At 38.1% G+C, this 126,982-nt stretch overlaps 1 protein-coding gene and 1 long non-coding RNA gene across 2 annotated transcripts; both read left to right on the plus strand.

Annotated features, from left to right (window-relative positions):
* The first annotated feature begins 2,376 nt into the window (after positions 1-2,376).
* Positions 2,377-63,664, plus strand: PLPP4 (phospholipid phosphatase 4). The gene is made up of 7 exons (XM_035330360.1): positions 2,377-3,014; positions 22,847-22,955; positions 28,339-28,429; positions 31,541-31,604; positions 33,166-33,290; positions 56,774-56,944; positions 60,640-63,664. Exons 1-7 carry the CDS (start codon positions 2,959-2,961, stop codon positions 60,837-60,839), a joined length of 816 nt encoding a protein of 271 aa, XP_035186251.1. The 5' UTR covers positions 2,377-2,958; the 3' UTR covers positions 60,840-63,664.
* Positions 63,665-100,714: 37,050 nt separating this feature from the next.
* On the plus strand, positions 100,715-108,013 carry LOC118169232. The gene is made up of 2 exons (XR_004751968.1): positions 100,715-100,842; positions 107,429-108,013. It is a non-coding gene; the product is annotated as an uncharacterized LOC118169232 (long non-coding RNA).
* Positions 108,014-126,982: the final 18,969 nt, after the last annotated feature.

The raw sequence follows: 126,982 nt of genomic DNA on the forward strand, positions 1-126,982 counted from the left end.
CAGGAGCTGCAAGGTTTTGCAGCCAGGCAGGTAAGAAGCACTTGCACATCCTGCTGCACTGACAAAGAGCTGTAAGCTCCAGGAAAGCTGTATGAGCTCTGCAGCTGTTTCTGCCTGTGAACATCTCTTTGTGAATTAAAAGTAGGCTGCAGGTGGCTCTGCCTTTCCCATAAGTATACAGTTGAGAAAAGGATGCAGGCAGCTTTCTCCTTTCTGCTTCAAACTGGAGTCCGTAGAAATAGGGACTCTAATCCCTGGGAGAGAAAACTGCTGAGAACCCTGGTTAGCCACCTGAAAGGCCGCCTCCATAGGAGTAGGATCAGTTCTCTCTCCTTTGCAGTAACAACTAAGGAAATGAATTGCACCAAGTCCACCTGCTGTGCCCATGGTAGGGATGGGGTGATTAGCAGGCTGGGTTGTTCCTAAGGTTATTGTGGTTTGCTCTGTGAATCTGCTGCAGCACAGTGACTCTGCACTGCTTCTGCTGCAGGGTTGTCGCTTAATGCCACGATGTAGCCTTAGATCTATTCCCTGCCAATTATCCCTGTATCTCATATTTGGTTTATAAGTCAAAACAGGTTTTGTTTGGCAGCCAGCTGTAGAGTTAGTCTAGTTTCAAAAAATCAATCTGAAGTATTTATGCTTCATAAATCACCATCAGCTAATACATACTGGAGAATCAGAACACTGCAAGCAGATAGCTGCAGTAGGACAAATTTTGTTTCATTTCTAATTTATAATCAGTTTATTATTTTATTTTATAATTATTTTATTAGCTCTGCTGATATGAGTTGGATGATTCCACACTTATAGAAAGCTATGAGGAAAATCCCCTCTTCTGTAGCGGGAGAGTAATGAAGGTCATGTAGCAAAACTAAAGGGGCAGGAGGATCCACAGGCTAAGGCAAGTAGAAAAAAAATATATACTGTTGCAGGACAAAAAAAAAAAAAAAAAAAAAAAGTAGAGGTGAAAAGATGTGTGACTGTTTCCCCTTTGACCACTATATGTTTGGTGTATAGATGCACATTCAGGGAAAACACAGCTCACCCATTTCTGTCACCTCCTCCTCCACAGCTGGTGCAGAGCAGGTAATGGCCATACAGGCTGCCAACGTATCTGGTAGTCCCTGCAGCCCCTAGTTTACATGACTGGCTTGATTCATGCAAATCATGAGGCTGTTCGTGTAAGTAAGGACTATTCACGAAAACAATGATTTTTCTTGTGCATACCTAGCAACGACGTGCATACACATTCACCAGTCACTTGGGGCAGAAGCTGGAGACAGTACAAAATTTGAAAATAGGAGACAAACCTATTGAGCGTTCTTAAAAGAAGGGAATGTGTCCATTAGCAACAACATTGAGATTTCAGTTAGCTTTTTTTCCCGAGACAGATATATATATATATATATATATCCAGAATGTAAATAGTCAACCAAGCTCTGTTTTGAAAATCAGTGAAAGGAGACATACATGGGAGGCAGATCTCATTTAAGTAGCACTAACATTTTAAGTGCTCTCTCCAATGCCAGTCACACACCTGTGTTTTCTGAGCTTCTGTCACTCTCCTGGCATCAAATCTAGCCCTGGGGCAGTTAGCTGTATTGTTTAGATGGTGCTAGCATGGAAGCTTCTTTGAGAAGTTCTTCCACAAACATGGTCCGTAAGAGTTTTCCTACATGGTAGTTAATTCAGAGTTCAAAGCCTCTGTCTGATGCACAGTGGCTATAATAAGCAGACAAGTTTAATAAAGCCTCACTAGCATTAACTCTCGAGCAATAATCATGAAGTAAAGTGAATTGGTTCCCTAATGCACTACTGATGGGTGCTTTGTAACTATGTGCAATATTAATAGCTAGGAAGACTTTCCTGAAGGACATGCCTTCAAAGGCCACAGGAAAGCAGATAATTAAATACATTCAAATGTGAATTAGTTTGCTGCATTTAGTGGATTAAGCCCGAACTTCCCTTATAATAAAGGTGTTCGGGACTCAATCTGTTCCTGCAGAGAGGAAGTTAAACGAACCCTCTGCAAAAGTAGGCTAAGGCAATAGAAGGATTAGGTGGCTCCGAGCTTGCCACTGGGAGGAACGGAGGATGGATTGGGGGAGTCGGAGGAATAAATCGAGGCTGTGGTTGTTTTGCCACCTCTCTCCCAGGTCAGAAATCTGCAGTCCCACACAACCTCCTCTTCTGCCTCATTACCGGGCGGACCTGGCTGCGTGAGGTGATGAGGAGGTCAGCTCACCTGCTGGGCAGAACCTAGCGAGAGGAGCCGAGCGCCACCCTGGGCTATGTGCATTAACAATAAGTAGGCTTTAAAACAACACTGATGTCTACACGCTCAGAAAGCCCGTTATATACATACTGCAGAAAACATCCCCACACTGCTAATCCTTTACACGAAGATTACATAAACGTGCCAAGCTCGCTGCCAGCAGCTAAGAGCCTTTAGGAGCAGTCGCTACGACTTATACCTAGACCCGTTTTCCGCCCAGATTTTTGGGGTCCGTCTTTTCGCGAGCGCAGCCTTTCGCCTGCGACACGCACCGAGACGCCTCAGCTGTGCTGCCCCCGGGGGGCTGTGCCTGAGGGGAGCCCCCTGGGCACCAGCTGCAGAGCTGCGATACGCGTGTGGGGGGCACCGCAGCGAGCCGGGGCCCCCTCCTCAGCCTGAGGCGGGGCGGGGAAATCCCCAGGATCCCCCCTGCCGCCCCCGCCTGGGGACACACGGCGTTAGTCACCGGGACCCTCCCCCGGCTCGGCCCCGTCAGCGGGTGGCGGCGCCGCTCCTCGCTGCCCTCCGTGAGGCGGCCGGGGAGGATGGCGGTACCCGGGCAGCGCCTGGCGGGGCTCCCTCGGGCCGCGGGGGCGAGCTGAAGCCCCCCGGTGCCCCCCGCCCCGAGCGGGGAATGAGAGGCGGCGGCGCGGGGCTGCCGGAGCCCGCCGGGACCCACCATGAGGGAGCTGGCGATCGAGATCGGCATACGGATCCTGCTCTTCGGGGTCTTCGTGTGAGTAACCCCCCTCCCCGGGCAGCGGGTACCTCCGTTATACCGCCTCAACTTTCCGTCCCGGCGGCCGGGCGAGGTGCCGGGGAGCTGAGGGGAGCGAGAAGCCCTCAGCAGCTCCTTAGCCGCCGATGCTGAGCCCCCCAGGGCGACCCCTGCCCTCTCGGGACCCGGGGAGCGGAGCCGCTGCCCCCCGGCTTGGGCTCTCTCCCCGGGGTGCGGGTGGCTGCGGGGAGCGCCCCTGCCCTGGGAGTTTGCCGACGACCCGCGGAAAGGTTTTTGAGAAAGATGCTGCGACTTTGTGGGAGAAGTGTGCAAAACAATAATAAAAATCTGCTGCTGTTGTCGTTTGGCCAGCTGTAGTTCTTGCCATAAGGCTGTAGGTGCACCTCAGCAGCTGGCTTGCGGTGGTGGGAAGAGCTGTGGGTGCCCCGGGGCAGGCACCCTTCGCTGGGAGCTGGGGAAGGACCAGGACCTCGGGATGGTGGCCAGGAAATGTGGGTTGGAGCTGGGTTTGAAGGCATGTTTGTGCTCTGGTACATAGGAAGGAAAGTCATGAAAAGCAGGTTGCTGAAAGACGTGCAACTACTGCTGCAAGAACTCTGCTTTTGCTTTCCTTGGGAGAAAGCAGTTATGTGGTATTTCACTCCATGCTTCAGGCAGGCTCCTCTCTTCCCTTTCAGGGCTGTGCCCATTTCTTCTTTCCAGCAGTTTGTGTTCTCTGGGCACTTGAACAATAATAATAAGTTTGATTCTTAACTTTCCTTAATGTTTAAAGATGAGTATGCTAAATCTTTGCAATCTCTCTAAAGCATCACAGAAAACAGATCAGATTCTGCTGCTGTTTGTTTGCCTCCTTAGCAGTGGATTCTGTTGGTCGCAGATGCAGCAATAGCAGGGCAGCTATTAAACCTCGGTACTGACTTACAGCTGGCACTACTGGAACACTTTGATCTGATTCCTTTCTGAACCTCTCATGGTTAATGAATAACTTGCCCAATTTACTGGTAGTGGAGCCTTTCCTCAGTGCTCATTTCTGTCAAATATTGATGCAAATCAAAAGATTTGCAAGATATTTAGTACGTGTCTTCCTTTTCATTCTAGGATAGGCTTTGATACTTTCAAAAAACTCTAAGATACGTTTGATACCTTTCTATTCAGTTACATCTTACTTTTAAAGTAGCCCTGTACCTGCCAACCAAACTCTTATCTGGATTGCATAGGATTGCAGGGTGAGTGAAGACCTCAGGAACGGATGCTACATCAAGACCTTACCTTTTGCATGTGTAATTCATCACTTGCACCATCCAGTAACAGATATCCTAATATAGCTTATTACCACATATATGTAAATCATGCTCTGCTGTAAGCAAACATTTCTTGCTTGTGCTTGTCTTCTGTCCTCATTTCTCCTTCTGAATGTTTTTGTAATTTTTACTACTCTTTATGCAGTTGTTCTAAAATTAACTGAGTGCGTGGCTGAAGAAAATGCTTTTGGTAGATAATGCTAAATGGCAAATGCCAAATGGCTAACGACTAAAAACAAGTAATTTTCTTGTTTTCACATGGGATAGCTCCTGTGTATTGGAATTCTGGGGACTAACTGAAATATTGTAATAAGCCCTTAGGAGAATTCATTGACATCTGAAAGTGTTAAACATATTGTTCACGTCAGGGTTGTTGGTATGTAGTTTCATGAATAACCGCATTTTATTTGTTAATGATGATTGCAAGTCTATAAACTCTAGGTAAATGAAAAGAATGGCTTTTGTAGTCTAATAATCTTAACACCAAATGATTACTTTTTTTTTTTTTTTTTTTTTTTTTTTTTTGCTATTGAAGTAGTAGTTAGTATTTTTCTCAGTTTTTCCAAAGAAGCATTTATCTTTTGAAACTTATTTTTATTTGTCGTTTTCTTTGGTTTTGTAGACAGCCAGAGCATGTGTTTTTATGGAGTTTTGAGTTCACTGAAATTTCTTTTCAAGAATGAACCATTACAGATGAAGTTGGAAGCTCTGGGACTGGAACCCAGGCAACAGCAATGTAAGCTGTACTGCAGAAAACTATTTCTAGGAATGAAAAGGCTGTACAATTCCTCCCTCCCTTGGAAAGAGATGGCACTGGCATCAATGAGTTGGGACCAGGTCTGAGACCCTCTTTGTGCTAACTGGTGTTTCTCCACCAGGAACTGGACTGAAGGGAATTAGTTCATTCTGAGAAGGTGTTGATGACTTCGGGTCACTACCAACCTTTGCAGATAGAAGTCCGACCTTGAAGAGAGTGGTTCCAGAGTTATATGCCACTCATTTGAACCATCTGTGCCTCCCAGATGTCTTTTTAGCTTCAACCTACTGATTAATATAACTCAGAGTAAAATGCTGGCATATTTTCTACCATAAAATACAAAAGGGTGGAGGTGCATATTCCATGTTGTAGTTTTGCTTGGTGATAAATGTAATTTCATAAAAATAGAGGTGTGAAAACTTATGTTGATTGCTGAAATTGAATATATTGCCAATTTGAATATATTTTACAGCAACAACAGCCATATTTTCTATACTTAAGACTGGCAACTTTTTTATTTCCCCAGTATCTATAATAATCAACTTTAGTCATTCCACCTGAAGGCAAAAAAGCCCTATACTTTTTATTTAAGTTCTCAGCTATCATGAGAATGTACAGTATTACAAGTTATGCATGTTTTTGATGGTTGTGTATTAGTTTAGATGAATTCAAGAGCCTTTCAATAAAGATAACAACAACATCTGACTCAGTTCTAGATGCTGTATACTTAGCAATTGCTAAGTGTTCACTTGCCAATTAAAGACTGTTTACGTATTGAAATTAAGCAGCTCAAGCTTCTGTGCATTTACAGAGATCTGTACTGAAGGCCATTTTATCCTTCAGGATTTACTATTGAAGGAGAGATTACTTAGGGGAGATCTGTTTGAAGACCTACAGCTTTCTAAAATTCAGAAGCAGAATTTAAAAAAAATGGTTGCAGTTAAAAAAAAAAAAAATGCTTGAGGCTCACTTTACTGGGTGGGAAGCCAAATGGGCATTCTTTGAGTACCTTCAGCAAAGTAGCTCTCAAGCTGCAAGTAACAACAATATTTCTGTTCTGCCCTACAGCTTTCCCCAGTTCCCCAGGATTAACAAATTCATTGTTTGTTCTCAAGATATTTAGCCTTGCACCTTTTCACTGGGCTGAACTGATGCTAATGTACATAGATGCTTTTCTTCTTGCTAAGCAAATAAATTCTCACTATGTGATTTGACTAGTTATTACTTCATGCAATATCACATATTTTTCAATTAAATTTCATCAGTTAAACTAAAACAAAACCATGAAATGTCACATATTAAACAGTGTGAGTATATAAGTGGATTTTGGAAAGTGAGATTTTTTTCATGTCAGGTCTCAGAAGTAGAAATGGTCTATTTAATACAACAACTGTGAGCATGTGCTGTGTTTATAGAAAAAAATCAAACACTAGTTGAAGAATGATCAAGATAGGATCTTGCTTCTGTTTTCTTCATTTTGAATTTATTCCTATGACTTGGAGCATTTTATAATGTCAAATTAATGCTAAAACATATTAAACATAATCAGTCTTTCTGCTCTGTGTGCATGGTGGCATTTGTCACTTATTGAATACTTGATGAAAGTAATTGTTTTGACTGACTTGTTTTTATTCAGTTAAGGCAACTGTAAAAAGATTTGTGAGCCAGCCTGGTGTTTGACACAGGAGCAATGTCCTTAAAGTGATGTTCATCAGTCCTAAAAAGAAGAAATACATTGAGTGGTAGCTCTGAGTGAGCAGGTAATTTCCAGTAAGGCTGCCTTTGTTTCTTAGGAATGTACATATTGTTCAGTTTTAGTTGTCTTCTACAAGGAAAACTTTTTCAGGAGTTTCAAGACCATAGCATTGTCTTAATAGAAAGAGAGAAGAATTTATGTGCCTTGCGGTATGTTTACTGCAATGACTTTTAGTGTCAACAGCATATTGCTGATGTTTCTTGAGCTGTCTAATTGATTAAAAAGACAGTCTTTCAAGGATTGCTTCATCAAACCTCAAGCTCTTCAGCGAGTGTGATGTGATTAAAATATAAATGTCATTCAGAGTAATTGGATATCTTCCCCACAGCACAGTCTCATTAATAGTCTCCCTCAGGGATAAATGTTTATGTGCAGGCTGATACACATATACATTACATACATGGGTGTACAGTGCTAACTGACACTGACATCTCTTGTGTGTGCATGCCCTGATCCGACTCTGATTTAAGTAAATGCAAGCTGATCCTGTATGTATTGGTTCTCTTATAAATTTAGAATCTTAAGATTTTAATCAGGTTGATATCCATGAAATGATTTAGGCTGGAAGGCACTTCCAAGTAGCTTTCTTTGTCATGGGTGGTGATCTTCTGGATAGTCTGCATACAGGTTGCCTTCACGAATTATACTATGTTTTGTCTTGTTAACACAGACAGAAAATCAATTGGCTGAGGCAATTCCACAGTGCTACAGTTCTGCTTTCCTATTTTATCACAGTTTGCCTTCTCTCTGTCGTATCCATTGGGTTTTGGAAGACAGACTGAGCAGGGACCGATGAGCTGTAGAACTGTAGGTAATATAAGGAAAATAGTACTGAGAAGAAAACACCAGGCTGAGATGTCAAGATATTTCCTCATGCTGATACAAATTACACAAATCACTTGGACGTTTCAAGTCTAGGATCTATAGCTGAACGTGTCAAAGATAAGTTAATATTTGGCCACAAGAGCTTGTTAGTCTTTTTGCCCTATTTTCTTGACCTGAGTATCCCATAACTTTGATTTTGTTTGGAACATGAGTTTTGGCTTTTGATCTTAAAAGTCTTGGACTTAATTTCTCTGTACGCTAGTTTCCCATCTACAAAGGGAGAGTAATACCTCTTTTTCCCACGCTTGGTTCATTTAGATGATAAATTCTTTGTTATAATGTACATGGACAGTAGCCAGACCCATTGAATATTGAATTTGCTTGGAGCTTTTTCAGAGTTAGTTTCACAAATAGTAATGTTAATAGGAAGTGAGAACACCAACAGGTTTGATTACTAGCCTGTTTAAAAGCAGTTACTCTATTGCAAAACATATTTTAGATCATGCTAAAACGAGGGAAAGATATAGCCCAGTTTGAACTCTAGTTCACTGAATAGGGTTAAAGCACAGATAAGGGAGAGGCCTGCCCTAAAAAAACCCTTGCCTCTCTGGTGCTTAGGATCTGACAGCATATATCAAAGGTTGCACACTGAGCTTCAGAGGTTGCACGTTGAGCTCCACTGGCAAGCAACAGGCTTGTTCCAGTGCTGAGCAGTCTGCTCTACCTTTGAAGTGATGGAAGAATTAGAATACCATGGAGCTCTGTAACTCTCTGAAAGCAGCTGATACACCATGAAGTAACCTGAATTTTTAACTCCTCTCAGCTCTGTCTCCTTGAGAGGTTACTGTAAAAACAAAAGGTCATAAATACCCATTATGCCTAGTGTAATACGAAGCACACAACAAAATGACTGTGTGTCTGTCCTAATATCTATGAAATATCACCACACTAACAGAGACACTTGGTGTTTGGTGTTCACTGAGCTGAAGCTTCTGTTTACGTTGTTTTCTTCCTACATTGAGACTAGGGTAGCATTTTACTGACATTGATAAAAATTATTCAGGAAAAAGGTGCACTTGTGGTTTTTTTTTGTTTGTTTGCTTTGTGTGTGTGTGCAGATTTTTGTCTGTCCGAAAGATATACAACAATCTATAAACCAGTCTCAATACTTTTAGATTGTGCAACTAAGTCTCTTTCATTTGTCTTCCCTGAGTTCCAGGATTTAAATGGGATTTAATGGCAAGAAGTTTAATTTTCCTATTAATAGGGTAGGATTCACAGTTATGTCCATTGCTAAACTCCCAGCTGAATCCATGCTAAAAAAGGATGCTTTTGTAAATGTTAAAGCATTTGCTCCAGATTTTTGAGGAGAAAATGGTGACTGCCTCTCTTCATGTTGAATCCTATTTGCTCACTGGCTTTGGCACTTTGCTCTCAGCCTTGATTGAGGACTTTTTATAGCAAGAATGTTACTAAGACTGACAGAGCTTCTGTAAGGGAAAGTTTTCTTTAAAAAAAAAAATGAATTTTATACTTTGATCTAAGCACAGTCAAGCAGTACTTTCCATGAAAGCCTCTGCCATAAGAAATAGAGTTATGTCGCAGTCTTCTTGCTGAGAATGTCCTCGTGCCCAGCACCTGGCACGGTAAATCCAAATCTTTAGTCTCCCAGTCTGTTGATGACTTTGAAAAGTGAGTGCTCAGAAGTAGTTAGCAGAATTATTGACACTGAAAGTGGATTAAAGATTAGATTTAGAGTGTATCTTTTTTTTTTTTTTTTTTTTTTTTTTTTTTTTTCCCCTCCTGTATTGAGTACTCTGCTGATACAGAACAGGGGATGTTTGAGTGCAGCATCTGTATTGGCAAGGTACTACAGACAGAGAAAACTAAAGACAATACATGCATCCTTTTTTATAGTGTAAGTTCTGATCAGCTAATGAACATTGGGGATTTATCACCTGTTTAAAGAAAGTTTTAGATATGATCCAATTGGATTGTTCTCAGAGAAGAGACAAAGTTCTTATCATGTGTGGCACTTGAAATAAGCTTTTCATCATTGTTCATTTTTTAAGGGATTTTCCATTCATGTTTTACCTTTTCCTTGTAAATAGTAAACTTGTGATCATCAGACCACAAGTCATTACTTTGCAGGAAACTCTGTGAATGACATCTGACTTTGAAAAAAAAACAACAACAAAAAAAAACAGATTAGAATGTTTCTTAGTTGTAAATCAGATTGGTGCAATCCTTGTGTATTGTATTAGTTTATTTCTCTGCATTACAAAACATTTTTGGCTTTTACTATCCAAGTGGATAAATACTTCCCCATTAAAATGCCACTGAATTTTAGTAAAAAATAATACATCTAAATGTACATAGCTGAAATGGTAATATTTGTATTTTTATTTTGTTTTACCACAGGCCAGAGTACCAGGGTTTGCAAGTGGTGGTTTCATAGTAAGTGGCTGATTAAGATAACTCATGCAGGGGTATTTGAGAGAATCAGGGAGGATTGAGAAAGATGGTAGGAGGGTATAGAAAACAACTTTTCTGAGATAAGATGGAAATAATTGAGCTGTTCAATCTAGAAATGGCAGTAATCTTCACATGTAAGTGGCTGCTGGAGAGACGTATAAAGAGAGCAAACCGCTCTTTGCACCCTTTGGGACTGTAGAGAGAGGAATGATTTTAAACTGTACCGAGGGAAACCTGGGCAGAGTGTGGGGAAGCGCAACCTAATTGTAAGGACATCTGAGCACTGGGAAGGATTGCCTGAGGCTTATGTAGAATCTCCACTGCAGGAAAGTTTTATATTTTATGCTAAAATATATCGGGAGCGTTTTATCTCAAGTTGAATCCGTGTTGCTGGGAGGAGATAGACTTGGTGGCCTTGTAAACTGATGTGAAGTAACTTGGTGGACTGAGGTTTGTACCAGCTGAGTCTGTCCCAGTGTGTGGGAAATGTTGGAAGACATTACAGCAACATTTCTTTAAGAGAAATTTGGCTCATGCTGAGAGGCAGAGAAGGAAATGGTGCTACTAATATAAAGTTACTTGGAGAATACTTTAGCAAAGACTGAGCAGGAGCTGATGATCACTTATGGCTCGAGGGCATTGCAATGTCAGATACCTTATTCTGAATATTCTGCATTGACAAGAATGTGAGGAAAATGGAATCTTAGATTAGGTGAGAAATTTCACTCTGCAATAGTGCATTTCAACATTTTACTGTATTTCGAGTGCGATGTTTTACTGCTGTCCTTAGAATTTGTAACGGAGGTGTAACTGTCAGAGTGGAAGTGTTTCAACTTTGAAAGATTCATGGCACCCCGCCAAGCATTGTGAAACCTTGCAAATTGAAAACAACAGAGGAGAACATCATTTGATATGAAGTGTTATATTTTCATTAGCTGCTAATTTTCCCTAATGGGAGAACAGATCTAATAGCCCAACAGTACTCTCACGGCCAACAGAGAGGCTATTAATAATTTCATTCATCTAGTGTCCAAGGTGCTTTACAGGAGTGTAAGTCTTACGATTGGACTTCAGCAATTACCACAAAATGCTAAAAGTGATGCTCATATTCCCCATGAGTGTACAGTTTTTTAATTGTTATTAAAGCTAGTCTCTGGAACATGTAATTATTCACACAAATGTTTTTGGAGTGAGTGATTTTAATATAGTTGGATTTGATTGTGAACGTAGTTAGACAGGTCTTTTTTTTTTCCCCCCAGAGAAAAATGAAGTCATTGCGTAAAGGAACTTGTAAAGAAAGACTGAAACAAAATCACTTGTAAATTCATATTAAATTTAGTGAATAACTTGGCCCAGAAATTCTCTCTTTATTCATACAGAAGTGTTTTATTTTAGAATTTGCATTTTAAAAACCACTTTTTAGTAGGATTTAAATAACTTTAATAGACCCCCCAAATAAAATGTTTAATCTCAATTTAGGTTAAAAAGGTATGTTCCTGCTTGACCAAAAATGAATGCTTACATTTGACATAAACTCTTGACTGAGCCTTCTGGATTGGTCCATAGTGGATTTCTCCCCTCTCTCACTTCCTTACCAACTCCTGAGCTTTTAATGAAAAAAGCTCTCTGGGAATGTGTTTTGGCTCCTACCTCCAGCAGTGGATCATTCGTTTGATACTACTTCATCTTCACTTTGGTCTGTACCTCTTGATGTGGTTTATGCTTTTGAGGCATGACATGCAAACAGGTTTCACTTCCATACTGGTCCTCTGTCAAGGTCATGTCCACATGTCATATGTTTAAGGGGAAAGTGGTGTTTAGGATTGAGATACAAATCATAAAGATGCATACGATAAACATATTCTAGACTAAAAATAAACCTATAGTCAATAGGAGTGTGGTGCACAGGTCTGAAAACAGAAGAAACTTTATTGGAATACTCAGCACTATCAGATTGCTGTGATGTTAGGATAATTGTCCAAGGAACTATTGGGAGATGTTTGGCTGAAAACAGCCTGAGGTAATAAAATTAATCATTAAAATGCATCAAAAGAAAAATTTTGACCATCTGCAGTGTATTTAGATTCATTATTCAGATACTTGCTTATGTGGTTTTAGTCTGTAATATGCTCTTCCACTATTTAGAACAGTGTGTCACTGCATGCTTTGAAACTTCCAATGGCTCTCAGTGTTTGCACTTCTAAGATTTCCCTTCTCTCTTCTCTTGCCTCCCCAAACACACAAACTGTTTCACAAAAGCCTTGTTTACATCATAAGGTACACTTATTAATTGTTGCCTCCGTGATCTATTTTTCTTACTATAAGTCATGTTTTTATCAACTGAAATAATAGATAAATGATGTAAGGAATATCCATTTGTTTTCACTTTGGTAATTGTGTCACTGTGACTTATTTCTGTTGCAGTACTTCAGCTGTACTGCATTGCCTTAACTATAGCATATTGATGATAAGGAGCCGCTCATACATGCATGCCTTGTGCTTGATCTGTGTCTTGCTTCAAGTTGCTCCATGTGAGCAGGGATCACAAGAACTGAACTGTTTTTCCACTTCAGAAGCAACTAAATGCCAAATCAAATGCGTTTTTGTTCTAAATCTTTTTTTTTTTTTTTTTTTTTTCTTTTCTTTTTTTTTAATGTTCTGCTGATCAGGAAGCAAAAGAGGCAAAGACCTAATTTCCATAGTGGGTGAAAGAAAGATTAAAAAAATATAAAAACAGCCTAAATATGACAATGTGACTGATTTTTGCAGTGCCTTTTTTCCTGTTTTAATATAACCACTCTTAAAACTGCAATGCAGCATGACCAACTATTCCCAGTTTCTTTCCTTCACTTTGTGCATTTCCACATATTTCACTCCTGTAAGGAAGAAGTGATGGTGAAAAGCTTGTTTCTAAGCCAGTTAAGCATATTAACTCCTGGATACCATTTTTTTTCCCCCATTCAATGGAAGTTTTCCAGATTCAGTCACTTCATAGTGGCAATAATGAAGCTCAGCAATATCAAAGGCTAAACACTTGGAATACAAGTAGCACAGGAAAAAGGACAGTGTATAGACTGGAAGTTCCTGGAGTCTTCCTGGCACAAGAACAATTGGCTGGCTTTGTTTATCACTTGTGTTGGTCATACATGTTCAGGTAATCCTTTCTCTTTCTTCTTCAGTTTAGTATGACTGAAATAATGGCACAGGAAGGAAATGGTTTACCCAGAGATAGTTCAAATGTCAGGGCTTGAGAAAACAGTAGATATATATAACTTAGGGATAAAGAAATTCACATTAGATACTTAAACTTCAGGCTATTCTCTTTTCAGCATTGTGAAAGAATTGCTGTTCGCTATTTCATATTAAGTATTCTGAGAGCATTTACATATCACGTATATTATCTCATAAGCAGCAGGACTCCCATCATTTATTTCTTATTATGTCTTGTTTTGGGACCAGCAGACTTGAGCCTAATCCCAGGCACAGATGATGAAGTCTGTATAAATACAGCCTCAGACACCACACAAGAAAAGGGTCCAGTGGCTTGGCAATCATTTAGAAACACTGGCACAGACTCTATTATCTTCTAAGGCACATTGGTTTTGAAGAACACATCTCATATCACGGTGGGCTTTGTTGGCTCAGTAAGAGTTCAGCTCACCTTGACTGGGGTGCCACAATAGCTGCAAAGGGGAGAGTGAAGAGGATGACCATTCAACTTTGGCATCAGTAGCACCCAGATACATACCTGTTAAATCAGTTCTTATATGAGGCAAATCTGTAAAATATGCTGTGCCACTAAGGTTGAAGAAATATACTGGAAACTTTTCTCCTTCAGCACATCTGGGAAATATGACAGCCACAATAATATATAGTTCTTAAACTGCATCAGGATTTATTTTAAATCCCTTTTTAATCAAAATGATTTCTCATTTCTGAAGGGCTAATGTGGCCATATGTGCTAATTAAATGTAGCATTGCAATTGCAAATTTAAAATATGCAGATATCTTTTCCATCAGGTGATACTGACTCATCTGAAGCCAATCCTGCTCTTGAGAACCAGTCCTCCAATTGCCAGTCACATTAAATAAAAACAAGATGTAAAATTGTTTTTTATTTTTTTTCTTACTTTTTCTTACCCTTAATTTTACTAAGTTAATGTAGAGACAAAGAGATTGCCTGTATGTTTTCCTTGTTATTCCAACAATTCTGCTCTCATATGTTTCATAATTTAGTGTTTCTGCTGATTTCCTTTAATTGTGAACAAGGCTTGCTGATTTTTTTTTAATTTATTATTTTTGTATGTTTTTGAAATGGAAAAACAAAACAAAACAAAAAAACTTTCAAATACCTGACTGGAGAAAAAATGTTATTTTATTAGAAATGTTGTTAGATTGTTATTTTTCATTCAGGATATCCATAAGAGTATTAGAATTGCAAATTGTTTCACTGGGAGTATAAGTAAAAAAGACATTTTCTCAGGGGTAGGAAGTGATCACCTGTTGACTAGACCAGGGCCACGAGAAGTTTACTAACCTTAATCACATCTATTCTAATCAATGACTTAAGCTCATCTGTACCTTATTTTTAGCAGTTCCTTACATGAGGTTACACTGGTGATATCAGCTCTCACTGTCTTTAGTATTTTGTGAGGGCAGGGGAAGTCCTGGTTCATGGTTCAGGGAGAATGAGCTCTAGAAGTGCTGATGTTTGTGTATAGACATAAGGGCATGCAATGAGGAAAGGACTCAGTGTGAGTCAGGCATAGCTTAGACTCTGAATGCTTTTCCGCCATCACCAAGTTTATATTCTCAGTCATCTTTTCTTTGCATCTGCCCACACCGCTTTGCCTTTATCTGTCCCAGGATTTAATTCCAGTGTCTGTCAGCTCCTCCTTACATTAAAAAATGCACCCGCAGAATTAAGAGTAAGGAAGGCTGTATATATTCAGATTTGAATATCTAATGTTATCAAGAAGGGGTGGTATGAAGCCTTTGTTTCTGTCTTGTCCAAAAATGCAGGTTTAAAATGCCATCACCGTGTAGTAGTGCCAGAGCTGCATCAGGAACTGAATCAAAAATTTCTTGCAACATTTGTCTTACCATTTACTTTCCATCAATACTCCTCTCAGTCTTTATGAGTGCTAGCCTACAAACAAAGGGTTACTGCAAATACAGAGAGGCAACAGATCTTCTCATTTGTGTAGCAATAAAACTCAGAATTATTTTTGTATGACATTGCTGGTGCATATTAACTTCCCTGTACCCTACCAGGCATTCAGACCCAATAAAGTTCCATATTAGGGTAACGGATTGTTAATCAAAAGTGACAGGTGTCTACACTGCATGGCCTTGTATTGGGAAGTATGTATCTTAGTTTTTTAGTGTTTCGAAAAGTAAAGACAAAACTTCCCTTTTATTGTTATGGCTGCTTCTGTATCACTTCTCAGAGCAAGTGCAAATTACTGAAGTTGGCTTTAGTGCATAATATGATGGCTTATATAACAAGCTTCCGTCAAAGATTATGAAGAAACAAAAAAAAACATTAATTTCTTGTACTCATGTACTTATTTCACGTGCAATCGATAGCCACTGGAATATAACTTCTATATACTGTATAATTCAACTCAACTTTTGATTTCCATGGAAATTTGAAGCTGCTGCTTTCCTCTTTACATGCTTCTCAGCCATGGGTGCTGGGCATATGTGAATACCAGTCCAGTTAATGAGCAAAATATAGCACTAGGAGTCTTACTTTACCAGATATTGACACTTCTGGCTGGGATGGTTTTCCCCACTTTGCATTGGAAAGCAGTGGCAGACAACATTGAATTTGTTGATATCCAGTGTCGTGCCTTATCTATAGGGAAAGCTGCTCTTTCTATCAAAATGAGTTTATGCTCTCTTGAAGTCATGTTTTTAAATTATGTCAGCTTCTTCCTTGGTGGAACTGCAGTTCATCATTTACAATCAGGCCTTGGTCACATATTTGCACCCCAATACGTAACTCCCTTCTTGATGGTTGAGGATCTGTGGATTTTTCCCAAATAACTCTTAAAATTAAATGACTCAAATCTCTTTCCTTCTGCTAACCTCTGGGCTAACACAAAGCTATCTCATCACACTCATGCAAGCATGCAGCATTATTTCAGAAACCGACTTCCAACATTCATGTGGTGAGCTGTATGATGGCGATAAACTACGGGTACTGTTTCTTATCTCACTATTCTTACCACTATCCTGTCCCCTTCAGTTCTGTTAATTTTGCACTCCAGCCATGAACCATTTCAAGCATTTCATACTTTGTCTCTCTTTGGAGGAGTCCATAAAAGACTCACTGAAAAGTTTGATTATTTTTTCTTAATATTATAGGGGAGAAATGACTTTTTTTTATGTCATCAGAATAAGTTATTCTTCAGTAACTTCGGTTATTCTTGCAAATAACGTGATGTGAATGCTTTTCCAGGTATTAGCGTGCGTCAGGTAAGAGTGGATCAGCTGAAGTCTCAGGGTAAATGTGAGCAAAGACAATATTAATAAGCAGTATTCTGTGCAATGTACCCAGGCAGCGTACTTGCTGGCCTCTTTCTATTTAGCCTGGGTTGCTTGCTGGAAATCCCTAAACCAAACTATTTCTTTCACAGCTGTTGTGCCCTATGCTGTGTTCTACTTGGCCTTTCTTTTAAAACTTTGGGGCTGCAAATCAGTTGTGTGAGAATGTCTCAGTGAGTTGTGTTGTGTGTATGCCCCTGTAATTAGGCCAACTTGTACAGAGCCCTTCCGACTTCAGTCTCACTGATGCCACTCACGGCTATGCAGCTTCAGTGCCAGGACAACTGACTGCACGATTTAGCATGGCAGGTACATGGTAAAAGCTTTTACTACTGCGTTTGAGGCCTGTTTTGGGGAATAGTTAAGGAGACAAATATCCTAGAAAGAAAGTGCATGGTGTAGCTCGAATAGCACACCCACAGCTAATTTCTTTTAGTGGAGAGAAACTGATGAGTTTGCTCAGAGTCCTGCAGGCAGGGAATGATGGTCACAACCAAACTTTACTTCCACAGGTGCTCAGGGGTGATTTATAAGAGAGGTTCATGAATGTCTTTGCTTCTATCTCCTCATTAATTACTCAAATGAGAAACTTCATACAAAACCATTTTAGGATGAGATCTGCTTGTCAACAGACTATACTTAGAAAAGAGGAGAACTGGTCACTAGTTATCTGATACAAAAGACTGAGTACCACAATCACAAGTTCATGTTCATTCTATTCTGATGCCTTGTCATGCCATAAGGACTTCCCTTTCCTTTCCTTTGGGACATCTACTGCCTGCATCTGTGAAGAACAGAAGTTCTTCAGAGGGCAAGACAAGAGACCAAAAATTCAACCCCCTTAAACAAAAACAAAACAACAAAAAGACACCTTGTACATTTTTTAGATGATTCTCAAAACTGGGAAATGGTCCTCTAATCTTCTAGTGTGCTATGGATGCTTCCAACAGAGCAGACGCCAAGATCCCCAGGATTGTTTGGAACACAGCCGTTTCATTTCCCATCCCATTTCATGTTACTAGTCTCTGAAAATTGAGTTGTTGGCTGGTGAGTCCTTGTAACTCTGGTAGGAGCTTCTAAGGTGAATGCCATCCATGATTCCACTGCTGTTAGCTTGTGAAAGGTACAATACGTACCTTGTGCTAATAATGCACAGCAATACAATCCAAAAGTTGAGCCTGTCTATCCTATTCCTGTCCTGTTCTCGTTGCTAGATTTGGGACATAATTTCCTGCTCTAATTTTGAAAAGTTTCTGTCTTACCAACTTTGCCAGTGCAGTACTGCTTACTGTTCTACCTCTGATCTTAACAACTTCCAAACGTCATTAGGTTCTGGTTACTTGCTGCTGAATGCTAGGTACTGGTGGCTACTGCAGGCAGTGTCTGAGACGCTAAAGTGAGGTGCTAAACAGTGCTCTGCCAGTAGTTATAGGAGATGAAGACCATGGTGGAAGTTCATAGGCTCTGTGAGGGTATTTATGCAATATTTAATTCACTACCAGTGAATGGCTTCATAAAAAAGCATTACTACATATTTTCATAGAAATACTGTGCAACTTTATCTTGATGTAATTTTATCTGTGATGTGGTGCTTGCGTAGAAATTATCTTACAGGGCTACATGCTGTTAAATGGAAGTGAAATTTACGTAATCTGGAAGTGTTTGTGCCCTTAGAAAAGGTCATTTTTATTTAGTGTAGCATTTTATGCAGTAAACTGGGATGTCCAAAACAACCTCAGGCACTTGGACACCCATTCCTCTCTGAGGTTTTTAATGTTATTAGGGCTCTGGTTTCCCTTGGGGGTGCTTTGAAAGTGACAGCTAAAGGCTCTTGAAGTTAAAGGAAGTCTTTTTATGCCCTAAATGTGTGCTATCAGGCTAGAGTATTCAAAACATTGCTTATTAAATTGTTAAAAATGTTGGGTAAATATGTAAGCATGCAGAAAATGTAAAGACAAAAGCTAATAGTATATTTTCATCTACAAATCCAAATTAAGTTTACTAAATTGCCTACCTGCTACCAAGAGGTATGATATGAATGAGTTTCTATTTTCAGCCATAACAGAAAATGTCTAGAAACCAGCTTGCTTTATCCAAAGCCAACATCCATTTCTAATAACAACTAGTCATTTAAACAAACTTGTGCTAGCTTATGAATAGTAATACATAGTACTTTTGGATAGAATGAAGGAGCATAAACCAGGAAGTGTCGGGAAGCTTAGAAACCAGTATATCCTCAGGACTGCTTAATAGAGTACCAAGGGAATTGCCTTCAACCTAGAGAAATCTTGTATCCAGTTGCCCACCAACGATGCTTCAAATAAAGAAGAGAATTGTCCTCATATGAGTCTTGGCATAAAAATTTAATTAGCAGCTGAGCTCTTTCTGAGGACGGAAAAAAAAGAAAGTGATTTCTTTCAATATAGTCACCTTCCTTTAACTGTTTATTTTTATTTCTGTATTGCTCACAAAGACATGATTTGCCACATGATGTACCTACCTTTCTCTCCTTCAGTAGTGATTTTCAAATATTTTTTTACCTAGTGTCAACAATTTTGTGTTGTTGTTTACATTATGTTTCAGCATAATAATTGAGTACTTTTCTTGGAAGACATTTAGAACACAAGGGAGAGGAAGAAATAGATACATAATCAAATTTAATAGGTGGTGGATAAAAAATGGCTGTTTTTAAATATGGTAATAATTGTTACTGTCATTGGTATCTTTGTTTAAATGAATCTTTCTTTAGAAGATTGCAAAGATAGCATATAACAACCAGAAAATCAGTCCTCCATGGGGATCAGATTCAATTTATGTTGTTTCTTATGATTTCATCTCTTTAGAACATGTATTATTTTTCTTTTAAAGGAATTCAATCTTGTGACTTAGTACATACTTTCAGTGCCATATCATGATTCCTGTGAGAATGATTAAATTTTTTTTTTTTTTGGTTTCATTTCTCAGATTTTAACATATATACTTTAATATGGGATTTTTTTATTTTTTTATTTTTTTTCCTTTCTCCTAGTTATGTAAGAAAAGGCAATGAAGAAAAAGCCCCAAACACATAACTCGCTTAGCATCTGCTCATAATGTCAAATGTCATAATGTCAAAATAATTACGTCTCTGGTCTAATGTGTCACATTTTCCAAAAGTGCACTGGTGCTTGTATATACTGTGATCACCTTGAACTATAAGTGTTTGTGTATCATTTGTTCTTTGCAGCTTGAAAAAAAATCCTTTGAGGCCTAGAAATGTCAAAGAATGTGTCTCTGCTTCAAGGCATTCCTTGCAAATCCATCAGCTCCCGTGCTTTAAGGTCTGCTTCAGAAGAGTCATTAGACCAGCAGATATCTGAAGGAGTGTGTCAGAAAAGATGTGACAGCCTGAAAGATGTAGTCATAGGATCATAGAATGGTTTGGGTTGGAAGGACGTTACAGACCATCTAGTTCCAACCTCCCTGTCGTGGGCAGGGATGCCTTCTGCTAGAACAGGTTGCTCAAAGCCCCATCCAATCTGGCCTTGAACTCTTCTTGTGATGGAGCATCCACTTCTCTGGGCAACACATTCCATTGTCTCAGCTACCTCATAGCGAAGAATTTATTTTATATCTTTTCAAAATCTACCTCCTTTTAGTTTAAAACCATTACCTCTTGTCCTAGCGCTATACACCTTGGTAAAGAATCTCCCTATCTATTTTGTAGGCCCCCTTTGAATATTGGAAGGCCACAACAAGGCCTTCTCAATAGAAGGGCTGATCTCAATCCATTTGTCACCTGGTATGTAGTGATGTTTGGGATTGCCCTGACCCAGGTGCAGACCTTGTACTTGGTCTTGTTGAACTTCATGAGATTTGCACGGGTGTACCTCAAGCCTGTCAAGGTCCTTCTATAGTGTCAACTGCACTGCAAGCTTGGTGTCATCTGCAAGCATGCTGAGGGTGCACTCAATCCTACTGTCTGTCACCAAGGAAGATAGTACAGAATCACAGAATCACCTAGGTTGGAAGAGACCTCCAAGATCACCTAGTCCAACCTCTGTTAAAAAGCACTGGTGCCAGTACAGACCCCTAAGGGACATCGTTTGCCACTGGTCTACGCATCTGGACATAAAGCCATTGACTGCAACTCTTTGGATGTGGCATCCACCCAATTTCGTATCTACCAAATAGTCCATCTGTCAAATCCCTCTCTCTACAACTTAAAAACAAAGTTGCTTGCATTGTCTAGAAATCAACTTTTATTTTTCTAGTTGAAGAGAAAAAAAATATATATTTTTCATATATGAAATATTTTATTCCCTGGAAATGGTCTTTTTTGATACATTTCACTCTTTTATGACTCTCACAAGCCATTGATTTTAAGGAAAAAGGATAGAAGTTTTCATTTTGAAGACTGTGAAACAAAGTGCTTTGATATTTCTGAAATTCACCTTGCACTTTCCTAGGAGAGCAGAGTCAGACTGTGGGTTTAAGGAAGCTGAATATAACAGTAAATTACCTTCTGGAAATACTAGACTCCTTAAGTTTTCAGAAGAATCTGGTTGTCCATGTAGGCCAGTAATGGAAGCTTAACTATCACTACAAGTAACAACACTGTGTTTGACTTTTTTGGTCCTCTTTTTGATACCTTCCTTTAGGAAGAAGAGGTCATTTGGGCTCTTTGGGATAGAGAAAATTTTGCATCTCTTTCTAAGGGAAATCTGAGAGTGCTCAGGTGGTGCAGGTCAGTAGCAGTGTGGGCTGGGTATGTGGGAAACTAAATACTGCAGAGAGATCATAGACTACAGGGAGAAAACAAGGAGCAGCTGGTCAGTCATCAGAGGGGATAGAAAGAATTTCCTGGAGATCCAGGAGACTGGGTAAGGCTGATTGCTGGATCTGAGGACTTGTCTTCACAGAGGGGAGTTATGGGTTCAGTTTTACTCTGCTTTACAAGTTGCTTTGAGCTTTTTCTATTTACAAAGTTAATTGTAGTCGTTACTTCTATAAAACCTAGTTTTGGAGGGTTGGAAGCTCCTGGTTTCAGGAAATTTACAGTAAGAAAAGCTTTGACCAACTACTCCTGTGTGCTCTGACGCATGGATTTAGGTAGGACCAATCTGCAGAAAGCTGGTCCCTATATCTTATTTCAGCAGCTATTCTTTCAGTCCTAGTAAATAGCCCTGAAGTGTTTTATAAAGTAAAGGCAAGGCTTTCCAGGAAGTCTAATATGACTTCAAAGCTAAGAAGGCTTAAAGGACAGGATTTTGTGGAAGAGAGACAGTTTATGTAGTCTTCAAAAGCTTCTGGAGCCTCCAACTAGAGTCAAAGATGACAATTCCTGCTCCTAATTTCAGTGCTGGACCAAAGATCCTTGCACAAATCATTTACTTTATTAATAGTGATATAACCTCAATGTTTTATTTTGATGATTTTCAATTCAAAACAACGAAACCATAACTTTTTTTTTTTTTTTTTTTTAAATTATAGTTATTTTTTAAATAATGACATGAGAATGAAAGTAAAATGGTCGGTTTTGGTTGAATGAGACCAATTTTTTCAGTTATGGTACAGCTACATTCTTCTTAAATTTTACAGCCAAATCAAATACTGTGAATCTGAAATAAGAATTCTTATGTCTTTCTAAGAGCCTATGCTGTTTTAGGAGGCAGCGTCTTTTGGAGATATTCTCTGAAATCACCTGTTCTTTCTATCTGTAGAAGGAATTGTCTGGGCTGCTTCTTTCTCCTAGCTTTGTAACCCTCAAATGCAACTGTCATACTTCCAAATCTGTATCTTGAAGTTTAGAGACATTTTGTATTTGATAACTGCTATATAATTTCTTCAGTGTAAAGCATCTGCTACATGTTATTTTTCTAATCCCATTATATTCTTTGCACACTTTCCCCACAAAAAATATAGTAACAGTTTTTTACAGCTTTGTGGAACGTCTATAAAGTTGTAGAATACAAACTCAAAAAATCATTTTAGTAAGTGTTACTATGTTAATGAAGGTCGTAGTACTAAAAAGCACTGATGTAGGAAAGCAGCATATTGAAAAGGTAGTCAATGCATGCTACACCATAATTAATTTGGAGGGAAATTTTAAAATAGCAGGACTTTGTGTGTGTCATCATTTATTTATTTATTAAAAAAACTGTCTTCAATTGTTATTTTTCAGTTTTACAGAATTTTTGGATCCGTTCCAGCGGGTTATCCAGCCAGAAGAGATCTGGCTGTATAAAAATCCTTTGGTGCAATCAGACAACATACCTACTCGTCTTATGTTTGTAAGTACTAAAGGTTTGATGGTTATTTGATAGCTGTAAACCAAGGTCACTTCCACTTGTTAAGCAGTAAGAAACCTTTCAGGAGTACAGGATGTTCCTTTAATTCTAATGACAATTGTTTTTCAAACCAGGGATGTACAAACTGACAAAATGTAGTGAATTGTGAAGAGTTTCTAGAAAGCATTAATACCAGGTTAACTAAATTTAGGAACATTGATTTTACAGTTTAAGGTTTAAGCTAGTGTTAAGTAGAGGGATGCTCGATTAGGGAAGCTTTTTGAATTAGCTAATTGGGTGACCTTACCAAACCTTGCTATACTCTTATTGGGTTAAGCGCTTAAATTTGGAAATCCAATTTGCTTTAGGCATATTAGGCACAGAGATTTTTGCCTCCAACTACTGTTTGGATCTTTCCTGTAGACAGAACCTTTGCTTTAGTTTCTGCCAACAATCCTGAAGTCACTGGGATTGTATTAAATATATGCTAGAGCTGCTCTGCTGTCACTGTTCTTCTGGTTCTCCCCAGCATGGCACATACTGACATGCAGACTGGCTGTCAGATTTGCACTCTCTGCTTATCAAAATTTGTGGGTTTGATAACCTTCACTAGTAATAATGATTTAAAATCAAATAATCTACACATATAAAAGTGCAGTAAGATAGACCGGTAAATACACGCTAAGAAATTATATATAGTTTGGGCTATTAAAACAAATGGGTCAGTCTGCAAAAGCTTAATCAGATGAAGTGAACTTTTTATTTATTTATTTATTTTTCAGGAGTGGGCACGACAGGCTAGGTCAAATCCTCGTACCCTTGTGTTGAAGCATCTTTACCTATGTATTCAGTGAAGCCAGGGGTTTACTTTTCAGATGAAGAGCCTGAGCTCAGAATAAATGCAAATCAGCTATGTAATTTGTCATGGTTGTAGTCTTCTTTTGTTTCAAAACCTTCAGTTAGGGAAATGTGATGATTATTTATGGAGCAATATGAGCATGCTTCCTGTTTATGAGGCAATAACATATTCCAGCCTTCTAAAAGAGAGACTGGTTTTAAAATCACCAACCTATTTGTTTATATGGCACTGAGAGGAAACTACTTTTTCCAGGCTGGATAAGTTTTTGTTTGTTTGTTTGATTTTTTTAAATTATTTTTTAATTATTATTTTTTATTTTTTTTTTCTGATATGGAAGATTCCTGTTTAAAACGACGACTACAACCAAAATGAAACATTAAACTGTTGAGGCTGAGCATTACCTTGCTACATGGTTTGTCTGATCTGTGTTTATAACTGAACAGTTTAAGGACCAATAGTGAATCTTTGGACACAGGTTTGCTTCAGCGATTAAGCTGTTTTTGAAACTGGTTGGAGTGATCATTAGCCCTTCCTCTGGACTCTAGGCAGTGTCCACTGGGAAGCACAACTCTGGGATGCAAACGTTAACATTTAACATTTCCCTGTTAGCCACTTCCCACAGAGCCAGCTCTTGGTCTACTTTATGGCAGCTGGAACTTCCAGGCAGCTCAGAGTCAGTAACTCTTGTATAATTCGTGTTCTTTCTGGCTCATACCATGACATCCCAGTAACTCAAGAAACAGCTTCTAAAAGTAAGAAACATAGATCACTTCTAAACGGTTTGTTCTTATTTCCTTAATTAAAAATAATAATAATAAAAAAATCCAACCCTCACATTGATCACAAGCTCTCATTATGTAAAGATCTCATCTTGCTACTAGTCTTACATTCCCTTATTCAGATTTATGGCTATGGCTTACCAGAAGGCAATCTCTTAGATTTTATTTATGAACTGCTGGATTTTTATTTTTATATATGCTGAGAGCTTTGGATTTAAGAGAAATGTTGTGAATTCTCCAGATGCAAGTTAGACAAACTGATGTCTGCATTGGTAGCAAGCAAGCCATGAGGACTGAAAGACCTCAGCCTTGTTTTGTCTCTCTGGCAGTGGATATTCCTTGTCTAGGAAGGTGCAAGGTACTGTTAACTACTCTTGAATGCACAGACATAAATGGGGATCCCTGCCCTAGAGTATCTTCAGCCAGAACAGAATGAAGTACTTATACAGAAAATTAGGTATCTCACATTCTGATATCAGTGGAAGGTGAGAACTCATGCAAAGGATTTTAACCCCCAGTGAAAGCTGCAGTGCAGCGTCGTGTTGAGGTGGTGAGACTGCTTTCTGTCTTCTCTGCGCTCCTGGGATACAAGGCTAGGAGCCTCTGCCTCATTCACCTCCATCCAGATTCTCCCTGACACTATCAGTTCTGGTTTGTTCCAGGACTCTGCTGGGAAAAGGTAAGAGTGCCACCAGCAAAATGAGAAAAAATAGGATGGCCTGCCTCTTGTGTTTCTCTTCCTTCCCATCCTTTGGTGAGACAAGCTTTGCAGCTAGCTTGCAAAGTGCTGCCAAGAGGAAGGAAAGGACAGCAAGAGAAAATGCACAGTAAGGTTGAATGGAAAAGGAGGTCTGAGGCTAATGTGGTGGCCGGTGTGACAAATGCCAGTGCCATTTGGTGTTGTTTGTCTCCAGACAGCTGTGCGCTGCTCTTTTCTCCTTATTACATTGCAGTAATCCTAACAGGGAGAGGAAGACACTGGAATCCTCACACAGCTTACACGACAGCTCTGCATGCCATGTGGGACGAGACTGGAGTAAGACTAAATGTAACTGTCAGTCCAGTTTGGGAAGAGCAGTGTGTGAAGGAGCAGTACTTATTGCAGGGCATGTGGGAGATTCCCTGTAGTAAGGGGAAAGCGGGATTTCTTCTGCCGCAAAATTTGCAGGAGGGCTCTGAGCAAAAGCACAGTCTAGCTCCAAGCCACTGAAAAATACAGTGAGGTTCTGAAGCTATGCGGTATTGTAAATCACTGTTGTCCCACGTGAGAAGCATGTCACTTGTGGAAGTGGATTTTATCAAAATAAATCGAGTGCTTCTCTGTGGGATTTTTGTAACTTTAGCGTGTCTTTGTCTTCCTAGGATGAATAATGAATGAGATATTATTTCACCAAAGTGAGGAAATATGTTGGAATATTTCACTGCTGGAAAAGAAAACATTACTGAGATATATCTGAGAAGAGCATTGCTCATTAGACTGCTGCCAAATCTGTTATGGATATGAGCTATACAGAATCATTTTGCAAAATAAAGGAAAATGGGTCCTTTTAAGCCAGACTTTCTTTATAAGGGTATTTTGCTGCAGAATAATAATAAAAATAAAAAGACACCTTCCAAATGCTCAGAACAGCATTAAGGAACAGCAACCAATGTACCACAAACATGAATATTTCTTTATCTCTTTCAAAAATCCGTATGCTTGTAAAATATGAGGAAATCTGTAGTTTTCCCAGATTTCTGAAGATTGATTATGAAATTCTGGGACAAGTTGCCACTTGAATTCTGTTCTTTGCTGACATTTTCTGCTGTTCCTGCTTGTTCAAAAGGTTTCTAACTCCATTAAACCACATCTAGAAGCCTGCCAGCCTGGCTATATTTCTACATGTTCTTCAACAAGGGAATGCAGATGTTTTTCTTCTTTCCTGGTGGCAATCCTTACTTTTTTTGAATGAAACTAATAATTTTAGGTTTGCTTTAACCATTTTGATTTTTCTCTTTGTCTCTGAAAGCAGAAATTAAACTATCGCTGAGTAGGGAGATAAATGAATATTTCTGAAGTAGTAACATAACCTAACTTAAAACTTCCTTCTGTCTCCAGACTGTATGAAATTCAAGTGGAAACAGCACCTCTTTTTGCTCAAAATCTGTTAGCTTTCTTTCTAAATGTAAAAAAAGGGAAGGAGACTCCAGACTACTTTAATCTGCATAGCTCATGGAGGCAGATAATCTTTTGCAGATGCAGGTGACAGGAATCTGGTCCAAGATGCACTACCAGAATCATAAATGCAGTGCATTATCATGTTGTTTCATACTCGTCTTGAATTCACATGAAAAGCATAAAATGAGGATTGGGATTAATCTGTTTTCTAAAAGAAGAAAGGAGTCACATATCTTTGATCAAAACATGTCTGTTCTGAATCGGTGTCTCTGGTTTTCATTTCAATGGGGCTGTTTAAGGAGCAAGGCAGTGTTCAGCCTCAGTAAAGACAGCGTAATCTGGTTCCCCCCAGTGCCACATACAACTTCATTTCTGCCTTCATTAAAAATACAGTCATTTTTATTTTTTTTTGTATTTTTTATTTTTTTCTATTTGCTTTTGAACAGATGTGATTGTGAAGAGGTTTGTAGAAAGGAATTCCAGAACTAATTCCAGAAATGAATTAATTACCTTACCCCAGAATTAGCAACAAGCGTAAATGGGCTATCTAGCTTACCAGTTACCTTTTGAGTCAGACCTTCAACTGCAGAGGGAAAAGGGATGATGGAAGGGCCATTTAGGAACAAAATCATACTTTCAGTGGAAAGCTACTATTGATAAACTGCCTGTTGTTATGCCTGGGAGAACAATGTGTTTCTCTGTAGAAAGTTGAATACCTGGGATACAAGGACAGTTGGCAGTGTATCAACACTGCTTTAAGCAGGATGCCTTTGGGATAACTGAAACATTTACAGTGAATCATCAACCATAGTCCAATTGTTCTATGCTAATGGAGGAGATGTTGTTCATCAGACGTGTGCATTGGTGTGCGGGTTGCTTACAGGAGGAATACTATTGTACAGTGCTAACAGTATAAGAATATGGTTGTGCTTAACTGATGAGTTCACTTGACCTGTTCAGGTTTTGTTTTTCTGGTTTTGACTAAAATCAAGCAGGTGGCTCCACTTCCAAACTCTTTTCTGTTAATGAAAGAATCATGAAGTTGTGGTCTTTTAAAGATCCCTTTAAAGCCACCTGAATGTGTTCAAGAATGACAGTTAAAAGGAAAAAAAGAAAAAAGAATAAAACCAGTAATATAGCATTCTGGATTGTCAGGAGGTTTGTGTTGGAATCTGGTACATTGGATAGGGCCTTGCTGAGAGCACAGACTGGTTGGGCTGCCTTCTGGAATATTGTTTAGTGTGAAAAAATGTACAAGATCTCCGTTGATCAGAGTATGAATTTAGTGAATTTTGTCTATAAATTTAGAGAATGTATAGGCTGTTGCTTTTTTTCATTTATGAAGCTGACATTTTAAATGCAGCTCCAGGCAATTACAAATCAATTATAGCTCACAATTATATTACAGTTTTAATGTATTCATTGCCCTGTAGTTACAAAGACAAATCATCCCACTTTACTTGAGGTCAGGAGTTTGATAAAGATCATTCAGCCTTCCAGTTCAAATGGAGCTAACTGGAACTAATTATTAATCAGTTGGACTGAAAAGGAATTCATGCTCTAACATATGGTATTTGTTATCTCTTACAGGCAATTTCATTCCTTACACCACTAGCAGTCATTTTCGTGGTGAAAATTATTCGACGGACAGACAAGACTGAAATTAAAGAGGCTTTCTTAGGTAATGTATGTTGTATTTCAAGATGGAAAATACTCAGAGATTGATTGCAGTTGTAGTGTAAGCCTTGAAGAAAACCTGTCTCCATTACAGTAGGTTTCAGTGCAGCGACGGTTGCAAGCAATCTTACCAAAGTCTCTGACTTTATGCATGCTTCTAAGTGTATAAATTCTGTGCCTTAGTTCTTCAATATTGCTAGCAAGGGTCAGAATTTGATCAGTGAAAGCAAGACCAGCTGAGAGAGACTGTCCAGATGTACCCTTTTTCTGTGACAGTTGATCTGCTGCTTACCTCTTATTTACAGTGCAGCTCTTCTAAATACAGGGTTTGACAGAAGAGTCCTGTGAGACTCAGCTGCTTAGTTTAGAAAATTATTTCTCTCATTGTTTTCTCTGACCTTCTCCTGGAGCTTACTGTTCCCCATTGCAAAATCTGTGCTCATGGCTCAGCTTTTCCAATCACAAGCTGATGTTTTATCTTAAAATGCCGGTATAGCTGGATGTGTACTTAATCCTGGACCGTGAGCTGCTATGGCTGTGTTATGGGTAAGGTCTAATTGCAGTTGTAGGCAGCAGCCTCCAGCACTGGGAACTGAAGATGCTTTTGTGACAGTGTATTTGAAATATGCCTAACTCTGGAATTCTGTGTTTTATTGGCTAATTTGCCCTTGAATTTATTGGAGCCTAGATCATAAGGTCAAACTAATACTCAGCCTTGCCTTAGCTAGACTGGATATAAATGGCAGTATGTATCTGCCTTTGAATTTTTTTTAGACCAGGCTGGGTTCTTGTATCATGCTCTTTCTCCAGTTGCTTTTGCACAAGTGTGAGGAGATCCTAGTTTTGATTTGTCTGCTGAGAGTCATTTGTAGTAAGTTCTGACATATCTCATAGTGATATTTTATTGACAAGTCCATTCAGTAGAGGTAACCCTGATTGATAAAAATGCACGCAGTCAGACTGCTGAGTTTTATTTTCTGTTGTTTGAGAAGGAAGCTTTGGATTAGTTTCTCCATCACTTGCTCTTACCTTTTTGTTCTAAAGAGGCATCTATTTTTATTCTGCTGCTCTTGTCTTCTTTATGATTCACTCTATAATGCCCATGAGTAAATTCTGTTCTCAGGTCCACATCAGCCTCCCTTCTGTTCTTCTTGATGCCCAAATTTTAAGGAAACCCTAACCTTGATATTCTGTTCTGCACATGTGTTGAACATATTCTGTTCAACATGTGCCATAAGTGTAAAACTTCTTCTGGCTTAATTGTGTTCAAGTATAAATATGTTAATGTGTCTGGTGGTGTAAAGCTGGTGTGAAGATTCATTATTTGGTAGATTTTTGCTGTTTTGCACTGAGATCTGTCACATAATGTTCATACTGAATAATCAAGAAATCCCTCAAAAGGTAAATTTCTTTACGCATTGTAGGTAGAAGAGATCGAAGGTTAAAAGGATGTGAAAATGCTTTGACTTTCATATAGCCATTAGCATAGGGAAGGTGATTCCATGCATGTCGGATAAGGAGCAGTTAGGGCACCCACATCAGGAAACTAAACTTACTCCTTTCTCTTGCCTCTTCCTTTGTACTGAGTGGGTTATGTGTCTTGTGGTGGGCAGTGTGATTCTTTTTTTCTAAAGTGAAAACAGTGAGAGCAAATGCAATTCAGCTAACACTCACACTGACATTTGATACTTGGATTGCCACTGTTAATAATACACAACAGTGGAAGAAGCATGGTTCAGTCAGACATGCCATAAACAATCAAGATAAAGCTCAATGAAAAGGGTAAACTTTACTTCATGTTTTGGAAAGCAGATATCTCTACATTTCTATTTTTTTTTTCAGAAAGGACAATGTAATGCCATGACAAGGCTGGTGATCTGCATTTGATTTTTAGGAAACTTTCAGTTAAGATGTGATCAACATAAGTAACTGAGAAAATACAGTTGAAAGGAAAGAGTGTGGGCATGAGTGGTCATTGTGAGCATAGGTATAGAAAGTGGAAGACTGTTTTGAACAATATCACTGTCTCTAAAATTTACTTGTTCCTTTATTTTTACTGGCATCTATTGTTAAAGTCTGAGAAAAATGTTATTTTTGATTGAGGATTGAGGACCTCCTTTTTTTTTTTTTTTTTTTTTTTTCTTTTTTTTTAACTTAAAGGGAAATAGATCCTATAACACATATCTCTATGATACATAATATCCTCAGGCAAAGATTTTATGGAGACAGGATGAGTGCTGCTGAAGTGCAGCATCTGGGGCATCAGTCCAAAGAGAAAATAGCTCATGCAGCTGTCACAATCAAAAGTTCTATTACTGTAACTGTTCTGCTGGAAATCAGAGATTTGCCTGAAATCAGTTATTCGTGTATTGTGACAGAGAGCTACAGTATGGACTGCAATATCACGTCAGCTTTATACTAAAAAGAGTGCACACTGGATCCAAGTGCTACTGAAAGCTAGGAAGAGATTTTCCACAGGCTCTAGATGAGGTTATTTGGGAAGTACAAATAAAGAAGATCAATAGAATCATACCTAGCATGACAGTTCTTCTTTGTTACTCATGTTTTATTAGGAAAGTTGGTTAATTCTGGAAGATAACATAGGAGGAAAATGTCAAGACTTTTAGACAAAACATCCACATCCTGTTGAAATCCAGTTCTAATTTTAGTTAAAAGTCAGTTTTTAGCCTTAATATAAATTACTTAATTGGGTCACACACACGTAAAATACATATAAACATAGGCCTATACAGGAATTCTTGACCCAAATAGTGTAAGATTTTCATTAAGTAAATTACAAAGCTTCTAAACACAGAACTTGATTCTCTAATAATTATTGCTATTAGATGATTTATGCCTCTGCAAATGACATGATAGGAGATTCAGCCTTGCATTAAGGAAATAAGATTTCTGAAGAGTAAAAGCAGAACAAAGAACATTGTGTGATTCTATGGGGTCTATCCTCATTCTGGTTAATACGAAAATAAGTTAATAACAGTGGCTTACAAAGCTCGTTCAGTTTTCGGTTCAGTAAAGATTTCAGCCTGTAAATCAAATGCTGTGATGCTACTATATATATCTTGGTATTTATGTTGTTGTTCATTCTGTTTTTTAGCTGTTTCTTTGGCTCTAGCTCTGAATGGAGTCTGCACAAATACTATTAAATTAATAGTGGGAAGGTAAGTCTTGTCATGTTATAAATGACGGCTATAACTCTTAAAGAAATGAAGACAGAGTTGGCAAATACAATGCATCTTAATAAAATGATAACCACTGCTCCAAAGAGTATTGAATTAGCAGGGGTCCCAGTAAAACTGGCCTTTCCCCAGTGCAGTTTTTGCATAATTTCATTATGTGTCATCCAGCTGTGTTAGGAATGCATACCCTTGTGTTTTATTTTTTATTGGACTGGTTGGTGGATCCAGAGAAATGAGGATTTTGAAAGGAAAGGTGTGAGCTGAAATCAGTTCATTACATTGGCAACACAGAAGAGTCACAGTATGTGGGAGTTTAGATGCCAGTGCCACTAGTCTGATGAAATAGAAATCAACTGAGTTTTAATATAACCTACTGCTTGCATTTTGTGTGAAGCATATTACTGAATGTGGTATTTCCAGGTAACATCAAGAATCCTGGCAGAGCAAACCTTGGAGCTAAGCAATAAGTGGACTCCTAGGTAGGACAATTTTTAGAGAAGCATAAATTTGAATGAAGGGACCAGAAAAATATTAGCAAAAAAAACCTCTCTGGAAAACAATTTTTAGGTATTTTTGGATCTTTTTCTTTTTTTTAAAAAAAAAAAAATCCCCTGAAAAGTATGTAATTGACTTGAATTTCTACACCATTTAATTGAGTCAAATTCTGCATTTGTTGTTTAGCTTCACCTGCTTTGTAGCATTGAGGGAGCAGTATTTGTGCTTGTTTGTGATGGACTCTCTGCTTCAGTACTGTTGCCCTGATAGTAATGGTACTTGGCACTTTTGTTTTAAGAGTGCTTCTGAAAATGTAATTAAGAACCTCTGCATCATCTTCTTCAGGCAGACATGAGCTCATTTTGCCTGCACTCCAAGCCAGCTAGCTGCTCTGTCAGCTTCTCTCAGAATGTGGTCGTTTGCCTTGTTTTTCTTCAGGGTTTATTAGCTCAGGATCAGTATGAAACCAGCCAAACCTACATGCTACTCTTCAGCTCAGAGCAGGGTCAAAAGAAGCGCAGAGGTCTGTTACTGCATTTAGAGAGGGAACATCAAGGTTGGCAATATAATTTGGTGGTTGTTTTGGTACCAATCCCATAGCTTAAGCTGTCATCCTCTTCTCAACTGGATGTGTCAGCAAGACTTGTGCAACTTTGTGGGGTTGCTACTACTTTGCTCTGTTGCTGGAAGTACTGTGCAAGACTGATTGCTCTAGGCAGGAGTAGCCTTGCATATTTATTTTCAGAACAGAGCTTCTGTGTCCTCTTTGGGATGAAACATGCAGTGAGAAGAGGCAGGCTACAACTCCCACTTGAATGACAACTCCCACTTGAATGCACTGGAAGCCTCCCTTATAGATCCTGCCTGAAAAACAAAAAATTGTCATGATTTGATTTTTCCAGGAAAATGAAGCAATTCTGCTTTTGTGTTAAAGCAGGAAGAAAAAATTGTGGTCTGCATGTAATAGGCAGTAAATGTAATAATCACTTTAAGGTTTATTTGTTACTACAGCATTTTATATGTTTAATGTCCATGGTGTTTTTTGTAGACCGCGTCCCGATTTCTTTTACCGCTGCTTTCCAGATGGAGTAATGAACTCTGAAATGCACTGCACAGGTGATCCAGATCTGGTGTCTGAAGGCAGGAAAAGCTTTCCAAGTATCCACTCTTCCTGTAAGTTCGTTCACATGGAGTACTACTTTTCTTAATAAATTCTAATTTTTTTTTTTTTTTTTTTTTTTTTGTTAGATGGTGAACCTGATTTTTGCTGCAGGGCCACTTCTGCCTTTGGTCAACCCTGCCAGAAATTTACTTCTGGAAATAAAGTTGTGAGCCTGTTGACCCTTTCTTATCTCATGAACCACATGACTCTGCTGAGAGCAGAACTATCAGCGCAGTGAAATACTATTCAAGGTTAAAGAAACAGTGTGATTCTGAAGGGCTACCTGGTTCTTAATGCAAACATCTTTGTGCAACTATTGTTTATACAGTAAATATTCATTTTGTTATATTCCACTGAAATATGAAATGTGGCAGGGCATGTGGGACCAACGTAGTTTTGAAGAGGTGTAGTTAATATCTTTCAAGTACTAGATCTATTGAACCAAAGTTCAAGTCACAAAGACAGTTCAACTACTTTTATCTTTAAAAATGCATTCAAAAAAAATCCATTACTAAAGTGCTTTTCTTCATAGGAGGTTGTATGATTGGATGTGAAAGGAAGGAACGCACAGAGATCATGGTGCCTCGTTGTGGTGCTATTTGTCATAATGAATTGGGTACAAAGACGGATTCAAGAAGTCCCCATAGCTCTAGAAGCTGTAATAATATGCCAGTAGAATAATGATTCTTTCATTCCCTGTTTTCTTCTTCCCTTGACAATATCTTTTGCTACAGACAACAGTGGATGAGATGCTTGTCTGTGTGGGTGTTTATCCTGAGGGGTTCTTACATGTCTGTGTTCAGCTGTCTGCTGCCACTGGGCTACTTTGCCGGGGTGCAGGCAGGAGTAAATGATAGTAGCTCTGTTCCCAGCACAAGTAAACAGAAGAGAGTGAGTAGAAAGTCCTGATTTTTCTGTCAACGTGACAATACTGAAGTAACAGGAAATGAGAGAAGAGTTTGGGGCATGGTTGTTGCAGTCATTTGTTACTCCATTTGGCTGTGGGGTGGTCCCTAACCTAGGTCTGATGGTTTGTTTGATCAGCTGCTCCTAGCTAGTGCTGTATCCTGGCAGATGTTTAGGTGATTTTTGAAAACTCATATGCCTGATTTAATTAGTTATATTAAGTCGGATGTTTACAAAGGTTTCTTTCTCTGTCTTGAGGAGCTTACTTCTAGAGCATTTTATGTCAGGAGGTCCAATAAAGCTTCTTGTGATGTGTAAAATAATTTGATTACTGTGAGTGTTTCTGTTTTTTGGCTGATACAGTTTGTTGTCTAGTGCTGTTCTGTTTCAGAGAAGTGTAGTACCAGTAAGTCATACCTCTGGAATTTGTTCTCCTGATCTTCTTTCATAGTAATAACTCCCCGTTTTCTAATTGTACAGAGTTATGCATTGAAAATGAGTTGCGTAATAAGATGAATGAAATTCTGTGCTGCTCTTTTGTGCTGTTCCTTGTTCAAGTCCCAGAACAGATAAAGGTGTAGTAAATGTTTGTCGCTGTCTTATAATCTTTGTAGCCCTAAACAGTAAACCAACTGAGCTGTGTCATTTTTTAATATTTTATGAGCTCTGATTCACGTTAGAGGGACACTAACAGATTATATCCTATGCCACTTAGAACAAATGGCATTTATTTCTATTTTTAGACTGTCTTCAGATGCTGGTTGTCACACTTAATTGCAGTCCACTTGGCTAAGTATTTCTTCTCTGTATAACAACAAAGGCTTAAAGTAAGTATGAGTATGCAGTGATGTACTGAGAACTTACGGGTTAGCCTACAATAGACATCAAATATTAGAGTTGCTCACTTTACTGAAATGCAACAGTTTACTTTCTGGGGTTGCAAAGTGTAAGTTGGGGAGGACACCTGATGTGTTTTGTTTTTGCTCAGACTGCAAACACTGTGTATGCAGCGTGTTTTGGTTAACTCTGGCCCACATCCCAGTTCTCTTACGAAGACTGCTTGTCACGCAGCAAAGTGCATTGTCCCCATGCCAGTAAAGCAGCTCAGAATGTGTACTGAGGTGTTATTTTTAACTGCCATTTGTTTTATAAGCACTGAGTTATGTTGCTGCAGCTCACACAAAATTCAATAGGAGCAGTGGATTTAGATCAAAATTATGAGAATAACTTTCTCCTTCACTGACTAATATAGTATTAGCACGTGGCTGAGTTGACTATATTCCCTAGTACAAAGCCTTTTTTTACTATGTGATGAGAATGAAGAGATTATGTATATGGTGGTTTTTATCTGTTGGTAAGTGTATGCTTGAGTGGGGAAATTCTACAGTTGCTTGAAGTACTTAACTGTTTGAAGCCTGATGTTATAATATCCAATTCCCTGACAAGACCACGTGTTTTGAAGCCTTAAAATCCACACATATTTTAGTCTTACTATAGAGAATTAAACAATTGTAAGCTTATATTCTTACAATGCCACCCTCTGCTCCTTCTGTGTAGTAGAATTATTTAGATAACCAGGTTTTTCAATAATATGAAGAATAATTTATACTTGTGATAATTTATTTTCTTCCTGTTACTTCATCCCACACTAGACTGAAGAGTAGAAAACATTATGGGAAACACGGCATTATACTGCCTTTCTGGATGCATGAAACAATGAGGATGTTAAGGATATAATAACTTATGCTTAGAAATTTTGCTATAGTTCTACATTTTCAGTCTTTTGCTTTGTGTAATGTGTAAACTATACTTCCTTTGCTTCCAACTCCCTGTGAAAAATTATTCTCTTATCTCCATTTAAAAAATCTGTCCTTTCTGCCTTCTTAACATACTTTTAATTGTAAGTTTTCCTTCCATAAACTCAGTCGAAGATATTTTTTTTTCTTCTTTGCTACTGTCTCTCTTCCTATGGCATGAGATTGCTACTAGATAAAATGGAGGAGGTCTGTTCTCCAGATTCCTGTCAGCCTCTGTTTGGTGTGGAATTTGTGAAGCAACAGCAAAAAATGGTTTATTTCTGTTACTTTTTTTGTTTGTTTGTTTCCTGTTTTTTATGGCTGCAGAAATTTAAGTGGGGTGGATGAGAGTTGACATAAACTCCAGCACCTCTCTTGGAATTACTAAACTACAGTGGGCTACTTGTAACTTGTATTTTCTACTTCACTTGAACACGTGAGGAAAATAAATCACGAGTGAAAGCTTCCAAGCAGCTTGTAAAGAGAGATTAGAGGCTTCAGTCGAGAGCCATTTTCATCTTCAAACTCGTTTTTCTTACAGCATTCCTTGGACAGGCTGTCAATCAAAAGCTTTGTTATAGCAGGATCTAAAACCTCATCCATGCAAAATGAGGCGTTTAACAAGAGTCTGTTGTGCTGTGAAAATCATACTACAGGAAGGTGGTACAGGCTGGTATAACAACAGTGACAGTGCTGGCACCCTCAGATGGCCTGACCTGACCTTGTGTACTTAATAAAAATGCGGTGAACTACCTATCTTCCACTGAGAGTGAACTTCTGCCCTGAAGGAGAGATCATTCTCCTCATGAGAGCACAGATGACTTTTTGGGGGGCTTAAATTCACACATCTCCTTTGTCTCCCTGTGCCAAGCAGTGTGTAATACAAATAAAAAATGTGTGAAACAGAAACTATTTGGTAAAGTGAAAGGGAGACTTCCAGACATACGTGAACTATACAGTTTCCTGAAAAAAATCAAGACATTTTGTATGAAGTAGGAAAAAAGAGGTTGACCAACATGAAGACAGTGTTCTTGTTACTGCCTTCTCTGACCAAGAAGAACTCTACCTGTGATAGCTGCTGAAAATGTGCTTTGAGTTGGCATACCTCATTCAAGGCTGCTGTCTGCTCGCTCTGTCCTTTTCTGGAAAGACTACTGAAGTTAGGCAAATCCTTCTCTTGATAACTTCTTACAATTGCAGCTTTAGCTTAGAATCCACACGAGCACAACCCCAGCATTCAAGGACTCCATTGAAATTTACCCAGCACGTATGCTGTTCAGAATCAAAGAAGTCCCTAGACCTTCTGGATTTTTTTGAACACATTTTGCCTCTTTTCCAGTTGAACTGCCAGTATGTTTGTTGGAAATGATGTTTGGGGGTAAGTAGCAAAAATTCCTGCCTGGGACCTGTAGCTCAGAGGCCTTCCTGAGTCTCAGGTTTATACGTGGATATTCCAACCAAAATGCATCCAAAATATATGTGTGTTTTTCCATACTTAGTATTTCCACGGCACTATAATTCATTGGCTATTTAAAGCTGCTACCTCTGAAGATACTGTTCAGCTTCTGTAAAACCAGACTTCATTGAAATAATAATGTTGATGAACATCATAAAAACAGCATTTTTTCCTCCTGCCTGTACCCTTCCCATGTGTCATCTCTCCAGTTATCTTGCACAGGGCCTTCAGGTATCTTGCCTTAGAGGTACCTCGTGGTATCCTAACCTCTCAGTGTAAGTGGAGTAAGCATGGGATTCTTCAGAGTTTTTTCTGGATGTATTTTGCAAGCTTGTTGTACAAATAATAAGCAAATCTATCTTAAATGTGGCCCTGAGAATAGTGGGAGTTCCTAAGCATCTGAAGGCTAGTTACACCATCTAAATGTGCTTTCTGTAGTGGAGCAGAAAGGAGTGGAGCAAGTCTGCCATCCCTGTGACAAGCTTCTGAAGACAATATTTCTTGTGTTTGGTGTTGTGTGATGGGAACTGCCCTGCACTCTATAAGCTTTAGCATAGTGTTTCCTCACTTCAACCTTCTGATGTGCAGCAGGAGTGAGAAAGTATCACTGCCTTGGGTCACACTTGCAGTGCTAGAAAGGACGTTATGCATCTGCTGGTGGACTGATGCAAGGCCCTTCACCATTTTTCTCTCCTTGAAGATTCAAATTGCAACATAAAGAAAAGATAAAACAAACAAACAAATACAAACAGCAAAATGTATGAATGTAAAGAAAGTATGGTTTGTGAAACAAAGAGAACAAATTATGCTGAAATCAATATAAACCTTTTATTGCCTTGAATTAATAATATGTACAATGATCACCCAGCATACCAACTGGTGAAAAATGCAATGCATGGGTAAAGAAAATGTAATTGAACACAATACATGAAAATCAATTTATAAGAGGAAAAATAATGTAAAGGAGTACAGGACTGTTAATTGGATAAGCCATATGTAACTGGTAGCTATAAAGAACACAGAGTTTGCAGACATAGAGTGTGCTCGTGGGATGGATAGAAATCTTCTTGTACCAGATTTCTTGACTGATATCATAGCATCATTTTGATGTTTATCTCAGGCTGATGATATCTTTCACCCCCAAAATATGAACTTAGAGTCCTGAAGTATTATTTATTTGAAAATCAGTATCGAACTCTTAGTATTTTTTGTTGAAAAGTTGCCACCGTGTAGAAGCCTCTTGTGAAGTTTAATTATTGTTCTATGGGTGAGAGTGCAGAAAAAATGCATGGGAAATAAAGCCTTATAATACCAGGCTTAGATGCAGCAGAGCAATTCCAGGTAGACCAGGCATTCATTGATTAAAAAGGGGGGATAAAAACAGAAAATTTCTTTTCAATATCAGTGCTTCATTACTTTAAGTTGCATTTACCAGTTCAAGGAAGATTGCACAATGCCTCCTTCTTCAGATATTCTGCAAACTGAATATTTGATTGGTATTTATGTGGACAGAAGGGTCTGAGTTTATTTTGGTGAAAAAAAAAAATGGAACAGAAAATAATTTTTGAGAATAATTTCGCTAATCTGTTTTTGTATGTATGATTTCTTCATAACTAACTCTCATGACTAGATGTGATAAGTAAATCCTAAATCAGTCTATTTTTTGATTTTTATTGTTACCATGAGATCTTGCAGGAGAAAGTCAGTTTCCTAATCCTGGTCTTAGTCTTAAATTACTATTGCTATAATCAGGAAAATATTTTTGTTTCTTCAGCAAATGTGTTCAGTCTACAAAGCTTCAGTTTTCCCTACATCAGGAAGACTGTCTGATTCTACTTCTTGTGAGCAGAAGACAATATGTCAAATATGAGTTTATTTAAGGTGACAGAAATCCTGAGCATGTTTTCCATACGAGAGTTCATATTTCTCAAAAGCACATAGGGTTCGCAATGGCAACTTACATTTGTTACAGAAGAGGAAGGGAGAAGAATGCCCTGGGAACCCCTAAAGAGTATGGGACAGGCACGCACTGTGACAATGCCAGATGTAGCTGTTCTCTCTGTATTAGTGTCATCTGCTTCAACTTTAAGAGATGCTGACAAGTCCAGATTTCTGTCATACACCATTCAAAAGCCAGTTATTTTCCTAAGCATAGGGAAATGTTTTAAAATATACGAAGGGAACATCATGCCCATTCTTATAACATATAGGATATTAAGCCTTTACTTTCTGGGAGTCACAAATACAAAGAATTTGACCAGGAATCCAGGTACCCTGAAATCTTATGGAATTCAGTCTGGAAACACGCTTTGTCTTTCAGATCTACACATAGATACAGAGACACTGAGAAGGAAAAGCCTTCTAGTATTATTTATAGTACATCAGTTTGTTGCTATATGTAGATTATTGATGACAAAAAAAAAAAAGACAAAAAACAACAAAAAATGTTATTTAAACATCTTACATGGTAAGATTTTCCTATAACTTAAAATTAGGTTGATTGTTACATGATTTGCGAGTTCACTGTAGGATAAATACCTCTCTCTGATCTAATCTTGAGCCACCTAATTGGATATTTCTTTTCTGAGCTTGGTGCCTCATTTCAGATTGCTCTGAATTAATCACGTCAGTATGATTTTCCACTATTAAGCTGCAGCTGAATATTGCAGTTTATCATGTGCTTCGGTAATTTGCTGCATAATATGTGGGTTTTTTGTTTGTTTTTGTTTTTGCTGTTTTGGTAACTTTCTTTCTTTTCTGTACTTGTATTTCTCACCAACTACTCTAATAAGTAGGCTAGGAAATACTCTTTGGGCTACTGCATGGTGAAACTCTGCAGGTATCACAAACATTGGAAAACACCTGATCACTTCTGAAAGAATTATGTGGTAGTGCTAAATAGGGTGGTGATGATGAGGGAGGGATGCAAGGTGTTCTGGAATGGCAACTAAGCTATAGGCTCCCCTAGTTCTTATAAGTATATTACGTGTGGGAACTGCTGCAAAGAGACCTGGTTGCCAGTTAATACAAGCACTGAGGTGATGCTTTAGGGGCTTCCAGAGTATCTTTGATATTATTTTTAAAGCCTGTTTATATGTTTCTTGGTAGTTGCTTGGCAGTTTCTTGGCAGTGAAGTAGAGTGATCATCAGCGCATGTTGTATATGCAGCAAGTCGCCGACGTAAAGGTCAGGTTAAATATAGGGTTCTTGTCAGATAGTACGGAACTTGTGGAATATGCTATGAAGAACAATTTTTTGAAGACAAATAGGTACTGTGTAAAACACATGCTATCACAATATATGCTCTAGTCTGCTGAAAATCCCATGAGGCTCTCTATAAATACAAAGCAAAGGATTGAATTTTAGGATGCATTTAAAATCTAGCATCTTCAGAAGTGGAGCAAATGAACTAAAGCAGTTTTTCATTCCTTAGGTCTGAAATCTTTGAAAGGCTGGCCTGAGTATCCTGTGGAGTTCTATATTTGCCCATTTATTTTAGCAAAAGCATGTGGTCAACAAATAGTTTAACTAGTGCTGTAAAAAATAATGTCATATAAGATCCCATGAAGAGCCTTAAGAAAAAGCTAAAGTTTTTCAATGAACTGGTAGAGCTCTTGGACCAAATCAGAATACAGTGTAAGAATGTATACTTATCTAGTTTACTGGATATTTTGAGACTATTTATATAATGACTCATAATAGATTAAAAAAATATTTTTCAGGACTAGAAGTAGATGTCTGAAGGTGGAGAAGGAGTTAAACAGACTTTGTGTGTATGATGAAGGAAAACAGTAGGCACCTTTGGGAACTGAGAAGTGTATGTTGAGGGTTACTGCAAAAGATTGGAAAAATAGCTAACAAAGAAAGCATGTTTTAAAAGCACAAATGCATAGAAATCCATGTCTTGTTCCACTGTTTGTTCCATTTGCTGACTGCAATTAATTTCCCTAGGCTTTCAGCTTCAAAGATTTTGGTTTAAAATTATGAATCCAGTTCATGTTCCTAAGTTGGTGATACAGAGCTAAGTTTTTGATACAGAGCTCTGAATCAGAGAGAGAAAGACTTGACACGTGGCATTTTAACTGAGTCTTTGACCCAGAATTCACAGAATTCATCTGTATAAATGAAGATAGGCCACCAACAACAAGCCGAAATGGCTGAAGAAGTATCATGTGCTTTTGTTTATGTTAATATAGTTAAATGGATGAGTCTTGACCTGTTTCGAAAAACTGGGTCAACTTCCTGGTTAAATCTGACCTTAAATGGTTGCTTATATTCATATATTACTTTCCAGAGCAGTAAGTGAGCAAGCAGAGTTAAAGTAGACACCACTGAGCTGGCAGTCAGAAATATCCCTGTTCTTCATCCAGCCACACATCAGTCTTATGTTCGTGCACCTGGTTATGAATGTTGTGATCTGTGATGGTGGAGAAGGTTAAGGGAAACATAGCATAATGATCTCAGTGTGGAGTTACTGTCATAACCTGACTTCTCTTTCACATGTGTTGACTGTTTATTGGGTAGTCATAAGAAAATATTTTTCTGGGAGTGCTTAGCTGCCACAGGAACATCCAGAGCCATGTCCTGGGTGTGTCCAGAGACCTATTTCATGGCTCAGTTCAACAAGTAATAGACTGGTCTGATGTTAATCCAGATTTTCAATAGTAGCAAAACGCCTAGTGTTATATTCTGATCTGGTTGCTGTGTACGTGATTTCAGAATGGGTTATCACCCAAAGCTTTCTTAGAAAAAAAGTGACAACTCAGAAATACAAAATTGCTTCATATGTGGTCCAGTAAAATAGCTTCTTTATATTTAAATAAAAATTCCTAGACAGTCGTGTCTTGACATGTCTTAGAGTATGCTAACATAATCGTAGTAATGAAATCTTTCTAGAAGCAAGTATGGGTAAATATGAGTTAAAACAACATATTTTATTTGGAAACACCAAAATCTTGTGTGAATGAAATGCCAAACACTTGACCCTGTTTGCTTTCTTAGAGGAAGAGATTAATTAATCATGAAACGACTCTCTTTAGGCTCTTATTCTGCTCAAAAACATTTGCAAGCAGATTGCAGCTCTCAGAGTTTGACTCAGCTTTAGTAAGAGACTATTTTTGAATCTGTTGTTTCTGATTTGGTCAGAAGCAGTTAAGCTGTATTCTTCAGCTAAGAGATTGCTCTCATAGATTTGGGGAAGTTGTGTGAAACTGGTCTTGATTCCTTTGTGCTGAACAAAAAAGAGATTGGTGTGGTAAGAAGGTATTTTAAACTCCTTGGAGCCTGTACTTTTTTTTTTTCTTTTTTCTTTTTTCTTTCTGCTTCATATCAGTAATCAATTGAAGATCAAACCCATGATTATCATGAATGCTACATATGCAGCTTGAAATTGATGTGTCTGAATAATTGATGTGAAAGAATAATGACTTCCCAGCCTGGTTTGTACCAGCTGATAGCTGGATTCACAGAATCATTAGATTGAAGGCACCTCTGAAAATTGTCTAGTGTCAACACTTCCTTGTGTTGAACTTCATGAGATTCGTGTCTGCCATTTTTCTTAGAAAGATCATGATTGAGCCATTGGACTTCAAATCAACTACCTGAAAATTAAATTTTATAACAGCTAAAATCGATTAAATATTACAGGAGCCACAGAGATAATTAAACTTAAAATTTCATGATAATAAATTCAATTAAAATCATTTTATGTATAAAAGTGCTGTACCAACAGCAAAATGAGTAAAATAATTATGTGATTTTATTTTTTTAGTTGGATTTAGATACTTAAACCAAAAAGTTGACTTTTAGCTAAATTGTGTTGTTTTTTTTATTTTTACATAGAAACCTTTATTGATTCCACAAGTTTCTTTTTGCAAGGAAAAAAAATCAGAATTTGAAGAAATTATTTTGTGGTAACATCTCAGTTTGATTTGAACTGCTTCAAGCTTGAATGTTAACATTGCTGTACAAGAGCTCTTTTTTAAAAAAACAAAACAAAACAAAACTTGTATTATGTTGGATGAAAAAGAGTTGTAGTGACTACTGTTGAATACAGCTGAAGAATTTAGAGGATTTCATCAGATACCTGAGATGAAACATGTAATCAGTGTATATGGTTGTAGGGACAGTAACAGCAACTGTTATATATTTTTGAATTGCTTCCTTGATGAATGAAGGGCTCTTGATATGCTTGAGAGAATTTTAAAGTGAAAAAGAAAAATATTTTCTGTCTCTTTCAGACTAAAGTATGCACTTACCTCACAGTCTTTGTAGACAGGATGGCAAATAACATACAAACACTCAACTTCCATGTATTAGTTGACCCCATTTTCTATAAGAAATTAATGTTTTTAAAAGAAACAGTTCCTGTCACTGTACATTTTTAACAACTCGCACTTTTCATACAAAAATGACCTAAGTTTAAATATGTCACTACTGAAGTAGTCATCATTCACAATGGCCAGATTCACCTGGGTTTCGCATTTCAAATTGTAACTCTACAGGGAATTGATTTTTCAGTTTCCTTATTCAGGGTAAGCCTTTGTAGGTATAAACTCATCACAAATTAAAGGTGAACATCCATTTACAACATAGGGGGTAGTCTTGCCGATCAAAATCAATGCCAGAGCTGAATTAGCTGAAGATTTCTATTCTATTAATAGTTATCACTACTACAAAAAAAAAAAAAAAAAAAAAAATGATCAGCAAACAAAGTTAATGGGAGCAGTGACCAAAGAATTAGGATACCTACTGTGCAATTCAATATAGCTACTGCCTTTAAGAAAATGTTTCATGGGGAGCATGTAGCACATTGTACATTCTGTTTATATTAGAAGTAGGACATGAACATTATAAGAGTACTGAATATGAGGTCATCTGTGCTTATTTGTTGGAAGAAAGAACAGTGTCTCTAAGAAAGGAAGTACAAACAATAAGAAGGAAAAAAAAAGTTATCATTTTCTTCTGATGTAATAAATGAGATTACATCTTCGGAGCAGTCCTGCATAGTAATTTCCTACTTTAAGTAAGTAGCCAAATTCCATTATGAATGACAGCAGTAATTGCTCAGTCTGTTGTAACAAGCCTACGAATATATAGGGAAAATTCTGCAGAGATCTTCCAGCCCTCTCTGTGACTAGAGAGAAAAATCCCAGATGCCTTTTTTTCACAGCATTTCCATTTCTTCCTTTGTGAGCAAGGTCAGCCTCCACATTCTGCAGGTAGTGGGAATATGTAGGTCTTTCCCTCCAACTCTGACACATTTTCAAGAAACAGAGCTCTTGTGTTCCAGGCACTGCCCTTAAGTAAGATTCCTCACAGAATGAAAGGGACAGAAAGCTGCTGGTACTGCTTGTGTTTGCATTTGACAACTGTCATTGAATACAGGTGGCAGTAAAGGGAATGGCCATGTACATCGCGCCCTCATTCCTTACAGGGCATCTTTCTTGTTCAGGAATGACAATACAACAACTTCAGAGGCAGTGCTCGGGACAGAGTTTTCTAATCCAGAATGCGGGATGTGCAAGTTTCAGCTCCTCCCTTTTTCTAGGAAGAAACAATGTTTAATTTCTGCAAGCTATTTATTTCTGCAAGAGTATTTATTGAATTACTCATGGTAGTTTATCAAGCAGCTATAATTGCAGTAAATAAGGTAGCTATTTACCTGCCTGTTTTCTTTATGAAGAGATAGAGCCACATAGGTGGCTCTTTGTCATTACAAACCAGTTATCAGTCTGAAGATACACCAAATCTTAAGGTGAAAGGGCATGTCCTTATCTTTCCATCGATTTCTCTGAAAACAGTAGGCTTGCTTCCAAACTGTATAAGTTTTCTTCTCACCAGCACACGGCCTTTTTTGTTAAAATGACTGAAAGAACTGAAGCATGAGGTGTTAGATCTCTCTGATAGCTAGCAAAATTCACCAGACCTTCTTGAAGAAATGTTGGATGTAGTGTAATTCTTCACAGTAATATGTTATTTAGCAATACCAAGGCCTGCATGAAAAATCAAAAACTTGAAGCTAAATTATGCCATAAACCTGTTGCTTTCTTGATCTCAGGACAGTGATTTACTGATTCACCGTCCACTGTAATTTGTGATTCACACAGGATACCAAACAGGGTTGGGAGGCTTTTTTTGGCTTTATTTTTTCCTAATCTGGAGTGCATATAATAGAGGGAATTTAGTAGTAGATTGAGACTTCAAAGAAGAGTAAGGAATAAATAAATAAATAAGGAATCATCTTGCATCATGTGTCATTGAGTTAATATGATTCCTCTTCAAGTGCTGGAGAGCCAAAGATAATGAAATAAATTGATAGTATAAATCTCTTAATTTGACTTGGATAAACCATTTTTCCCAGCAGCTGTTGCTGTTTCTTGCTTATTTTAACTATGCAATTCCATTTCATTAGTGTAGGGGAAAAGATTAACTGTTTTGGTCTAATTCTTCCATTTCTTTTGCATAACAATAACTCTTCAGTAAAATGAGTAAAGTTAAGGTATATGCTTGATTTCATAGCCTGAAGAAAACTCAGTTATGGTATTGTGGACCTTTGCTGTATTCAAAGCTAAGGCCATTGCTCTTCTGACCAGCCTTTTCAGTTAAAAGGACCTTGAGTTGCACTGAAGATCTGAAGATCAATTTTTGTCTGTGAACTGCAGTGGCAGCTCTTCTCTGGAGCAAAACAGGTCAAAAAGCTCAAGATTAATTTGAAAATGGATGGCTATCAACTCAGACCTGAAGACTGGCGCACAGATTTCAGACCATCTTTAACAAAAATACAGTGCAAAACCTTCTTCTAAGAGAAAAGGAAAACAGAAGTCTCTCCACAACACTGGCAAATACTGAGATTTCTTGAAGTTGCCATTGCAGCATGGTACTGACATTTCTACTTCATATTTTCTACTCTAAAAAAGCTAGCTGTGATCTGTCTCGAAATGACACCGGTTGACTTTTTAAAGCCTTTTTGAGCAGCAAGAGCAGTAGAGCTGAATAACAGAAATACATGTTACACAAATTGACCTGAGTCAATCCAGAATTATTTCAGTAAAATAAGAGTATCAGCTACAATTCCATTGTAAGCAAAAGAAAAATATATCAATAAAACCCTCAAAATTGAAACGAGAATTAAAAATTAAAATCTTCTTTAGAGGTGTCTGACTGATTAATCAGAATGCAGAAATCTTGGTAATAAAGATTTCTGAAAATGTTAATTTAAGACCGGTGAAAACAAGGGAATATTAAAAGTCTCTTGAGATAAATGCTATGAAATAAATGCAGGAAATCATGAATGTTATTTATGCTATAAAGAACAGTGCATCTACAGAAAGCCTCATTTGGATTTTGCTATTACTGTCAGTTCTACATAGAAAGTACCAGCTATTACAGCTAAGTAAGTAGATAGGTAATACTTTTTTCCTCCCTTGTGCAGAGGAGTGAACAAATAATGAAGTCACTGTTTTATCTAACAAAATGTACATATAAAATGTTTATGCAGAACATTTTAAAACTAGTACTGCTTTGTTGCAGTTGACTGATTTCCTGTATTTCTCCTGTGATTTTCTCTAGAGAGTTTTAGTTGTCACTTATTTCAATCAGAACTAAGACGTTTTTTTAGTATTCTCTCTTACTGGTGTTTCTGCATTCTTTTTTGAACAAGGAACTTTTGGAAAATGATCATGCTGAAAGTTCCTGATCATGTTGGAAGACCTCATGGATGAAGTTGCCATTAAATAATAGCGTAATAATGTCTTTTAAAAATATCTCTTGTGTGGGAACGTGGGGAGAGGGAAAAATTCTTTTGTAGTTGTTGCTGAGAGAATTAAAAAGAGAAATCAGAATGGCTGATCAGATGTTTTTGATAGCAAAACATTTCTACAGACACGTGGGACTATAAGTAATTTGAATTAGTGAGAGGTGCTCAGTAATGCAAGAAGTTTTCTGTCATATTATTAATTTTATTCTTCATTGCATTAGCCTGTCTTCTCTGTCTTCCTTGCTTTGGCTTTTCTGCTTAAAATCGGTAAGTTTCTGAGAATGAACACAAGAGATCCTGCTGTGGAACACTCAGTTTCTGTAAATAAGAAAAAAGCCTAATAGCAAAGGCTCTAATATATTTATGTTATAAAGCAAGAGCAAAGTATTTTACTTTCAAACATGATTAATGTGTCAAGGAGGCAAGAACCTGAATAGAAGAGAAAAAAAAAAAAAAAAAAAAAAAGATTATCACAAAATGCCTATTGGAATATGGTCAGTAATGGGTTAAATGGATTAAATAAGGTTAAATATGAAGTGCATAACCAGGATGTATTAATTCAAGGGCTTGGCCTTGAGTCAATTACCAAATAATTTATATGCCATACCTTGGAAATGTCTAGTTCTCTATCAAGTTTAGTTTTGATAAGTCGTTCGTGTAACAGTGCCTTCATTTGTTTGCATGTCCCATTCCTCATGGCTAACCTCTGCTTATTTGTGCAGAAAGAGTTCTCAAGATTACTCCTAAATGATTTTTGTGTCCAGTGAACCCCTTGGTTTTGGGAGAAAGAGAGAGAAATCTCTTTCTTTTTTCCCTTCTCTAAAGCTGTTGCAAAGTCTCTCACAGTCAGGCTAGGAGACATTTTAGTGGGAGTTTACCATCTTAGATGACAAATATTGTAGCAAAGACTACTATAATAGTAAAATAAAATAAAAAATAAAAGCTTGACTTGCTTATTATTTCATGTTTCCTTTATCTCTTCAGTTATCTATTCCAAAGGTTTTAATATTTGTCATTGTGTAGCACTTACTGTTGTATTACCCGTGAGGAGTTTCCTTCTTTAATATCAAGGAGATTACATGGTTCATGCCTGCATCAGGCTTCCTTGATAAAGCACTAAGTATATATATATGTAGTAGTTGTCTTGCTGTGTCACTAAAAAAAAAAATAAAAAAAGAAAGTGGGGGAGGGAGGGAGATGGGAAAATATTATGTCTTTGGAATGAAGAGCAGGCAGTCAGGTCCTCCTCCCCTTTTTCTCTAAGAACCTGATATTAGTCAGTTGTAGAAAATAAAAAAAATTTACATTTTAAAAAACATCCATTTGTTTGAAAGACTAAAATAATTTACGTACTTCAGAATGAAGAAATTATTGAATTTCAATAGAATTGTTTGCTATTCTATGATAATTTATATCAAATATTACTGCAGTACATGTAATTATAGTTAGGTATCTAAATTGGAATTGTTAATTATCTTTAGCTAGAAATTTCATGGAGGATAATCATATTTCCTTTAGTTGAGAGTGAACATTTAAAGTAACAGATGAGCTGCAAGCCACAGGTTTTTGGCAGTAATTGCTGCAACTCCCCTATTTTCAAGATAAATCTCTTAATTAACAACTGTATAGCAGTGTCTCTTTGAAATATTTCATCCTCTTAAAAAAGAATCCAGGGAAATAAGGAATGAATGTCTTAGATATGCAAGAAAAAAAGTCTCCTGTCGGGTTTATTGGCTTCTTAGTTCAAACTGTAAGTATACTCAGGAATGCTTGTGTTTTTAAGTTTTTTTACCTCTTCTCTGACATATTTACCTCTCAGCACTCAATAACAAAGGCTGTTTGAATTCATGAGGGGCTTGTGAGATGAACTCTGTAAAGCTCGGTTCTCCAGCACTACTAATAAATCAACTCCTGCTAGTCTGTTTGAGATTCAGATTATATTATATCTCAAGCATGCTTCCAGAAAAATATTTTTCTTGAGTAAAAACAAACAAACAAACACTTTTATAATCCAGTAAACTCCCTGATGCTCCCTACCGTGCTGCTTTGTGTGTTTGGCAGAAACACTCCAATCCTCTGTTATAAAAAGTTTCTGTCCATCAAAGTACTCTTCAAAATGTGTTTGACTCTATTTCATATGCTAATCTGTATGTCCCTGAGAGACTGATACAAATGACTGGCATAATAAATGGGATGACAAGTAGTTGAGCGGGATGTGATCCATTTATAAGAACGCTATTGATGGTTTATGTATGGCAAAGGAGGAGGCAAGAAGTTACCCCAATCCAGCGTGTGAGACTTAGTATGTTCTGGTGTTGAGCTGTAAATAATCAAATGTCCTTGACAATTTATTTTGTGCCTAGTTGCCTCATAAACTCCTGGTTACAATAATTTGTGCTAGAGTTGGATAGTTGGTGATCTAAAGCTTGTGTCTAGGTACCGCTCAAGTATAGCAGATAGAGAAAATTATCTTCTAGATTTGGTAATTTTCAAGGTAGTAGCTCTTTAATTAGTACTGACCTGCTTGAACTAATCTGGCAACTCTTATCTCAGTTTTAACATTTTCTACTTTTACTTTTTTTGCTTGAAGAAATTGGAGGTAAAGTTTTGGGGACTTTATATCATAAGGGAATGCATTTCTGATCTAACAAAACTATTCATTCAGTAAACACATGGTGCTCCTTAGGCCTGGAAGGAGAAAAATGCGTTATCCAGGGGTCACACGCCAAATGTCATTCTGTCCGAGGTTTAGTCTGATATAAATTCATTAGTTGGACATAATTTCACCAAATGTGATTGAGATGCACAGAAATCTTGGCAGTGAGTAAAGAGAAAAAACATCTTTCAGAGCTGTCTTCTAGTCTGACACAGTTGTATGACCAGGGCTGAGTTTACATGGTGGATTGTTGCAGCTTACATTAATGCTAAGGCTGCTTTGATTAGTGCCTGAGTGCTGACCCCTTTCTTTTCAAAGTAATTCCAGAATCTGAGGCATATTAGGTTTTGTTTTACTGTGTTGTCAGAGAAAGAAGATTTGTTCACTGTTTCTGTTGACAGAATTGGCAGAACAGGCCATGCAACAGGTCTACATTTAGGACTTTTTGGCATTATTAACTGAACAATTCAGAAGAACTTTGTCATTTTTTTCACAGCAGTGATGTACATACACCCTGAGACCACTTTAGATATTCCAGGTGTAATGAGGTATCTTGAAAGGTACATGTAAATAAATTGTCGGGGGGAAAAAAAATCATGAGAATTCATTGTGACTTTCCTGCAAAAGCAACCTAATAACTAGTACTCTAGTTACTTGCCTCTCAGATAGTCTAGGTCTATCTTTCTATCTTTCTTCGAACATGTCTCTGTCTCCAATATCTTCTTTTTGTTTTCCAGGTCCTTGCATACATTTGTATTTTGTGATGTGCTTTTCATGTTCCTTCCACTGAACTGTGTTTCTTTGTTATTTGTGAAAACAAATTAATAAAGCTAAGCCACGGGAAGGTGATTGACTATCCCACTTGGAAAAAAAATATGTATATATTGCTAGTGATAATAAACTCAAAACATTCTCTGGGAACTGTACTCCTATAAAATCCTATTTGAATTGAATTTCAGCATTAAAATTTATGCAGCCATTTGGTATCATACGTTTTCCTTCAGGAAAGATAAATATTTCAGTCTTTGAACAGTGTGAAACTGAAAACATTCACCAGTTACCCCAGCTAAAATTGCAGTAGGCTGCTGTGCAATTCCAGTGATGAATAGCATGTGTTTGCATTTGAAAAATATACAGTAATCATTGCAAGTGTAAGGCATTACAGACACAGAGATGGATCATTTTCTCTGATTGTTACATAGGCCATTTGTAATGGTTGCTTTACGGTTTCATAATTTGGTACCACTTAAATGGGTTGAAGATTTTTATATTTTTTTTCTGTTCAGAAACTGCTTAGTGTAAGGAAGACATGTAATGTGTGCTTAGCAAAGCATCCATTAAAACATGAGAAGGCGAAGATCCTCCTGAGGTACTTTAATTTCCAGAAAACACCCACAAAGGCAATTACATTTTTAATGAATAATTTATTTAGGGGCCTTTAGATCAAATTCTTGTTCACCGTTTCTCACTTTATGCATTTTAACTCAGTAATTGGTTTGGTCCATACAGATGGCTTTTAAAACCCAGCTAGATTCCCTCTCTGGAGAGAATAAGATGTCGGGATGGAGTCTGCTGTGTCCCTAGATGCTATAATTCTCTTTATTTCTTCCCTGAACTATATTTTTTTTTTTTTTCTAAAAGAAAGTGAAACAATCTGAAAGGCTGATTCTAACAAGGTTTTACATATTCCAGTAAAGATAATGCTGAGAAGAAGGTTCAAGTGCCATTAGGGTGTAGTTTAAAAAGGTGCCTTCCAGTTGCAGTTCCAGAAGGCCCACCTACACAAAATGAGTGAAGGGCACTCTTTCTTTAAGGTGGTACTTCCTGAACCATTAGGACATAAAAATCAAAACAACATTGTGTTGTCTTCATACAGAAAGCTACAGCCAGCCAGTTTGATCTCAAAACATGTTCAATTGCTTGTTTTCACCTTTCCACTGCTTACTGACAAAATGCTCATCACATCTGCAGGGGTTGGACCTGGTACCTTAGAGACTGCCATCATCCACTGCAAAGCTTTGCATAGTGGCAAAGTTCTGCATGCTTTGATCCAGTTGCAAGATGAAGGCTTAGAACATGAGCTCCTTGGGCAGAAGGCATGCCAGGTTTTGGTTTTTGTTTTGTATTGTGAAGTATCTGCATGTGTCATTGCCAAGTTTTGCCCTTGACTGATCAAATCCCTTATGCTTCCTGCACTCCCACCTTGCTTCTTTGCATCTGCATCCTTAGTTGCAAAATTTTCTGGGACTGTGTACTTGCAGAGAACTTAGCATGATGATAATCTTATCTCAGCTGAAGTTTTTCAGAACTGATACAGTGCAAATATTCCATATTCTGCCTCTCAGTATGTTCACAAAATTTCCAGTGTTTTACCAAGCCCTGGGAGATCATGTGGCATATGTCAGAGGGGAGGTTTTCCTGTGTACAGCTTGTAACATCAGGACTTTGATTTATTTTAGCTACACTGATTGAGTAAAATGGCTCATTTTTGAATCATTCCTTCCTCCTCTTTGAACACTGAAAATTAATTAGATATTTATGTCTGGAATTTTTATTGTATATACCTTAAGTTAATGTTGTTTTAAACTGAATCAGACTGATTTACTCATTTTAATTTGTATCAATGTTCCCAAAGAGTGCTGGCTGTTATTTTATGTAGCTCCATGCTTTATATAAACAGTGTTGATTTCTTGTGATTTAGGAAGAAACCAACTTAGTAAAAGTATTTGCGTAGATGAGGAACATTGCTTTGCTGATTCTTTGGAATCTGTTCTATGCAGAAGGATAACTTTTATTATATTATAATATTAGGCAATTTGAAAAGACACATCTAATATAGTAGGACATGTGATATGTGTATACTTGTGTTTGCATTTTCTCTGTGATATGGTGAGCTATGGAGTCTAGCCTCTGAAGGAAAAAAAAAAAAATCAAAAGCTGCTCAAATACATTCTACTGATTGACCAGTTCTTCAGTGTAAATATCACCCACAATCGAGAGATTCTTGAAGACTGAATTGTTTTTCTTAATGTTATTGACTGACTACATCTTCAAAATAGAGTTATCAACCAAATAAGCAGCATACGTGAAGTGCATAGCATTTGAGTTGTTTCTGAATAATAAGTTACCTTTGCAATGGATGCTGCCACATCCCAGAGCATTTAGCTGTTCGTTCCATGTTCTCTGCTGCTAGCTCTGCACACACACTGCAACTATAGGGTCAAGCAGCTCTTCTGGATGTGCACACTGCGGGGTGAGGAAAATCAATCTTACAGTATTGCAATGTAACTCTGCTCTGCAGATTGTTAGTTCCATAGCTACAAGCTAGAGCATCATTATGTTACATTTCCATCTTTTGTTAGACATAAGTTCCCCTCTAGGACCTTATGTGAGTCTCTTTTCTTCCTGACCTTCAGTTTAGAGGAACATATCAACCATCTGAGGCAAAATCTGCCTCTGTGTCTAGTGCAAATATATCCTGCTGACCTTCTCTACTCATTCATGAGCACTTTTTTCTGGAAATATTGTGGATCCTGAAAATAGAAAGAAAAAATATTACGGGGAAATGTATTTATATATTTATTTTAAATATCATGAGGTTTGCTCTAAAGCTCATTTAACTAAACCTGCTCCTGCTGTCCACCATGCATTTGAATAAAGGATCCTTTAATTGTAGGTCTTTGCCATCAAGATAATACAGCTGCAGTTGTGGAGGTTGTCTTTTAGACTGGATGGGATAGAACAGGCCTAAAGAAAGAAGGCAAAGTTCCTGAATTGAAACATTGACTTTTGTTTATATTCTTTGAAGTTGAATACTTCCTGAACTTTGTCCAGAGATGTAAATTGGTTTTACTCTATACTTTTCTCTACAGTTTTGCTTTTAGTATGTTAGAGCCATTGTGTTGAACACCCATATCTTCTTTAATGGAATATATCTAGTTACATCCAAGATCACAAATAGTATATTTATAATTAAATATGAATAAATGAATAAATAACGTCCATGGAGTCTTAAGCAAGTCTAGAAATCATGAAAATATTAAGATGTGCACAGCTACTTGGCTAAGAGTATTCCTGTATGCTGTTTCACCTCCTGAAAATATTCATTGCAGCAAACTACATGCTTGTAATGTAGATTATTGTGGAGAAAATGGTTTCTTGTCAGCAGTTCCATCTGCGGCAGATTTCTTATATGATATGTGCACTTTTCCTGTTCAATTTCAGAATAATTCATGTCAGTGAGATTGTAGTTTTGTTTGTGTTTTAAAAAATTAATTTGTCTCATACCAAAGAGGAATCTTGCCTTACTACAAGAGCTACATTAGAACAAATTCTTAAAGTGCTGATCTCTCCAATCAGTTTTCTGGCAGTCCTACAGTGATGAATCTTTCACAAGCGATTAAATATCAAGGAAGACCTCAGCTTAAAACCCTACTTCAAAAACAAATGAAGAAGTTATCTTCATAGATAAAAAAAGTTCTCTTTTACATCTTTGGTTAACTAGGGACTAAATTAGGCCATTGAAAGATAATGCACTGCATTTTTATTTCACTGGATGCTGCTGTGTTATAATATTCATTTTACTGCTTTTGCAGGTCAGCTTTGCCCTGCTTGAATCATGAATATGAAAGCTCAGTTTAGAAAGTAAGGTTTAGATTAGAGAATGTAACGCACAAGGACTTGTGAGTCTAGGTGCATAAAGAAAAGATTTCTCTTCATTCCCCATAATACGCAAATATTGATTCCGTCATGATGAAGCCTGGTTTTCTGTATATCAGAGGCATAAATGTACGAGTGTATTTCAGGTGCTGTTTTTCTCCTTGTGCTCTGATCCTGTGCAAATCTCATAAATCTTTCTTACAAAGTTTTGTTCTGATAAGAGACGTCCAGAGTGAAACACAGATTCTGTTTGTTGTTTGCTTGTTTGTTTTTGTTCTGTTCTGTTTTGTTTTATTATTCCCTCTCTTTTCTGCCTTGGAATTGCCTGTTAAATTCTAGTAATTCTGAATACAAGCATGTGTGAACTGGACACCTACACTATGGATCAGGCAATATATACCCACACCATGAAGGCTTCTTAGCATTAAAAGATAACACTCAACTATTTAAATAGTAGATTTAGAAAAGTCAATACTACATTTAGCTGCTTCTTTAAGCCCCCTACTTTATGAAGTGTTGTAGGTTGCATGATTTTTAAACCACAAAACTTTTTTATGTTCTTGCCTGGAAATAGAATCAAAGAATGGAATCACAGAATGGTCTGGGTTGGAAGAAAATTTAAAGACCATCTCATTCCACCCCTTCTGCTATGGCAGGGACACCTCCCAGCAGACCAAGTTGCCCAAAGCCCCATCCAGCCTGGCTTTGAACACCTTCAGGGATAGGGCAGCCACAGCTTCTCTGGGCAGCCTGTGCCAGTGTCTCACCACCCTCAGTGTGAAGAATTTCTTCTTTATAACTAATCTAAATCTACCCTGATTGAAAAAGTGGCTAGGAAACAAAATATTTGGTGTACTGGTTTGATGACTAATTAGCATTCTATCTTGCTCCACCATATCCAGTCCAGAGAAGTGATTTATTTGTGTGTTTGAAGATGAAATGCAAATCTTCAGTAATTGCATTCAAACAGCTGTATAACGTAAACTTATGAAATCGCTCTATTGTGCTGCCAGCTAAGATAGTACATCTCATAGATTCATCAGCAAAACACAGGGTAATTACTTTATTACATTTAGCATTTGTGAACATGAGGACAAGGCCATTTGAAAAGCCTTAGCAGAAGATTAGAAAAAAGATTCACTTCTGACCCAGCCCTGAGGGCAATTTTACTGTTACATTCACTGGTAGCAGAAAAACAGAATTTTGTACTATAGAAGTGACCTATTGCCTCTCACAGAGGTTCCTAGATATTACAAAGGTGAAAACTGTAAAGGTTAGTCAGAAAAAGGATTTCAAGTGCTTAGATATATATTTATATTCTTGCTTTTTGTGCTTTAGATGGTTACGTTCTATTTTGATTTCTGCAGTCAGCAGCAGAACTACGTGTGATCTTTGTGGATGTTTGTTCTATTTCCCTGTTCAGCAGCAGTACTAATTTTCCTTCAGTAATATAACATATTAAAGGGTCTAAAAACAAACAAACAAACAAAAGAAAAACAAAAACCACATATTTAAATGGAAAAAAATTCCACCCAGCATCTTGTCTGGAAGGTAAACAGCTGCAAGAGGAAAAAAAATCAGTACAAAAACTTGGTGTCTGGGTTCTGTAATTGCTGCCAGTTCAACATATTCTGTAGAAACAGGTTAATGGAATCTAAAATATCATTTAAATGTAATACAATTGCAGTACAAACTGACTGAATCCTTTTCTGCTTTGAACCTGAGCTTTTTAGCATAGGTCTCAAATCAGGAAAGACATGCTGAAGGTTAAGCGTGAAAAGCATTTTGTGACTCAAGCTAAAAATTCGTCTAAATGTTTAATTTAATGCGCAAAGAAAATCAGTGATTCTTTCCACAGCCAATTTCTCTCCTGGGAGAAAAATGTGAATTGCTAAAGGAAAAGAAAAATCAATTGCTATTGGAAAGGTGAACATCTATAGGTACGTCGGTATTTGTAGACGTATCAAGTTGTGTGAAAGTTGAGTACGTATCAGAAGGAAATGGATTTACTTTGCACTGTTTACTTGCCTGATTGCTTGCTACAGAGATAATGCCACTGCTGTGGAGAACATATGCACATCATGGATCTGCACATCACAGTAGGAGATCTTTTCTCACAGACAGGACTTCTCAACTTCTCAGTTTGGCTCCTAAAATCACCCTGTAAAGACCAAGACTTCTCTGCAGTAGGACCCTGCTGCCAGATCTTTGTACAGTACAAAGCATTAATGACAAAATACTGTAATTATGTGTTTTTCTTTCAGTTGCATTTTCGGGCCTTGGCTTTACCACCTTCTACTTAGCTGGAAAGTTGCATTGCTTCACAGAAAATGGCCGAGGGAAGAGCTGGCGGCTTTGTGCAGCTATTCTGCCTCTCTACTGTGCCATGATGATTGCTCTGTCACGTATGTGTGATTACAAACACCATTGGCAAGGTGAGCCATGGAGGTACTTTTTTCTATATATATATATTTTAATTAGCTTTTTTTTTTTTTTTTTGTATTTTTTTTCACTGAAATCACAAGTTACAATGGGATGGAATGCTATAGCAGACTTCCCTGGCACTGATGCTCCTGGATTTCCAACTTTTGCTTCCTCTACGTAGTTTCAATTTAGTACAGCGTACCTCTGTCCCACCGAGCACTCTGATCTCATACAGCTGGCTCTGTACCAGAGCAAGACTCATCCTGTTACATGCTTTTTCTCACTCTATTTTTTTTGTGTTCATGCAGCATGTTGTTCTCCCATGGCAGCTTAATTACAGTCCACTAGCATTGATGTCTTCAAGGAGTCTCCTGCCTTCCTGCAGAGGCCTTGTCTTGCTGCAGGGCTTGGCACACGCGGGGGCAGCGAGAGCCCCCAGGATGAAGATGCTAACGGGAGGTGCTCACCTCATCCAGCGGCAGAGTTATGGAGCTGCTGCTCTGGGGAAGACCTGGCTGGCTCGAGTCTGTTAGAGAGAGAAGGGTGCGAATGAACATGAGTGGCAGTGTACAGCTTTACTTGAGTTTTGGATGTGTTTAGTGTGTACTATATCTTGCCAAGAGTAAGGATCATTTATTTACTGAAACATGCTCTGGGGAAGATTATTGTGGTGTTTTAAATATGATGGAAGGAAACTACACAGCCCCAAGTGGTTTTGACTGTGTCCATTTACTGCTGCTCATATTTTTATTTCTGAAGTTCAAAGAGATGGGTCTGAAGACACAGATAACTCTTCCCAAGCTAGAACCGTGCTGGCAGACATTATCCTGCAGGTGACCCATGCTGTTAGATGAGAGAACTGCGATCTCAAGGGAGAGACTCGTTCCCTCTGTAATATGCAGTGCCGAAGTTCAGGCCTTGTCTTTTACGTTCAGCAGAGTCAGCCAATTGTGTTAAATTATTTATGGTGGCTTTATAATAGAGTCTTAACTATGCTGTGGGGAATGAACAAGGACCATCAATATAATGTCCAGGACAGCATACTGTAGGTGAAAGGTGAAGTAGAGTAATTTTTACATTAAGAAGCCATATAGTGGGCTGAGAACATTAACATTATGGGTATTTTATGAGGTCCCTTCAGTTTGCATAGGAAAAGTAGTATTCAGGAGCTTAGTGTTGATATTGGTGAACATTAGGATATTTTGTTATGAATCCTGAATGTATTGACTGCTTTTAAGTCCCTAGATCGCTATATAAGGTTATAGCTCTGAGAACATTAGTTTGCTCATGAAATAAGTGGAATTCTTGTATGAAAAAAGTACAGATAAATATACAGGCTGAAAGAATATACTTTTTTTCTTTAAGGGCAAAGGAAAAAATAACGGAGAAGAAGCTGTGGCTACCGTGAACTTAAATAAAACATAGAATCATTGTCTTCCAAAACAGAGATCAAAATAGTGCCTTTTGTACTCAGTGTTATCCCCAGTAAGGGTTAGTAAGGTAGAAATCTTTGGCATAACTCATGTGGTGAATTTGTATCACTTATGGTGGCCAGAATGAGGCCAGAATTGTATAAGTTGCTTTAAAGTGTTTTGAAATAAATTATCCCAGCAAGTTTTCAGCAAATCTGGAAATGGTGGGGAACTTACAGAGGACTGGTAGAAAACTGAGGTTCCACCATAATTAAGAACAGTAGTCGTAGGCTTAATGCCATTCTAAAGCAAAATGAAAAAGCAGATGAAACTGGATTCAATTAACCACAGTTAAAGGAGGGTAATCAGAGAATTTCAGCCAACACAGGTTTATAGAATATGAGTCTTATCACAATAACTAAGTTTTGTACAAGTTGATAAGAACACTTTGCTAAAATAAAGTTTTTTGTTTGTTTATTTGTTTTTTAATATCTTAAAAGCAATAAAGGAGTTACTTCAGGGATGTCTTACGGTTTATATTTCCCAAGAAGTCATGTTAGATGATCACAGTGGTTCTTTTGATACGTAATCTTTGCATCAGCAATGAATCTCACAGTTGTGTAGCAGCTAAAATTCTTGGTTTATGCTAACAAACACAAAGACAGTGCAGTTCTAGTTAGAGAAAAGAGTAAACAGACTAGAGGCACTGGAACATGAGGGATTCGCTTTGAGAATTTACACATAGATAACTTAGTTCCTTTTTCATCCTGGAGGACTTTAATGGTTTTGTATATCCATCAAATTCTATCAATACAACTTAACAAAGTATTTGGTAAAAAAACAAAGATTTATAAAATTTATAAAATTTATAAAAACAAAGATTTATAAAAATATAGGTAAGATTGAGGTGACCTGTCTATTTGCCTACAATACTTATCAAAGTCCAGTATACATGGTTTATTACTGACAGATCTTTTTCTTCTATGGTCTTAAAAAAAACAATAGTGAAAGAAATTCCACAGTCTCCCCATGAAACCTGAATAAATATTTCACTACCTTCACAAGTAGAAAATTTTTTATTAATATCTAAACCTAAATTGTTTTCACTGCCAACAAAGCTGTTTTTTGCATGTACTTCCCAAAGGGAACACTGAATAATTGAGCACCATTCTCTTCCTAATGCTGCATTCCACACTGGAATGCCATATACTGGCATGTTCACCTCACATTCTTTGTATTCCTTAGATGTTTTCTTATTAGTTTTGTTCTCAATTTTATATATTGTTGCTTGTCTTCTGTGCATTCTTTCCATTTCATCTGACTTTCATTTAAGATCTGGTATCCAAAACCGTTGTATCCTCAGCAATGAAGGAATAGAGGAAGAAGCCAGGAAGAGTTGCTAAAGCAAACAGTCGTTTGTCTGTGAACATTGACTATTGTTCTTTACAATCTTGTTTTTTATTTTTATTGTATTTTCTGCCAGCTTTTACTGTTTGTGAAGAGATAATAAGGGTCTAAGCCACATGAATATTTTTGTACTTTACTCATGAGTTCAGAAAAATTAGGTATCTCATATCTAGTGTTTTGTTTTGTATTAAAAGATTGGAAAAAGGCAATAAACAAACAAGCAAATAAGAAACATCAAATCACCTTCAAAAAATAAGTCTCTAAGTTTAATTCAGATATTTAGAAATCGTTTATATAGCTGTATATACAATTCCATGTCAAATCCATGATACAAATACTTCTTGAACTGAATAGTCTAGATTTTATTGAGTCTTATCTGTAACCTTGATTTGTACCTGCTCATATTTAGGAATTGAAAAAGACCACAGCATCATTAATACCAAATAACTGTAATTGAAAGCAATAATGAAACCTGAAAACCCTTATGGCAAACCTTAAAGACTGGCCATAAAACAAATATTTTGTCCCAGTTCCATTTAGAAATGATAACAGCAACAACAACAAAAAGTGTTGCTGCAACCACTTAGCAACTAGTATAAGAAGTATTTGTATGCTTTAGGTGTGGATAATACATGCAGTATAATATAGCAAGAAAAAATGTAGATTTTTTTTCTGTGTTCTAAGTGTTTGTGGTGTTTGGCTCCAAATGGTTAATGAAAATAACAAGATTTATGTTTTTATGATTTTAATGAAAATAACAAGTTCACAGATTCTGGGTTAAACACTTCCAGGTCAATCTAATGTTTTAGATTTGTGTTTACAGTTTTCAGTATTGGCGGTCCTTTCTTTGGTAACATGCTTCTGGTTTTGTTCCTTTCCTTGTCTAGATGCTTTCGTTGGAGGGATCATTGGCCTCATTTTTGCTTATATTTGCTACAGACAACACTACCCTCCTTTGGGTAATACAGCATGTCATAAATCTTATGTCAGCCTGCTAGACCAGAACTCTATGAAGAAAGAAGAGAGACCTACAGCAGATAATGCTACTGGCCTGCCTCTAGAGGGAATAACTGAAGGTCCAGTATGACTTTGAGAAATGCAGAATGAACTTTTAGCCTTCTCACATTTTCTCCAAGCTGGTCTCTTAACACGGTGTTTCTTACTATACATATGATTTGTGCTTTTTTCTTTTATTTCTTTCCTTTTTATAAAGAAAAATGGAACATTTTATTTTTAATGCCATAGTATCATTATACACTTAAATTTAAATTTTCAGATCATATTGACTGCTGAATTGTCTGTTTTCAGTCTACTGCAAACAGGTAGATTATTTGGGAGAAGGGAAAAGAACACTGAAAACAATTCCATGTGGAGATTGGTCAGGAGAATAATTTTAAGATGTGGTTGAGGATATAGTAGATCTGGAAACAGATTTTTTAAAGTACTGAGTATCTCTTAGAAAGTTCTGGTTGTCTTCAGCACTCATTGACTTTGATGGGTGCTGAGTACACACAGCACTTTTCATCAGATGTTCAGCGTCTGTTGTAGCCAGACTTTTCTTTGGGTAATTTAATAAGTTAGGGCATCATCCTTCTGTTTATCTTGTTGCCTTCTAACATAATAAACTCCACATGCTGGAAGTACTTTGTATTAAGTTTTGGCAAGGTCATTCTGAGCTACTAATGATCGAGCAGGCAAAAGGTGCGAGTGATTACAAGAGCCAAGCATCATCACATTAGTAGTTCTTCAAAATGATGCTGACATTCAAGAAATTCCACACTCTTTAAATTAGCAGCTTGTGATAACATGTATGTTCGTAGGATGGATCAGAAACTTGGTATTATATCATCTGACATTTTTTGAGAGCTCTTGCAGTAAATACCATCAAAACAAAATGAAAGTAAAAAACACAGTCAACAAGCTGAAGTATTAAAAAGAAAAAATGTTAAAAATCCTAAAAGTCTGAGGATAAAGAAAAGTTTTTTTGTGTGTGAATCTCAGTGTACCATGCTCATTCTTGTGTGGTGATTCACTGTAGCATTGGTGATCTGAAGAAATGCAAAGATTTTCATTTGTGACTTTGGTGCACAACCATGAATGCTTGTGGGGGTTTCCAGCTCTGTAGCATATCCAGAGGAATGCTGGAAATGATGTTCCACTCAAACCATTCCAAATTCTCAGCTCCTCATGTTCTTGTGCATGGTGTTTGCAAAGGTTGGCTTGGTACCTGAACTGAAACTCACATCAATCAAAACAGTGTTGGTACAGAGATTACTAAGTGTATGACCAAAAAACTTTAGTTAATTTATTATTGTTAGGATCCAGTTCTGTTACATATGCACTATGCAGTATACATCACATTCCTGTGAAATGATGTAACTTTGGATGGCAGAATGTCAGATTCCAGAATCTCTTAGGTATCCTGTGAAAATACAGGTAGATGTTCTAGTCCGCGTCTTGGCAGTTGTACATTTCTTAGCAGGGGCTGCTGGTTAAAGCAAGATAGTGTTGACCAACAACTATTTTTATGGTGCTTTAGACTGGAGGAGACTGCTGCCATAATTATAATTTATGTGTTCCTGTTGGAATATGTATTGGCCTTGTAGGCATTTTGTGACTCAAACAGCTCAATGTCTTTCTGTAACGCTTGTCATTTACTTTTGTCAAAGGTAAGCTTTGTAGATTTTTTTGAGAAGAGCTTTTTCCTGATTGGCAACACTTGAATTTTTATAGAAAATGCATAAATTAGGGTCCCTTTTAAAAAAAACTGTAATAATTGTGTACAAGAGAATGCAACCATACTATGTATAGACATATGATATTTGGAAATAACTGTAAATAGGAAATGACGTTAAGGAACAGATTGTAATAGGCATGAACCCAGTAGGGTTCAGTAGAAATTAGGCTTGATCTACTTGTAAAACTGATGCCAGTTTGACTGTGTCAGTTACAGGCAGGATTTTTTACTGACAGCTACAGTATTCTGAGCTCTAGAATAGAGACAGCCAAACATAACTCTTGCTGGTGTACATGTGCTAGGTCATGATCCTAGCATACGTGAAAGAAAATTGTGCTGGCATAGCATTTGCATTGGACTTGACAGAACACTTCTCTAGTGTAATTGAGGTCTTATTGTAGAAATCCACACAGTTTAGTGGAGGTTTATCTTTCTATGAAGTTTTTAAACCATCCTATGGAATTCTGTAACAGAGATACCATTTTCTATTACTTCATATGGGAGGGTTAAAAGAAAGCCCTAGAGTAAGGGTGTCGTCTTTGCATTGTACAGGGCTTTGCCATTAGCTTTTTCTTTCAGCAGGAACCCTAGTCTTCCAGGTTATATGCAAATGTTTAAAAAAAATTCTTAAATCAAAATTAGAAATTTAATACCGATGCATAGTGCATTTTGCATGTTTTTATATAGATCTGGCTTATTCTCAAAAGTGAGTGGGGCCTCCTAACTGTGCTGTTCACATTCCCAGTATTTTAATGGCTTTTGATACAAATAAGTGATTTACTTTGGGATGGGGAATGCTTATACAATGCTTAAATGAACAGGGGCTGTTAAAAGATTGGAATATGAAATGTAGTGCAACATAAATACTTACGTTGTGAGAGTAATTGGAGAACTTTGCAAAGCAGTAAAGAATAACAATTTTAATGGGAATAATTAAATTAAAAGTCGTAAAACAGGCAATGTAAAAGCTTTGATTAAAATGTAATAAAAAATATCAAAGACATAATTAAGTAAAACTTATGGAGGGATCTGTAGATGCTGTAATTACCAGTGCAAAGTCAGGGTAGGGAAGGCAATTTTGTGGATCAATGTATTTTAATCTCATGCTTTCTCAATGTGAAGGAAATGTAATGTTGTAATGCACCAATAAAACAACACATGAATGTGGGTTTGTACATCTGTGTGTTATCATTTTTTATCGTTAGCTTAATTAATAAACCACAGAGAGTATTGCAAAAACCACACCCTAATGTAACTGAATTATTTATGAAAAACAGCAGTTCCAAAAGTGATTACTGTTACTAGTAAAAGGTAACAGCCTTCCTCATTTAACCAAAATATGCTACCCAACGTTCATCCAGGAAAATGCAGTGTAAATCTGTGAGCCTGAAATTTTGAAATATTCAGTCAGCTAAACTGCAACAAATCCCTTTTATCTGTCAAGTTCTGTATCTCAAAAGATACTCAGAATGCCATATTTAATGAAGTGTGATTAGACTAAAGAAGGATAACAAGATCTAATAGAACACAACAGAAATATCCTGAAACCAAGAGAAACACAAGATTGCAAACCAGTCAGCAAAAATGTCCCTGCAGTGAATGTATATCTCAGGCAAAGTGTTAGGACTAGAGCTGGAGCATTTCTGCTGTTTCACTCTCAGATTTTCTTTGTGCAATTTAGCCTGATTTCATCCTTGCTTCCTTCCTCATGAATACAGCATGTTCTTGGTATTTAATATGAAAAGAAAACTTCATTTTTCTTCCATGGCTAAAAACTAATTTGTGATGGATATAAAAAAATATATATATTTTTTATTTCTGGTATATGGTAGTAAAATTCCATTAATTTCAGTGGAACTGTTGTGTATCACCAATCACATCACATCCAGTAAGCGGAGTAAAGCCTTCACACGGTTCCTGCTCAAATTCTTAAATTTTTAGGACTGTAATTAGTGAATATTGCCACAATTTGACTGCAATTTTGTTCTCTTGTGATAACACACATCTCTTCTGAGTTAGAAAACTGTTGGATTGCTCTGACCTGACCCAAGGGGAAAAGTCTTGAATGCAGCAGCATCAGGGTAATGGGAGTGAAAAGGTCAGGCACTTGTTTCTGTTGCTTTTGATGTTCAGAATGTGGAAATAGCTGCAAGCATTAGGCAACAGTGATTATCATTTTTGTATTGCCTACCCCACCAGTGTTACTGCTTTAGAGTAGTGCTGTGCCTGATGGGACATGTACAGCATGGGACCTCTATCGAAGAGTTACTCTGTGCTTGTATTAACACAAGCAGAAATTAAAGGAAATTATGTCTTCGTGACTCCAGGGCAAACACTGCTATATTGCATGGGATTACTTCTCAATACCACTCTTATCAATGCAGAATTTGAGACTGTTGACTTCTCTCACTGTAGGCTGGATCTTGCTTCAAGGAAACTCATCAACTGAAATGTGAAAGAGAGGGCCTGGAATTCCCTTCCAGGCATACATGCTACACTGCAGTAGGCATCCTCTTTGGGGGTCTAAACAAGACAAAATGTTAGGGCTTGTGTGCCTACGTTATTGTATCTGTATTATTGCCAATGATGAGAACCTCACATGAAATAAAATGGTGGTATCCTACCACTGAAATGTAGTTTCAGATGAAATAAAAAATCTACAGCTTCTTAGCATACCTTTTGCATATGCCTGGCCCATCCTGCCATTGGCTGACTGCTACAGGACTTTTGATGAAATTTGCAGAGATGGCCAAGAAATTGCCTTTCAGACCATTCAAGCCAGATTTGGATCTTGATTTAACCCAGATAACCATATGAAAGGCACCTGAGCTGCAATAGGTGTACGCAGAAATCACAGAAGTAAAGATCAATTTCACTGCCAGCTTTACAGCTGTCATCTATTATGCTAGAGACCTACTAGAATTTAACTCTTGATAATGAAGATTCAATTCACATGCTCTGAAACAACTTTATTTCCAGAAATAGATGGGGCTGAGCACAAGGAATCTCTGTTTTTATTCTAGCACTTATATATGGTTGGCTTCTATTTTGGCCTCCTGTTCATAGGCATAACTCTGCTGTTTAACAACCCTAAGCCCTGTGAGCTCCTTTAGATCCCTTCTTCTTGTTCTCTTTGTCTCCAGAGCAGTCACGTTGTTGGTGATGGGAACGGGAAGAGAAATGTTTGCTGACATCTACAAATACCTTCTCTTGGATCCTGCCTGTCTCCCACCATTATTTTCTTCTATCCTTTATATGTAAATTAGAGGATCTAAATCTGGTCTTTTCTGTTGCTATTTCTGTCTGTTCTGTTCCTGTTTGGAAACTGCCTTTTTCTGATGTCGAAGCTTTAGTCAGCTTACTAAAGAGAACAGGACCCCCCCTTTGGGGCCCTTATTTAATTTATGGACTGGAATGGTTTGGTCTATCATTTGCAGCTCTGTTACTTCCACACTCAGGGAAAGCAGTGGGCTGTTGCTTTCGGACCACCTGCTTGGGTTAAATTTCACTCTTTGATTTAAGTGAAATAAATAAGCTGACACAAGGGATCTTCACATTTGGATTGAAGGCAGTGAAATAGCTCACAGGACCACAAGCACTGTACCCTGCCCCTCCTGGCCCCCTGGGTTAGCCAGTGCAGTGCACCAGGCATGCGGAGTGGAAATTTTTGCCCAAGCTGCATGAAACCCATTCCAGAGATGCGCAGTGAGCAGAACAAAGCCCCTCTTCCTCCCCAGCCCCTGCTGTGACAACCCTAAGCAAACCCATGTGAGGAAACAGGGTGTTTAGGCCTGGACATTGGAAAAGCTCGGGGATGGAAAGATCTGGCATACCTGCACTTCATATGGACAACAAATGGAAAAACGGGGACCTCCGACTAGCAGTGGTCATACTGGGGATGGACAGAAATTAATACTTTCCAAAAAAAAATAATATATATATATATATATATATATATATAAAGCAATACTTTCTATAAGCTTTCAAATATACTTATGTATTTTAAACATTTACACAGAAGCAACTTTTAAGGGACTAGATATCATTATAGAATTGCCCGATCCACTCAAAACAAACTGCAGCGGGAGACTTCAGGTTACCACTGCCTGATACGCAAAACCTCTCACTCTTAAGGTGCAGGACACTTTTAAGAAGTGGCTTTTACAGTTCTTAGCCTTGCAGTCAGCAAGTGCAATAAGTAATGAGAAGTGTTCCAGTGAACTTTCACTTTTTCAAATGCACAAACCCACAGCTGGAGCAGAAGCAGATTCTTGTTCTTCACCTTTACAATGTTATCAGTTGAGCAAATGCACATTCGATATGGTAGATGTTACGAGTGGTGAGTGCACTTTTAAGAGTGCAATTCAGGGACATCAGTTCAAAAGGATTCTCACTTCTTCCATGATGCCCTCAGAAGGCAGTCTACCAACCCAGCTATACTCACAGCAGGTTAATTCTCCACTTCAAGAACCTATCTAGATACTAAAAGCTTCTAGTCTGCCATCAAACATCGTCTGTCTAGCACAGGTACCAGTTTATCATCCACTTAAGGCAGCAAAAATCCTGATGTGACTACTTGAAGAAGAGACGCAGCTTGCCTAGTAAGGCTCCTCTTCTTCAGACCACTGCCTAATGAAATTACGTTGTTAGCGTCGTTCAGTGAAGTACAAAAACTCTGTAAAATAATTTGTTCCAATTCCACTTGTTCCATGTTCCCACCACTGTGATGTTATTGCAGTCACAAGTCTATTTCTATCCTTCAGCTTTTTAGCTTGTGGTCACTGCAGCAGAGTGGAAACAAACTGTGAAATAAAGAAGTTATCTGCTGCCATGGGAACCATTTGAGAACCATAGCTGAGGCCAGCTCTGCCACTATTCCTGTTAGCATTTCTATCTCAGAGTGACTTTCTGACACCATTTGGAGGGTTAAGAGTGAAGAGATGCTAATCAAGATATGAGCCCATTACTTAATTCCTGGAAGAGATCTCAACAAGGGAAAGTTTGGTTTATTAATCCAAACAGCTTTGCCCGCTCTCCCTTGCTGGAGTCACATTATTGTCACAATTCTCCTTGAACTTTGTATTTAATTCTTTGCATAAGGGTCACTTGGAAAAAAGGACCCCCACTTTATTAGGGTGATGTGTACAAATTATATATTGTTATAACTATCTCTGTTACCAGACAGACTGAATATACAATGCTATTATATTAGTCTGAATTCTCTGCACATCATTTCTTATCAGCATTACAGAGCATTTGTATATACACAACTGCATTTCATCTTTGTTTCCAACCAATTGAAGCCAGGATAAAAGATTCAGATTCTACTTCCTCTTGAAGTCAATATAACACTGCAAAAAAAGGAAGGGAAAAAAAACACCCGGGCAATGTCACGGTGTCATTCTTCAGTCTAAGAGGTGTAAGTGTGTCAGCTGAATGAACATGCTGGAATTCATATCTGCGGCTTTGTTCAACAAAGAAAAAGCAGCTTAAAACATCCTCTGAATCAGTGAATGTGAAAAAGACTGGAGCTGGCCTCTTTAAACAGATAATTGCATGAAACAAAGGGCTAGACATCATATTTCCATGATGGTTTGTTTGGAAAAGAGCAATTCCATTTCACAAGGATGTAATGGTTCAGAAAATAGTTTTAACTCCATAAATTAATAAAACTGAGAGTTTTAACAATATTTTAAGGGAAACAATCTGCACTATCCACATACACTTCAGTGTACAGAGCCCTCTGCCAGCACGTGGAGATGATTTACACCCTTGCTCTTTTGAGGCTTCCAGCTCACTGGTGCCAGGCAAATACCCACTGTAAGGGATTTATTCTTAATTAGGTGATTTGTGCCTACCTAACAGGACCATAAGTTCTCTACTGGGCTGAGAAACCTCCCCCAAATTTCAATGGAACTGTTTTGTTTTTGTGACTTGTTCACATGGGAAATGGTTCCATTTTATTTTTTTTCCCGTTTAATTTTAGCATCAGGGAGAGTTCCCTCTTTTAATCTAAAGGGAAACTCCTGTCCTAAGCTCCAGATTAGTACAGCTGATTTGAGTATTCAGCTCAGGGCAACTGAGAACAAGCACAGTCACAGACAAAAGCAGCCCACTTCATCAAAGATATGAGAGCTAGGAAGTCTGGGGAGAGGGGGTAGAAAGAGGTGCTACAGGAGCTTATGAACAGTAAGTGGATTTATGTTTTCCAGGAAGAGTGAAACCTAGCCTCCATTCTGTTTGGAAATTCCTAAGGTAAGTGGAAATTAGCTCTGAGATGGAAATTTGCTAAACTGAAGTAGGAAGGCAGTGAGATTGCAGAGCTGCTTCTTCCTATGAATTTAGGGGGCAGCACTGTTAATCTTGTTTCTTGCTAGCTCTTGGTTTATGGAGTGTTTCTGCAGTAGAAATAGTTGATCTCCTGGTGAGCTTCAGCTTTATTTTATTTTATTTTTTTCTCCCTAATGCTTAATAGACTGTGAAGCACTAGGGTTTGTATTCTTAAGCTTTTTCCTATCTGCTGTTAAATAAAGTTTGGCTTCTAACTTGAAGTGCAATGGCTTAAAACAAATTAAGACTACTAATGTGTTCCAGCTTTTTTTTTTTTTTTTTTTTTTTTTTCTGGAAAGATTGTTCTGAAAAAGTCAATTTTCTGAATCCGTATGTTCTTAATGTTTATGATAGCTTCTAAGGAGTCATATAGAACTGTTGAGCAAGTAAGTATATATTTCCCCAATATATTGTCCTCACTAATAAGAGAAAAAAATTGTGCTACCCAACATCTTTCTTAAAAACTGTAGTCATGACATGATGGTTTAGGGAGTTACTGTTTAATGGTACTGGTAATAGCTAGAGAATAAGAAGCACTTATAATGCAGTAAATGTGCCCACGACAAAGGTATTTACAAATTAAATCATAGAAAGTCTGCTTCATTATATTGTGGTAATCCAGTAAATAACAAGACTCACTACTGTAATTAACACTAATGTTCAGAATTGTATGTAATATATAACACCCTCAGAGCCTTGTGAAGTAAATCATACATTAAGGCCTAGAAGCTTGCTTTTCCTCTGCTAAATCCTCACTGGTAGAGCTGCTGACATTCATGTATGTGCATCAAGGTTGTGAAGAATTTGTTTAAACACCAGAACTAACAGGTGCAAATGATCTAAACCAATCCTGTGACCTGAATTTCAATGGATTTGCTAGGAGAGAGAGGGACAAAAATATATCTTGTTGTCAACTGAACTCCACTAAAAGCTTTCCTGTCACCTCCCCATCACACTGAATTTTCACTTAGTTTCAGACGAGGGCAAAGAGGTATAACCTACTCTCACCAAATGTGTTAAAGGAATAAGGGTTAGGTTCAAAGGGGAAGCTAGTCATACAATGTTCAGGCAAGTAAATATCCACGGAGTCTCCTGGGCTTTCTCTTGGTGTAGTGTCACAGCTGATAGTTGGTGGGCCAGTGGTGTGCTTTCATCAATCACACCACATCGTCAGGCTAAATTGTGTGTTTGCTTCAGGTCATTTCCAAATGCTTAGGTTAGTGCTCCCATCTTGGCTCATGCTAGGACAGAGCAAGACCAGCTCCAAGCTGGGTTTTCAGCTGTGGGTTTTTACATGGGTGCTCAGTATTTCTTGTTTGCAGTAGCTGCTGGCTGTTATCAAACAGCAGTTCCTGAAGACAGTTATTTAAGGGAGATCTTTCTGCAAAGCACTTGCTCCTGCTACTTCAGCTAAATGGCAGTTTTGTGTCTCCTTTCAGCAGTGCCAGGCACACAGCTGAGCAGCTCAGATGTTGTTCAGAGGAGCTGGAAGTGGCTCAAAAATGTGCTCGGAGCCAGGCTTCATTGAACACTTGGCCCTTAAAAGAGGCTTGGTGGCTATGGGCTTTCTCTGCTGTCAGCAGACCATTTCACGCTCAGGCTGCTCTAGAGGGGATCTCAGACCTCCAACGGCATGTGAAACCAGTCTGAGATCCACAGACATCTGCCTATGTGCTTTAAGGAAAATAGTGTTGTTGTTGTTGTTGTTTGTTTGCTTACTAAAACAAATGTCACTTCTGATCATGAAGAAATAGCATTGCCTTTGATCACTGCTGAAATCAATGGGAGCCAAATATAGTTGAAGAATAATAGTATTATACTGTGCATTATTTTCTATGAAATTGTCTGTGATAAAGGGAGCTTGCAGGCATGCTTATACTCTTGAACAGGTCATAAACTCAAATTAGCTCTTTCTATGATATAGACCTCCCTGAAGCCTTAAAGTAGGTCAGTCAAACTGTTTCACTTCTGCAGATCTTAATATCCATTATTCTCTCTGGTACTCGAGCTCTGATATGATCTCTTGCTCTTTCCTGCTATATAGCAAATGCAGATAGTGGGGTGGAGAGTTGTCTGGGATATTCATGGGCTGAATCACTTCTAATCACCTGTAAAAGCTATTTTGTTATTCCTGATAACACCAGTGAAAGACATGAAAGGGCTCAGGGATAAAACTATCTCTTATCTTCCCTTTCGCTCTTCTGCCTGTAAACTCCACTAGGCAGGAGCTGTTTTCCTCTCCCTTTGTTTGGTGCTTGTTACAGTGAAGGGCTGTGCTACAGAAGCAAGTTGCCATCCTGGTGCTCAGAGGTCCCCCATGGCTCTGCTGTACCTGAGCCTCAACTCTTCGCCTGCAGTAGTGCAATTGCCAGAGCAAACGGGTCACACCAGGAAGCTTTCTGGAGTCACAGTACCAGATACCAGAAAATTAATTAGAAATTCAATGTTACAAGCTATTGACTTGTAGGTTTTGTTCAGTGAAACGTAAAACCAATTTGATCATGGAAGAATTTGTGTTTTTTTTAGACAGCGGTTCTTTTTAGAGGCCACATTCATCAGCAGAAGTTTCTTCACTGCTCGTCTGACAGAAATAGTTTCTAATGTTTAGGGCTGTTTATCATCCACACAGAAACAGTGTTTTAAATGTCCTAAGAGGAAGTGAATTTTATTTATTTTTAATTATTATTTCTCTGTGGGTAAATAAGCCTGTGGAAAATGCCTTCCTCCTTTGCATGGTACATTCCTAGGGGAAATGTTTGTGTCATACTGGATGCATGGCAACATTTTGGATAAGAACACTTAGTTGCATCAATACCATCAAAGCGAATTGCTACTGAATTCTTTTTACGCTAATTATAATAGCACATAGTTATTCTACAGCAAAATCCTGAATGACCACCAGCCTGACTCTCCTCTCTTCCAGAGGTACTGCTCTGATGTCCAGTGTTTCTTGCTAGAACCCCACTGACTCCATTGTGTGTTGTCCCATATGCATATCACTTCCCACCTGTTGAATGTAATTCTTGCTATACGATCACCTTTTCTGTGATCACATAGTTCTCCTACCTTTTTCATGGAGCTTCAGCATGTATTAGATCCTGTTGATACAGACAGCTATTAACTCAAAATAATAATAATAAAAATTACTCCGAGTCTGTGGCTGCTGTCCCTTGTCAAACCTCCCTGTGGTGTGGGAGAAGGTGTTTGGAAGTGTGTTCATATAGGCTATAAGTCTGGAATATCTCAAGTCATCAAGTATTAATATCTAATTCTATTTATAATCATCCATATAATCATTATTAAGTGTTAGCTATTAAATAGGAGTTTTATTCTAGGTAGTTAATATCAAGTAAGCTAATTGATAATTATACATATGACTCTTTCTTTTCCTCAGTTATTATGGTTTTGTGCTAACTGAAAAGCCTGTTTGGAATTTGGAGAAATGTGGAATTTTGTGTCACAATGTTTTGTGGATTGTTTTGTTGCTGGGCTGGCTGTTTTGCCCCCACCACTTCATTGGACATCTGGGAGTTTCTCACTGACAGATGACTGTGTGCCATGATGCTCTCGTTACCTAAATTTGCTTGACTTCAGGGTCACTTCCTAATTAATTGAAATAGGACCATGGCAGAGGGCTGAGCTAGAGGAGCAGCCTGCAGCTGACTGAGATGCTCTGAGCTGGGTTTTGCTTGTCTGCAGATAGAAAGCAGAGGCTGCCTTTCTTTGACTATCCTATTTTTATTGCCAAGCAGAAAAGGGAGACTCAGGCAGTCTTCCAAGACAGAAGTTTGATCTCTGAAAACTTGACTGTGGGATGAAAATGCTTAAATCTCACCTGCATCTGCCATGCAGGGCATAACAATTACTCAGTGTGTGTGGCACCAAAGCAGCCTTTCCCCTGGACCACAGGTGAGCGATCATCCACTGCTGGTTCACCTGCTCAGGATCTTCCTGCACCTGTCTGTAAAATGTGGATGAGGCTCTGTTTCCTGGTAGGTAGATATTTGCATGGTGCTCTAGATATGTCTCTATATGCTTAGGAGTAGAATTCCCCTTGAGAAACATATGTTCATGGGCAGTCTGTAGGTTGTTATCTTGCTGCAGAGCAGGGGAACAGCTAGATTGAAGCCCAGAGGCTTCCGTGACAAAGGTCTCTCGTCCCTTGTGCAAGGGCCCACTCTACAGCCTCCTCCTGAAGCACATGGAGGTTAATGGCATTGATTTGATAGGGCATAAAGAAATAATTTTGAATATGGATAGAAATACAGTAGAAGTGTTTTGCCTCACCTCTTCAGCTTGTTCTGATTTTTTTTTTTTTTTTTTTTAACTCTTGTGACTGTCATGTCAAGGCAGGCTGCTTTTTCTTCCAAGTCCCAGTGACACACCTCACTTGTCATGTGGTCACTGTTGTGGACACTTTACAGCCATCTGCTCATTTCTGCTATAACCATGGCTTCCATCCATAAAACAGGGAGGACAGAAGAATGGAAGTGATAGATACTGTGCACTATACATCTAGAGCTGGGTCTACAGAATAGACGATCCTTTTCAGGAGAAAAAGGAGCAAAGATGCACAGGTGTGAGTTGCTTACATGTTGTACAAGGAGTATATGGAGACACTCTCAGTTCTTTGACAATAAGCAGTTGCTGATATACAGTATTTCTATAAGGTCCAAATTAAATTCAGCAATTGTTTTGTTACAACTTAGCAGGTCAATAAATTTGCATTTGTCACTTCCATGGTCTTACATTACAAACAAAAAACAACAACAACAAAAAAAAACTGCCTGCATCAAATTTGTCCCATCTAGCATTGCAAACTGCCTGCAAAACCTAGAGGAATGTGGCTTTGAGGAAAAAAGATGACATACAGCAAAAAAAAAAAAAAAAAAAAAAAAAAGTGACCAAAGTGACCAATGAAAGAAATTACCACTGCTGTCTTGGCTGGGGTGGCATCCCCTGGGCTGGTGTCCATAGAGTACACCTTCATTAAACAGGTGAAGGACAGCAGGGACACAACAAGCCATCACCATTCTTAAACAAAACCCTTTCCTGTGAAGGGAAGACTTCACAGGAAATATCATCAGCATGACTTGGGGCTGAGAGGGTTTTGTCCCTGGGATAGTGCCTGGGCATTCAGAAAGGTGTCCTTCTACCCATGGCAGAGCTTCTGTGGCTTTCTTTGTGCAGTAGGGATCAGAGACTTGCTTCACCCTGACATAAGCAGGAAGGATTGCAGTGATATTTTCCTCTGCCTCTGGCCTCAATCCAAAGTCATTCATTAATTTTATCCTCTTCTGGAGAACATCTTTAGTTTTTCAGGCTTCATGCCTCCTAGTACAAAAGTGTCCCCAAACCATTATTGATTACATTTGAGATCTTCTCTTTTGTATATGTTCCAGAGCAGGAACATCTGGAAAGCTGCAGACATTGACACTAATAAATTATCCTGCAGACTCTTTCAAACCCTCAAACCAGAGTCTGAATTTGGGTCACTCATTTGCAAATGAATGTCTATCCTTGGTTAGATAGATGACTACAGAGCTAATGACTCTCTGGCACCTAGTTGCATACCATTTAGGTCACAGCTAAGCTGGCTTCTTTTTGTGTTTCTAGCTGCTTGGCGATGCTAAAATCGGAGCAGTGTGTAAAGTGCACTGGTGTTATAAAATGTGACTGCAGCAAGAGGTCAGAGCCTGGGCCAATTGAAAGTCTGGCAAAATCTGGCATGGAAAGAATGCAAAACCAGGGAAAAAAGGGGGCTACAGTATTGCTTTTCAGTTTGAGGACTATCCCATTTTTGGGTGTCAAGGAAATTGCATGCTTTTTCTAGTATTCTTTCTTGAAGTTCAGCATGGAGAATAATGATGTTCAGCTTAACCTTTCATTACAATAATCAAAATTCAGCTCTGGTACAGCCACACCCCAAAGGGTTTAAGAGTAGGATTTTAAACTTCCCAAGTTAGCACTAATGATAATACTTTCTACATGTCCATCAGTAGAGCAAGCATATTTTAACAAGATTTTCACTTCACAACAAAAATTAACATCATTCTTTGAACAATAAATGTGGCAGCAAATCTTATGTAAGTTCTAATAATCAATGAAAGCCTTATTGACGTTGTTATAGTGTCATTCAGATGTCAGTGGAGAAGGAAAGCTTTGCAGAATTGAAGAGCTCCAAAGAACATGCCGCATAGCGGAGCAGATGCTGACTTCCTTGGCTTGCAAGGTTTCTGCCTCTCAATCAGCAAATAGCATCAGATGAGTTCTGGCAGGAGCTCTAAAATTTGGCTTCTTAAATGGTACTTCCATTCCTCTTGAGTTTTCACCAACAGTTTATATATGAATGGCTTTTATTTCCTCCACATAATTTGTCATGAATTATCCATTTTAAATGATATACTTCATTTTAAATCCACCAAGGGATAAGTCTGGAAGTACCCAAGAAAGAATGTGGATCAATTACATGGAAAGTTGGCTAAATAACCTACATTTATCTTTACTAATGAATTTTAATCACTCATGGCATAGTAATCGCTGTAATAGTTCAGCTCTTATGTTCCAGATCAAGTTAAGCAGCAACTTAGCTGCAATTCAGTGCCGAAGCAGGGAGCTGGCAGGAAAGTCCCCGCCACCAGGGACGGCAAACAACTAGCACACCATGCATTGATGCCTACCTTTCTGTTGAGGGATAGTCTTATGTGGCTGCAGGCTGAAAAAAATGGGATCATGGACAATATGTAGCCCCTGGCTGAATGTCCTAAAATGTTCAGCTCTTACCAAAGGCAGGGGATCTAGAGTAAAAATCAAATCTCAGAACAAGAGCAGGTGGTAGAAAGTCTCAGACAGATATAATCAATCTGGAAATTAGAAAAGTTATATCTTGGCAAAGAGAGATATTCCTAATCCTTTCCATTTTTTAATTATAGGTAGTAGTAATACTTAACTATACATCATGGCTTCATGTCTTTCTAGTAGATGTGTTATAATTAAATCCGAGGCTATTGGGAAGACAGACTAAAGAAAAACGCTTTTTTTTTTCCTACTTTAAAATCCATTAATCTATATAAATTGATTAAATTTGCAACCACAAAGCAGTTTCTGGCTTTGAAATGTAGACCATGGCTGTGACAGCTGAAAAGACCGGAAGAAGTTTCTGAGAAATTTCTCAGGTTGGAATTTACTCTTCACTGACTGACAAGGAAATTTAGGTCAGGTTTTTAGGACTTACTAGACAAACAGGGATGCTAAATATATAACAGTTTTATTTTGGCAATTTTAAGTTTGTTGTTGTTTTTGTTTTTTTTTTGTTGTTGTTGTTGTTTTTTCATAGAATGGCCTGGGTTGAAAAGGACCTTAAAGATTATCCATTTTCAACCCCCCGGCTCTGGGCAGGGTTTCCAACCACTAGAGCAGGCTGCCCAGAGCCACACCCAGCCTGGCCTTGTACACCTCCAGGGATGGGGCATCCACAAGCTCTCTGGGCAACCTGTTCCAGTGCCTCACCACCCTCTGACTGAAAAAATTTCTCCTAATTTCTAACCTAAATCTCCTATGTCTTAGTTTAAAACCATTCTCCTTTGTCCTATCACTACCAACACATGTAAACAGGCATTCCCCTTCCTGTTTATACACTCCCTTCAATTACTGGAAGGCTGCAATGAAGTCTCCCTGGAGCCTTCTCCAGTGTGATTGTGAAACTGAATAGAATATTAATGCTTTTTGGGGGTTTCCTTTAAAATACTTTCTTCACGTGTTTCATGCAGGTAATGTGATTCCTCAAAATCCTGGAACAGAATTTCATTATTTAAACCCATCTTCCTGAACTAACTCAAGACCATGAAAACAGCAAATGCTGCAATAGCAGATATCATCAGGAACAAGTTGTGTCCTGCCTAGATTGGTTACTAGCCGTAGCTCACAGGTGCAGGGCAGAGGGCTATTTGCATCTTCAGCTACTTATGGCTTCTTTCCCTTCATTCTTCTGAGGCTTTAGCTGTTATACTGCTACTTCTGCTATATTGCGCTCAAGATGTTTTTGTTAATTTGTTTTGCTTCTACTGACTGCATTATTAGGGAATCACTAAAGGACAGACAGGTTTCTGTGTTAAAAGTGATTCCAGTGCTGGGATGAGGTGAATGAGGAGCTTTGCATAAGATACTTGCAGTTTCTAACTCTTGTTTGTCACGAAATTCCTTATAGCAACTCCTTTTTTTTCCCCCTGAGGACTGACTGACTTTTCTCTTTATTGCTAATAGAAAGATAAAGGCTTAGATAAATCCCCGTTAAACAATCCTTATGTGCCCATCATTCCTCTGAACTCTATTCCAGCAAGAGATAATTTGGTCCTCTTGTTAGAATCCTCTTTCTTCCTGTCTAATACCAATTTGAGGTTGCTAGTGGTCTCAGAAAATACATAAACTGCAGTAATAGTGTGCCTGGCCTTTCTGACTGCATCCAGCTGCAAGAATGTGTTTGTATTACCTGATGGTTGAATGGAGTTTAATAGATAACATTACCGTGCTGGTCAATAAACAAATGGGCAGAAAAGTTTGCTGGAGATCATGTGTTTGAGGAGAGTCAACAGAGTAATTATCTACAAGCTCTCCAAAAATATCTTATTGATTGTGATTGTCAAAGCATCAGCTCAAATATTAGGAATTGCACAGCACTGAGCTGATAAATCTCCACTCAGGCAATGCAACCCTGCAACAAATTGCTGTGCTTGTGGCTAACCAAAGGCGAGCCAAGGGGGCCTGCTGCCCCTGTGTGCACAGTTCACAACAAATTCAGTAGCTGTATCTTTCTGAAGCAGATGGTGAAAGATAAACTGAGGAAAGAGAGCATCCACCCCCAAAGAAAAGTAATCTTTGTTTCAGTAGTCTGTATGAACAATGTTTGGATTGCATTAAGCTAATATTAGCACTGTGAAGCCCTCACTGCTTGTCAAGCATAGCATGTGTGCCTTATCTCATTAGAATCTAAAGTAATCTAAGAAAATGTGGAATTCATCATGCTTCAGAGTGATAAAAACTGAATGGGGCAGGCCTCGCCTGCTAAGGCTTACTCTCCCTAGCCTGCTGGCTTTTAGACTATGATGTTGTCTGTGTACCAGATTCCCTCCAGTTTGTGCTCTCCCTTTGGAGGCATAATGCTGTCTCCAAGGGTACAAAAATGACCTTGGCACTAGGGATAGAGCCTGGGGGAGTTTCACTGCTAAATGCAGACACCAGGCAACATTTCATTTCACTCAGCCAAAGTCCTGAGACTGCTTCGGCTCTAGGGTCATGTGTGCTTGATGAAGAATGAGGGAGCACGAAGCCCTGTGGCAGGTGTGGGATTTATTGGTTGGTCATCTGACTGTTGAGTGCTCAGGAGGGTCCTTAAAAGCCAAGTTCACTTATGTTTTCAGTGTCACTACGGCTCAATAAACATTTGCCACAGAACAGACCAACAAAGCAATGACCCATGTGAAAACAGGGGCTCTCAGTACTAAGATTTAAATGTAGCCCCAGGAAGGAGGGATGCTTAATTCTTCCAGAGAAGCAAGAACACACAAAAGGTTATTAGCTTACTGGGAACCTTATAAAAGGAGCTAAACACAGCTGAACATGGAATTAAAGTTTTATATAAATGCACTGGATAATTAGTTTCATACTGGCTTAATTAGAGCAAATCCTTTACCCTTGCCAATAATGGTAATTATAAAGATGTTTATTCTTTAATAAATACACTTGAAGGAGAAGTAGTTCAATATTCCTCAAATCCAACTAGAATAAAACGAGGAAATAATTACATGGGGAAACTGGTCTTGGGGAGAACCCTGAACCAACATAGCACAGTTCATACAAATGGTACCAAGTGGGATATCATGACTTGCCCAGCAAGTCAAAGACTATCTCAAGCTAGTACACTTAGCTCCAAATAGACATCTTTAGTATTCTACAAGAATGTATTTAACATTCAGAAAAGGAAATGATAAAATACCAAAAGCCAGTTTCATAACGGAGCCTTAAAAATGCTCCTGAGTATCTTGTGAGGGCAAAAGCAGATCCTTGTACTTTTCTTGCATGTAATGACTGGGTGACTTTGCCCCTAGTGAATTGTTCATACTCTGAGAGTTAAATCATTCTTTGTTAGCTCTTTTGGACTTGCAAACATGGACAAAGCAAGCAGATGAGACTTTGATGTTCTTAAAGTAATAAATTTTACAGAGTTCAAGAAATTAGTTTTTCATGTCTCCAGATTTTAGTGTCTACTGGTAATGCGTTCAGTTCATACCTCAGTTGTCATTCTTTTGCTCTCTTGGAAATGGATATAAAAGTGTTCTGTTCTTTCTCATCGCTATTTAAGGAAGAAGTAGCTCTTGTACAGTTAAAGTCTGGATTTTGAACAAAAACATTGTTAGCAGGGGACCTCTTTTCAAAGACATTTGAACTCATTGTGTTTCCATCCTGCTGTTGCAGGTCCCCTGTTGGCAATAGTTCTGGTATCTGCTCGGGGGAGGTTTGTGAGTGTAGGCCATAGGCAAAGGGATATCTTCACCAGCTTCAGCATGTACTTGCTTGGTAAACCCACTTTTTTGAAACCAGAAAAAAATGGACCTCTGAGTAGTTATCGCACCAAGGTCATGGAGAAGGCTGCCATGGCTGGATACTGTACTGCTGACAACAGGTTAGTTTCTGGGATCCCAGTAGTGCTGATGGAACATCCTGGGCTGGGACCTTCTGCCAGGCTTATGTCAGCAACAAAACTCATTCCCAAGCTTCCCAAAGCATTTTTTCTATCTCATAAAACTGAAAGTCTCAGGCATATCTGAATGCTAATGCATCTTTCCAAAAATATGGATATAATCTTACCATATGATTGGAAAAGGGTACATTTCTGTCTCACCAGTAAATCACACAGAGTGACTTATTGGCAGTTTTGTTTTACAGAAACTTAATGAAAGGGAAAATGGAAAGCATTCAGATAATAGCATCATTTTTGTTCTGAAAATGCTTCTTTACATATTATCATTATCTTGGTCTTTAGACTAAGGAAAAAAAAAAAAACAACACTATTAAAATAAGTTTACAGAGTAGGAAGTTAGCCAGTGAATGAATAAGACGTGAATACTCTTTTGATGCTTTATGAATACTACATATGAGAGTAGGACTTCATTGCCCTATGTGTTGTCAGCTAGTGAAGGTGCTGGAAGTTTTGGGAAAGCTGGGTCTAAGATACAGAGTCTTTCTAAAGCTCCACTTGCTCACAAAGTTCAGAAAGTGAAGACCATATGAAGGAACAGGAAACGTAACTAGCAAAAAAAATCATCTTTCAGGCAGCATTCTATTCTGGTCCTTCTTGTCTTTCTGAAATTGCTAGAAAGAGTTTCCACAGGCAGAAACACTCAGCAAATTCACAGGCAGTTACATGCTCCAGGCTGGGATTCCTCAGATCATTTGCAGCCATCACTTGCAATTTGTCATACTAATTCCACTAGCTCAGCACAAAACCTTAAAATTCATCACAGAACTAATGCTATCATTCATCTCATGATCTCTCTAGTCAGAGCTGCCACCAAGCTAATTGTTCTGTAAGAAGCCAATGATGAAAAATCACAATCTGCAGAGAAGTGAATACCGAAACTTTGAATCATTTCAGTTTGGATCAATATCATAGGATTTAATTATTTATATGGAACATTTTGAGTCTGAACAGCTGGAAGAGAATAGAAACAAATGACATTCAATCTCTGTTTTTTTTTGCTATAAATCTTTAGAGGCCAAACCGTGGAGATGCAGACCTAAATCAGCCTGTCATACATGTAGCTGCACTTGATTCCTCACTTAGATGGCTTCAGTGGCTCTTCATAAATCCAGTTCTTCTGTGATATTTTCCAGTGCTTTCTGAAATATAGATGTGTTCAGCCTTACAAATCAGATTCAGAACAGATTTAATTATTATTATTTTTTTTTTGATAGCTGTTTGACTGCGTTTAATGCTCCTTAATGTTAGATTACTCAGCTCTAAATCAGCTCTAAAGCTTCTAAGGATTCTCTTGTGTATATAATAAACTTATCACTGTTCCCTTAACCTGTGTTCCTTAATCTCCAAATTTTGGGTATTATCTAAAACTACTGCTAACAGTTTTGTAATTACAATGTAGTTTAGTGACCTGACAAAAGTAAGTAGGCATCTTTATGTAAGTAGGAATTCAATTTCATTCTTGTTACAAGTCTGGAGAGGTGGATGTGTTCTCAGTGTGCTTTGTTGGCTGCCTTCCTTTATATGCTCTTTCTAGGTGGCGAACAATGTAGTTTTTGAGAGCACAAAGTTGGAATTTTGTTAATGAATTACCAGCTCTGTCTGGTCACCAGCCATGTTGCACAGAGACTACGTCAGCTGTCTGCCTGCCAGCACACCCATTTGATTCCCTCTTACCTGGCAATTCACCTCCGCGAAGAACAAACACAAATGTCTTTTCACAAGTTCTGTTGACTTTGGCAATTAATTAAATTGGTCAATCTCATTTTGATATTAGCAAAATACTCCTGGGTTTTTGAGAGCTTCCAACTCTACACGGGTTATCTCAAGTCGCTCTGCAATGCGTGCCAGCCAACAAAGTTTGCCAAAGACATTTCGATCAAAATGTCTTGTGAACAAAAATATGTTTTTCTTTAAAAGATAACAAAACAGTTTATTAAAATATTCAGGGCAAAAGCTAGAATTCTAAACAACCTATTTTTGGATTTGGTTATTTTGCTCATGAGAGAAATATAATTCCTAGTAATCAAAAACGTTTTCTTCCACTGAAGTGTCACAGCACTGAAATATTACATGGCCTAAAAGCCCAGTCTAATTTGCCTTATCAAGACACCCTTCAGTGAAATCTTGGGACTACTTATAACTTCCATGACTAATTACAATGCATAATATAGCAGTTCTAATATGTCCTGACTTATCACCTGTTCTGAACATCGTATGATGATGGACACTCTCTCTTCCTCCCATCAACTGGTACTACTGTCTGTGATGACTAATAAATGAACACTGATAAATGGCATAAGAAGATTTTTCTGTCTACTCAACAAGTTATTTGGGTAGTATAGAGGGCAGCAATATGTTAAGCAAAAATCTTAATGGTCAAAACTTTAAGGCCTTTTTGCTCTATGTTAGTTTACAGTGATTTCTCAGGGACAGAAATAAGCAGAAAATATATCTTAGTTTCTTGCTAAACCTAAAAATTACTGTTTTCTCTCTAAGAAAAAAATGATATCCTTTCCCTGAAACTTTAACAGTTTTTTAAATATAGTATTATGTTCTGTGCTATTGATGCTGTATGCATTTAAAAGAAAAATGTTTCTAGGCACATTTTTTTCCTTATGGGTAAAACATACCAGAATTTATATTTAATATAGTGATTTTTCTGATATGCACCGTAAATGTTTAAAGTGACGGCTTACATGGACTGATGAGAGGGAAAATTACTGCTTTAACTCATGCTGCTTAGACTAAAAATATTCACTTAGGATAAAATTAAAAGTAAATGGAAGGAAAATTGGGTAATCATGATCTCATAATACTGCAGCATGTGTATGGATTGAATAAAAAGTTTGGCAAACTGTGGAAGGCACTGAGGTTACTCAGTAAACTTTTATTGTTAGTAGTCAGCAGTGGTAATGTTCAGCCTGCACAGTACAGAAAAAGGAGTAGAACCATTCTCAGAAGTTGTGGCTAAAATACATAATTTTTATTGAATCATTATTTATGAAGGGCCTGATTTAGCTTATGAGGTTCCCTGTTTTTCTTTAAATGTTTTCTTTAGATATTTTCTATCCCAAAGAGTAAACCTCAGAGCAACTGGAGACACATACTTCATATAGATTATTTGAAAAAAGAAAGTATTTTATGAAAGAGAAGGGGGATATAAACTGAGAAAAGTTGTCTTATAGTCCAATAATTTGATCATGATTCTAAAGATGTGTAACCAGAGAGAGGCATTTCTATAGTGATCTGTGTTCTATAATAAAAGCAGTAGACTGATGCCTATTTCGGTAAAGTTTAATTCTTTGGAAGATGCTCAAAAATACTAATAATGAAACTTTATTCTCAATAGCATTTATATTAAGGTACATTGGTAAATTCCTAATTTTTCACATGGATTTGGACTTAGCATTCCTGATAACAAACAGGAGGCTACAGTGCTATTGCTAGGCAGTGCTTCATGCTAAAGCTGTCATATCTTACAATGTGACATGCTAAGGCTGTATATATCACATTTCACAGTGAAAGCTAGCTTACTTTTAAATTCTGAAACTTAAAGATTTCTTGATGAAAAGCTGTTATGGAGCTGTTAATGTGGACTCAGTCATATTTGTTCTGTTATTCCCAATTTCTAATGAGATTTAAAGTGTCTATGAAATGCCAAGGACTCTGAGATAATTCTCAAAAGTAATTACGATTTTACAATAAAAGATCTGAGAAGTTCCGGCTTTTCTTCCCAAAGAAAGGATGTTGCATTATTCTTCATTATTATTTGGCCAAATCTGTGTTTTTCTGACTCAAATAGGTTTGGGTGGATCTCTTCTGGACTTTCCTTTCCATTACATATTAATTTTAGGAAAAGCATCAGTAAAGCAAAAGGATTATTTTTCCTCAGTTCTTCCTACAGTCCCACATTTCCCTTTAAAACTAGCAAACTGCTGGACCCCCAGTTTCTTACAGGCTGAGTGGAATTATTTCAGTTTGTGGGTTGTGATGGGAGTGTCCATTTGGGTGTAGCAAAAACCTATGAACTGGAGGGTTTATATCATTAAATAATTGACGTGCATAGTTGGCACATGTATGGTGTAAAAAATTTTTCTGCATTATAGTTATTTAATTTGAAGCAATACTCAATCTCCCCAGAGCCACGGATAACTGTGTTAAACCCGCCTTTTAAATACAGTGAAATTTAGTATCCCTTATCCATGAATTATAACCTGGTCTCTGGGTTAACCTTAATTGATTAAGTGGTTTTGTGGTTGCTGAAGTCAAAAAGTAAACTGGATGCACAAGAAAATAGATCACTGACACCACATGAGCCGTATGTTCAAGAAAATATAATGAAAAAGAAGCAATTTACTCCCTGAAGCTCACTTATTACTCTTTGGTGACTGAATAAAAAGCACAGACACCAGGTGCATTTAGCCATCTTAGATATGTTCATGAAGTCTTTTTCAGGAGTCAGCTTCCATCAGATAAGTTCATGTAATTAATTACTGTTTTGACTGAAAGCACTAAGAAAGTACAGTGCTTCAAAGGTAAACCTGATTTTCATTGCAGTGCATCCCATAAGGTATGTTTGCACCCTGAAATTTAAAAGCATCCCATTGAGGGTGAATGTGTCTGTTGCTGTTGGAGGAGATGGTGATTTTTTTTTTTTGATTGAAAAATGTCATTGAAATGGATTATCATAAAAATAAAATTATCTTCGTGTATAAGCACTGAATGTTACCTTGGTATTATTGGTTAAATCATACCCAGAACACAGGAAGGAAGTGTATTGGGTTTAAGTGACAAGGTTTTGGTAGTGGGGGGCTGCAAGGGTGGCCTCTGTGAGAAGAATCCAGCAGCTGCCCCATGTTAAATATGGGCCAGTTTCAGCTGGCTCCAAAAGAGACCCACCACTGCTCAGAGCCCAGTCAATAAGTGATATTGTTTGCGCCTCTGTGAGAGCAGATTTAAGAAGAGGGTGCGAAAAAAGCAGCTGCACAACAGCAGCTGGGAGAGAGCAGTAATAACCAGCCCTGCAGACCTCAAGCGCAGTGCAGCCGAAGGGCAGGAGGCATGGAGCAGAAGTTCCCTGCGGCCTGTGGAGAGGCCCCTGGTGGAGCAGGCTGTCCTCCTGCAGCCAATGGGTCCCACATGGAGCAGATCTCCACGCTACAGCCTGTGCAGGAATCCCCTGTGGAGCAGGGGGATGTGGCCTGGAGGAGGCTTCTGCCCATGGAGAGCCCCCGCAGGAGCAGGCCTTAGGCTGGAGCTACAGCCCGTGGAGCCCACACAGGAGCAGGGGGTCTGGGGGTAGCTGCCGGCTGTGGGAGACCCGTGCTGGAGTAGTTCTTGAAGAGCTCCTGCCTGTGGGAAGCCCATGCAGGATCTGTTTGGAAATCCCATAGGAGGGACCCCATGTGGAACAGAGGCAGAGGGTTACCCTGAAGGAGCAGCAGAGATGAAGCGTCAAGGACTGACCACAGCCTCAACTGACTGTTCCCCTGCACTGCTCGGGGGAGGATGTAGAAGAGGGTGGATGAGCAGAAAGTATTTTAATTTTGGTTTTAGTTTCTCACTGCTCTAGCTTGTTAGTAATAATAAAATACATTAATTTCGCTTATACTCAGTCTGTTTTGCCTGTGACAATAATCATCTCCTTGTCCTTATGTCAGCCCTTGAGCCTTTTCCATTGTATTTTCTCTCCTCTTTCCTTTGAGGAGGGGGAGTGAGAGTGGTTGGGGTGGAACTCAGCTGCCCAGCTGGGTGAAACCACCACTGGAGGACATGACACTTGCTTGTGACAGTGGGAGCACCAAATAAAATAGGATATACTCTTTTGTTATGCACCTTACGTAGAGATCAATGCCTATGTTCTTCAACTGGAAGGCTATAACCTGCAGCAGCGAGCTATAATGATGGCAGAGTTGTGGTATTGCTTCTACGCTCCGTTAACATATTGAAAATTGGATTTGTTAGGTTAGAGCAGAACTGTCATGTTCTCAGCATGGAGGATGCTGAAAACATTGTTCCAGGGTGGCCGTCTGGCTGCTCAGCCAGCCTCTGAAACACGGGATGGGATGTGCTGCATTGCTCAGTTTGATTGGTTTGATTTGTATCACTGCTTCTGGAAAATGTGTTATGCCTCTGTACTTGTCAATTTTAATCATTCTTGCTTTATAGCATCCGATTCCATGACAGCATGGATTTTAGTTCATGCAAAGGCATGGTAGCCTTGAGTGATTTCAGACTTTGCGTTTGGCAAGTGAACTGTTGCACTTTTGCTTGGATAACAGGATAATGAGCCAAAGACCACAGGAAAGCCTATTTGATCCTACCTCATTTTAAAAAATAATATAATTAGAAATATAAATGAGTTTCTCTGCATCTTGGATGACTGTGGCCATTGATTTACATGGGACAATTATTTCTTCGAGGAAGGTTTGTGTCATGGTGTGCAGATATGTTTTATATTAAACCTCTTGTGTACCTCGTCTCACAGTACTTGACTGAACAATGCAGTTAAAGAGTATTAAATGATTTTCTTTCTGTAATTTTTGTGAAACATACAAGGAAGAGATGACAATTTACATATATGTTCTGAAAAGAAAGGAAAATGAGTGGAAGAGATTCTACAGGAATTCGCTGGAGTCTAGCCTAACTAAGGAAAAAAGAATCAGGGGCTGCTGGTTGTGGGATGAGATAGTAAATGAGTGCTGCTGCTGGAATAGAGGGGCAAATTCTAGAAGCTGCTTGTCAGAAGTGCACTCATAAATGGTTTTCTCTACTATGTTTGCCCTTTCTAGTAGCAGAATGTTGGTTTCGGGAGCTTTAATGAGATCCTAGTCACAATGATATGTACTCCTGGAAGCCTGGGAGAGTCTTAAAATTTAGCGGTGTAATTCTAGTTTTAGTTTCTAGCTTACTATCACATTTTAAGGTAAACTTTTTTTCCTTTAAGTAAACTAACCAAGTTACCCTCAATTGTTACTTGCTTGTTTTATAAATCACTTTGAACTCCACTGATGCGAAACATTGCATTAGAGCTAGGTATTATCATTATTCATGAAAGCAATATTCTGGGCTCAGACACAATATATTACACAGTAACAATACAGCTTTGAGGTAACCCTATTGCTTTATTTGTGAACCACCAGTTATTGCACTTCCCATATCCTGCTTAAAGATGGAAAAAATGTGGTATTGAATGATTAAAGCCAAGTGAGCCAAACCGTTCTTACCAAGTGTAAACTCTGTGGAGTTGGATTTATGAAAGGAACAGAATATCCTCTTTCTGAAATAGTTATCCTTTGTGAAGTTACCATTTTAGACCAGAATTAGGTTCACATTTTATGGATATCTTTTTTAATAAGAACTATATTCTTTGGGAAGATGGTGCTGAAATTTAGGAATATATATGTGGAATTAATGTTGGGTCTTCAGCTTAGGAAGCATGGGTAATGCTTCACTGGAAACTAAACAGCATGGAAGAAATGCACAGAAACATTTGAAAAGAGCCAGGTCTTCATTGTGAGACAGAATAAAGAACACTAAGCTCTGTCTGTGTCAACAGATGCATTGGAGATGTTCTTTCATTTGTGTAGCAGGGAGAGCCAGGACCATAAGCAATGCTGTGAAAAATGACCTGTGAAAATATAATCCTAAAGATCTGGGTAGATTCCTGAGGGACAACTGACACAAAGTAGGAGACTGGAGCTACAAAATATTAAGCTGCTTGTCAGTAAGGACAACAACTCTAGGTAGGCTGGAGAGGGGTTATGCTCAATACATATTTCATTTACATATCTGATTTAAAAACAAACAAAACAAAACAAAAAAAAAACAAACAACAACAACAAAAATGTAGCTGGTCAAAAAAACTTTGGTTTTTTTTTTTTTGTAATTTTTATTCTTTTTTTTCAGTGAATTTCTTTTAGTACAATGGTATTTGGATTTGGATCAATATTTTGAGAAAAAAAGTCTATCTTGGAAATCTAGACTTTTCTTGGCATAAATGGTGTAAGTCTGTCTAAAACTGGAGAGAGAAGTGCTTTGAGTTGTTGCCACAGGGCCTTAGAAGAATTGCTTTGTTGATTTAACATCTCCCTTTTATTTCTGTTCAATGCTGTATTATGGATATTCTTGTAGTTCACTCATCCCCTTGCTATCTGTATATCAGATGTACCCAGTGAGCACTCGCCACAATTGCATGCCTGGGTCTAGCGCACTGCGGCCCATTCTGGGAAATGGACTGCTGAGGAAGACCCTGGGCAAGGCAGAAAGCACAGGAGCCCTGGAGTGAGCTGCATGGAGATTATTTTAGACCTCTCTTTTAACCTTGAAGTGCTTCTGTATTCCTCTTTTTTGTCTGTAAATGTGTTCAACCATTTGTTTGCTGCGACTGTAAGATCTTCAAAGCGTTGCTTGCTTTTAGCTAAGAAGCAGGCTGAGCTTTCCTGCATTTTAATCCAATAATAAATAATCTCTTATTGGCTGCCTTGAATGACACACACACACACAGAGCTGTATTCTCTTAACTGATTTTGAGGAAAAAAAAAAAAAAAAGGTGTGTAAAATTTTGCTGGACTTACAGAGGACACTAAATTGTTATTTATAATACCTGAGGAATGGAAGGAAAAATATAAAATGATGCAAACTAAGTGGGGAAAATGCATGAGTTATTAGAAAACCATTTTAACAAATTTGATTTGTTTTTCCATTGTATTATGTTGTATTTTTACTCCTGTAAAAACATTTACATTTACACTTTACATTGTATTGTTACTCCTAAGTAACAAAAGATATTTCCTACAGCCCCCCTCTTCTGTATTGACTAATAAAGTAGCTAATAACTTGGTATGTCTAAACAAAGTGCAAATTTTTCCAAGGGATTTTATAGCTTTTTAGACAAACTTTATGTAAAAATGGATTAATCTAAGTAGAAAGTGTTTTTTTTATTTATTATTTATTTATTTATTTATTTATTTATTTTTCCTCTTGATGTAGTACTAATTTGCCCTTTCATACTGTGACCCATTATATCAGCCAGGGACTCATTAATGGCTCCTTCAAGCACCTTCAAAAATGCCTCAAAAATAGATTTTATTTTTTCCATTTATCTGTAAATGTCTGCAAGCTTCTTTTCTGTGAAACCATAATATGAGTTCAGCCAAATGTCTGGATGCTCTGTTTTCTTGTGGAAAATGAAGCAGTGAATATAATCAACAGAGTAGACAAGGTTGTTACCACTAAATCATTTTCTAATGGTAGTTTGGGAGATAAGATCCAGGTCTGAGTCCAGGAGTCAAGGGAAGTCATGGAAGAATTTTCCTCTTCCTCTACCTGTTACATGAGGAGAGATGTAATTTGCCTCTCCTTTATCCCAGCTGTTTGGCAAAGGGAAGAAATGAGTCAGCAAAGAGGGCCTCAGGACCCAAAGTAAGCTGGAGGTGGACAAATGAGGACAGAGGGATCATTTTTCTACCCCTTTACTCTCCCGTGTGACTTGTATTCTACTAGTCTGAGTCATTCAATAGGTTCCTGAATCTTCCCATGTACAATTCAGGAGGCAGAAATAAGTAACTTAGGTTGGGGAAAAAAATGATGATAAAATCTGATGGGCACAGGAGAGAAAGTGTAGTCTGTGCATCTGTAATGCTCTGCTTGAAGTGTCATTCTTGGGACAGCCTGGAGGAGGAAAATCTATTAGTGATGTAGCTGAGAAAGGTTCTTGGAGGGGTTTAACCTAAGGCTTTGAAAAGCCATTCTTTTAACAGTGGAAATGTATCATAGATTTTTAATCCAGCTCATCCAAGGTATACAGTTACATGAGAATGTTTGCCAGACCAGACTAAAGGAAACTCCTACAGCTTCCTATCTGAAAACTTTAACCTTTTATTCACAGGGTGTTGGGGAAAAAAAGTATAGTGTCATAACGTTGGTTGTAACCATCTCTGGTGAGAGGAGCACTCCTCATGTCCTGAGTTTCCTATCTCAGGTGCACTTGAGGCTGAGGCTTAGGTAAATCCCTGCTCGCAATGTTAGCACTGCTATCCCTAGTACCTACGTTTTGATGGGGCACTGTGAATTGAAGTCAAAGCATCTAATTTCTCTCTGCAGCAGATACTAAAAATTAGGGTTTGCAGTACTTGGCGAAGTAAAGCCTGCAATCCCCCTGTGAGGTTACGCTTTGAAGTTTCTGCATATTACAGTGCAGGCAAACGTGAGCTTTGCTCTACCTGAGCTACCAGCAGACATGAGTAAGCTGTGGTATGAAGCTACATTTCTGCCTTTGCAATACTAAGCCTGAGCTAACATCACCTGCTGGCCTGAGCTTACTGTCTTGTTAACTCACACTGGTTTCCAAAGGTTGTGAGTGCAGATGAGAAAGTTCATATCTGTCTGGAAATAAACCACATAGATGTATCCTGTATCCCAATTCTCCACTTACACGTTGTTTAGTTTCATGAGCCTGGTTGTAGGAGCACTGTGAAGAAATAAGTAATGAAATATTGGGAGAGGCTCACATACCATGTTAATGAAGTCAGATATACACCGTTTTCTTCACAGAAAAAAAAAAAAAAGGTGATTTTTTTTGGTTAGTTTTTTAATTTACTCAGTGCTTCAGAACAGGACTTGTAAAAGTAGCTAAGTTAAATTCCTAAAATGCCCAGGAAACTCATTATTTATTCTTCTATAAAAATAACAAAAAATACCTATTTCCTCTGCAAGGCCTCAGATAGTTGGTAGCAACTTAAAGATGTACATTTTTTATTATTATTTTTATTATTATTTAAATTATTATTTTATTTTTTTAATTTTTTTTTTTCTAGCTGGTATATCCACTGCACAAAGAAGCTTTACGCAGCTTTAATCATTGATGGAACCTCCAGGCTCAACCACTGAGCTCAGCCAGAGACAAGTGTGAAAGCCACATGCAAAGCCTTGAGCGTATTTGGGAGAATGACTCTCACTGCTGCTACTGCATTGTATTAGTAATAACCCTCATCAGCAGTGATTATACTGTAGCCAGAACTGCAGGACAAACTCTGATGCAAAAAGTATATGCTTAGACTTAATCAGTTAATTTGTCAAGTTACTGCGGCTTTCATCATTTGAAATGCATTAACGGTGTAGGTGGGCGATTTTTGTAGCCTGTGACAAGCGTCTGGGCTCATCCTGCTTCTGCTTTTGGACAATTGTCACAGCTCACCCAGCATATGGGACTTGTTAAATCTCAGCAACTTGGTTACTTATGCCCAAGACCTCCAAACAAATTTGGTAAAAAGTGAATTAAGTTTCTGTGGGTGTCTGATTGTTAGGATTCTGTTTAACTATATCTTATGCAATAATAAAACCAATTTGAATTAGAAGAGAATGATTCTGACTTTACTGCTGACAGTGCCAAGATGGATGTTTCTCATCAAACTTCTTTCTTACCATCCTTCGAAATAATGGATTCTGCTTCCTTTTGCATGCATTTGCCACCTATTACAGGATGGGGATATTAGTTTATGAGCACTTTCTAAATCATTAAAAATACATATGTTGGGCAACTCAGTGCTATAAAACATAGATCAATGAGTTACTGTGTAGCTCGTGAAAAAACTACCAAAGGCTGTAAATAAATAAATAAATATCACTTTCTACATTTTTGATTGATTTTTTTTTTTTTTTTTTTTTTTGGTGTGCTTAAGTGGCTATTAAAGTGAGAAGAAGGCAACCACATTGTACTGGCATGCATGCAGAATGCAGCATGCAGCATTAATAAGGTAAAGGCCATTCCCTACCCAGGCTTTCTTTACTCAGTGTTTCAGAAGAGATCTCTGTAGGGTTATGCAAAACAAACCCTCCATTGCTAAGGTGAAATGTAAATTAGAAGCATAAAAGACAACTTTAACTGATTGTTGGAGGCACAAGCAAAATTGTTTTCTCAAGAAGAATTGTAAGGCTCTTTTCCTTTCCTCCTCTTGTCACAGAAGAAGGAAAGATAAATCGCTGCAATTCTCATAGTGAAATATCTCTGTTTCAGATCCACAAACACAGACATATTCATGAGAAGAATATGGAACTAGCATCCAAGATATTAGAAACCAATGAAAACAGAGATGAAAAAATGCTGTGGCTTATCAGCTTGTTTGGATATATTTAAGTATGATCAATTTTAAAACTCAGACAAAGGCTCTGAGCAAAATATTACCTTTTTTTTTTTTTTCATTAGTTTATTGAATAAGTATTTCAAGATAAGTTTTTTTAAAAAAAAAAAAGAGTTTAGTAAGTTTAGTAGACCTGTTAATTATAAATGGGCCGACTGTATCTGGTCAGTAGGCCAAAAAATTATTTCGTGTGCATTTGCTAAATTTTCTTTCTAAAGGAAAGCAATATAAATAGAAATCAAAATGGTCAATTTCAGTATTTGGTAAGCATTGTTCCTATAGGCTGTCAGAGAGTTTGAGACCTAGTGCATGACTTCTGCAGTCTATTTTGGTTGACCTGAAAATGCAGGATTGTAATAAAATAAAAACTTGACCCAAAATACTTGGGTGAAGTCTGATGACCAATGAGATTGTGACTCTGCAGGGTGCCTAGCATCTCCCATGCCTGCTTAAACAGGACTTGATTCTGCTGTTATTTTCTTGTTCTAACTTTCTGTCCTCTGTTTATGCCATATTTTGTCTGTCCTTTAGAAATAAAATGTTTGTTTTAGTTTTCCCAGGAATTATGCTTGTTAGAATGTCAAAGATTAGCAGTTGACTGGCTTTCCTGAGGATTTCTGAGTGCACCAGTAAATATTAAGCATCTATTGGGTAAATACAATCTCTCTAGTAAATATTTGCCTTTACATTTCTGAACATTACAAAATGGTATTGCCAAATTATTTAGACAGGCCAATTAAATTTGCTTCAACCATTTACTGAGGAAAAATAATCAGATCCTAACCCTCCAAGTTACTTTAAATTTCATGTACTCACAAGGATCTTCATTTCAGAGCATATCTTTTATGGTGATTTGTACATCTCCACTCAAGCTTTCCCATTCTACAGGTTTGGCATGGATTAAGTGCTCTGGGTTATGCCCCCACTACTGAGGATGGAGGAAAGCAGATTTGGTTTATCAATATCCTCTGCACTGGAGTGTGTGATGAAGACGGGGTAAATTACATGCCATTCTGTAAATTAATTCTGTCTTTTAATTTCCTGTTACCTTCACTGAGATCTGGAAAAAAGATGTAGGGAGCAAAGTCTGCAGAAGATACAACCCCTTTGGAAGTGTGTGTCATGGTTGACAGTCAACTTGCTTTTAGATTGTAGCGAGGTCCCCATCCCTGGTGAAAAGCTGGAAGAGCAGTTTTGCCCCAGTTCAAGCCTCAGCAGGAACACCATCATCAGCAGAGGCAAATCTGAAAACAGTCACATAAGGGACACAATAAAAGTTTCATGTCAGTTGAGAACAACAGAATATCTGTCGTATGGAATTTTATTTTATTTTTTTATTTTATTTTTTCCCTCCCTAAATGCTTATTTTGTAAGTGTGCCTAAATGGTATTTTTGAGAAAGAAAAACATTTTTGGGGAAAAAAAAACATTGAAAACCATTCCAAGCCTTTATTTTTTTATGTAAATATTGGGAAAAAATAAGGGGACTGCATCCCTATCACTCTGTAAATGTTATTAAACTTAATATTGACAAATACAGATGTCTAAAATGGATAAATCACTGATAAAAAAATTGATTTGCAGGGAAAATTCTTCCATTTTACTTACTCTACTCTTACTGATAATGGTGAGAAAATACTGATGCCAATATCTTCCTCAGAGAGCTGGCAATAGTTATACTTTTGAACAGTAAACAGCTTTTTTTTTTTTTTTTTTCCCAGTGGTAGGGGAGAGGATGTACTAGTAAATAAAACCTGGTCCTGAAAATTAGTACCTGTCAGATGTATAGGCCTTTGTAACTTTTTTCAACCTTGCCTGGTCTTTTAGTCTCACTAGGAACATATTATTCAGCTGTAATTTTAACTTCTTTCCTTTTTAATATTTCTGAGAGAAGCTGTTTAAAATACATCTCTGGAGGTTCTTTCCCTTGTGACATTGTTCCATTTTGTTCTTCACAGAAATCAGGTTATATATTTCCTAATTAGATTTTGGTAACTTTTTCCTTTTTACTTAAATGTAAAATTTTGAAAGGTTAGACTTTTGCTAAAAGCCTGTTTTGAGAAACCATCCCTTTGAAGCCTTATAGAACTTAATATCCTGATTTGTTATCTTTCTGGCTTTTTTATCCTCCTCACCATGGTGATAAATCCATCAGGGTACAATATAAAAATGTAAAAATTTTCCACACATCCCACTGTTTAAATAAATTAACTGAAAAGCCAAAATTCTAGAATTGTTTTTCTTGACTATTTTGTAATTTTTGAGCTCTTTAGAAAGGCATACATGGAAAATCTAAGTCTAAGCACTTTGCTGGATACACGCAAAGTAAACTTTGGGAATACAGATATACAGAACTAATCTAATTTATATATTTATCTTAGGATGCTTTTAGAAGCTAGGTATATTGTTGAGCTGCAATAGTAATATAGAACATAAAAATGACAACGAGTGAAAATGTAGCTATAAGCAAATCATCAGTATCATGATGAAGAATGGCAATGTTAGCTAGAACCCTGTTAGGAAGTGCTAACAATTGTTTTGCAAATAGATAAAAATTAATGTTCTTCTTCTCAACTTTTCTAGAGTTAATGTTTTTTTGTCCTTGTTTTGTTGGATGCATTTGAAAGTAAACAAAGTATTAGGCAGAAAATGGGGTGGGTGGTAAATATTTCAGCTTCAGCAGTAGGAGGTTTTACTGCACCAGAGCCTCAAGCATGGGTTTATAAGACCATCACTTTTATAATAATGAATGACTTACAAGGAACAAACTTTTGGGAGAAGTTCAGTTAGGCCCATCTAATCAGAAAGCAAAGAGAGGCAGCTGTTCAGGCACAGGCAGGATTATGGGAGTACGTGCAGAAATGTCTGTAGCCTGGGTTTCCATTTGGAGGTGTAATGTCTGTGGCTGCCTGTTCCAGATCTCTCTTCTGAATTCCCTACCTACTTTTTGGTAGTAATTTTATACTAATCTGGAATTCACTTGATGGTAGGGAAAAAATATTTTGCATATATGAAACTCTCAAGGAAGCTCAAAGCCTGGTGCTAAATAATTTCATATTACTCCTTAAAATATTAGAAGCCTAAAAATCTGAAGTTGTTGAAATGTAGCAATACTAAAGCTTAAACTAGCACCTGGACTACCAGAAAGAACTTCAAAGTACTGAGAGGTCAATGTGTTTAAGAATTTTACTGACTCTGCCAGCATCTCAAATCGTCAGTGAAACATCAGAGTCACTGGGGTGTATCTGAGTATTGGCTTCTGGAAACAGCGCTTCTTTTTAAAGCCTTTGATCAGGAAGGTGGTGTTTCTGCATATTTCCTGCCTTATGGTTATATAAATCAGGAAATGAATATGAGAGCAGAGTCTCATTTACACCAAAAACTCAGTTATAGTTCTTTCTTGGTAGTGTTCATGTGGACTTGTCCATGTTCATGAAGATGATCAGGGGGCTGGAGCACCTCTCCTCTGAAGCCAGGCTGAGAGTTGGGGTGGTTCAGCCTGGAGAGGGGAAAGCTCCAGGGAGATCTCATTGCAGACTTCCAGTAATTAAAAGGGCTACAGGAAAGTTGATAAGGGACTCCCTTTGTTAGGGAGCGTAGCGCTAGGTAATGACTTTAAATTAAGAGAGAGTAGATTTATATTAGGCATTAAGAAATTCTTTATACTGAGGGTGGTGAGGCCCTGGCACAGGCTGCCCAGAAAAGCTGTGGCTGCCCCACCCCTGGCCAAGGCCAGGCTGGCTGGGGCTTTGGGCAGCCTGGGCTGGGGGGAGGCATCCCTGCCATGGCAGGGGGATGGAACAGAGTGGTCTTTAAGATCCCGTCCAACCCAAACTGTACATGAATGATCAAACAAATTTTTCTGCCTTAGATTAGAGCGGTATATTAGTCATGGGCAAGAACAGTACTGGGGATGAATTTATTTGCCAAAATAAACCTCTATTGAATAACTCAGAGTCAGTGACAGAAAGGAAGAAGGAACATGAACCTTTTTTTTTTTTTTTTTTTTTTTCCCATTTTTTGTTCAACTTGTCTGTTATTTTTCACAGAGGTACTCTGCTTGCCCTCTTCATCATTGTGTGATTCATGGAGTGGTGTTCTTACCTGGAACTGACCAGCCTGCTTAAGGCAGGTTTTAAGGGAAAAGTCTAGATTTTCTGGTAGGAAACTTTTCTGGCAGAAGGTAATATTACTTATTTCAGAGACACTCTGCAAATCTGGCATGCCTAGTGAAGTAATTATTCATAAAATAGAAGAAGGTAAAAGTCCACAAAAAGTACACTGGTGCAATGTAAAATAATGTCTGAATATTTTTATTCATTAGTATTAATGACTTTTTGTATCTTTTCATTATTGTATGTCTGCAAATACTCTACTGCATGAATTTTACTTATAAAAACACACTGGATTAAATGTTAATGTTACAGTTTTCTAAAAGAACAAGGTGAAACGACCCCTTTCTCTGTAAGATTCAGAAGCCTTACTATGATGTAAGCCTTACTATGATACAAAGTAAGAAAAAGATTCAGGTGTGCTTAGCAATATTTATTTGATGTACTACCTTTTTATGACATGTCTTATGACCTCCCATACTTCACATTTCTACTCCTCACCTTAAGATGAGATTTTCAAAAGTGATATTCATTTGAGCTCCACTACCCTGTTTATGTCCCTCCCACTGTCAAGGGCAGCAGTAGAGGTAAGTCAGCAATAGTGCTTTCAAAATTTCCTTCCACTTCTATTTACAGAAAAATCCTTTGTCTCATCTGGTGGAGATGTGATTTGGGTTGCATAACTAGAACTCGTTCTCTGAATCCAGGGCAAGGTCCAGATCATCCATGTATTGTTTGCAGCTCTGCTTAGTCTTTCTCACCGCAGTCCTTCCTTCTCAGATGCTTTCATCAGTTTTTGGACAGAACAGACAACTCTGTCATGGGCAGAAAGGATTTTGATAGAAGTTTTCTCTAAAAATAACTTGTGATATTAAATAATGTGCAAATCTATAGCATAAAATGAGTTGTTTAATGCATGCAGCACTTCAGCTTTTAAAAAAATATTAGTGTGAATATTTATGGGAATTTTATTCCCACTGTCTGATTATCTTTATTCCACCATAGGCACATCCTTCAGTTTCAGTGCAACAATTACAGATCTGTAATATGGAATTATAGAAAAATTTAGGTTGAAATGGACATCCAGAGCACATCTGTCTCAGTCCTGTCTGCTCAGGACAAACCTAGCTGTGAAGGTAAATCCACTTTCAATGTTTTATCTGGTAGCTCAGATCCCCATCCAACCAAGCTTTGCTTTTCAAAGGTTGGAGATTTCTCAGCCTCTCTGGGCTCCTTTCCAAAGCCAAACCACTCAAACTGTGAAGTGTTTTTTTTTGTTGTTGTTGTTGTTGTTGTTTTGTTTTGTTTTTGTTTTGTTTTGTTTTGTTTTGTTTTTCTCTCAATGCCTGAAGCAATTTCACTTGCTTCCACATGTGTCATTGAATGCAGTCATTTTAGTGTAACCTCTGAGTATGGGCAACCTTTGCTTCCTTATAGTCATCCAATTAGAAGCCACAGACAACAATTAAATACTCTTTCTCACCCACTGTGTTGTCCAGCCCATGATCGCTGTGGTGGCCTCTGCTGGATTCTAATATATAAACGTCCTCCTCCTACTGAGGATCCCAGGGCTGCATACTTCTCCAGTTCTAGTTCCACAAGTGTTGAACAGTGGGTAAAAACAAACCAAAAAAACACAGCCTGACATACCTTAACCCCCCCTGCACAGGAATGTTGGTGACTCGCTTTCAGCTTGTCCGTCAGGAATGCTAGGTCCTTTTGTGCAAAGCTGCTTTCCAGTTAGCCAGCCCCTAGCCTGCCTTGTCATATGGGGTTATTCTGTCCCAGGTGCAAAACTTGCATTTGCCTTTGAATTTCAGGAGGTTTCTGTCAGTCCATTTCTTCAGCCTTTCTCCCTAATAGTTGTCCCACACAAATTTCCTCTCAGCCCATGCTGCTTCATTTCCCTTGAAGCTTTGTTCTCCATCCCTAAGTGAACCTAGTTTTTAGGGCACTCCTGTTTTGTTTAGTAATCATGTTGGCAAAGACAATCTCGCCCCTCTTTGTCAGACAGGTTTTCCTTTAGATAATTACTGTCAATCAGATAGTCCTTATTGACTCTCCTCTTCCTAGGAAATATGTGGACATCATTTGCTGTTTTGCTTCTCCAGCTGCACTGGTGATACATGGAGCAAGCTCAGGACTCAATTTCTCTGTTCTGTGTAGGCTGACTCCTCTTTCTACATCCTTGACTTAGTGACTACAGTCACTTGTACAGAAGTATATATCAGTCAAAGATTCTTGTAAGGCTTTACACAGGCAAAGACAGTTTTAAGTAGTGTGTTTTGGTTGTTGTTGTTGTTGTTTGGTTTTTTTTTGAGAGCAAAAAAAAAAAATAAAGCTGTTATTCTTTGTAGACTGGTAGAGTACTAAAATGTAATTAATCATGAGTGCTTATCAACAAAATATTTGTTGTTAAAGTTCAGAGACTGCAAATCTCTCTTAGCTGGTTGTTTTCCCCCATGACTGTTCTCCTGTGTTCTAATAACACATACTATTTGTATTTATCATGAACAACTGGTCTCAGAAAAAAACTAAATTAAACCTCCAGGACCTTAGTTTGCCAAGCATTACCTAGGGTGTTTTTTTGTTGTTGTGGTTAATATTGTTTATTTAATAATCGCTCTTTGAATGTGGGTAGCTGAGGTTAAATATCATAAAGAAACAGCCACATTTTGAAAATTCTGAATTTTTACCTAAATTACTGTTTCTAAGATCAAGAAGGATTTTTCCCTGTTTGGATTCAGTAAGATCTAAAAATACTCTGCATGTTGCTTTACCTGAGGTGCAAATGGCATGCTACCTTTTTTTTTTTTTTTTAATTATTATTATTTTCTTATTTATGCAAGCTGTTGCCTAGGTATGTTTAATTCAAAGACTGCAAAAAAAACACTTTTGGATTATTTTTTTCATTTATGAATGTAGTTTGCTGATAATTAGAAATCATTTTTAGAGGCTAGTCTGAAAACAAGCTGAAAGCATAGTCTATAAATTGATAAGCAAGTAAAAGGTGTTATGACTACATTTATACATCAAATCCACTCCCAGATGTTTCCAACGTACTTAAGAAAATATCTAAGCGTAAGGATTTTGTCTGTGCATACTGTGTAACAATTACTACTGCTCTTGATAAAATATGACCATCTCTGGCATTGAGGAGCTATCTGTTTAACAAAGCATAAAACACCTTGCATCATTTTTGGATAGAAAAGTAAAGGAATCTGTCAGTTCATCTGGGAAACTTCAGGAGAAGGTAGGAGGAAGAGATGTCAGTAACTGAGCAGAAATCAAAACCATAAAATGCATATTTTTGCAAAGGAAGTTCCGTGGCTCCAAGGGGTCTGCCATTTTCTATTGTTTTTAATCTGTTTCAAAACAAGAGCATCCCTAGCAACTTACATCCTGAAATCTAATGTCACTGTATGATATTTTATTTAACAAGGACTCAAAGGGATGAACTGGCAACAACTGAAGTTAAAAATCTGTCGTGGTATTTGCTGCATAATCTGGCATTCCTTATGATTTTCCTGTATTGATCTCTTATAGCAAGAAATGTGAGGATAGTAAAAAGCATAAGTAATTTCAGATGTCCATGCCCTGTCACTAATGACCCAGATCAAATACATAGGCTTCTTGTGAAGGTAGTTCTTTCTCCTAAAGCAGCAGATGACAGGAAAGCCATTCCAACAGTCCTGATGAATTAGTTTTGGAAAAGAATGGAAATTTCAGAATGTTTTACTTTTCAAGTTTATTTTAGTCTCTGTTTAGTTCATGTTTTTGATTATTTTTTTCCTGTGTATGAAAAACTTAATCCCCTCAGTGCTGCTTCCCTTTTCATCTGCTGTATCTTCAGACATATTTTGAAACTGCTAGAGCAAAGTTTAGCTTCCTAGATTTAACTGGATTTATATGGGATCATTCCTTGAAAATGAGATGTGGATTTGCAGATGAGCCATGCTTGCCCCCCGAGGTGTGTACATCATGATATAATTCCTAAGTAACTGGTATTCATATGTCTCACTTTTAAATACCCACTGTAGATATGAAACAGCGTGATATTCTTAAGAAAACTAGGTGTGATTTCCCTAATGAGAGATGCTCAGGGTCTGTAATCACCTTTGAAAATTCTGGTCCTCGTTTAATCAATTTACCCACTATTGTAAGATGTCAGGATGTACTATTACTAATTTTTTTTTTTTTTTTTTAAAAAAAAAAGTAAATCTCTTGATTTAAAATCCCTCGGATATATCTTTTTTTTTTTTTAATGACAAATTCAATAACTAACAGTTTTAGCTGTAGATATGAGAAATGACACAATCACACACAAACACACAAAAGTGATGTAAAATTAATTACCATTTAGCTTCTCAATATTTATGGAAAACCCACAGGAGAATATTTTTTATAATTTCTTAAGACTGTGATTTTGGTAATTGCACTTTTGTTTAGGATTAAAAATATTATTCATCTGATGGTGATTGCAATACGATACAAATGGTGATATTCCCCAGGCTACTGCTGCTGTTGTAGCACAGATTGTACTTTCCTTCAGCAATTGCTCTTTCTAGTCACACAAGTGGCATCATTTTTGCACACATCATATCCTAGCAGGTGTTAGACACCCCAGACAAGACCATGACAGATTCAGATAGGATACAGAACCATGGTCCTATCAAAGTTGGGGGGAAGCCAAGAGGTCTTTTCACAGGTCATTTTACACAGGTCTTCAAACATGGTGTTGCTGCAGCAATGACTGGAGCTACCAGGGGTTCCAGCTCTGGTCCACTTGGCAGCACTGAATCTCCTGTGAAGTATTTTGACTTTGGCACCTAACATGGGAGCCATGTTGACTTTGCTTTTTTTTTTTTTTTTTTTTTTTTTTTTTAAATTTAAACTGAAGGCTGCTGGCCCAGATCTTTCTTCATGAGGCAGAAATGACTACTATGCAGGCCTTTCCTGGCAGAAATTTGACCATCATGTTCCTGGAAACCATCATAGATGCCACAGCCACCTCTGGTAATGTATCCTCATGCTCCACTGCTATTATAGCCTTCCTTTTACCCTACCCTGAACTCCATCATCACACATTGTAAAACTACTACTTGTGTTCATAGTGCTTGGGGAGAATCAACTCTTCTTTCAACAATGTTTTATATATTCGAAAATCTCTCATGTTTATCCTCTTTTCTTCAAGAAAGAAAGAAAGAAGTCATTCCAATTTGACAGTCAGTAAGCAATGACATATGATACAATCACAGAGACTTGGGAGGACAATTAACCAGAACTGGGAACATGAGTATCTCTGACTCTTATAGATGAACTTGCCAGGTTCGAATTGTCATGTGGAACTCTTGAATTACTTTCTTCAGAAATCCTAAGCACATCCTAAATCTGATATTCAATGGTCTAAAATATATTTTAGAAATCATAAAAGCTTTCTGTGATATTTTGGAGTGTTTCCTTGGCATGAGTACAGTGCCATGATACCCCAGTCCACATCACTGGCATCTTTGTTTCTGTTTGTGCCAGCTCACCATACCAGATTTATAATACCATAGGTATTTAATGAAAAAGAATAATGGCAAAATAATGGCAAAGAAAGGAGGAAGGAGACTGCACAACCCCAGGTGATCTGGGGGAACAGAAATACTTTCTTAGTGGGTCCTAACTGTTAACCTGGAATAACTATTTTGGCTGTGATAAAATATGCAGACTTTTTTACTAGACCCTAAGAGCACTGATTCATTTTACATAGGTCTTCAAACAGATGTCAAAGAGTTTAGGTCACTAAAGCTGTAGCTGGTAGTGATCTATGACACTGTGTATGAATACCAATTACTTCAGCTGTCAGGTTCAGAGAGAAAGATCTGCAAGAGAGAGCTACATGGATGGCTGAGAAGTAAGGGGGGGAAAGGAGATGAAAAAAAAAAAAAAAAAAAAAAAAAAAGGATGCTAAAACATGAGCAGGGATGTCAGCCCTGGGCTGACAGCACCACAGAGTGGTGCTGCTGTAGCTTGGGAGAGCATGGTGATCCTGAGGATGAAGAGAAAAGTGTCACCCATTGAGGAGAGATGCTAGGTTGCCTTGGTGGTGAGTCCAGTCATGATGGTGATGCAGGAAGGCAAGGAGACAAAGCTTTTTGCCACCTCCATGTGTGAGGTGTAGGCTGCTCAGTGGAGACAGAGGGAGCGGTCCATGTCCTTCCTTCCCCATTCACAGATTTGCTCCTTCCCCTTTAGCCTCTGTTTTCTCAGACATGTTACTTAAAATCTGACTATTCTGCATGTAGCTCCATAGCTCTAAATAAGAACCAGTCTATGCCTCTGTATTTACCATGTTAAAAAATAATTAGGCTATGTGATTAATGCTCCTTGATTTTTCTTGTTCCTTGTCAGTGTCTTTTAAACAATTATCATAGTAATAAAGAATCAACGATATGTCAGTGACTAAAATAGTGTTTGAAAAAATGAGGGCAATGTACTAATCAGATCTTCATTACATTGACACTGAAAAATTATGACCAGATATAGGCCTTGGGCACTTGACTTTTTGTTCTTCCAGTTTGCTTTCTTTAGAGATTTAAGAAAATATTTTTGCCATTAGATAACATTGTTTGGATCATTTTCAGCTGTATATTGTATGTCAGATTTTTTCTTTTATTAGTAAGAGTCAAAAGCTGCCCTAAGATTTTGTGAAATGAGGGGCTAACTTCTTCTAAGTTTGCTTTATCAGACTAATAATACTGTACAGATGTTCCTCTTGGATGAAGAACAGCATAAAAATTTGGGCCAACAGAATACATATGAGCTAGAAAGAAAGCTGATAATTCTAGCAGCTATTACTCCTACTCCAAGAAGAACCTATGTACTTTTTTTAATACTAGGTTATTCTGATATAATGGACAAAATCATGCACTGCTATTCAAATAATGTTTTTTTTTTTTTTTTTTTTTTTCAGTTTATATTTAATTTGAAAATGTCTGCAACTAATTTTTGTAAATACCCTTGAAACAGCATTAGTGGCAGGGGCTGATGGTTTATAAGGCAACTGAGCAGGAATGTGATAGGTGCTATATGGAACACTGTAGGTAACTAGACATGGTGTTCTGATGAGTGATTTTGTATTATCTGGATCCCTCCCATTTATTTTTCTTTTTATCACATAATGGATCAGCAAGCAATTATTCTTATAACCTCAGTTATTCCTTTCTCAGGAATGTTTTTGGCAGCATTGATCTTGCTTTCTTGACTTATATCAACTGCCACACCTAATGAGCATATCCATGTGCCATGACTTCTGTGTAGAGAAAAGGCCATCATCGTCAAAGGGTAATGCTCTACCCAATGTACGCTGGAGTTTGATATCTGTGTGTGTGATTGTAGTGCAGAAAGAAGTGCACAGATGGAAGCAGAGACTCCTGCTGTGATCTTGAAATGTGGCTGCCGTTCTGTCTGACACATCATTTAAAAGTAGATAGAAGGTGAACCTACACGGTCATCTAATTTATCTTCCTATCTTCTTCTATCTAAATTACCAAACCAATTTTTGATTCATCTCCTCTGAGCAACACTCAACAATACAGATTCCATCTTCATTTAGCTTGCCCTTTATATTTCCGCCCCCCACCATCCCAAGTGTTGCATTTTATACCTCACCTTTGGCATATCAGGGAATTGAAGGCTGAAAGAGGTCCTTTAGGTCACCTCTGCCCGTCTCCATGCATATCATACATTGCAAATTACAGTGCCGCTTTACTTGACAGCTATGCAACAAATCTGGTCCTGAAAAGACCAAGCCATATCTGATCCCATTACAAACCTGAGGGGAACAATAATGTTCTCATTGGCAGTGGGATGTTAACAGAATACATTAAAATGCAACATAACTTTCATTTTTTCTTTAGAGAACATAACCTTTTAAATATGGTAATGTGCTACTGTAAAAATGTATGTATCAGAATCGATATTCTTTAAATATAAAAATCTGCTTTTAAAGTGTGGTCTGTGAACTGTCATATTGCCCAGGAGAACAGCTTATAAGTGCTCTTGCAATGACTTTAGTTCACATAGCAAGCGAGTCTTTATGTGTGTTTTCAGGAAATGTCCCTGGTGTATACAGGTTGTGCTGATAAATCATTGCTGATTAATCATAGTTCCCTCACTCCATTCCTTGCCTCTCTCTCTGAACTCTTTCTTGATGTTTCAGTGTTTACTTCATCAGTGGACTTGGTAGGATATGCAGTGTGTATTTCTTTCTTGAACCTATTAAACAGAAGTGCTTAACAGCAGTGATAATTTACAAGACAGAAGGGAAGGCAGGGAATGGTGACAAGACTCTCAGCAAGTACAATATTAAAACAAGCAAAGGTTTCACCTAGAAAAAGAAAAAAAGTACCACAGTACCACAGCTCCAAATCAGTGCAGACCTGTGTGTCATTTCAGGCCATTTATTTTTTATTTTTATTTTTATTTTCAGGAGAATCATATGCAGTATTTAACTGAACTTGGAGAGCTTGGGCTTGTCCAGGACTGTGTCTGGACAGTTTTCTGTCAGACAGTTTCTTGGAGACAGTTATCTCCAAGGACGGAGACTCCACACCCATGAGAGGCACAACCTACATGTATATGGGCCACACTCTGTATGTATTCTGGAATAGTCCATGCCTCATGGATCTATTTCCTATTTCTTTACCTGTGGTACAGGGTTAAAATTAAGTTTGGCCCATTCTTCTTTATCTTCTCAAATTAAAATCTGTGGATACTTTTGGACAGTGTGATGGTAGTTTTGGATATGCTCAGTGACCAAAACTAAATCTGCACCATCTGAACAGTTAAGAGCACATCAGGTGATATAACTGCACCCCATATTATTACACAGGTTGCAAAGGTACTTTCTGGATCCTGTGCAACTTTGGTAGTTGACCCATACTGGGATCCAATCTGAATATCTAATTTGTTAGTTCCATTTTGCTGTTCAGTCTATGTTCTCGTACAGAGAAAATCAATTATTTCTGGAAGGACTGCTAACAAATGCTTTTTACTGGAAAACCAAGTGTTCCCGTTGTCTCAGGGTCACATATTAAAACTCCTTTGACATCTTTCATGAAGGAAATTGTTAACAGCAGTGATGATGTTCCATTTCCAAACTATCACTCTTACACCTAGAAGCACAGGACAAATTGAACCAGACCTGCAATGTTTTAACAATATTTGTGATGCTTTTTAAAACAATGTTGAGCACTTCAAAGAAGATTGTTCTTGCTGAGGCTTTCTGTGGTCCACACTTCTGATCAATCCCACTTTTGATCCTGAAAAATCAATCTCACTTGTTAGAGTTAAAAACATTATTTGACTTCCTGTCAGCAAGTCCCATCTACCCATGAAACTTTCCTTCTTTGTTTTCAGTTTGTACTGTTTCCCCTCAAATGAGTCACAATTATCCCTGAATTTTCTCTAGGTAGCCCTGAGTTTTCCCTTGGTAGCTAGGATGTGCATAGGACTCAATTTCCCAGTGGGGTTGTTTTTCATGTGGCTTTGTCATAGCATTCTGTTCATGAGCTGTGTGAGTCTGGAGAGCTTCTTGAGCGTGCTCTGTGCTGAGCTGACTGCTCCAGGACCAAGCTAGTATTTGAGGCACACAACTGTTTTAGCCCATTTACTGACATCACCACAGAGGAGGTCTGTTTCAGGGCCATGGCCATCTACCAGCTCACGTGGCTTATCTGTCAAGTTACTTCCTTTATCTGAATCCTTTATTAGCAGAAGCCCAAACCTGTTCAGTATTTCACAACTCACCTCCAGCCCCCACTGCAGAGTTTTCCTGGATCTCCCACCTCCAGGTATCCCCATCATCACATCTCCAGGTCTCTCTCAGAGATGCTACTTTACTTTGATCTGAACCTCTCCCTAGAAATACCAGTGTACCCAGGCACGGTACTTTCTTTTTAAATTGGGCATTATCAGTGTTCTCTGCCCTGAGTAATTCTTCCACTTTTCTTAATTGCTCAGCCTGTTTGTTTAGCAGTGCATTATCACACTGCAGTGTGGGTATTTCACTGTGAGCCACCCACGAGTGGTTCTGAGAGTTCTTGATGTGTTGCTCTTTCTGTTCTGCTATTGTAGGACACTGGCCAGATCAAACGCCAGCCACTGCAGGGCCCAGCATTTCTTTTCTCCTTTAGGGTGTTACATGGAGACGTAATTTATCCAGTCTTTCATCAGCTTTGAGAGTAGGATCCTGGACAAGAAATTTATAATCCAAATGATCTCCTACATGATTCGGCATAGCCAGTACTAACAATCCTCTCTCCTCCTGGTTCAGAGAGCTCTCCAACTCCTCCTCCTTCTCCCTCTCCTTTGACTTTTGACTTCACCCTCATCAGCCATGACACCTTAGTGCCAGCCTGCCCAAGGCCTGAGCTGGGGGTTCCTTGCAGAAACCCACCCTAGGGTTGGCTTTTCCTGTTCAGATCAGTCACTCAAGATACACCTGAGGCATAGGGACTGTCTGAGGCAATACGAGGAAACTGACAGAGCAATGAAGTTGTTGCAGCAGTTGGAGCAGTTGTTGTCTTTTCCTATATCATACAACTTTAGTATATGTGTAAACTATGTTCTTATTAAATAATCTTTGAATAATAGGTAAAATGCTAGCACCATCTCACAATAGTCTGCAAAAAAAGGCAATTAAAAAAAAAAATCAAAATATTTTGCATCAGGAGCTGAAGAAGTCCAGCTTACAAAGGAACGCATAAAAATATAACCTCCTTTTTTAAAAAAAAAAAAAAAATACTAATGGGCATATCTTTTTATGGTGAATATTAAGTTCATTTAAAAAATCTCAGCAACTTTTATATATATATATTTTATTTTATTTTATTTTATTTTATTTTTTGCACAGAGGTGCTCCTCTTGGTGTTTGGTTTGACATGAATGTGTCAGGCAGGATGGAGTGACTGACAGGTGCCACTTCAGAGCTCTGGTCTGGCAAAAATCTTGATGGAAAATGAAGAAAATGAAACCACTTGTTACCTGCTGATTTTCTGATGTTTCCTGTTATTCCATATAACTTAGTCTCCAGGAATGTGCTGAAAATAATGCATTTATAAGAGCTGAGCCTTGGTTTTCTTCTTATTTGGTAAGCCTGTTTGTGCAAGTCTTAAAGTCTCAGGTTTACTCTTTATTAGTGATATCTGGAGGCAGTTTTTTAGCAAGATGTGGAACTACTAGGCTTAGGGTTTATGAACAAGCTAACAGCAAAAATTCTTTTTATCATTAGCTTTGGCTCCTCATGCAACATTACTATTTAACTAAGCTGGGTAGTAAATAAGTTATTCCTTGATTTAATGAACTAACCAGGTTCACTGCTAAAATAAATGCCTGGCTACTTATAGAAATGCTTTCCACAATGGAGGAAATATATGTGTGGGAGTTGTTCCTTAGGGCATTTTAGAGCTTTGCTTACATAAGAGCGTTATGTTAGACTTGGTACCTGGATTTTAAGTCTTTGAAATTTAGAAATAACTAGGAACTGCATCCTCTGAAAAGTTAATATATAAATCAGATACACAGGCTGAATTCATTAAACAGAACTAACTTGCAGATCTGCTGTGCTGCACCCACCACAGTAAGGACTGTGACCAGAGCTTCTGCATTCCTTCATCCTAACCGGTTTCCTCCTTACTCGGTCCCTCGGCATGGTACAGTTGTGTCACTGCGTACTCAGTGATGCTGGTGCCCCCTCCAGGTTGGTAAGGCTGAGAGTGATACTTTATTCAGCATACAACATTTTGATGAGCAAGAAAAGCCCCCAGAAACCTGTAACTTCTCCTCTTCATCCTAGACCAAAGCATGTCCTGGATTTCCTGCTCTGCTAGGCTGCAAAAACCATGGCTTTGGTGAGGATTCTAGCTCAAGTCTCCAATAATGGAGTAGAAAACAGTTTTGCAAGAGGGCTGACTGAGCTAGAATGGATTTGTTAATGATCTCTGAACTCTCAAAGAATTTGCCAGACCTTCCTGAAGCTATTTTGTATGTGGAATAAAGACATCCTTTCTCTGACATCTAAGTAAAGTGCAAGGCAAACTCATCTGCATGCAGAGATTTGTTCATTTGTGAATCCCCTAAAATCCTTCTCTAATAAAACCCGGTCATGTGGCTGTTTGCAGATACCAGCAAACAAAACAAATTGCAAGAGACCAAGATTTGGAGTTTTGCAACACAATCACGCATAATTTTTCCTCAATTGATTGAGGCAGCTGATTAGTATTGAATAAAACCATTCCCCAATTTGTAATTACACTCTGCTTACATTATTATCTATTTATGCTGTTGGCCATGTCCTATTGTAATTGTTCACCCCAGGGCTAGATGTGGCTTTGTTCTCTCCTTTATGCTATCGCCTCTTTGCAGATGCAGCCTTACAATGAGCTAGTCTTGGGTGCTCCCAGTTCTTGTTTCTGCTCAACATCTTGGAAAATCAAGCAAACAAAATGAGCCCTTCTAAACCCCTCAAGGCTGACAGACAAGATGAGTATGAAATTTGTTATGTCCCAGAAGCTGTTCTGTCTACTCAGGAGAAATGCTGTCAGCTTTTCTTTGCAGCTAATTTCTTAAAAATCATCCCCATGAGGCAAGGAAGAGGTATGGAAGCTTTACCAAATAAAAAGCAAAATCCTATGTTGTCTGCTATTCCTGTTTTTGTTCTATTTTACCTGTGGAAAGTAAAAGTGCCCCAACTCTGAAAGAAGAAGGGAAAAAGAACAGGAGGTGGCATCTCATCTGCCCCATGCTACTGAGATCATCACTTTTCTTCTCTTTGTGCACTTTATTGAAGCACTTTAAAATATAACATCTCTGAGAAGGTACACAGACAAGTATAATAAAGCCCTTTTTGATAGATACTGGTCTGTCTTTATCAGTTCCTGGTTAGGAGAACATAAGAGCTTTATCTGACCCTCCTCCATCCTTTTCCATACCTTCAGTTATTTTGGGATGACTTTGTGGTGTCTGTGTTGACTTAAAAGTGAATTTTAATCCCAGTATTTGTAACCCTTTGGAACAGTGATTGAGGACCTAAAAGTCAGGATGAGCTTCCAGGTGTCCATCTCTTCTCAGCAGATGGCACTGAAACATCACAGTGACCTATGGGCAGCCCACTGCTGGGATGCCCATAGCTGGGGGCACATAGCATGTCCTGATTGCAGGAAGGCATGTGGATCCTGGCATAAAAGTGTACCGTTGCTCCCAGATATATGGAAGTGGTCTCTGTCACCATAAAATTCAGCATTTTTTTTTTTTTTCTGCCAGGAAATATATTGTGCCATGCTTTAACCTGCCAAAGCAAAAGTCACAGTGAACACAGAGCCTCCAGCAAGTGAGAAAAGAGTTCTATGCATAAGACAATGGGAATACATTAATAAAGCACAGAAAATGAAACACATACAAAACAAACAAACAAAACAAAACAAACAAAAAAAACTGTCTTTTACATGGAGGAAAAAAAGAGGCAAAAAGAAACTGCTAATGTTCATTTTGACCTCAAGAAATGCCTGCTAAAATAATTTCCTCTTCTCTTCATAATTTTCTTAATCAGAGTGATTCTTTGGGAGAGGAATGCTTTTTAATGAATAGACAAGGGCAAGAAGGCCACAGAAGCACCACAGAGTTTTGTATCTTCCCCCTTATGCAAAATGTTTTCCTGCTATGGATGCTTGCTTTTATCAGAGAACATCTGGTGCAAACTAGCAAGGCTTAACTGGGCTTGGCTAAAGCTCTGCAGAGAGCTCTGCTTCCCAGACCGAAGCATACGCTCAGGTTATTCTTGTCATCATTCCCCATCTCTTCACCTTGTGCTCTCTTTTACACTGCCCCCTGCACCTTACCTTTTCTTCCCGTGTTGAAGACAAGTGGGATGTGATAGATACCCCCCCTTTACTCTGAGCCACCTTTGTGGGTGTGTTGTTTTGAGGCACAGTTTGGACTTCGCTGGAGAGCCTTGCATTTATTCAGTTGTGCTGCCACTTATCCGTTTCTTTCTCTGACTGATGACCTTCCATTATATATGTGATCTCTGTGTTCATTACCAAACGGGGGTCTGTTACATTGTCACATTTGGAGTAATTATATGTCTTGACTACGCTCTTTCCTGATAACAAGCTTCCCTTGTGAACAGCTCCATCATTACCTTGATTTTCTTTCTGGCTTTTTTTCTGGCCATCTCAGAATCTTAGCACTTCACTGGCTTTTTTTTAGCAGTGAAATCAATCTTAATATGTATTCAGACATAATGTTTGAGTTTTTTCTGTGTATACATCAGTTGCTCAGTAGCCTACAATTTTTTACCAATAGAAAAAAAAATACCTCAACTGAAGTCAATGGAACAAATTACAATGCACACAATCCTCTTTCTTCCTGATTTCAACCACTGGAGAAAGACTGTTTGTAAATTAGAATCTGATTCCAGAACTGAACATCTTATTTTTAACCTGTTCCTCCCACAGGCAGCGCAGATACCCTCTGTTTTACAGGGGGGCAGTTATGACCATGCTGGGCCACCTGGTCCAGGAGGGTGATAAATCCACCTGTGCAAAAACATATAGGCTGCGAAAGGGAGACTGCATCTCTAGAAAACACTGAGAACCCAGTGACTGCAGTATATTTCTCAGTGAGCTGTGAGAGCCTGTTTAAAGTCTTAGTGTCGTCATGAAAAGTCATTTCCCGGCACTCCTTTTAAAAGGGGCAGAAAGAGCTAAGGAAGCCTACGACCAAGCAATAAACCACACACAGCAACATCATTTTACTAAATTGTATGTTGTTGGAAAACACGATCTCAGAGTGACAGGTATTTGTTACAAATTCAGGTCTAGCATAGACAATAGCTTCAAAAAAAAAAAAGATGAAAATAGAAGTATCCTTAGCAAGACAAGATACTCCCAGTTTTAAACCAAGAAACTTTTAAGGGGCTTGGAACAGTTGCTCTGAAGCAAAGCTACATGTTTTCAGTCAGCTTTTGTACCATGTAGTGGTCCTCATCTTTCAGAAGCAGGGCGAGGACCAGCTGGCACTTTTCCTTGATTAGGCAGGGTATGCCTACGGATTTCTGCCTTAACCTCTGGCAGTGCCGGTGCAGAAATTCTCAAATGCATTTCAAGCATATAATTATTCTGGGGAGCTCACTGAGGCTAGAAATGGAAAAGTGTAAGGTAGGGACCACCTACCAGGCTGACATTAGCTGCCCAGCATCCTGCCAGCACCTGGGAGGCTGTGGCATTGTGGCCAGTGGGAGCCTGTGCATGTGGATCAGGACAGGTACAGCCCCAGCTGCTGTGTAGGGTAGAAAATGATTTTGAGGCTTACCTTATACAATGTCAGCGTATAAAGTCCATGCTGGGCTGTGACAGGAAACAAATGAGCACTGGCAAGAAGCTTGGTCATGGGACGTGACAGCACTACATTAAGTGATCAGCATTCATTTTATTCTTGGTGAATGTCCTGGACTTGAATATATATCACTTTAGATCCTCCAAGATCCTCCTGGTATCGTAGGGACTTCCTCGAGAGGTGGTGTTTCCCCATGGCTGTAGGCACTGCCCCAGCAGATACTCCACTGTCCAGAGTCACTTTCCTTCCCAGCTTAGCTGAGGCACTTCACACTAGATATCAACTGGAAGAGCTCTATAAAAAACAGCTTTCAACCAGTCTGGTTCCCGGTGAGGCAACGGCCGTGCTATGTGGCTGCTGAAGGAAAAATACCAGGCTGCGCGAATCCCTCGCCTCATGTCTGCAGTTGTCTGTGCTCTCAATATCCTGAATTTGTAATTGTTAGGTTACCAAGGACACTTCAGGATGTTTTTTGTTTCCTGTTCAAGTGATGAAGAAAGCTGCACACATCCAATGATGTAGGGAGATCCTGATGTCTTACGGCAGACACTTGGTGAGGCTCATTTGGAGCTCCCTGTGCAAATCTGGGCATACAGGCGGGCAAGTGAAGATGAATGTGAGTTTTAACAGGAGCAGGAATGAGGCGCCTAAACTATGGAGGAAGCCTGAAGGAGCTTTTACTTTTGAGCATAACAAAATTATTTTTGTGAGGGAAAACAGCTCCTCACATTAAGTAGGAAAGAAACCAGTGTGGCAAGCATAAGAGCAGCACCTCAGTACTGTGGCACGAGAAGAAACAGGTAGGAAATGCCATGTCTGTTTTAAACAGCCTCCAGTAGGGACTATGACTTGTGTGATACGGGGGGAGCCTGGCACAACCGCCCAGTGTTGGAAGCTGCTCCACAAGGAACAGGACTTGGCAGCTCCATCTTCTCCCACCCTGCACTGCTGAGAGTCACTGACTGTGGCCTTGAGCAGACATCTGGAGCATTAGTCAGGATATTTTAATTTGTAAGCTGCGACTCCAGAGAGATGCAATTTGGAAGCGTTGGTGATAAGGACACTGAACCTCCCAGCTGCAGATTTTTGTTAGACAAGCGCCAAGAAAAAGGGGATGGGAGAGTTCACAAGCAAAGGAATCCTGTTGTGAGAGGAAAGATGCTGTCATATCCTATTTGCTCTTGCATGCCTATTCCTGTTAATCTGTTCCCATTGCCTTCAGAGATCAAAGCAATCATTACAGGGACTGGAGCAGAAAAACACTTAGCAAGACTTCATCTATATGCCACTGCTACAACCATGCCAATGTAACAAAGCCATGTCTGTATGTAATCACGTTTTCAATAACATATTTTGGGAAAACCAAGGTAGACTCCCCACACTTCTTCAATGAGAAGGAGTTGTGTGTATCCAGAGGATGGGGGGAATGGGGCAGCAGGACCCAGGGATTACATGAGACAAGCTGCCTAGCTACATGCTTTTGTGGAAGCGTTATGGGCTGTTTGAGTTCACTGAAAGTGAAAAATCCTAACCAACCATACTATATACACACATTTCATTGATCCCTGCTAGGCTACAAAGAAGCATGTCACAACCTAGCTCGGTAGAGAGCTTTCTAGCTAGACTGGATGACTTGCGGTTAGCTGCCATATTTACTCACCTTACATAAACCATGCTGTGCATGAACTTAAATTGTCTTTAGGTCCTGCTCTCTTGCTGGGAGGCTACAGATTCATACCAGGGTGTCTTACTGTTTGTGGATATGGGCAAATGAGCCTCAGCCTTCAAAATTCACAGACCTGTCTGAGTATTCGAGTCTTCTTTAGAGAACAAAAGCTCTTCTGGAGGGAGTGGGCCAGCAGACATTTTGTCAGGTTAATTAATTCCAGCAGTGCTGCTAGTGCTGCAGCTGTCAGAAGTTACAAAAGAACCAGGACTGTGTAATCCTAGGGAATCAGTGAAGTATTTTATGGCTTATATAAACCTTTGTAAGAAAAACAAAAAAATCAAAGTGGGGGTCTCAAGATGGCTAAATCAAAAAGCTGCTGCTGATTGAATCTTGCCAACATCTTGGATGTGCACCTGATGGATATTCTTCTCCCCATAAAAGTTGTACTGAATGTAATGAAATAAGTTACAGTACTTAGCAGGTTGAGAAAAGTTCATAGAACATGATTTGAAAATTCAGTCTTTTTGATGAGATACTTAGTATATTTAATGATGCTAGTGTTAAGCAGCAAAATCCTTTACTGACCTGAGGTGGAAGTTGCTTTAGTAAAGGAGAGGGAAGAGGCAGAAGATGTTGAGTCATGTCCCTCCTGTCAGCCTTTCTGCTTAATTAACATTGAATATTAACTAAATGTTAAGTAATCATCTCAAGTAAGTGATATGGAAATAAGCATCCTTCAGCTAGACAAAATTCACTGACACATTAATATATTCGTATTACACGGTAATGCTGTAGTGGCTTCATATTTTCAGGTTTCTTTCCTTTCTATTTATATTCATACTGACAAAACTTTATTCCATAACATCAAGTCCTAGCTTATCATTGCAACATCTCCAATCCTAATAAATGTCCAGTATATATTAACCCTGTATTATAGAGAAGAGAAATTCCCCAGGAGTAGAATTTTTATAGCAATCTGTATGGAAACAAAAAAACATCTGGACAGAAATCCTCCCTTATGACCAAAGACCTCTTTCTTCCCTACCTTGCTCATGTTTGCCTTAAATTTTCAGAAATGACTTTGAACAATTTGACAGGATCTATGTGAAAGGACTTTCTCAATCATGAGAAATTTTCCTCTTAAATTCATTGTTTTAGGTTAGGTATCCAGAAAAAAACTGAGCCTTAAAATAAACATACATTTTTAAAAGTAGGCTCATAGTGTTGCATTATATGTCTAATATATGTACACCTTATAGCCTTTTAGCTACTTTTATGGTAGGTTAACAGAATTGTACAGGTTATCTGAAAAATATAAGGAAGCTCTACACTGCTTGAGCAGTTCTATTTTTTGATAAATTATCTTTCAACTTTTACTTTGACAGATTTGTTATTATTTATTTTGTATCTTAAAATAATCTTGTGCACTTTTTACAAAATATATCCTTGTTGATTTCAGCCCAAACCCTCAAATTACATGTCCTCTAAATTTTGGATTGTATCTAAATATCCCAATCAGAAAAAAATATTTGCACACTTTTGTGAGGCATAAAGATCAACTCATATAAAAAGCTTCTTAAACTTTTAATTAATATTTAAGTTTCAATATTTTAGATGAAATTAAATACATTCATACTTAAATTCCATGCTGTCTTAGAAACAATTCATAATTATTATTTATATTTTTTTTTGGGGGGGGTAAACATTCAGAAGTCATGAGAGCTGTGGAACTGTAGGCTTCAATTCCTCCAAAGCCCATTTCCATATCTGAACTGCCAAACTGTATTAAATGATCATATTCCAGAACATTGGAAATATATTACATGCATGGCCATAGCATCTACAGTCCTGTATTACATTTTCAGTATAAACCAGGGTAATTCCAGGGCAGAAGTTAACTCAGTGTGGTTGTGCGCCTTTCCAAACAATCAATAATAAATGCCAAGCTAGTGAGGTAAAAAAATCATTTGGCATTGCAATGTTACAGCCATGCCTTTGACCAAACTGTGCTCTAACAAGTTGTGTTTGTGTGTTGCCAGTAGGCTGCTGAAAAAGTTTCAAGTACCTTTATCCCTCAGTCATTTCAGAGAGAAACAGGGAAGTAGTCAGACCTTCGCAAGATCAACCATTTGCAGACCAATTAAATTAACTCTCTGCCTGTATACAAGTATCACAGGCTATTGAAAATGTGTTCTCCAATTTCATTTTATTGCATGAAAAATGATAAATTTTCAAAAGGCATTGTCATCAAAAACAACCTGTTCTAATTAGACATACTTCAAGAATAGTGGTTGTTCATTTGTTTCTGGTGCCATCTGTTTTTACTGCAATAATAGACATTTCTGGGAAATTGAATATGGTAATGTTGTATCTTTTCTGTAACAAGAACTTATTTTAACATCCCTATCATTTAACATCCAAAAACAAAAAAAAAGGAGAAAATCATTCTGAAAAAATGTATCTAGCTTATACTGATAACCAGCTAGTCTAAGTAGTTTGAACTTGTACTTGTATTTTATTTACCCGGTATCTTGTAGCAGCCAAAAATGTCATTAAAAATGTTGTTATCCATTTTTATTACTTCTAGGGGCTAAAGGCTCTACAGTCTGTATACACTGTCAGCTTTCCTCTTTATCCTGATGAGGACTGAATGGCCTTTATAAAAGTGCCATTTAAGAGCAGAATTCTTCTCTTCTGCTTCCGCTGCCAGGCTGAATACGCATTTGAGCTGTTTCAACTGAACACCTTAATTTTATTGCAGACTTGCACTTGGTTTATTAAATGGGAAATCTGTATTTGCCCTCTTTATTTAAAGATATCATGATGCATTGGCACAGCCAATATAGTACAGGTGTACTGTACTAACTTCCTGTAGATGAAGTGATCAGGAGAATAATTTAACCCTGAAATATTTCCATATTCCTTTTGCTCTTTGGGTGGATTTCATGCTGTCTCCTCTAATAAGAGTGAGTTCTTTTGAATCTTCATGTCTAGACTATTTTCCATGTTTTTATCATCATTCTAATTCTTATGTTAAAATGGAAACTGAACAAGAACAAAATGTCATTGGCTTAAGGTACTTTAGTGCAAAAAGTTAAGATTGATAAGGGAGCACACTGGTTATTTTGGAAACATTTTCCTATATTCTAATGGTCAAGATGAATAATGCAAACTAAATAATTGTATATGGAAGCCTGAATAGAACTGTCTTATTTTATGTCTATGGCATGGCAAAATGATTATATCTGAAAATTAATGGTTTTAAGATAGGCTTCAGGTGGCAGACACTGTGCTGAGCTCAATTAAAGCTTAGCTCAGCCAGGCTCGGGGACTTGAAAAAAATAACTTCTCAATCCTTGACTATTTCAGGTCACAGGGTGCAGAATATATTTCCAGATGATTGTTGACTAACAGCCTGATCTAATGTCCTCTTAAGTCAAGGGTAGCCCCCAGTCAGGGTATTTATGTACCTGTTTGGACATTACCTGCCTTACTACAGTTCATAGGAACTGCATGTTTCCATTACAAGTCACCATCATTTTAGACCTAGCTGTAAGTGCTGACAGTTACTAAACTTCCAGCTAGCATCAGGTCTTTGTCAGAAATTCCATAATATTCTAAAGGCATTATACTTATACCATTAATTGTATTTGCCTGATGAAGAACGTTTGAATAAATGTAGTTAAAAACCTGATGACTGCAGAAGGAAAACAAGAAAGGATCATCTTTGTTCCCCTTTGTAACAGTAAAAAACATCATTAGTTGAAAAGATGAAAATAGACGTAACGGTGCCAAACATCAGGTTCTTTCTTTGCTCAAAGATCCATTAAAGCTTAGTATATGATAGTAACTTTACTCCATTAATGAATTCCTTTGAGGAATATACTTTTCTCTCTCATAATAAATGCAGTCATTTACGTCTTGGAGTTTAGTGGGGTTTTTATTCATCACAGGCCAGTGTATCTATAAAAAATATCTTGGGATGTTCTGTAGAATTAGAGGCTTAGCTTTATTAGGTTGTTCTTTAAAATGCAAACCAAAATTGCCCATCAGTTTTTTCAAATATCATGTAGACTTTGAAATCCATGCTGAGACACATAAAAGGCTAGGTTTCAAAGATGATTCCAAAGACATTTGTGGCACCATGTTTTGGTATTTAATCACTTTTACTTAGATTATCAAGAATGCAACTAACAGTCTTACATAAAGGTTAGTAGTTTGAAGAGCTTTACCTGTGTACATACACCTATGCTTGGTTCTTTCAAATCACTCTCTAGAAAACAAGATATCTTATTTTTCTCTAAATTAGCTCAGGATTTAAAATGATTGGAGGTAATGCCTCAGTTCTCAGCTTTACATTTGGAACCTAATGTGTGGGTTTTAAAAGTGAGTCTCTGTGACTGCTACCTCTAATTCTTGAGGGTCAGAGCCAAGAGAGGGCAGAACTGTGTCAGAAATCACAAGCAGATACTTTCATATTCAGGTAAACTCTGGTTTTAGTTTCAATTAATCTCACTATAATTTTACCCATAAAGGATTTCAATTTAAGCCAATTTTATTTGACTTTTCAAGCCAGTTTGTACTGCCCCATCCAAAATAAAAAAATAAAAAATAAAAAATCCCTGATGCTATACTGATATATCCATGTCTGGAGCCTAACTTTAAGCCAAATAAGTTCACTGAAAATTTTAGGCAAATCTTCAAAGTATTCTTTTTTTTTTTTTTTTTTTTTTTTTTTTTTCCCACTAACCCTATTTCATCTTTATGCCTTCATGCCCTCTGCTGGATGTGAGCACTCTCATCCAGATGAGATCAAGGGCTGAATCCCATGGCAGGTACTCAGCCTCTCTGAGTGCCTGGCTTTGGACCCTCTCCCTCCTCATTTCCCCATATGGCAACATCTTTGCTTCGGGAGTGCACAACATTTCCATCTCTCCCTCCTCCCCATCATGGGAGTGGGGCTGTTGCTTTTTTAAGCAAATAGTAAAAAAACAATTTTGTTTTTCTGGTTGGTAGAACTAGGTTTAGCAAGCTCAGGCCACAAGTGAATTCCTCTTGCTGTCAGCTGCTGCAAAATCTTTTTCTCTTTCAAACATTTATCATAACTCAGAACAAATACAGTCAGTTTTATCCCATTCCTGACTTCTTTTTTTTTTTTCTCTGGTACTCAACCTTGGCAGTGACAGGATTTACTAATGCAGATTAACATGTTTTGCATTTTGTTCTTAGAGTGACTGGCTTCTTAAAAAAACAGTTTTTCAAAGGACAGCACAAATATTATTAACATCATCCTGTAATCTGCCCTGTCTTTTCCATCAGTTTCAACTTCTGACACCAGTATCTATTAAAAGTAATTACATTAACGTATAGAGATATATCTTAAAGAGATGCACGTGATCAAAAATTGCATATCTTTATCCAAAGAAGATCTTGTTGCCAAGAAGATGAATTGTTTTAGAGGAATTTCATTTAACTTTTCTACACCTCAGTTTCACAGCTCCAAAATGGGAATGCAGTATCCATTACTTGCTTTGTCTAAGCTGTTGTGACTCCATGTGTATGCATTTGTATAGCTAGATGCTGTGTTCATTCAAAGGAAAAAAAAATATATATATATATATCAAGGTAGATCTGAAAGTTAGACTTCACTGACTTCATTTTCCTCACACAGCTGTGTGAAGAAAACATGCTCAGTGCACAGAGGATTGTATGAGGGCATTAGACAAAGTAGACTAAATATGGAATTAAAATTGCTATGTCAGGATATCTTCTCTGGTAAAATCTCTTTTTGCTTTTCTAACTGCAGTAAGAAGGTTTTCATCACTCTATTTTGTCTATTTGAGAAAATCAGTTCAGTGCAGTCTTGCAGTAATTGATAATTTTGCATCTTCCTAGTTAATGAAATGTGCTGGGCTTTGCTTCAGCACAAGTTTTCACCAACAGGGAGGAAGAAAGCCAACTAAAAAAACAATCCCTCCTCAAAGGAAAAACAAAACAACAACAAAATCATTTGCTGATTGCACTTGCTACATATATACATTCCTATTTCTGAACTGATTCATGAAAGGCCACTGAAAATGAGGGTGCTGGAGTTTGAGTTGCAATGTAGCTTAAGCACAAACTCCCACAGCAGTGCTGAACATCTCAGGAAGCGCTCAGTGATTCAGGGCACGCAGGAGCCCATGATGATGATGTTTGTGCAGAGCACAACTAGCATTGTTAATTATTGCTTGGCAAGGCAGAGCTGCTAGCACAAGCCAAGGGAGGTTTCTGGCTTCGACTGCTGATGTGAGCTTGGTGTTGGATGATATGAACTCACTCTCCCTGATGACGTTTTTAAGTGGTCTTTGTGTCTTTGCTTTGTTTTGTTTTCCCTCTGTCCTCCTTCATGCATCAAAATTTACTTTTGTCTCTCTGTTAGTTTAAGTGCTAGTAGCTTCCTGAATCAGGATTGTTTTTTATCTTCTCCTCAAAATTAATGCATAACCTCTGGGGCTTTATAACAGACCAAGGTATTTTTAATCGCTTCTGTTGAACAGATGGGGCGACACTACTGTAATTTTTTTCCCCTTACAGTAAAACATTATAATAAAAAATTGTCGGCATAAATTTGTTATAATCTAGTGGAGAGTGAGATTAACTGTCTACAACATGCATTGTTGGTAGTTGTACTTTCAGCTTAGGTTTCCGTATTCAAAGGTGAGTGGATGATTTCACTGTCTCTAGGCACTTGAGGAAATCATGACTCAAATTAATAATAAACACAGTCTGATTTCCTAGAAAACAATATCAAAAAGGCTTGTGGATCAGACCACAAAGTAGACAGGTGCTCATTTACCAACTGTTTGGTGTTCAGCTCCACTGCCTTCTCTCTGCATTGATTTTCTTTCACAATAACATACACATCATCACTGACAAGTCAATTCCAGATAGGAAACCCTCATTTCCAAGTGTTCAACCTGTGTTCCTCTTGGGCTTCAGAAATGCCTGATAATGTTTGATAGGAGGAATTCAGTTTCTCTCTGAACAACTTGTCTGATTTGCTGATTATCTGGGATGCTTCCTCAATCATCAGGAGGAAAATTAACTTTCCATTTTGAGTTAATACATAATGAAATAAATGTGGGTTAACATTAAATGAGTTGGCTCTATGTTTTTCCTATTTCAAGGTAAATCATAAAAATAGTTTTTCCTGCATTGCCAATGACAATGTAAATCCTTCAAATTTTATTTTTTAGGACAACTGTTTTTTTTTGTTGTTGTTGTTGTTTTTTGTTTTCTTCTAAAGACCTATCCCTAACCTGGAATATTGAAATTATAGTATCCAAATTTTGAATGTGGAGGAGGGTATGCTTTGAAACATAATTCTATTTATATAATATTGCTTGTTGGAGAAATATATATATATATATATATATATATGTTTCTGGTGATCATTTTTATTTCTGAGCTTGTCATATATATGTGGCTGTAGTTCAGGAAGTTTCTAAGGCATGGCTCTACTGGATCTGAGTTCAGTGTAATAACTTCAATGGATTTTAAGACAACCATTTGACTTTGACATGGGCTTAGATGTTGAACTGTTCCATTTTTTGACCCACAGCTCTTTTCTGTAGTCTGAAGGAGTAGCTCCCTGTAGAGCCCCTTCTGAGCCACAAGTACCTGAAATAGATGTGGATTGCTGAATAATATACTCCCACCATTATGTACCTGCTTTTAGGACATGAAGCTTCCAAATCTGAAGCATAGTGTCAGCGTGATGTTATTGTGTAAAGAAGCACTCCAGATTAGAGTGTATTTTGTGACTGGTGAGTCACAAGAATGCAGAATTGCATGTTTCTCCTGGTGTAGTCAGGTTTATCCTCAGATAAAGATCACCATGTAGCTTCAGATGGGCACACAGCAGAAGGATGGGTAGGAAATAAGGGCACAAGACTGCCAAGATATCCCCTTTTTAAATCAAAAGATGTTTTCTCATAGTATGAAAAAGTAGTATAGTTGTTTCTCAGCAAATCTGTGGAAGAGTTCATTCTCATTAACACACTCCTTCCTTTTGTTAATATTGTGAGAGCCTCTTTTTTTTTTTTTTTTTTTTTTTTTTTTTTTTTTTCTGTTTTACCCTTTAACACAAACTCAGAGAGGCATTGTGGGGGAAGACCACTAAGGAACAGCAGGGCTTGGTGCTGACAGCTGGGGGAAGAGTCATCCACTCCCCACACCATTCACTTGGCCTGTCGCCTGGAGGTTTTCAGAAGTGCAAGAACACATTAATCTGAATCACTGACCATAATGGGCATTTTCTGTCCACTGGACAAGCTGCTGTCTTCAGTAGCTAGAACAATTTCTGTTATTATTTCTACATCCCAATTATTGAAGTTGGATTTTCAGTGTTTGAAAGTTATTGTCACACTGAAAGCCCTTAATGAATGTCATTAGGGGACTTTTGAATGAAAAGACTATCTCAGACCTCCACCTTGTTAAAGGCTGGAAATGCCAAGCACTTTTTCCAGCTCCAGAGAAAGAGCAATCAAACCCCATTCTGCAGGAAAAACAGCTGTGGTTTGCGAGAGTGGGTCAGAGTTAAACACAACATCCCCTCAAACCAAACATATATTGTTCAAAATTGGCACACAAGACCTGACCAAAGAAACCAAACTGTCAGATGACAAGTCATGGTCATCTTTAGCCAACATAGCTGAAATCATAAGATGCATGAGAATGCCCTCAGTATTTCTTCTTGATCTTAAGTTATCTGATCTTTTCTTCTTGATCTTAAGTGATGTGACCAGTGTGCTGGAAGCACAAAGAGCGTTTTGTGATGCAGTAGGGAGTATTTGCAAGTGGTAGGATGAGTCTCCTGGTGCCAAACTTACTGGAGCACTTTGTGGTTTTCATGATAGGATTTTAGGTCCCACCATGTTTGAAGGAAGAGGTATTTGTGAAGGTGAGAGAATTATTTAAACTTACATGGTATTGACATTCAAGTTAGATAGAAAAATGGCACAATACTCTATGTGTTTTGAGAACTCAGAAATGATTAGTACAATCACACAACAGGAAAAAATCTTAACTTTCCTGAAGATGGCAGTGCCTCAAAAGGAGGACTTCATACTTATGGATATTTAGGTTTCTCCACATTACATGTTTTTGAGAGACGAGAAAAGTAATCCCAAGCAAACAAACAAGACTGAGATATCTTGGCAGTGATTTAAGGCCATAGAACATTTGGTCTTTGATTACAATCACAAAAAAAAAAGTAGAGTTTCTCAATCAGCTACAGTAAGATGCGACTTCCTCATTTGTCATGATTTGGCCTTCAGTAATGCAGAATACCATGGCATTGCAGAGATTTACAGCAGAAACGTTAAAATTGGTCTGGATAAGCACACAAACAGCAATGTTCTGCCAAAAGGTTTATCACCACTGAAAACCAAAGGTGGGAGTCCTGAGCATATTGCCCCCATGTCTGTATTTACTTCAGAAGAAATAAATAGATACTGCAGTGTTGCTGGTGTGACTGAAGATCGGCTAGCTAGCCAGTTGAGGCAGACCACTGTGCTCCAGTGGGAACCAGAGCCCTCCATAAGGGTAAAAAATCTGTATGTTCAGGAAATTTTGGCACAGCCGGGAAGGAGACAAGGAGTTACAACAAACGGAACTGTCAGCAGGTGGCTTTCATTCCAGAAAGGCTACAGTGGAGACTTGGAGCAAATTAATACAAAGGGAATATAATCCTTTCAGAAGATATCTTTATCCCTGTTTAATCTTTTCAAACTGCCACTGATACAAAAATATATCTGTGTGTGTCCTGGAAGTGAGAGGAAGTGCTTTTAGCCTAGACCCACAGCTCAGAGAAATATTTGACTTGAAGAGAGCAGGGGAATTGTGTGAAGAGCTGAGAAAGCTGTTGCAAACTGTTCCTACCTGGCAGACAACAGAGGAAAGCAGAACTCTCAATGCACGTAACCTTTCTGTGGGTTTATGGGGGAATCTCAGGCCCTTGATGAGCTGGAATGGCTCTGTGAGTGTTAGTTCAGTACTCTGGGTATCTAAAGACCTGGCAGAGCTGATGAAATGAAATGTCATACAGGTTTGTATGCCTTTCCTCTTTAGCCCCAAAGGTTTATTGCACGCAGAGGTATGGATTGTAGCTCTTGGTGAAAGACAAAAACCATCCTGGAAAATTAAAATGTCCCACAGGTAGAGAGTCAGAAGAAAATTGAATCAAATAGCAGTGACTGAGGAGGGATATTTGTTAAATGCAAAACCTTTCCAGAGATACTGTGCCCTGGAGGAGCAGCCATACGTGCATTAACCACATGAGCTCTACATGTGACCACTGGCCAGTCATTTCTTTATGGAGATGAAAATTTTACTGCATCCAGTGGAAAGTCTTCTGTTGGCTTCAGTAGGGCCATTATTGCATACAAAGTTGTGGCAGACATCCTATGCAAAGAAAATAATTTACATCTGAGTTTAATTACGGCAGTTAAATACTTCTGAAGAGCTGAACCAAACAAGCTAAAAAAGAGAGGAACACTGCAGAAATAAAAGATGCCAGTGAAAGCAGCTGTTAAAGCCAGAGAGAGCTCTGGTGAGGTGGGGGCTTGGTGCTCTTGGCTAAGACCCACACCCCGTGAGCAGAGCTTCAGCCATCTGACGTGTTCATCCCAGAACATTTTACAGTACATTATAAGTCAAATCCATAGTTAGATCTAAACTATGATGCCATTATTGAAAGAGTGGCTCAGGATGGGGTGTTTTACTCCAAGGGAGGGCTCCTGCCTGTGAATCTTGTCTTCAGCTCAAGGTCAACCACTTCACTACGTTTATTAACCAAAGCCTGAGTGCCAGACCAGGCATCAGCATTTTCTGATGGCCAATTTTGACTCTTTATTCTTTAACTTGTTCACAGCTGTGCAGTGCTAATCCTGGGGTACCTCCTTTTTACCAAGAGAGTAGAAAGAGGAGGAAGCTGGAGCTGTGGGGTCCAGCAGAAGACAATGTGCACACTGGGCAAAGCTGTGATGCAACTCACTGTCTCAGTGTAAGGCCACGCAAGGAGAAAATGAAGCAGCCGTGGCTCTTCTCCTCAATGGCTTAGAGGCCTTGTAGTGCCCTATTTTCCCCAGATGTGGGGTGGCAGCCCACAGCCTGTCCCGAGCTGTCTGAGGTGGTGGGTACACACTCCTTCGGGTGTTACAAACCAGGAAGATAAAAGGTCCAAGCTGGGAGGTGTGGTACCATCAAATTTAGGAGACAGAGCATTTGCTGATAGTGTCCCCAGTCTCATGTTTTGTAGTCATTGAATCAAAGGGAATTTTCAGTGAACATGGAGTCAATATTGTAAGACCTGATCCATACCACAAGGTCCCTGATGTAAAATCCACTCTAGTAATATGAATATGAAGCCTGTTTTTTTTTGCTTGCAGATTACAACCTAATTACTGGTGTTGGCACAAATAGTGCTGCTGGCTTTGCAAAATTTCAGTCTGTTGTTCTAATCCATCCCAAATCAGTCCAAATCAGTGCTTGTAATTCCTTCAGAAAAGTAGGAAAGTAGGAGGCATATACTTTTTTTTTTTTTTCATTGATAAAAATAAATTATTGTATTGGTTTTAAGGTTTCCCTGTGCAATGCAGTGTGTGCTCAGAAAACTACATTTAAGTTTTCACATTTTTCCTCCTTGAATTTTACACATATCAGAATTTACCATAAGCAACTTTTTATTATTATTTATTTTTTATTATCACATTAACTAACCCTGAAATAGGATGCCCTTTGCAGACTTTGGCAGGGGTCCTCATGCCACTGTTATGATGTGAAGAGATTAAAGGAACCAGCTGCTGTAAAATGGGCAGCTGAAGTCAAGAGGAACCCATCTGTGCAAACGAGATGCAAAAGGGGGTATAAAGAGCTCTTTAGCAGCAACTGTTACTCTTTCTTCAAAAACATGGCTTGCACAGCAAAAGTCCTTAGCTATGCTAAATTTCCTATTTATTCTTTTATTATTATTTTTTAATTAGGAAGTTTTGGTTTCATTGTTTCTAGTTTTTAATGTGTTCTTTGACTATTCTTGCTTATTTCAAAACCCAACATATAGTACAGCCTTCTGCTTTCTTGAAGACCGTGTCCAGCAACATTATTTTAATGTGGAAAAATGTAAGTTCATTTTAATCCTACATATATGTCTTCTGAAAGCGATGAGGATGATACTTGTTTCTCTGAGCACTGCATATTTTAACCATTTCTTCCACCTATATTTGAACATATAATTATATGTATATGTTGGTGGTTTTAATGTTGTGCATGTTGATGCTAATTTAAAAAAAAAAAAAAATTCTGTAAGCAACCTTAAAGAGTGTTATAAATTCTGGGGAGAAAAAAAACTTCTGTAGGAGCAAATAGAATTAAATGTTATAAATTAATCTATTTTAAAAGTTATAACTGTGACTTATGTAAGACCTGGATAGAAAAAAAAAAAATCATTCTTCACTTATATAAATTCCAGAGACTTAGGAAGGAAAGAAGCTTACACTTTTTTTTTTTTTCCCCCCTCCTCCTTGTCTCCCCACTGCTGCTATGCCCCCACATCCACCTAGTTTCTCTTTTCTTCAGATCAAGATATTCTGATTTATCGTGTAACTTTGGATTTCCTTATTATGTGTATTGGTGTCAGCAGACACTGAATGTGATTTAAGTCTGCAGTGCTTGGAACCGATAAGATCAGAAGCTGTGGTGTAAAATAAGGAAAAGCTAAAGAGAAAACCTGAGCTTGCTTCATGATTAATAGAGCTTTTTTAAGAGTCCTAAGGAATAAAAAAGTGGGAAACTTAATTTTCTACTTGGAAAACTGTCTCTAGTTAAGCATATGTTTTGATTTTTTTTGTTGTTGTTTTTGTTTTGTTTTGTTTTTTCTGCATAATGTTGCCTTAGAGTAAGGTTAATATTGGCTGTAAATGCTTAACACTTCCAAGATTTCAAAGATTTGATTAAGTTTAACCTTAACTATTCTGCATGCATACAAATGTTTAAAATTCCTGATTTAATATCTGTGTAAGTCTGACACTATCTAATGTATGCTTAAAATCTTAATTTCCACTTGGTGTGATGAGAATACATGAAACTTGTAAGCTTGAGCTGGTGACAGATTAGTCTGAGATTAGATATAACCATATAACCAGGAAATATTGTGCTGGCTTTTACTCCTTTTTATGAGTAGGCTTAGCAAATCTACTCAGAAATAAGCAAGAAGAAAATGATTTGGTTAGAGAATAGCCTCCGAAAGCGTAGATATGCCACCTCTGTCTTAAAATGTAACTGAGCTCTCTGAAAGCAAGGTGTGGTGGATATAAAATGAAATAACTTTTTAGAAGAAGCATCCTTTGGCAGTCCCAAGTCTTTGCTGGTGATATTGGTTCATGTACACATGACTAGATACTTCCTGGAATGTGCCATATCAAGCAATTTCTTGCTTATGTATGGTTTGCCTGTGTGCACCTATGCTTGCAGGCATGCCTTAGTCATGGGGATATTATAGTCTCAGGTGTGGTACACTCCCAGCTGTCCTTGTAAGGTATTGTGATGTTCCCTCTATCACCATACATACAGTAGATTTACGTGCCATTGGGTGTGTGACATCCCAATGCAGAATGTTTTGTCCTGAGCTCCAGTATCATGAATGTGTTGCTAACATGGCCCACGAATAGGTGGTTGTGAGAACAAAGGTGCTCTTCTCTGAGCACCCTCCCTGAGGGCCAGTCTGCTCTTGCACCTCTGGTAGAGTATTTCTGAGCAGGGTGCACAGCAATGTGTATATGCAGCTCAGATAAAGGCCTGAAGCCTGTTGCTTCTGTGATTAAAAACCTTTTTCATTTAATCAGTGTTTTCTCATGATAGCTATTGAATACAGCTGAGGCTATTGAATACAGCTGAGGCCTGCTTCAGCATGTTAAATAAGAGATTGGAAAGTGAAGTAAATAATTAGCAGCTGATGTCCGAGGGCTGCGGTGACTCTGGCATGCTTGTGTACAATGGGAGAGACAGCAAGTGCCTCGTGAAAGCATGATGGCTCAGTGCTGTGAGGTGTTACAGATATTTTTATAT

This window comes from Oxyura jamaicensis, chromosome 6, assembly GCF_011077185.1.
Source record: "Oxyura jamaicensis isolate SHBP4307 breed ruddy duck chromosome 6, BPBGC_Ojam_1.0, whole genome shotgun sequence".
Classification (NCBI taxonomy): Eukaryota; Metazoa; Chordata; class Aves; order Anseriformes; family Anatidae; genus Oxyura; species Oxyura jamaicensis.

Coding starts and splice junctions, on each gene's coding strand:
- PLPP4 (XM_035330360.1), top strand. CDS start 2,959: ATGAGGGAGCTGGCGATCGAGATCGGCATACGGATCCTGCTCTTCGGG. Junction 3,015..22,846: donor CTGCTCTTCGGGGTCTTCGT/GTGAGTAACCCC, acceptor GTTATTTTTCAG/TTTTACAGAATTTTTGGATC. Junction 22,956..28,338: donor TACCTACTCGTCTTATGTTT/GTAAGTACTAAA, acceptor TATCTCTTACAG/GCAATTTCATTCCTTACACC.